The 144179-nt window shown below is 37.9% G+C and overlaps 1 protein-coding gene across 2 annotated transcripts; it reads left to right on the top strand.

The window, feature by feature from the left end:
- The first annotated feature begins 58794 nt into the window (after positions 1-58794).
- On the top strand, positions 58795-131174 carry SDHAF3 (succinate dehydrogenase complex assembly factor 3). Of its 2 annotated transcripts, none has more exons than XM_053553945.1 (2): positions 58795-59057; positions 68594-68947. In XM_053553945.1, exons 1-2 carry the CDS (start codon positions 58884-58886, stop codon positions 68732-68734), a joined length of 315 nt encoding a protein of 104 aa, XP_053409920.1. In that variant the 5' UTR covers positions 58795-58883; the 3' UTR covers positions 68735-68947. The 2 variants fall into 2 exon arrangements, with proteins under 2 accessions (XP_053409920.1, XP_053409919.1); XM_053553944.1 differs by lacking the exon at positions 68594-68947 and adding an exon at positions 130865-131174 and having other exon boundaries at positions 58804-59057.
- Positions 131175-144179: the final 13005 nt, after the last annotated feature.

Here is a 144179-nt window from a genome sequence, read left to right as displayed (position 1 = left end):
TATCTGAGCCTGGAATTGCTGGCTCAGTGTGGGGCTACCGTTTCCCCTTATCTGACTGACTGCCTCTTTCTCCTAACTGACATCCTTGCAGTTCTTACTTTCTCGTGGGCATGGAGGGTAAACATTGGGCTTGCTGAACCTTCAGCTCCAGGTGTGGAGAGTGTGTGGCCCAGGTGTGGTCCAGGTGTAGGTCAGTGTACTCCTGAGAAAAGGGAGGTATATGGCTTAGCTCTCTCATACCCCTGAAACACAAATGGCCACCTCACCTGCTCTCCAGGTGGCTGGGCCAGAGCAAGCTAGGGGTTTTATATTTGGTTAGCTCTTTGGGAATGGATATCTACTTTCAAATATGTTTGTTTTTGAATAAAGTTACTCCTTGAATACCTGTTTGACAGATTAATACACTGAGACCCAAAGAGACCACTTTCATAATAATAATACCTTGTATTTGCTTAGAGTTTTAAAACTTTTTCTTTAAACTTTAGAGGTTTCTCATATAATTTAATGTTTATTCTCACAGTACTCCCAGAAAGTAAGGCACAGAGAGCCCTGATTTCCTAACTTCCCATTTGACACGTGCTATATAAAACTGTGTCGTTACCTAAGAGTAGTCAGTTTTCCCATAGGTTAGACACACACACGAAGAGTTGGTTATAGTCTAATGCAAACTTGCTACTCTTAATATTAAAAATAGTCATATTAGGCCATTTCTACAGGCTGAATCCTTTGTGTATATTATTTCATTTAATCTTCGTAACAGCTTGTAAGGCAGTGCATCATCATCCTGTTTTATACTGAGAAACATCAGACAGAGACGTTAAAACAATTATGAGCCTGTGGCTAATAAATTTATTGTGTGGGAATTCTCTAAAATCAGAAATCCTATACCCTATGGAAAATAAAAGCAACAAACAGAGGCTTTAAATACCGGACAGCATTTCTGTTGCTACTCTCTTCGTTATCGTCTTAGTCCTAAGGACACACACGATAAATTGCATCGGTTTCAGTTTTAATAGTTTGTTTATATCAACAGTTTTCTTTCCCTTTAATGAGTTTCACTTTTCTTTGGAATCCAGTTGTTAGATATCAGCACCCACACTTTAGGAAACTTTCCCGAGATAGGCTGTGTATCTGGAGTAGAAAGAGTCTGTAGTATTGGAGCAAGGAACATTCAGGAGGAAGTTGCCCTAAAGGGAAAACTTAATTCTGTAACTGGTGTTGAATGTCAATGAGCGCTTAGCCCCAGGAACTAACTGATGACAGACACACACAGAACTGAGGAGGTTTTGTCCCACCATTTGCGGCCACTCTTTTTGCCATTCTTTCTTTCCTCTTCCTTTCCATCTCCACATATGTATCTAAACACATCTGTTTGTAGAAATTTCGGACAAAATTTTTACAGTGTTTCCTATCAAAGTTACATTTAGGATGATCCTATAATTTGTCATCTGAACGGGGACTTTTTTTTTTTTTTGAGACAGGGCCTCAAGCTGGCACCCTGGGTAGAGTGCTGTGGCCTCACAGCTCACAGCAACCTCAAACTCCTGGGCTCAAGCAATTCTCCTGCCTCCGCCTCCCAAGTAGTTGGGACTACAGGCGCCCACCACAATGCCTGGCTATTTTTTGGTTGCAGCCATCATTATTGTTTGGCGGGCCAGGTCTGGATTCAAACCCGCCAGCTCAGGTGGCTCCTTAGCTGCTTGAGCCACAGGTGCTGAGCCTGAACGGGGACATTTTTGAAAGTGAAAGATAAAAACTATACTAGGACAATAGAATTAAACTTGAATGGTATTGGCCAAACCTTGATTTCGTGGTATATTTCTAACACACACCCAAGGTCTTCAGAAGGCCCTTTTGACAGTCCTGTCTGGTAGCCTGGCAAAGCAGAGATTTTCTAGATGCCTTAGAGTTGATCTATATGGCTTATGTCAGCTAGCGAGGAATGGTAAGGGCCACTGCCTGTGGTTATGCAGGCTGTGCACTGCACAAGTGTTCTGTGATAAAGGGGAAATGGGAGCTGAAATCTAGCCTGCCCCATACCCAGGACAGGGACTGCATTTGCCTGAATGGAGGAGACTGTGTTTCTAACTCAAGCAAAAGAACCACATGGGCTGGAGGAGTCCCTGAGCACCACAAAGTTCAATTCTAACTTTCAAGTCTAACTTTTCCTATAATGTTCCTCTATATTCCTTATATCATTTTGATTTTTATCTTTTGAATAGTTTTGGCAGAAATTGTGGCTTTGTATTTTTTATAGCACTAAATCTGAACCCCTCACATAATAGAAAACTTTAGAGAATTGAGACTGGAGGCTTCCAAATGCACAAAAGTATATAGAAAAGTTTTCATTTCTTATCAGCTTGGACATTCCTAAAGCTTTTCAAATCTGATATATTTAGAGGATAAATCCTATTTCCTTTTTCCTGTGAGATACACCATATGTAAGTAAGATCTCTGTTACTGCCAAGGTCTCTTCAAAAGGTAAAACTTTGAGGACTATTACCCTTCACAAAACTTTTAAAATGTACTCCCTGCCCTTGCAAGAAAAATGATTATATGGTGCAATTAATGTTGGACCATAGATCCAAAGAACAATGAATGTTTCAGACACAAATTGCTTTTGAGAAACATAGTCCTATTCTTGGCTTGAAGACATTCATGTAGGAAATTAACAGAAAATTTTAATAAAAACTCTTTGGATAAAGAAAATTAGATGAAGAATGCCAGTTTGTCTTTTAAGTTGCTTGAGCAGATCTGTCATAACAGACATTGCCCCAGATTGTGGAACCCTTTCCTTCTCACATCTTTTAATTGTAGTAGAACTTACAATGCCATAATTTCCTTTCATTTTTGACAGTGTTATACTATCTTTATAGACTTACACTGACAGCATTTCATCTTGACATCATTAGATCATCTCACCTGACTTCTGCATGGCTCACATTATTGCATTATGATGGCGCTATACAATTACCAGTGAAATGAATAGGGTATTAACATGATTACTGAAAAAAAGTTAGCACATACAGATATAGCATCCGGCATTTGAAAGCATTTTATAGCTATTAATTAGTCTGCTCAATACTCCTAGGATCCAGCAAAACTTACTACTCTTTTTTTACCAAGTAGGATAATAAAGGGAGTGATTTTAGACAATGTTATAGGACCAGGCAGTGGCTGAACTTTTCTTAACTTCTTTGACTTTTTTTAGGCCTAGCAAAGTTGGGTATAAAGATTCATAGTAACTAATCACTATCTTGAAAAGCCAGAGAGGTGAGGAAATTCCACTTGCTTTGAGTATTCCACTTTCCCTACTTTCCATTTACATGACTGTCATGGCAAATGATGAGAATCCATTCTTCTAGGTTTTGTGAAAGTTTTGGTAGATAAGTAATCTTGAATTATTTAAAGGCTCCATCTTAACCAAATGGAATTGATTTGATCTAGGAAAATCACTTGATGTGATTAAAAGATGCTACAGAAACAACTTTAGGACTATAGACATCTTGATAGTTGAAAAGCCTTGAAATTTTGAGCCTCAGTTTTCTCAATCATGAGGTAAATATGTATGGCAAAGATATTGGGGCTAAAATGAGATGACAGATGTAAAATTCTCAGCTTGGTGCTTGGTCCTAGTAGAAGCTTAACAAAGAGGATTATTTCCTATAATTCAAGAGGCCTTGCCTGAGCTGACAACTGGTGCAGAAACTTTGGTGGCTCAAGAGTGGGACTTCTCAGGAGACATTTCTTTACTCTTAGCCCTTCTTTACACTGCTTGGATGGGGTAATAGTCCAATCTCTTGGATTCTTATTTTTCTCTTTGATATTCTCTACAATGATTTGGCAGTAAAGGAAAGCAGTGTCAGCGAATGAAGCCTATAGATGGGTCAGAACTTGTTTGTCTAACTTTGACTAATACTGTTTTACCCATTTTTTCTCCACCCACCTTCAAAAGGAAGAAACGAAATGAGAGGAATATAAATTTTCACTTTAATTGAATAAAGTCATAACACCTGGAATTATACGTATGTCCCTTTATATTGGCCTATTTATAGCCATATCTACTTTGAGACAAACAGTATTTTTCATCAAATGAGCTTTTGAGGGCAGGAATATTGCATCTGTTCTATCTTAGGCACAACCTTCAGTCTTTCTTTATACCTTGGGATTTACTCTTTCCTCGTAACTCCCAACCTGGCTCATTCTCAGGTCACCTCAGGCCCTGCTATTGCATAACTTCCAATTGGTCTTCCTACCTTGGTTCTCTTCCTTTGCGCCCCCCTCTGGCCACTTCACCAATGATAGCTGTTCCCTATGAAGTCTGAACTTCACAGCGTAGCACAGAAGTCTTCCAGAATCTGCTCTGACCCCAACAGTCCAGTGTTTCTCCATCTCCTTTGAGCGCCGCAAAGAATGTTCAGTCAAGTTGATGTCTAACTTGTTGCCTGATCATACCAAACATTTTTCCACCTCTGTGCCTTTGGCTGTGTATCCCCTACCTATATCCAGGATTCAGTATAGGAAGCAGAAGCCATTCCAGATGTTTTAGGCATCAAGGTATTGAATACAGGAGATTGGGCACTTACAAAGTGTCAGAAGAGTTAGAGAGATAGTCTAGGCTGAGCGTCTGGGGAAGACTCCTGGAGCACCAGAGAGGGTAATTGCAGAAACACTAAATTCAAAACCTTCTGCTGTGGGAATAACCCAGGGATCAGAAGCTGCTGCCATCACTACTGCTACAATTGCCTGTCAACCAAAGAAGCTGGAGAAAAAAACATTGGAATGCAACTGGGGGAAACCACAAAAATTCCTTTTTCCCATACCCTGTTACTAACAATAAAAGCCAATAGGATATGAAAATGGCCTTTTGTTCACTTCTTCTTTCTACATTGAACAGAAGGCCATTTATTGTGCATTGCAGAAAAGTCTTGCTGTACACAGAGGCAACTAGAAATAAGTTTGGATGAACGTTAAGAGAGCCAGTTTAACACCAATCCCTGGAAAAGGGAAGGAATCTTTTCTGTCTACCAAAATTTTATTTACCCATTTCAACCATCAGTTCAAATGTCTCCTCCACAGGAAGTAGTAAACAATGTTAATGGTAAATCTTGATGGTCCTAATCATCTTTAACTTATATTGAAGAGATGGTCAATACATGGTTCACATAGCCATACCATGCCTTCCTACTCCTTTGATGTCATCTCACTTGAATTGCAAGATTAAAGCACAAGATTTACTCAGCCTGGAATTGGCCTCAGAATCCTTCTTAAGTCATTGAGTACTTAAGTCATAGTACTCAAGTCATTCTCAATCAACTGATAAGAAATAATGCTTTAGAAAACCCCCTTTTGCCATCCTTGACGTCTATGCTGCAGGCACCTGGACAGGCTTTGATTATTTTGGATTGCAATTCTGAGTTGATTATTCCCTAACCTCAAAGTATGATGGTCTGCAGTAAGGATATCTGTAAATGTGTGAAGAAAAGTAACTAGTCTTGAATCATAGATTTTAGATCTGTAAAAGGCTTCAGGAAATGACCTGTTGAAGCTCTTTGTCTGCAGAAAGGAATGCTTGGGTTTATAAATGAATAAATTGTGACGCAGAGAAGTGAAGTAACTTTCTTAGATTGTAAAAGTAAGATTCATTTTTTAATCTGATAACAAAATACACGGATTACACTTCAATGTGGGATCATAAACAAATCTACTTCCTATTTTTATGCTTTTGTGTTATTTATAATTATTACAGTTTGTAAACATAAACTTAGTAACTGAGTCTTTCTCTTTTTTGTTATTTCTTTTCTACCAGGAAATAATCACAACTGGCAAACAGAAAACAAAAAACAAAAACTAAAAAAGCAAAAACAAAAAAAACAGAAACCTACCATAAAAATAGAAGCCATATTATATATTCCCATGTCCAACCTTAAGAAAAACTGCTAAGTAGGTGAAATTTATCTAAATTGACCTCTGTCTTTAAGTATTCCTTTTTTCTTTCTCTTAGGTTCTCAGAGCTCTCTTCTGGGTATTTAAGGTTTCCAATAGGCTTTTCTTCTCTGGGAATTGCACTATATTCCAGAGCTATATCATTTACCATTTCTTCCATTCCTCAGGGTGCTCACCATTTAGAGCTATTGACCTAAAACTGATGAAGTGATGAGCATTTCATGTACCTATGCCTCCCTATAATCCATATCATCTCCTTATTACCTTTACCTAGCCTATTGCTCCCATAACAAATTACCATAACCTTAGTGCCATAAAATAACACAATTGGTTATCTTACAAATCTAGTGTGGGTTTCACCAGACTAAAATCAAGGTGTTGGCAGACTGCATTCCTTCTAGAGGCTCCAAGAGAATCATTTCCTGTTTTCAGACTGAGGTTCCAGTTTTCTTGCTGGCTGTCAGCTGAAAGCTGTTCCAAATTTCTAGAGGCCACTGTGTTCCTTAGCTCACAGACCTCTACCTCCATCTTCAAAGCCAGCAACAAGGAATGGAGACCTTCTCATATTGCATCTCTCTGACCCACTCTTCTGCTTTTAAGGGCTAAGATGATTATATTGAGCCCACTCTAATAATCCAGAATAATCATCTGCTCTCCAGGTTGTAAACTTAATCACTTCTGCACAGTCCCTTTTGCCATATAAGATAACTTATTTAAGGTTCCATGGACTAGGACATTGACACATTTGGGTGGCTATTATTCCACCTGCCTCACATGCTTCCACAGTGTCACACCATCCTGATCCACATTTACTTCTTTATTTCCTGACTTACTTCCTTCTTTCCTGTTATCGTTCTTAATACCCCCTTTGAGCACTTAGTACAATGATAGGTACTATATGTATCAGGGATAGAAAGATAACAAAAGCATGGCTCCTGACCTCAAGTTATTATCTATTGGTTCTTTTCTTATTCTTCTCATTGATTCTTTTTTATATCATATCTTTCTTCTTCTCCACTGGGGCAGAATTTGGAACCTGTCACATGGAGTCTGTCTGTGTCCTATTTCTGAAATAACTCATTCAGTGCTCTGAATTTTCTGCATATCAACCCATGATCCCAGATCTATTTCCCCTTTTCAGACTTCTAAATTATGGTCATGTATCTTCAAGTAGACATTTCATTTTATTCCATGATTACCTCCAGCTCAGGATGGAATTCACCATTATGCTTCACACTTCCCATTTTCTTCAAGGAATCCAAAATTCTGTCAGTCATAAAGGTGGAAAACTTTGCAATCAATCCTGACTAACCTTTGTCTCTTATTTTTGGAATAAGATGCTTTTTAAAGGAGGGTGATATAAACTTACATGTTTTATCATTGGGAATATCTAATTACCCCTAAGATCTTATATCCAGACCAAATCTGGCCAGCTTTTAGCAGGGAGTGTACTTCATAGTATGACAAAAGCTTACCTTCTGCCTTTGATGGGTAGGACATGAAATTCTGCCCTAGAATACACAAGAGATATAACACAAGAGTTGAAGCTGAGAGGAAGAGGAAAGGCAGATGCTATTCATTCTGGGAGCAGGAGAAAAAGAAGGACTAAATCAGTGGTAGAAAAGCAAGCTGTGATTCTCTGCTGTACTGAAGTTCCAGAGTGAAAGTTAGGAATGAGGGGGAAGCCATAAACAGAGCCTTTCCTCCCTGAGGTAGAGCTTGAGAGAAGCTCACCAAGCTTCTTTTTGGCCTGGAAGACACTCAGACTATATTTCTTGGGTCCCCTTGCCATCAGTTGGGGCCATGTTGCCATTCTGGCCAACAGAATGGAGCAGGAGTGATGGATTCATCAATTGTAGTTTGGGTCATTAAAACCCTTAGTGTGGTCATCCTGAATCTTTCAAATCTAGTGGAAAACTCTGAGGACCTCAGGCAAGAGTTCTTCACATTTTTTGAGCCATTATGTATCCTTGTTGCAGTTTGGTGGAGCCTACAAACTGTTTTAGGAGTGTTTTCAAATGCATGAAATAAAACCAAAAGATTATAATGAAAACTAATTATTTTAAAATATAGTCAATAAACTATCACAAAAAGCAAATCTGTGTTACAGTAATATATGTGCTTCTTTATGAATGCATTAAGTCATGAAATACAGTGGCAGGCATAGTAACTGCCATAATTCCAAAATAGTGATGACAAAATGATATATAGTGATAGCTGCAATACCTATAGTGTGAAATAAAATATCTGTGATTTATTTTGATGACAAAGTCAGATCAAACAGACATCTTTTGGTTGACAGAGGGCACAAGGAACCACTCAGCCACCTTTGGCATAGATCATGTGGATTCGAGGCCTTTTCCTGTTCACTGCCATTAAGCCACATAAACCATCCCCAACCTTGCTACGTATTCCCAGATGTTACTTCAGGGTGCAGTAGGATGAGGGAGAGAAATTTCAAAGTTTGATCCACAAACTTTAAATAGACTGAATTACTCAAAGGAAGAGCTAGTTAAAGCTACAGAGAATGAAATAAAGTCATTGAGTAAGTTTACCCTTCCTCCTCTTTCAGTGGAGTGGGCTGGAACTCGTGAATAAAGTTAGATTAGTAGGAGACACCAAAGGTGCCAGATGTGATGTAGGGAAAACTTCTACCACTTTGGGAGGAGAGAAAGCCTGGATTTTCTGTCCCCCACCTGCCTGGGAAGACTAGGGAAAAGAAAGAAGGAGATGTTGAGGAAGCAACGTGGAGAGGCATGGTCATAGCTTCCATCTCTGGGCTGATATTTGCAGATATGGGGGAGGGAGGGATTGTTAGCTAGGTTGTGGAGAAAGAGGCTTTTGATATGCTTCTGGTTGGAATGCCCAGAGAAGGCCACCATGTGTAGTAACCCCATAACAAGAAAATACCACAAATGTAGAGATATCGATATGGATGATTAAAGAGAAGGCTGTCTTCCTCAGCTCCCATGTGATGTGCAGGGACTCAGAAATTTCTGCACGTTTCATGGGACAATATGGAAGATGCCTGAGTGGATAAACTTTTGTGGGAACTGTTGTGGGAAGGGGTTAGGTGACCCTGCTCACAGAATCAATCAGGGCAGAAAAAAAATCACAGAGACTCAATAGATGATTACAGCAATGTATATTATCATGATGGAACAGAGTCAGCAAGGGAGGACCATTGGTTTTGGATCAAGTAAAGAGAACAGCATGAATGTTCCCCAGCCCCAACTCAGCAGACAGAAGCCAGGACTTGGATGACTATTCACAGTTCCAACTCTGTCATTGCTATGATGTCACATGAGTCTCCACTGTGAGACAGTGAGACTCCACTGTGGGGAGGAGCAGAGAAAGGGAGAGAATCTGAAGGAGGCAGCTTTCAAAACAGACTGAGTGCCTACCAGGGACTTTAAAACAGAGAGACTAGGACATTTGGAATTTTAAACTTTGTTGGCCCCAGACTCATACTTAGGGTAATGGAGTCTCATAAGAAAGGTAATCACTTACTTATAGAAATCATTACTTATAGAAAAGAGAGAAGCGAGATTTTTTTCCCCTCATATGCATAACTCGTATAATTCCAAATTTTATTACACATCTCTTTCTGTGGTAAGATAACTTGCAAAAAATGGACCTAATTCTTCATTCTTCTGTATTTATTTTCTAACATGGCAGCTCCTTCCATCAAGACGTAGGCTCTATTTTTGGAATCTGAGCTGGATTTGTGACTTTCTTTGGCTAAAAGAACATGCTGGAAATCATGATACACCAGTTTCAAGCCCAGGCTTCAGGAGGCCTTTCATTGCTCTCCTGGACTTCTATTATCTATTATCACCATGAGAACCAACCTTGCTAGCTTGCTGGAGAAGAGAGAACTCATGAGGACACAAGTCATCTTAGATGATGTCATCCTAGTCCCACCAACCCCTAACTGACATAACAGATGACTCATAAATGAGCCCTGCTGAAATCAGCCAAGTCTGTTCCAGAAAAGCAGAATCCTTTAGCCGAATTATAGATTTATTATAAAGAACACACAGTCATTCTAAACCACCAAGTATTTTGATTGGTTTGTTATACAGCAATAGCTGACTGATACACCTACAGAAGTAATAATATGTTCTGTTGCCTCTTTTTTTCCTGTCATGTGTCATGATAACTGCTTTATCTTCTTACTTTTTACCTCTTTTCTCCACTAAACCATCTTGTAATTCCGAGCTAAATCAAACTTTCTGCATGCTTCTTTCTTTTCCCTTAAGCTCTGAGGATTAGAATAACAATGGTATTTGACATCAAATCATTCCCTGGTTTTATTTCCTGGGATACAGTCCCTTCCCCTTGCTGCAGTCCCCAGTCTTGGCCTTCCTCAGCACTCTACTAACTGTCACCCTGTAGCTCTCTTCCCCAATTAAGGCCAGAGATGCAGATTGCTAGTCTGGCATGCTCTTAGTAGTCTGCTCTATACCACTCTCAACCAGTCCTGTCTCTGGAGAGGAGTTTTCCTAACTGTTTACATCTACCCTTATTTTGGGAGTCTTTTCTGTGACTACTACTCAACCTTGGTCAACCTCTCCATAGTTACAGTGCTCTAAGGCCTTCAAAAACAATGCCTATACTTTTAGTCTCTCAGTTATAATGATGAAGAAACTAAGACCATGAAGAAAGGACTGGATATAATGGAATAAATGTAACTTTAAAAAGAATTAAACCCTGATTTTGCAACACAGAAAAAACTGAAGACATCAATAAGCCAGACACCAAAGACCACATATTGTATGATTCCTCTTAGATGTGTATGAAGTACTGCTGGGCCTTGAATGTTTGTCCCATTCAGGACTCATGTTGAAACTTAATCCTCAATGTGGCAATATTGAGAGGTAAGGCCTCTCAAGGATTATGAAGGCTTTGCCCTCATGAATGGATTAATCCACTCATAGATTAATGGATTAATGAGTTACGATGGGAGTGTGACTTGAGACTTCATAAAAAGCTGGAAAAGAGACCTGAGCTAGTACACTCAAAGCCCTTGCCATGTGATGTCCTGCACTGCCTCAGGGCAACGCAGGGAGTCTCCACTAGCAAGAAAGCCCTCAACCTTGGACTTCTCAGCCTCTATGCCTGTAAGAAATAAATTCCTTTTCTTTATAAATTATCCAGTTTTGGGTATTAAATTACAAGCAACAGAAAACAAACTAAGGCAGGTACCTAGAATAGTCAAATATGTAGAGATAGAAAGTAGAACAGTTGTTACTAGAGTCTGGGGGGAAAAGGGCAGTGAGGAATTATTTGATGTGTATAGAGTTTCAGCATGAAATGATGGCATAGTTCTGGAGATGCATAGTACTGATGGTTGCATAATGTGAATGTACTTAATGCCACTGAACTGTGTACTTAGAAGTGGTTAAAATGGTAAATTTTACATTATGTATATTTTACTAAATATAAATGTAAAATAAAGCACCGTGGGGTTCCACTTTGCATGCACTAGAATTGCTCTAAAAAAATTTTTAATGGGGGGGGGGAAGTTTCCAGTACATTCAAATTAGCCAAAACTTGGCATAGGTCTCCAACCTCTCTCTAGAATCCTTGAGACTTCATTTTCCTTCTGAGTTAGAGTCTTATCTGTATTCTGATGAAAGTACTGCCTTGCTTGGACGCTTTCCCATCTCTTCCCTTCTGAGTCCAACCCCCCGTCTTTTGAGGTCCAGTTCAAATCCTGTTTGCTACAGACATCCTCCCAGTCATCACCCTAACCTTCTGTCCTTGAGCTACTCTTGACCTTATTGTTTGTACCATAGTTTTTTTTCCTTGAGAAACTTTAATTTTTTTTAATTTAAAAATTTTATAGCAAAAAAGTAACATTTTAATGTATATTGTTCTAACTAATCATATGTGGATCATTTTCCTCTTTATTTTAGACGTTTGTACCACTACTTACTTTTTTTCATAAATGGCTAAACATTATTTAAAACATTTAAAATAATTGTTTATATATTCACATACTGGTAACCCATATCAGCATTCATTTATTTTGTGCTAAATTCTCTCAATCCAACTAATCTATGCACATCTTAAAAAAAGGAAACAAATTTTTATCTCTTTGATTCTCTTATAATGGCTAATACAGAACTCTGCACAGGTTGTGGGCCCAATAATTATTGGCCCATGATTTGTTTCTATGTTGTTCCTGCTGATATAATTTTGACAGTGTTTTTTTGGAGGAAAATGCCTAATCCAGTGTTTCACAATATGTTTTTCATCTTTGAACTCACTTGGCCCAAGCTTTTATAGACTTCTTTTTTTTTTTGGTCATCATCTTCCCCATGAAATTTTAATACTACAGATAGATAGTCTGTCTCTTTATAAAATATCTGTATGTATCCATACATAAAAAGCTACCACTCCATTGAGAATGCATGCCTTAACCTGAATAGATGGACTTTTAGTGAGCTGCAGCAAGGCAGCACAGAAGATGTTTGGGGGGTTGTCCAGACATTTTGGGCTCCTCAAACCACAGCACCATGGGGGTTCTTCTGTTCTATCTTCTTGAGTACCTAAAAACTCTGCTTTTGTGCTTTCGTGATTATTACTTTTTGTGCTAGTCTCCTGAATTCACAGGTGAGGGCAGGACCTGAAAATATCATCTCTAAAATGTACCAGTTTAAATTTCTAGTTGTTGGGTTATTAACTTATTCACTTATTTTGAATGGGAAGTAAATAAGCAGCTGTAGTTGAAACAAGGAAATATACAATATTGCCTCTTGTCTTCAGACATAAGGGTCAAATTGGAAAGGATAGAGCACAGTATACAGGTTAGAAGATCACTGCTAGCATATACAGTGTCTTGTCTGATAGGACAAGGCACCCTTTCCTTCACGTCCTACCGCCATGGTCCAGTGTGCATAGCCTACCTGTGCTTGAGTTCTTGTCTCCAGGTGACTTTATGGAGGGAGCCACCTGCATACCTTCAAACAGTAATACCTGATGAGACAAACATATCAATATGGAAATTAATGTATTTAAATGCATTTTATTTTATTTATTTATTTTTTGAGACAGAGTCTGATATTATCACCCTCGGAAGAATGCCATGGTGTCACAGCTCACAGCAACCTCAAACTCTTGGGCTCAAGTGATCCTCTTGTCTCAGCCTCCCAAGAAGCTGGGACTATAGGCTCCCACCACAACACCCAGCTATTTTTAGAGACGGGGTCTCACTCTTGCTCAGGCTGGTCTCAAAATCCTGAGTTCAAGCAATCCACCCGCCTCAGCGTAATCCCAGAGTGCTAGGATTACAAGTGTGCACCTCTGTGCCTGGCTGATTATATTTTTTAAATTTAATTTAATTTTTAATTATTATGGTACGTAATAGTTGTTCATCTTTATAGGGTACATGTGATGTTTTGATACATGAATGCAATAAGAATTAATCAAATCAAGGTAATTGGGGTATCCATCCACTCAAACACTTAACATTTCTTTGTGTTAGGAATATTCCAATTCCACTCTTTCAGTTATTTTAAGTTATACCCTAATTTACTGCAGATTATAGTCACTTTGTTCTGCTATCAAATATTGTTCTTTCTATATAACTTGCTGACTATATTTTTGCATACATTAACCATCCCCACTTTATCCTCCCCTTACCTCTGATACCCTTTTCAGGCTTTAGTAACTGTCATTCCACTTTCTATCTTTATGAGATAGTTGTTTTTAATATTTATCTCTCACATATGAGTGAGAACATGCGAGATTTTTCCTGTGCTTGGCTTATTTCACTTAATATAATGTTTTCTAGTTCCACGCATGTGTTTGCAAATGGTAGATTCATCCTTTTTGTGACTATATAATATTCCATTGTGTACATGTACCACAATTTCTTTATCCATTCATCCATTGATGGGCACTAAGGTTGCTTCCAAATCTTGGCTTTTGTGAATAGTGCTGCAATAAACACGAGAATGCAGATATCTTTCCAATGTTCTGAATTTCCCTCCTTTAGATATATGCCCAGCAGTGGGATTACTGGATCATATGGTAGTTCTATTTTTAGTTTTTGAGAATCCTCCATACCATTCTCCACAGTGGTTGCACTAATTCACATTTCCAGTACCAGTGCACAAGGGGCCCCCTTTCTCCATATCCTTCTCAGATTCGTTATTGCCTGACTTTTTGATTTAAAAAAAAAGCCATTTTAACTGGGGTGAAATGCTATCTCATTGACGTTTCGGTTTCCATCTGATGATTACCGATGTTGAGCATTTTCTTCATGTGCATGTTGATGATTTTTGTGTGTCTTCTTTTGAGAAATGTCTACTCTGATCCTTTGCCCATTTTTAAATTGGATTATTTGATTGTTTTCTATTGAGCATTCTAGTTATCAATCCCCTGTCAGATGGGTAGTTTGCAAATATTTTCTCCCATTCTGTGGGTTATCTCTTCACTTTGTTGATTGCTGTGCAGAAACATTTTAGCTTGGAGTGATCCTGTTTGTCCGATTTTGCTTTGGTTGCCTGTGCTTTAGGGGTATGACCCAAGCAGTCCTTGGTCTGACCAATATCCTGAAGGATTGCTTCAATTTTTTTTTTTTAGTAGTTTCATAGTTTCAGATCTTAGATTTAAGTCTTTAATCCATTTTGATTTGATTTTTGTATATGGTGAGTGTTAAGGGTCTGGTTAAGGGTCTTCTGCATATGGATATCCAGTTTTTTCAGCACCATATTTGAAGAGACATCCCATTCCCCTCTGTATGTTTTTGGCACCAGAGTCAAAGATAAGTTCACTATAGATGTTTGGATTTATTTATGGGTTCTCTATGCTGTTCCATTGGTCTATGTGTCTATTTTTACGCCAAGATCATAGTGTTTTACTTACTATAGCTGTGTAGTATAAATTGAAACCAGGTAGTGTGATTTCTTCAGTTTTGTTCTTTTCACTCAGGATGGCTTTGGCTATTCTGGATCTTGCGTGGTTTCATATAAATTTTAAAATTACTTTTTTTCTGTTTATCTGAAGAATGCCATTGGTATTTTGATGGGGATTGCATTGAATCTGTAAATTACTTTGGGTAGTATGGACATTTTAACAATATTGATTCTTCCGTTCCATGAGCATGGAATATCTTTCTGTTATTTTGTGTCTCCTCTTTAATTTCTTTCCTCAATGTTTTACAGTTTTCACTATACAGATCTATTACTTCTTTTGTTAAGTTCATTGCTAGGTATTTTATTTTGTTACATTTGTAACTATCATAAATGGGTTATTTTCTTGGTTTCTATCTCAGATTATTTACTGTTGACATATAGAAATGCTACTGATTTTTGTATGTTGATTTTGTATCCTGCAGCTTTACTGAATTTGTTTATCAGTTCTAGTAGTTTTGGGGTGAAGTCTTTAGGTTCTCTAGCTCCATCCAGGTTGTTCAATGTGATATATCAACCAAACAAAGGACAAAAAACATATGATCATTTCAACTGATGCTTAAAAAGCATTTGATAAAATTCAACATCCCTTCATGATAAAAACTATCTGCCATGTATCATATTACATGTTGATGGAGAAAAACTGAAAGCTTTTCCTCTAAGATCTTGAAAAAGACAAATTAGCCACTTTCACTGCTATTATTCAACATATTACTAGATAATCAGATAAGGAAAAGAAATAAAGGGCATTTATCCAAATTGGAAAGGAGGAAGTCAAATTATCTTTGTTTGCAGGCAATATGATCATATATCTAAAATATATTGCAAATACTGTGAATCAGTTTATGAGATGTGCTCTGTGTAGCCAAAAGATTCTTTTCTCCATTTTCCTTTTTAGAAACAGGGTCTCACTCTGTTGTCCAAGGTGAAGTGCAGTGGCACAATCATAGATCACTGCAGCCTTGAACTCCTAGCTTCAAGCAATCCTCCTGCCTCAGCCTCCTGAGTAACTGGGATTATAGGCATGAACCATTGAACTCAGATTTTTCTCCTTATTAACTGTGCAGAGTTTGGATTTGGAACAGACAAGACTATTCTCTTATCTTGGATGTAGTGTGCAACTGGCACAGTTCCCATGTAGGACTGTGGAAACATCCAGAAAGAGCATTTCCAAGTGAACTCCAGACACATTTCACCATGTAGAATGTGTATCTCCTAAGACACTGTTTTGAAGTTTTTGTTGCTTTTTCCCTCTTCTAATCTGGGCCTTCTATCTGAACTATTAAATTTTAGTTCAGATTAAAATATTTCATCAGACTTGACTACCAATAGCAAATAGTTTATTTGAGAAGACATTTTCTTAAACCAAATACAGTTACCAGAGATCAAAACTTTCCTCTGATTCATAAAGCTTACAGCTGGAATTTCCACCAAATGTTTGATTTTCTATCGTTGCCATATTTTGATCTCAAGTGGAAAGAACTACCTATATTACAAATATTATTGCATCCTATAAAATAGGAAAGATTTGCATGGCTTCTAATATTATAGAACAGAAGAATACCAGCAGTTTCTTTTTTGTTGCTCTAAAGTATCCTACAGATGACTTAACAAACTCCCTGAAGTATTTCTAACATGATTCTTAATGAAGAAAATGTAAATTTTTTTTTTTTTTTGGTGTTTTTTTTGGCCAGGGCTGGGTTTGAACCCGCCACCTCCGGCATATGGGACTGGCTCCCTGCTCCTTGAGCCACAGGCGTCGCCCAGAAAAATATGTAAACTTTTTTGCAAGTAAATATTTTAGCTTAAAAATGTAGACTTCACAGTATCAGTGGGTAAAAACTTTAATTTATACTTATGGACCAATTTAATTTATACATATGGACCATAGTATCAGTTCTTTTCCAATTACTTAAGCTGCAGATGAATTGATGAAGATAATTGAATGATTATGAAGTTAATTTGAGATTTATAAATTTATGATTTATACTTCATAAAAAACAGAACAACCTTTTTATTTTCCTGTCAGTATCAAGAGTCCTTAAAAAAATTATCCATGTTGTTTCAATGTCTCATTTTATTTTGCCAGTGTAAATATTTCTTCTTTTATATCTCCATTTTTACTTACAAAAAGAAATGTGTGTTAATTATTTAAGATTAAATCAATGTATTAACATTCAAATATATACAATAATCCCAAATATGATCATAATATATGATATTTTAGAGAAGCAAGTTTCTCCTATTTTAAAAAGGAGTTGATACACTTTTTCACATCTTGGTATTTTTAGAGAAGTAAGTTTTTCTGGTCATTCGATTCCATTTTGCATGGATGCCACTCAGGCAATCTGTCAGCCTGAATCTGTCCCTTGTAGAGAGTCAGATTAGATGGAAAGAAAAGAAAGTCTCCTTTGGAGGGGATGAGGAGAGGAAAAACAGCATCCTTGTCTGGTATATCCACGGTGCCCTTAAGAAGCCGGCTGTTTACACATTGCTGGCTGACTCATTCTCTCCGGGATCTTGAACATCTTTGCCCTCATTATCTTTTGAGTTCCCTACATTGCTGAAATCAGATTTTGTGCTTTTGTCTAGCAGTGACCAAGCAGTTCTCCAGAGATGCAAATGTCTGGAAGAAAAGTACGACTTGGAGACCTGGCTCTCTATGACCTCTAAAGTTCAGAGGGGAAATCAGATTTGGAGGCATCAAAACACCCTTCCACCCCCACCGCCAACTTTCCATTAAAAGTTCTATAGCCATTTCCAGGAGTTTGAAAAGTAATTATACATCTTTTTCTTTAAAATAGTGGTTTGTGATGTCCCCATCTTTAGCTCCTTTATGTAGTTATAATCAGTCATAGAAACAAGAGCTAGAATGCTTCTGATACTCCCAAGAAAGCAGGCGATGGGAAGAAAACCAGGTGCTTACAGTTTCAGGCTTATGAAATCCTTGCTTCCTCTTTAGCACATAGGTGGCTTCCTATCACCTTAATTTAAATAGTATCTTTATGGAATGGGGGGGGGACAGGAATTTTGGTGAAATGCAATTCAGTTACTAAAGGAGATGGGCATTAGATATTTTATATGGTATTTTAAGTAGTTATCTATTTACAAGGGTACATACAGTGCTGCTTCAGAGCCTTTATTACATATCCCAAACATTGTCATATAGGGTGCTGTGTTCATACCATAAGCTATAAGATACAGCCTAATTATCTAAAATAATTAAAATAACCAAAACATATTTAATGGCATGGTAATTAGGACTGTGTAAACACATGAGAAAATGTTCTGTGGGCTTCCAAATTATCCACTGTATTTAAGTGCTATGTTATGAAATAATGACAGAGAACTCTGGAATTCTGCTGTAGCAATAAACCCATGTCACACACAACTGAATGCTCACAACACACACGCAACACACAATTGAATGCTTCCCAAGTTAAATATTAACTGATTAAACAATTTTAAGAATCACTTGGAAAAAAAAAAGAATCACTTGAAAAATAACTAATCCATTATGTCATTATGGCTAGGTTTACTGCTTCAGAAGCACTAGTCCAGCCATGCACACAGAACCTCAGAGTCCAGCGCTGCTTTAAAAAAAGTAAGAATGCAGGCAGCGCCTGTGGCTCAGTGAGTAGGGCGCCGGCCCCATATACTGAGGATGGCGGGTTCAAACCCGGTCTCTGCCAAACTGCAATTCAAAAAAAAAAAAAAAAAAAATAGCCCAGTGTTGTGGCTGGAGCCTGTAGTCCCAGCTACTTGGGAGGCTGAGGCAAGAGAATTGCCAAAGCCCAAGAGCTGGAGGTTGCTGTGAGCTGTGATGCCATAGCACTCTACCAAGGGCCACGGAGTGAAACTCTGTCTCTAAAAAAAAAAAAAAATTAAATTAAATAAATGAGGACATTAAAAAAAAAAAGTAAGAACGCAAAAATTGCTGCCTTCTTATTTTAGAAATTGTATCTCCACAGATGAGAAGCTTGAATTTGCCTCTTGGGCAGAGGTTGGAAGTGAGGACAAGTGGGTTGAAGAGCATTTTGGCTGCAAGTATTACAGATTTTTTCATTTTCTCTGGCACTGAAAATTTAACGGGAAGTGAAGGCCATGAAAACTGTACCGCTAACCTTGAGGTAGCCTGCCAACAGTGACATCTAGTGGTCACGCTGACTCCATTCCCCCACCTCTTTTTCCTGTTTCTCCCACCCGACAAATCCCCTCTCCCCACACACAAAGAAAGAATAATGTCAGAGTCCCGCGTTTAAAATTGAATCTCTCTACTAGCATCCACCCTTAAATGGTGGATCTGGATCTCTAAGGTGCTTTAGATGCATGTGTTGATGGATCAGGACATTTTAACTGAGTATTTCTTTGACTCGTACGAAAGTCACCTAACATATAGCAAAAGGAGAATAATTGGGCTCAAATGTTTAAAAGGACAAGTTTGACAGCCTGAAACACTTGGTGATGGGTAGAACGCTCACAGGTGCTCTGTTTGCTGTTCAGCACTGCCCTGCCCCCCTCACACAGGAGGCTGCCACCAGACCAATCTCCCCAAATTGTAACTCTCATCAATCCTTCAGTTGTCCTCAGCTCCCAACCACGTTGAATCCATACGTGCCTAGAAACCACTCCTAAGAATCGTCCACCTTACTTACTTCTCACAGTCCCTCAACTCCTTTCTTGACTCCAAGGCCAAGTTAGTTTCCTCTCTGTCCTCAGAACCCATTCATTTCTGCTTCTCTGACTTTGTTCCTCCATTTCTGTCTCTTTTTTTCTTCTCTGATGCCCAGTTTTCAAGGTTTAAAGCCATTTCTTCTTTATTCCCCCAGTCTGTTATCTCTCTCTTCTCTGAATTTCCATTTTATCCACACTTAGTACCACACAGTGAAGCATGAAATGATCTCACTGTTTGTTGGTCTTATCTCATATGCTAGTGTTTAAACCCTGCGTGTATTTTCCATGGTTTTTTAAATGGTGTAAAATATATAAAACATATCCTTTTCTAAACCATTCCTTAATCTTTCCTCAAATTTCAATGGAAAAACTCTCTTTCTTCTTCTCTAACTAGTAGGTGGACTGTACTTGTTGGTAACTACTAGCATAATGTCAAAGCTGAGATGCAACATAATAAATAAACCTTAGATCAACTTGACTTGTTATTAAAATTTGTTCCCAGGAGATTTTCAAGCAACATAATAAATGTAGAATGAATTCCCTTTATAAACATTAAATACAGCACAACTGAGCAAAATGACATAGAATAGTGTGGAAATCTTTCTTTGTGTTTAAAAAAATCTCCATTTCCCTTCCTTCAGGAAACTCATCCACTCTAAAATGTTATCCTATATCTCCAACTGAACTTCTGTTCACTTTTGTTTGACAGACCACTACTTTTCAAAAATTGTGGTGCCCTAATCATGTGTATTATCTAAGGAACACTCAGTGCTAAATTAAAATTCTTAATTTCTATTATTTTTTAAATAAAAGGAACTTCCATACCAGAATTTGGATGAATAAATCTAAGATTCTATTACACATCTACTAAGCATTAGCCAGGTTAATATCATATTGGTTAAGATTCAACTGAAGGATTGAATTCTGTCCTAGGCACCACATTTTGAAAGAGACAGACAAATTGGAGAGAGTTCAGAGGGGAAGAACAAAAATGATCAAAGGTTTGGAAAATCAGCCCTGTGAGGAAAGGTTAAGAGAATCAGGCCTGTTCTGCCTAGAGAAGAGAGAACTGAAAAGGGCCATAATAACTCTCCAAAATACATAAAAGGATGTTTTCAGGAGGAAAGGGACCAATTATCCTCATTAGTCAACAAGGACAGGACTAGGAGTAATGGGACTTAAGCTGCAGCAAAGGAAGAAGAAAAAAAAAGATTAAATATTATGAAAACCTTCATTTCAAGGCTAGGCCTAATGCTTTTTCTGAGTTAGGGGTAAAAAAAAAAAAAATCAGTCCTGCTGTGATGGTAGAGGGAATATTAGAAAATTACCAGAGAAAAACCTTGGTTTTTCTAAGAATTCTAAGGAAAGAAAAAAAAGGAAGAAATTTTGATGATACATTTAAAATGTAGATAATGCTCTCCACCCCAGCCCAATGAACTAGCTGCTGCTTTCACCCAAAGCCATGTAAATATATATGTATATAAACATCTATACGCAAAGATGGATGAACACACAAAGGACAAATGAAGACAGATCAGCAATTGCCCATTTCTACACAATTTCAGCTCATTCTTTCGCGAAATTAATGCATCAAAATAAATTTTGTCTTAAAATAATACACTACCAATGTGCTTTGTTCTTAGATTAAATATAATAAGCATATTAAAAGATGGTGAGGCTGATAGACCTTTAAGTATAGGTGACTCAAGCATGAGTACAATAACAGAGTGCAATGAAATAGAATAGATCTAAAAAATACATTTGTTTGTATGTCATTTGTTTTTATTGCTTGTCATCCACTTACTGTTTTTCTTTCTTTTTTTTTTTTTTTGTAGAGACAGAGTCTCACCTGATCCCCCTCGGTAGAGTGCCGTGGCATCACACAGCTCACAGCAGCCTCCAAATCCTTGGGTTTAGGCGATCCTCTTGACTCAGCCTCCCAAGTAGCTGGAACTACAGGCGTCAGGCACAACGCCCAGCTATTTTTTTGTTGCAGTTTGGCTGGGGCTGGGTTTGAACCTGCCACCCTCGGCATATGGGGCTGGCGCCCTACCCGCTGAGCCACAGGTACCGCCCGCTTGCTGTTTTTCTAACCCCCTCCTTCACTGATGAGGTAGGGGACACCCAGCTTGAGTGAATATCTCCATTTCTTTCCACCTTGGAGCAAACCTGATTCTCAATCTCGGTTTCTCCCTTCCCTCCTTCTCTCAACCCTTGTTTATTGATGGTCTGTTATTTGACCAGGAACCCAGCTTTACTCGATCAAGCATTCAATCATTTAGCCCATGAATATTTATTGATGCCTTCTGCAACCTGGGCATTATGATAAACACTGGCTATAGCCTAAGACAAGACATAGTTTGCTCTGCCCTTGCGGAGCATACAGTTTGATATAAACAAACACACAAATGTGTGAGGAGAGTTGAGAAGGGCAAGTAAAGGTGTCAGGAGAACCCAAGTTAGTCTAGGGACACAGCCTCACGAAGGAAGGGAGATCTGAAATATAAATCGTGAAAGTTAGCAGGTAAACGTGAAGGCCGGAATAGGTAAATAGGCTAGTGTTCCGTGTAAGGGGAGCACCAGGTGCAAAATTTCGCAAAGGGGAGAGAAGGCAACGGTATTTATGAATCTATATATTTTATGTAACTACCATTTTCAAAAATTTGAGATTAACATGAGGGTACAAATGATTAGGTTACTTTGTTTGCATTTGTTAGGTCAAGTCCGACTTGTAGTTGTGCCCCTCCCCCAGGAGGTGTGCCACATGCCTCTACGCTGTCCCTGTTAGGTGAGAACACACCAATCCCCCCTCCTCCCTTCTCCCCCCTCACCTCTCCCGCCCCCCAACTTGAGTTTGTGTTTTTCTCTTGTGTACACATGTATTTGACTGTCTACTGGTTTCTTATTAGTATTGAGTACATTGAATACTTGCTTTTCCATTCTTGTGATACTTTGCTAAGGAGACTGTTTTATGAAACTACCTGAAACCAGCCTTTTAAAAAGGGGTGATTGGGCAGTAACTGCTTCTACACAAGTTCTCACCATTTGTAAGAGTCGCTCCGTAGATACTGGTTTCTCAGAGCCATCCACTGCCACAGAAAAACCAGCTCACCCTTACACTCACTCCACGCATGTTATCTATTTGTCTTTTAAAAAACTCATCATTATATTACATCTATAAAAGGAGAAAGATTAATATTACAAATTCACTGCCCAGCATCCAGGATTATCAACACGATCCAAACGTGTTTTCATATCAAAAACTTTGTTATGAAACTTTTTGCCAGAAACTTAGTTTTTGATATGAAATAATATTTTTGTGAACCTGCTCTGGAGTAAAGGTTAAAAGCTGATTATTCTGTATAATACATATTAGAAGTATTGAGTTTCCTCTAGAAACTGGAGGGGGAGGATGTAGAGGTGTTCAACCTGTGGGCTCGTGCAGATTATCTGAGGCCCGTTTTGCTTATCTGTGATGTCAGATATTGCACAAAGTATGCACAGATCTTTCATTTTATTACTCATCAGCTTTTGTTAGTGTTTGTGTATTTAATGTGTGGCCAAAGACAATTCTAATGTTTTTAATATGTGGCAGAAAGGAAAAAAGGTTGGCCACCCCTAAGTGTCCTCTTAGGCCTGAAAGAGGAGGAAATGGAGAAGAGATGCACCCAACAAGGAGAAAGGGACCCCCCAAAATATGGTGGGAAGTAGAACCAGGGAGGAAGAACTGCCAGTGAGAATTTCCCGAGAGCTGGGAGGGGTAAGAACCTTTAAGACTTGTAAAATCCTATTCCACATTAGTTGCTATTTTTTGCTGACCTATAATATGTCTTTATTTTCTGCAAATGCTGAAGAAATTCTCCATATCTTGAAAGCCTTGTGTTAATAATGCTTGGGAAATAAAGAAGGCTAATGACCAGTCATCTGAAGGACTGCAAGAGAGGAAGGTGAGATGATGAATATAAATCAACATTTTAAACAAAGCTAATGTTCATACTGAGAGATGAAGACAGGGACTCTAAAGAACCCTAGGATGTTTTGGGATGGGTGTTAGATCCTGCAGAAATCAGAGAGAAATCTGAGCTGTTTGCCATGGACATTAAAGGAAAGCGATATTAAAGTAAGAGGGAAGACTGGGGAACACTTAGGTTATCTGTAATGTTTTTCATTTGTAAGATGCCAATGATTGTGTGATGAACCCTTATTTCAATAATAGCTTTTGGGGATTGAGAAACACCTCTGGATTAAAATGAGGAAAGAATGTGTATTGAATATATCTGCATTTGGTTTCACAAAATCGAATCTTACTGTATCCATTGTTCTGAAATTTTATTCTTTGGAAAAGGAATATATTTTCCTTCTGTGGAGATAAACTGATTTTTAGATACAAAAATAATTACTTGGCATTAGGTCTTTTGATGGTCAAAAAATAACAAGACTAGATAGTTCTAAAAGAGACTCTATAAAATATTTTTTGCACTATCCACGTAAATGGAGAACATCTTGAGCTGTCTAAATAATATTCTTTTCGATTTATGCTTTTTGCCATTGCTGATTTTTCAAGGTCTTTAGAGTTAAATAAGTTGGAAAGTAAAATATTTATTGACTGGGTGCAGTGTCTAGAGCTTTGGGAAGCCAAAGCAAGAACACTGCTTGCGGTTAGGAGTTCAAGACCAGCCAGGGCAATTTTATTTTCTACCAAAAAGAAAATTAAAAAATTAGCCATGTGTGGTACCAGTCGTTCCAACTACTCAGAAGGCTGAGGTAGGAGGATCATTTGAGGCCAGGAATTGGAGGCTGCAGAGATAATTGTGCCATTGCACTCCAGCCTGGGGGTGGGGGGAGAGAGAGAAAGAGAGAGAGAGACCCTGTCTTTAAAAGAGTAATTACTTGACAGTCTCTGGTGAGGATAGAGGAATTTTGTCTCTCCAGAGACCATGGAAAGAGAGGTTGACTCGGTAACAACCGAGCTGGACGTGATTACTGCTTTCTTAGCTCCAAATCTTCCTTGCCCATCTCCATCTAAGGCCCTGCGGTTACCTGGCAGGAGGTATTCACATTCTCTATAAGGAAAGAATTATAAGAAGAAATCTCAGCTTCTTGGAACAACTAGGGGGTGGCTCTTCAGTTGTAGATAGTCTTAACATAGGTGAGAAATGTGTGCTTGAGCTGCCTCGCTTTGGATTAACAGTAAGTTCAATGGCTACTCGAGTGGGATGTAGGTAGGTGTGTGTGTGCGCCCATGTGTGTGTGACAGAAAATCATTAGAATATCCTCAGCATCACCCTCTGTCCAAAAAGACACTAAAAAAGACCAGAACTACATGAGTATAAGATTTTCTGCTTTTAATTGACCCCAAACTTTCTGTGCTAGGAAATTAAGTACTATGAGGTATTCTAAATAGTATTTAGACAAAAAAAGTGTAAAAGCTGTACTAAGTAGAGTTCTTTCACTTTAATTCTGACACTATCTGATAGTGTCAGAAGCAAACACATGTCAACTCTGACTAATTTAAACAAAAAGAAAATTACTGGAAAGATATTGATACCAGAACCCAAAGAGACTGGTCTCCAAAAGGATGGAAAGTAGAATATTCCAGGAGAGCTTCCAGGCTAGTGAACACATTGTGTGCTGGGGTGCAGGTGTGGTAGCACACTCCAACTCCATGGAGACCCAGGCTTCTGGGCATAGAACCTTTCTAGACCTTGCCCTGTGTTTTGCTTCTCCCGTATCCTTTATAACATTCTTTGTATAAATCTATGGGTAAGTGATGTGTTTCCCTGAGTTCTGTGAACTGCCCCAGTAGTTCATTGGAACCCAGGGAATGAGTACGTGGGACTGGTTTGTGCCTGGTAAATGAGAAGCACAAGTGACAACCTGGGATCGGTGACTGATATCTGAAGTGAGGGCAGCCTTGTGAGACTTGTGGGATCTGACATCTCCAGGTAGTGTCAGAATTGAATTGGTTTATAGGACACCCAGTCGGTGTCTGGTGGAGAATTGCTTAGTGCATGGGGAAACCCTCCACTTGTCACAGAGTGTAGAGAAATAGCATGGGTGTTTTCAGAAGATTCTGTTGCAGAAAATAACTAATTCAGGGGGCAAGAGGTGCTTGTTCTCTCATTGCACAAACATGTGTGGGCCCTCCTGAGCACAAGTCCTGACAGCTCAACTCTAAAAGAACAGAAACTCCAGAGGCAGGAGTTTTGACTGTTTTGTTCACTGCTCATACCCAGAGCTTAGACCTGTTCCTGGCACAGAGTGGGTGCTCCATGAATCTGTTGGATAAATGGTTCAGTGTTTCTCACACCTTGTTTTCTCATGAAAGACGCTTGTTGGATTCATGAGGAGAGGTCTAGCAGTGCAACGAGAAGGGAATCTTCAGGAGAGAGCCTGGTGGCCGCACGCGTCCACACTCAGTGCAAACTGAAGAAGCAGAAGCCTGCACTGCGCACTGCTGCGGACAATCTGACTGCCGTTGAGATGTAAGTGCACAAAGGTGCTAGTCTTACCTGCCTGGGATATTGCAATGTAATTCTGACACCGACCGCTTGGAGTTGGTGCATAACCCACAGGTGAAAGGGCTTGGTTCCCAGGCGGTCTGCCCCCACTTCAGATGCCAGCCATGGTGGCACTCTCAGGCCTCCTGCACTCCCATGACTGGCTCCGGATTCAGAGGGCTCCCATGAGCACCCTCAAATAATTTGTTCAAAAGACTCACAGAACTCAGGAAAATGCCATATTTATGATTGCAGTTTTATCATAAAGGATACAAATCAGGACCAGTCAGGTCAAGGGACACCTGGAACTAGGTTTGGTGGGGCCCAAACATAGAGTTTCCGTGCCCCTTGCCCTGGAATTGGGGCTCATCAGCCTCCTGACACAAGCCCCAAGCTTCAAGTCGTATGGGAGTCTTCCTGGTGACCTGCCTCTATCCCAAGTCATCTCATCCTTTAGCATGAACTCAAGGGTGGTCCAGGAGGTTCATGAAGAACAAAGATACTCACTCCTCCGACTTGGGAAATCCAAGGACCGGGGACAAAAAACAGTCAGATTTGTTATTATGCAACAAGTACTCTGGTTTTGGAATACAGTCTTACAAAAAGTTTGGGAGGTGACAAAGAGCCAGACATTTGTCAGGCTCCGGAACCTTCCGCTGGACCTGTCTGTGTACTTCCCAGTCTACTTCAGTTTAGCAAGAACCTCCCAGCCTCACTCTCCGATCTGCTTCAGTATCTGGCAGGGTTCCTCTTTTCCACCTTCCCGCAGGGGATGTCTGATTGTTCTGCCCTATCTTCAGCAAGAATCCTGTTAGATCCCTTTAGCAGACTCCCCCTAACCTCTGATATTTCCTCTTCGTAATTTCCTGTCTGCTGACCCTCCCCCTACTCCTTGGCAAGGAATTCCTACTTGTCTTTGCTGTGTCTGGAGTTAAGATCAGTTTTTTCCTTCCACTTCAAAATCCCATTGCAGTGACCCCCATACCTATCACGATGGTCTTGAATACAGTATGGACTACTATGCTTTAACAACTGTCACCAAGTACAGTACAACCTTCAAAGTTGACCACTTCCCTACATTGACCCCTCCTTAAGTTGACCTAATTTTTATAGACCCATCATGTACCACAGGTATGTGTTATCAGTACACATACATGTACCACTTCCTCATGTTGACTGCCTCCATTGTTGACCAATTTGTTGCAGTCCTTTGGGTGGTCAACTTACAGAGGTTCTACTGTATTTTTTTTCTTTAACACCCACTCTCAGTTTGGCCTTTAATAGACAAAATCTTAAAGGCTTATCTTACAAGATTAAAGACAGCACGGGAGCCTTCATTTGTAAGTTTTGTTTTTTTAGAGACAGAGTCTCACTTTGTCACCCTCGGTTGAGTGCGGTGGTGTCACAGCTCACAGCAACCTCCAGCTCTTGGGCTTAGGCGATTCTCTTGCCTTAGCCTCCCAAGTAGCTGGGACTATAGGCGTCTGCCACAACACCCAGCTATTTTGTTGTTGTTGTTGTTGTTGTTGTTTGGCCAGAGCTGGGTTTGAACCCACCACCCTCTGTATACAGGGCCGGCGCCCTATTTGCTGAGTCACAGGTGTCACCCCTATTTGTAAGTTTTTAATTCAATAATGCATGTATTCTAAACATTGAAAATAAAAGCTTATTTGATTTTAAGTAAAAAAAAAAAAGAGTAGTTTCCAGGAATACAGGTATCAGAAATTAGCTGACAGTTCCTCATTGCTATCAGGATGAGTAAGCTTGAATTATTTTTTTTTAGTCTTTGTTACTTGCTCCAGATTTAGGGTCCAGGAAGAGAGCCTCTAATTAACCCAGCTTAGATCATGTGCTCATTTCACTGATTTCAGTCTTCTCCAGCCCATATCCCACGGTTGAGATGTGGTTCTCCTTAGAACAGTTACTGGATGCTTAGTAGGCAAAAACAACAGATGTGTACTTCACTAAAGCATTTTGTTTTGCAGGAATAGAAAGTGCCATAGAAGTAGCATTTCTGTTGTTTTGTCCTCATCATTCTTGAGTTTGAAATTTTGATTAAGGTTCATGAAAATGAAGCTATGACTCATGGCTTCCTTTTTTCAATCTATCAGAACTTAGTTCTGGATTCTAATTAATATGATCTAGAAATGCAGAGCATGACGACAAAGAGGTAATTCTGTACCAAATAGTAGTGTTAAATATCCGAAAAGTGAAAAATCACATGCTTACCTTGAAAAACAGAAAAAGGCAAACTTTTCCAAAGTCACATGCCGAAATCTTTTAAAAGGAGGGCGCTATAATCTTTTCATGACACGAAGTCTCTAAGGTCAACCCTCAGCAAGAAGGAAGGCAGAGATAGGAGTGGGTAGATTGTGACACCAATCTTGGTGTGAGATCATGCCGTTTTAGATTCGGATAATGATGAAGACAGTGAAGAGAAATATGCAGACTCAACAGATATTCTGGAAGTGAAGTTTATGATTCTACATTGTAAACTATTTTTGAGGTAAGGATTTGAAATGACTGTAATAATATTCCCAGGTAATTTGCTTTTATTTATTTATTATTTTTTATTATTTGGGGTCATTTTATTGTTCTTGGTCTTCAGGGAGTCTTTGAATGATATAACTTGCAGTTAGTTTTTGATCAGGGCTGTGCTTGAACCCACCACCTCCGGTGTATGGGGCCACAGGTGCCGCCCAGTATTTGCTTTTAAAGTACTCATTCCTGGTAACCATAAAATGTCCCTTTCAGTATGTGAAACTAACATTATTATTCCAACTTGGCAAATACAAAATTGATACCTGCACATATTGGCGATTTATCCAAAGTGAAAACCGAATCCTGCCACCTTCTTGATCTTCAAATTGCTTTATATTGTATTTTAGCATTTCATTTTTCTGAACTGTAGGTTTTCAAGGCAATTCCAGGTACTCTGCTATCTTCAAAATCAGGGAACTTGCATTCATCCATCTGCTTAGAAGTCCCTATTTGACAACTGTCTGTGTATCTGTTTTGAATGAGGAAATGGACAGTGTATCACCAAAATCAGGCCCTTTTCAAAAGCCTATTTGGAAATTCTACTTCTTTTTTATCTATTTTGTCATATTTTGTTCATTCTGATAGTAGTTAAGATGAAGACAATTTTCATGAAACACATTTGTTAGGGAAGAAACAAATCATGATTTCTTTTGCCCCTTGTACCATGTGGAGACTTTACAATTGCAAAAAGACAGATGGCAGAAACCATGCTGCTCCTCCGAAAACATGAGGTTTCTTAACATTTGTTTAATTAAACACGGCTGCTTCCACAGCTTCTAAACTGATGTTTTTAAGAAATAAACTCTTTTTAAAAAGTATTCACTTCATTTTATTTGCACAGCTGATGCCAAGTTTTTCAACCATCTCTCTTTCCAGAGCTATAATAATATCCAGGAAACTCAGAAAAATATGTGAAAATGAATTGACTACAAAATGTTTAGAGTTGAGACTTAGGTTCAGTTCTGGATGCTTTGAGTTCATATTTAGCCCTCACTTGTGGCATTGACAGTTCACCTGATTTCTAGCCATTTGAATGCACACCCAGAAAGTCCAATTGCTGAGGTCACGATGATCGTTGGAGGGATTTCGTGTGTTAGACTAGAGAGAACACAGGCTTTTGGTTCCTGGCTCTCTAAGTGATCATTTGAGTGACTTTAGGAAAGTTTCTTAGCTTCTTTGTACATCTCCCACCCCCCTCAATCCCCACAGCTTCCCACCTTTACATCTTTGATTTTCCCCCCAGTATGAAAGGGGCACTGAAACATGTTAATAGCGTGAAAGTATAATAGTAACTTACATTTCAGAGTCAACATAAGTAACTGAATTGATGCTTCATGATACTGGTGTCTTTGTGATCAAAATATAAGTGGAACAGTATATGATTAAGAAGACCAAATAACCAAGAAGTGATCTTATGCAAGTTGCTCCTTTTGTTTATACTTTCAGAGAATTCTTTTACTGTATACTTTCCTGCATTTGAACTTCAAGATTTCAGAATCCGGGCGGCGCCTGTGGCTCAAGGAGTAGGGTGCCGGTCCCATATGCCGGAGGTGGCGGCTTCAAAACCCAGCCCCGGCCAAAAAACCACAAAAAAAAAAAAAAAGATTTCAGAATCCATTTCTTTTTCTTTTTTTTTTTTTATAGAGACAGAGTCTCACTTTATGGCCCTCGGTAGGGTGCCGTGCCCTCACACAGCTCACATCAACCTCCAACTCCTGGGCTTAAGCGATTCTCTTGCCTCAGCCTCCCCAGTAGCTTGGACTACAGGAGCCCGCCACAATGCCCGGCTATTTTTTGGTTGCAGTTTGGCCGGGGCGGGGTTTGAACCTGTCACCCTCGGTATATGGGGCCGGCGCCCCACCGACTGACTTCTCACGGTTTATATCTCTCTAAACCCTATAAGCTGAAAGTGTATCTCTTAAAAGAGATACTTTTCCATTATTACTTTTTTTACAAAGGTTTTTGTTGTTCTATTTCACTCCAGACAAATTTACTCAGAGGAAAAGATAATAATAGCTGATGTGTCCAGGTGAGATTTGTTTGGACATGCATTAAAGATTTAAAGATACAATTTGATGTTTTCATAAGCTACTGTATACAATAGATATCATCCAATACTTGCTTTTAGCTGATGTTTAGTTCTTTTTTTTTTTTTTTGAGACAGAGTCTGACTTTGTCGCCCTTGGAAGAGTGCTGTGGCATCATAGCTCACAGCAACCTCAAACTCTTGGGCTCAAGCAATTCTCTTGCCTCAGCCTCTCAAGTAGCTGCGACTATAGGCACCCACCACAATGTCTGGCTATTTTTTTTTTCAGAGATGGGGTCTTGCTCTTGCTTGGTCTGGTCTCTAACCCGTGAGCTTGGACAAGCCACTCTCCATGGCCTCCCAGAGTTCTAGGATTACAGGCATGAGCAACTGTTCTCGGCCTGATGTCTAGTTCTAAAAGGGAACCTTCTTTTTATATGGTGGGAAGTTAAGCACGTGATAATTGATCACCTGCAGTACATCTGCCTTTCACAAATGGTCCTCAATTCCCTTTAGCCCAGGAGAATTTACACCCAATTTAAGGTGTGGAAAGACACTGAACACTATATATGCTATGACATTGGAAGTCAGGGGATTGTATGGTTTTCCTGAGTCTGGTTCAGGAGCTTGTATGGGGCAGTGATGTTTGTTGTGGCATGATGAGATAGCACATGACCCAGGCCTTGAAAATGGTCAGGCTAGGGTAGCACTCTATCCCTTACCCATGATGACCGGTTCAAGAATATAAGTATTCTCTTATCTAGGCCAGTGTAATAAGTTCAAGCAAGAAGAGGTTATTTTTGTTGGCATTGCTATGCTGGTAAGGTATAAACCTGGGGCTAATATGGCCCATATTTACCATCATGGCCTATTCATTCTTATAAAAGGACATAAAAAGACAGTCTACTAAAGAGGTATTAAAAGTGACTAATGTATAATATGTTTTATTAGTATTCAAAGATTAAAACCACAATGAGGCATGATTTACTTTTTAATTGAAAAATTACTGATTGATTAATTAGGTGACAAATTAAAGCATTGGAAAGGATGCTGTTTGCTATGGTTTCAATATGTCCTCCAAAAGTTTTTGTGTTGGAAGCTTAGTTGTGATTGACAGTGTTGAGGGATGGGATCTTTGGGAGGTAAAGGAGTCATGAAGTCTTCACTCTTATGCAAAGATTAATGCTATTATCATGGGACGGTGTTAGTTATTGTGGAAGTGGCTTTGTTATAAAAGTGAGCTTGCTCTTCTACCTGCTGTCTCGCCCACCCTCATTCCACCCTTTCCCTATGGAATGACCTTGTTAAATGCTGGTGCCAGACTCTTGGACTTTCCAGTCCCCTGAAACCATGAACCAAATAAACTTCTTCCTTTATAAATTACCCAGTCTTTATAAATTACCCAGTCATAGCAGCAGAAAATGGACTAAGATGCTGAAGATACTACAAAATATTCAAGTTTGTAGAGGTAGACATTTCTGTAGCATTCTTTGAAAACAATTTGAAAATACCTACTCTATTCTTTATCAATATCATATTATTTGTCCCAATAATAGGGAATATATCCATAAAAAAGTAATCCTAAATGTGGAAGTGTTTAAGACACAAAACCAAAAATAAGTAATATTCAGAGGTAATAAAATACAAAGTAAATTATAGCAAATACTTTTGGAGTGATGTTTTAAGAGTAAATGAAGAATGCAGGGTCCAAAATTGGAAGCACATAGTCTGTTCATGCCATCTAGCTTATAAGTGATTTGTATGATATTTTCCTTTAAAAATTTTAAAACGAAATCACTATTTTGCACTTATACTATCTTGCCCTCATCTGCTGAGTGTACTGTACTCCCTCAGCCAATGAGACCTAGTGAGATATTTTAGGCCGTGGAGCACCAGCCTCTGACATCCTCAATTGTAAGTATTATGCAGCAAGTGCTGATTGTTCTTCTAATGTCTCTCTTTCTGCCATTTGGTTTGTATTTATTGCAGAATTTTGATTTAAAATATTGTCCAAAAAGATATGAATGATAGTGGAACAACTGTTTCCAAGAATCAGATATTAAAATTCAGGTTCTCTTGAGGATTGAGGAGCCTACCAATAAGGTAGTCAGTAAAGTTTTTTAGGGTAGAATTTCTCTTTTGTTTGTGAGGCCGATTCATAATTTGTAAGTCCCAGTACAAAATGAAAATGTGGGACCCTTCTCTAAAAAATCAAGGAGAAAAGTGCTGTGAAAGATACATATGAAGCTTTTTCTTCCACAGTTTCACTCTCAAACTAATGGTGTTTTTATTTTCTATTTAATGTCATTCTAAGGAAAGAAAAATTTTGTTATTAAATGTTTAGCATGAATTTTTCCATTCCTTTTACATTGTGTAATGCCAGTTTCAAATGCAAATATGCTTATCAGAGCATAATATAAAAATGAACAGGAAATATTTTGCTTCCAGCAGTTCAGCACAGACAAATACAAACCATATTCAGGAAGGGTAGAAGGAGGCAGAGAGAGGTCCCCCGGGGGGTGGAGCAGGGGTTACTTGTTGACCAAGGGGGAGTGCCTGGTACTGTCAGTCACTGGGTTCTACTTTTGCCAACCTTGGGATCTCTGCAACTCAGCCTGGGGCAGGAACTAGGGAAATTGAAGGTGCTGCCTCTGTCTACCATAGATGGGTGATCCTCAAGAACCATTAACCTTCAGGGCTGGAATGTGCTTAGGATCTGGATGGGGCAGAGGAGAGGCTCACCTCCCCCTCACCCCACGACCCACCCAGATGAGGCCTCTGGTGGGCAGCTCTGTAGATGTGCAGTGGTGCCATCCTGTCCTATCCCAGGATGCTACAGCCTGCAGATACTAACCCCTCCCCCCTCAGCATTGCTCCTAGGCCCCTGCCAGGGGTGGTGGGTGGCAGTTATTGTGGGTCAAGGTAGGGGAAATTTAGCCAGAGTGTGGTGCCAGGGAGTAGGGGAGTGGGCTGCTGAGAGCTCATCCTGAGGAGGTAGAGGAAGGCAGGACCACACAGCAGCTAAGGCTCCAAGGTCCTGGTGTGTGCTCCATTGCCCTACATCAATCTCCTTGATGCCTAACAAGTGAGTCTTTTGTTTATGATACTACTCTCTGTTAAGTCCACTCTCTCTAAATGAGATAGTTATCTTTTGTGTGTGTGTGTGTGTGGTTTTTTGGCCAGGGATGGGTTTGAACCCACCACCTCTGGCATATGGGACCCACGCCATACCCCTTTGAGCCACAGGCACCTCCCCGAGATAGCTATCTTCTTTAGAACAATGAATACCCAGGCAGTGTTCAATACATTCTTGTGACTTCATTAAGAAAGAATATGGAGTCACCTGGTTTAAAAGCTGGAAGAGAGACAGAGGATCGCCAGGGACTTTATACAACCGTTTCAAAATCATACAACTTATTATCAAGAGGTCCAGGACTAAAACCACATCTCCTAATTCTCAGTTCAAGTGCTCTTTGTAAGACATATTGCCTCATAAAATTTTAATTAGCAACCTGTTTTGAAACCTCATAAGCTCAGGACTAGTTATACATTGCACAATAGGGAGATGATAAAAGTTATGTCTGTGAAAGAGGAACAAATTGTGAGAAAGAGAGTTACACACGATTCATTAGCAACTTGAGCAGGATAATGAGAAAAAGGAATGGCTTATTCACATAATGTGAATGATACTGCTGTTTGTGTTTTCCTGTTGAGTCTCTATTGCCTCTATGTGGTTTGTTCTTTGTGGTGTAGAAATGGAAAATGTAAATACCAAACCAGCTTCCCCCATCATGCCCCACCTGGCTGGCAGCCTTCTTTCCCCATCCATAATGATAATCCTAACGTCAATCTGCTGTTTTTCAAAGGATAAATCAGTTAATTTCTCTCTTCAGTGCAATTAACTCGACACATTTTTGCAGCAAACCTACACTGTGTTAGGTGATGTGGAGGATATAAAAATAACTAAACCAACAACAAAACAACCTAATTTTCAAGGATCCAAAGAAAGGGTATAGGAGGTCTATTTACTATTTTGTTTAATCCAAGTCATTACTACCTCTTATTATGACTAATCAAAAGCTGAGGTACAATATTACAAAAAACAAACACCCTGATGGGAAATCAGGAGACATGGAATTTAACTGTTACTTAGCTTTTAATTAGCTGTATGACCTTGAGCAGGTCATTTAATCATAGTGGATCCCCATTTTTTTTCTTCTCTAAAATGAGAGGTTTGGATGGGAAGTAATTTCAAAGCTCCCTTCGAAGTCTCAAATCCCAATTTATGATTATAATATATTTATGTGAACTAAGCAATCATATAATTTATTCCAGATTATAGGAAAATTAACTTATAATTAACCGATGTTCCCCCTACTTTAATTCTTTTTTTCTATCTTCAATATCAATGAAACCACTTACTTTAATTCAGAACACCAAATAAAACTGAAATTACAAATTGAAATCAAGGCAAAACAAAGCTCTTATTGTTGATGATGCTGGCAAGAAAGTCAACGGTTAAGGTTCAAATGACTACTGTGTCTGGATGGGGAAGCCCTACGGTCTCCTTTCTTTACATTTTGACTTACGGTACAAAGCACGAGCATGCACGTGTGCATGCAAATATACATGAATGTATACATGCAAATCCTATTTAAGGATGCAGGGAGGTAAAAGCAAGCATTGTGACCCGGAGTTCACAATTCACCTACTCCTTGCACCAAATGAGAGTTTCCTCTTTCAGGCTGTGGTTAATCTTGATTTTCTTGTGGAGCTCTGGGCAGGCTGGTACATATGTGCATACAGCTTTGCCACAGATCATGCCCAGAATCCCTAGCAGCTAAAAACTGTGCATAGGTGGTCCTGACCCTTTGAACCCAGATTTGACAGGGTGCAGTGCAGAAGAACTCACATTCTTGTAAGTGTCCTCTCAAGTTTTTTTTTCTTTTTTAACATTTTAGCTTATCTTTGCTTCCTTTGATTCTTTTGAGGTTTAAGGGTGGTCACTGGCAGAATTACACAAATAGGGTGTTCACAGCTCAGCAGTCCTTGGATCCACATTTGGAGTTCTACGTGGGTGGCATAGGAATAAATGCCAATATGAAGCCAGGACAGATCTGTTAACAGAAATGAAACGACTCAGGATAGAGCCCTCAAAGCTTCCATTAAAAGGCCCGAAAGACTTAGAAATAATAATAACAGAAAAAAAGGTCAATTAAAAAATTGCTAATCATTTGAATGTATTATTTTTTTGAAAAATATGCATGCTTTCATATATCTAAAAATTAGTATTTTTAACACTTTTAATGGTAAGAGTCAAAATAGCCTTTGAAAAATTGAGTTTGCTTCACACTAGATTTTTAAAAATCAAAAGGAGCCTATATCAGCCAGAAACGAAATGTCTTTGTGTTTCTACTCTGTTGTGGAAACAGAGTGGAAGATGAGGAAAATATCACCCAAAACATAGCCTATGAAATGTAACTCATGGATGTTATCAGTTATCTTAATGCAATCAAAATCAATTTTACTACATTCCACATAGCTGTTTCATTAAATTTTCAGAATCCTAATAAGTGCAGTAATCAGTAAGGATCTGTACCCAACTTCTTTTTTTCAAAAATATTGAGCTTTGTGGGCATCACTATTAATAAGTAGCCTGCTCAAGGTTTTCACTAAAATTCACATTCATACTGCATATATATACAAGTAGATAAATTAAAAAGAATATTTTAACAAATATTCTTCAATTTGGTTTTTAAGCTAGCAGGTATTTCAGATTTTGCTTCCAGCTGGTTAGAGGCAGGATGGATATCTGAATAGACAGCAAAGTAATTAATTTTCAGTATTTTCCTCTTGCCATTGAACCTTAGAAGTGACCCAGGTGAAGAACTATCCCTGCAGTTGCTTCCCACCTGGTTGCCAGGCCACCCACGCTGAGCAGCCACAGCGCCTGATTTCTATATTAAGGCAGTATTTCCTTTAGTAGTCACCATATTGTGCTAGAATTGGCATAAAATGAGACCCTCAGACATGGCTTTCCTGGGACATAGTTATACATTCTTCCCTGCCTCATTGCCAGGGCAATTATTTTCAGGGAAAAGCTATTTCCAGAGGGATTATAAGAAACTCACAGGCAGCCAAAGGAAGAATTTTGGAAAGAGCTGTGGTATTGGAAGAAATGATCCTGACCACATATGTTCCCTGAGATCTCACAGAGCCAGAGCACAAAGCTCATAAAAGAGGCCCTTTTGGAAAGAAGTATTTTTTTTCCTATTGAAAACTAATACAGCCTTTTTGGAGAGAAGTATGGAGAATCCTTAAAGATCTAAAAGTAGACCTTCCATTTGATCTAGCAATCCCATTACCCAGAAGAACAAAAATCATTTTACCACAGAGACATTTGCACCAGAATTTTTATTATGGCTCAATTCATAATTGCCAAGTCGTGGAAGCAACCTAAGGGCTCATCAATTTGTGAATGGATCAACAAACTGTGGTATATGTATACCATGGAGTACTATTCAGCCATTAAAAAAGATGGAGACTTTATGTCTTTTACATTTACCTGGATGGAGTTGAAATACATTCTTCTTAGTAAAGTATTGGAAGAATGGAAAAATAAATATCCAATGTACTCCATACTAATATGAAACCAACATATAAACAATTACATGCTCACATGAACAATAAAACACAAATATAGTCTAGTATGGGAATAGAGAGAGGGGTGAGGGGAAGGACGATTGGCAGAAGAAGGGAGGGCGTGAGGTGGGATCTCACCTAATGTGCTCATTGTGAGGGTGTATAACATGCCCCCTGGGTGAGGGGCTCTTTTACAAATGGAACTTTACCGTGGAAGTGAGAACAATGTAACCTAAAAATGTGTACGCTCATATTAATTTGAATAAAAAGCACATTAAAAAAACTAAAAGTAATGGGGACTGTGGAGTTAGAGAACAGAGATCTAGGATGGAAGCAACATTCTTCTGTGCAAATCACGCAGAGGCCAGTGTTTTTCTGACGTTTTACAAGCCAAAAGGTAACTCACAGGGGTCTAGGTTAAGTCTGTTAGAGTTGTGCTAGAGGTAAGTCCAGTTAATGAGTTATTATTCATTTCATGAGGCTTCTTACAAGACCCTCCAGAAGATGGACAGTCCTGAGGAAGGCAAATCTCAGCTTACATTTACTTGAACAATTTTCTTGGAAGGATTGTTCCTATTGTGTGCAGGAGTCTTCCTCAGAGCCACACAGGAAGCAAGGCCTGGTTCTCTTTGCTTTGTAGATGTGGACTCTAAAAAAAATCAAGTGAATTGCTGAAAGTCATCCTTTATAATCAAGTTGGGGCAAAAGATAAAGACTGAGACTCTTGACTCCAACTCTGTGATCTGTAGGCTAAAATTGTCAGGCGGCACTACCTCTGGCCCCAGGCAAAATTGGGTAGTGGTGTCTGTGCTTTGGGTAGCTGTTCTGGTTATCTGTGCTGTGTAACAAACTACCCCAAAACTTAGTAGGTTAAAACAATAGCATGTTTTTAGAATTTTTTTTATAATCTTGCATGATTTTTATAGGCTGGCAACTCAAGAAGGGCTAGGCTCAGTAGTTCTGGCTCTGGTATTTCCTGTGATTGGGGTCAGATGGTGGCTGCAGCTGGATCTGGGGGAGAGAGGCAGCTGGGAGCTGGCTTGGCACCACTCTCTTTGCATAAGCTCAGGGCCTTTCCATATGGACTATTCGGAGGGGGCTCAGTGAGGGCTTCCTCCCAGCAGAGCAGCCTCAGGTGAGAGGGCTTAGAACAGGGCATCCCACACTTCCCACAGAAATGTTTCAGCCAGCCAAGTGGAAGCAAAACTGAGCAGAAAGTACAGACATTTCCAGTATGCTCACTGTTGCCACACATGCTCAGCTTCCCTCACTATCAAACTCCTGCACCAGGGTTGGCACATTGATTACAATCAGTGCACTACATTGACACATCATTATTGCCCAAAGACCATAGTTTATATTAGGGTTCCCTCTTGACATTGCATATTGTATGGATTTTGATAGATATATAATGACATGTATCATCATTACGGTGTCCCTCAGAGTAGTTTCACTGCCCTCAAAACCCTCTCCTCTGCCAACTCATCCCTTCTTCCCCCTCTCTCCTTGTGACCACTGATCTTTCTACTGTCTCCAAAGTTTTGCCTTTTCCTGAAAGTTGTATACTGGAATGACACAGTATTTAGCTCTTTCAGATTGCTTCTTTCACATAGCAATATGCATTTAGGTACCTCCATGTCTTTTCAGAGCCTTCTAGCTCATTTCTTTGTGGTGCTAAATAAATTTCCTTTGTCTATATATACCACAATTTATTTATCCATTCATCTACTGAAGGACATCTGTGCAAGTATGAACAAAACTGCTAGGGATGTGTGTATGTGGGTTTTTGTGTGTACATAAATTTTCAACTCATTTGGGTAAATAACCAAGGAGTGTCATTACTCGATCATATGATAAGAACATGTTTAATTTTGTAAGAAATTGCTAAACTGTCTTCCACAGTGTCTATACCAGTTTGTGTTCTCACCAGCAATGAATGAGAATTCGTGTTGCTCTATATCCTCACCAGCATTTGTGGTCAGTGCTTTGGAGTTTAGCCACTCTGATTAGTCTGTAGAAGTGTCTCATTGCTGTTTTAATTTGCATTTCCCTAATGCCTATGATGTGGAGCATCATTTCATGCTTTTTTATAGCACCTTTATGTCTTCTTGAGGAAGTTGGTTAGGGTTTGTGGACATTTTTAAATTGGTGTGTTTGTTTTCCTATTGCTGGGTTTTAGTAGCTCTTTGTATATTTTGGATAACAGTCATTTATCACATATGTCTTTTGCAAACATTTTCTTCCACTTGGTGGCTTATCTTTTTATTCTCTTGACAGTGACTTTCACAGAGTAGAAGTTTTTAAATTTAATAAAGTCTAGCATATTAATTAGTTCTTTCATGGATTGTGCCTTTGGTGTTCTGGAGCCCAGTGTTCAGATGTAATGAGTTCCTGGAAAAACATGTATTATGGTAGACCTCTGCACAAAAATTGGTTCTTTGATCTAAAGAGAAATTGCTGAACACATCAAATACATTGAAGTCTATGTTTGGCCAAAAAAGAAAGAAAGATGAAGTGAGAAAAGACAAAATTTTGTGGTACTTATCCTAGAGAAACCACTCCTTATAACTCACTTAAGTCTACAGTGGGTAAAGGCGATGCACCATGTCTATATTGTTATTATATCTTTAAGCATGTTTATTTTATTTTATTTTTTTCTTTGAGACAGGGTCTAACTATGTTCCCTTGGTAGAGTGTCATGGCACTACAGCTCACAGCAATTGCAAACTCTTGGGGTTAAGTGGTTCTCTAGCCTCAGCCTCCCAAGTAGCTAGGACTACAGGTGCCCTCCACAATGCCCGGCTATTTTTTTGTTGTTGTTGCAGTTGTCATTGTTGTTTAGCAGGCCCAGGCTGGCTTCGAACCCGCCAGGCTCAGGGTATGTGACCGGTGCCCCAACCACTAAGCCATGGGCACCGAGCCCTTTAAGCAGTTTCATATATTGAAATAAATCTAGACAGAAGCCATATCCATTGCATGAGCTTGCTGGAAAGTAAGGAATGTGGTATAATCAAAGGTCAGAGGTGGCACTTAAGAAGTCCTATTTATCTGGAAAATATGTGTATTAATTATAGGCTTTTACTCGCATAAAAAAATCTGAAAATACATGCCGAGCACAGTGGCTCACTCCTATGATCCTAGCATTCTGGGAAGCTGAGGAAGGAGGATTCTTTGAACTTAGGTTATAGACCAGCCTGAGAAGAGTGGGACCCTGTCAGTACTAAAAATAGAAAAATTAGCGATGCGTTATGGTGGGTGCCTGTAGTCTCAGCTCCTGGGGAAGCTACGACAGGAGGATCACTGAACCCATGAATTTGGGGTTGCTGTGAGCGAGGCTAATAACTACAGCACTCTAACCTGGGCAACAGAGTAATACTCTGCCTCAAAAAAAAAAATGTGAAAATACAATGGGTCAAATAAGATGGAATTTTATGTCTCCCTCATATAACAGTCCAGAATTAATTGATAATTTAGACCATGTAGGTTTTTCTGCTCCATGAAGTAATTCAGAAACTGAGTTTTCTCTATCTTGCAGCGATGTTATTCTTTAGGGTGTTGTCATCTTCGAAGTTTGCTCTCTGGCTTTATGTTGTGTGTTTGAGTCTGGGGTAAGGGAAAGGAGAGAGAGAATGGCTAGATAGTAGTTCAAGAAAATTCCTTTCTAAGGGATTTGATCAACAGGTTGCACACTTTTTAAAACATTCTACTGGCTAGAATTTAGTCATATACTCTACCTAGATAACAAGGAATGCTGGAAAATATAGTCCCCAGCGTGGCAGCACGTCTTTGGTTAAAATGTGGGATTTCTACTTCTAAATGGAAGACCTAAGGATGAATAATAGACGGTCTCTATCATAAAACATTGATTTCTGGGAGAAGGGATAATAACACCAAAATGTTCATGCTCCCCTTTCTCGCCTGAGTCACTGCGGCTGCACCAGTGTGTTGTCATGGAGAACACCGAGGCTGTAAAAGGAGCCAGGGGGTGGAGCTGGAGAGCTGACCAGCTCCAGATTAACAAGGCAACTTTTCTTTTTTTTTTTTTTTTTTTTTTTTTTTTAATTTTTTTATTAAATCATAAGTGTATACAATGATATGATTATGGGGCATCATACACTCACTTCATAAACCATTTGACACATTTTTATCCCAGTGGTTAACATAGCCTTTCCGGCGTTATCTCAGTTACTGTGCCAAAACATTTATATTCTACATTTACCAAGTTTCGCAAATACCCCTGTAATATGCACCACAGGTGTGATCCTTTGAAGTCTTTCTGTGGGATCACTTTGTTGTTGATAGCCTTGAATAAGAAACAAATCAACAAACACATTTTTATTGACGACTTAGTGTGTGCAAAACATTGCCTTGGGAGTTCTGAGAGCTGAAAGAAATTTGAGATGATTTTTGCCTCCCAAAAGCACAAAGTCAACTTGTGTAGATTCAATCTTAAAAAGTTAAGGAGCAATAAGATCATAAAATAATGATTGGACACTCAATTACCCACTATGGTTGTGCAACACAAGAGGCCCTTAGGGCCCATTGAAGTCCTGTCTAAGCTTCCTGTTGCACAGGCTGTCTGTCTCATGCAAGAGACAGCAAAGCCAAAGCACCAGTACTGAATAGTAAGGGGCTAGAGAAAGAAGACATTTTAAGAGTGTGTAGACTGGGGACTGATAACTCCACTCAATCCCAACCATCTATCTCCTCATGCCCACGCATGGCCCAGTGAGTTCTATGGAGAACAGCACAGTGGAGTCTAGAGATGAAGAGTGTGCTGGGATGGACGTTGTCCCAGGAACATTCCCGAAGAAGCAAATGTTATCTATCACTGGAGGAGAGATAAAATGGTGGACGGGGGAGGGGAGCATGAAAGGCTGTGTGAGGATTAAGTGAGAGGGGCAAGGACCTGGATCAGTTTTTTTTTTTCTTTTTTTATAACTCTGTTGCCCCAGGCTAGAGTGCCATGGCATCATAGCTCACAGCAACCTCAAACTTCTGGGCTCAAGCAATCCTCTTGCCTCAGCCTCCTGAGTGGCTGGGACTATAGGTGCCTGCCTCAACACCCAGCTAGTTTTTCTATTTATTTATTTATTTATTTTTATAAATAGAAAACAGGGTCTCACTCTTGCTCAGGCTGGTCTTGAACTCCTGAATCCAAGCTATCCACCCACTTTGGTCTCTCAGAGTGCCATGAATGAGTTCAGACATGAGCCACCATGCCTGGCCCTTGGATCAGTTTTAGCAAGGACCATGAATATGCCATCAAAAAATCTTCTGGATGTGCTGCCTAGTATGGAAAGCAACAGAGTGGGCTTGCCTGCAGATAATTTAAAATAACACACTACCCCAAGCGGCTCCAGTGGCTCAAAGGAGTAGGGAGGGCACCAGCCCCATAAGCTGGAGGTTGCAGGTTCAAACCCAGCCCTGACCAAAAACTGCAAAAAAAAAATAAATAAAAATAAATAAATAAATAAATAAATAGCACACTACCCCTAGACAACAAAGAAGCATTACTTAGCTACATTAGGCTTTCAAGGTGAGTGTAAGTTGCTGATCATAGTGGTTTCTTCCGGAACCTAGAGCATATACAAAAGATCCATTCTGAAGCTCTATATTTAAGGAGCGAGGCATCTTTTACAGACTTTGCTCTTTGAGTGTTTTATCAAGTTTTGTTGATTTTGTTTGGTGAGCCTAGTCTCACACAGCTTTCTTTGGGACTTCTTAAATGCAAACGTCTGCAGAAGAGAAAGAGCAGTGGTTCTCTGCCACCTCCCCAGGCCCGTCCCTGACTCAGAGCAGTGTGCGGGTTGCTCTATCACTGCTGGTTCTTAGCACGAAGCCTTGAAAAGGTGGACACAGGCTTGTGTTTTCATACTGAGGGCAGTTACTTTCTGAACCATTAGGTGACATTTCTTTCACCGAACATCAAAATAAGGTGAGAAAAAAAGCTTACGTAGAGTAATTCCACTCTCAGTTACGTTAAGGAAACGTAGAGCATAAGGAGTAATTGAGTAGAGGACCAGGGGCACCTTGGACCCTGAACTTGCAGCATCCTTCCACAGGTCAATGGAGAGCATGTAGTGAGATAATTGTTTTGTAAAAATATGTAATGTAGGTGTATTTGTGCTTTCCTAATGCCATGTGAAGGACCCAGTGATACCATTTTGGGCTTTTCATCATTTCAGGCTTTTGTCCTCCATTTTAAAAGCAACCTGAAAATCCTTTGTTTCGTTTCTTAGTAAACCACACCCCTCCCTACCTCCCGGGATGTGTCCCTATCTCCCGGAGTGCGTCAGAACCCCCCCCCCCCCCCCCCCCCCCGCTGTTGAGATTGGTGGGACCCTATCAGCCTTAAATTCTAGTGTCAGCATAAGAGATAATCGACCCAAAGGCCATGCTTTGTTTCCCATGCCCCTCACCCCATAACCACTGCATAAAAACCCCGCGGGGCAAGGAGCACAGCGCTCTCAGCCCCAGTTGCATCTGGGAATGCTGGCAGCCCTGGCTCGAGCCAGAATAAAAGCCCTCAATAAACGCCCTCGTGTGATTTGCATCGGTGTCTGGCTCTCTCGTATGGTCATTGGGGATTTCGATTCTCGGGTGTAACACATGCACAGTAACGGGCCCACAGGAGAGTCTTAATAAATTGTGTTGAATGATGGGATTAAGTAATCTCTGTAAAGTAGTTGTGGATCAAACATTGACAAGAAAAATCATTAATGTTTCTGCTTGTAGTATAGTATTTTTTTTTTTAAAGCCTCAGAAATTTTGAAGGGGGGAAAGGAAAAGAAGCATCAAAAAAAAAATAAAAATCAGCTCCAATTTTGCCTTTTATAGATAATCAGTATTAACATTTGGGTGTATTTCTTCTGGTCTTTTTCTGTGTAAACCTTTGTTCTGATATAAATTTTATTTTATTTTATTTTATTTTATTTTTTTTTTTAATTTGGCCGGGGCTGGGTTTGAACCCGCCACCTCCGGCATGTGGGACCGGCACCTTACCCACTGAGCCACAGGCGCCGCCCTGATATAAATTTTAATGTGTTTAAACAAAGTACGTAACTTAGAGAACAGAAGCATATATTAAAAAGTACTACATGGATTTACTAAGTTTTCTTCCCTGTTGTTGTCTTAAAACAAAAGAAATCTGCATTTATACATAGCTATATCTTGTCTGAGTCACCATTAGCTTAATCAGCTGTATCAACACACACTTCATATTATACATAAGTTCCTTCTTACTTTCGATTTTAGCAGTACTCAGTTGTGGTCTAAACTAAAACAAAACAAAATCCAAAAAGGCAAGAGAAAAAGCCTCAGCATGTTTGGAAACCATTCAGCTTTCTAATTTAAATAGCATTCAGCACTGTGTGCCATTTGTCAACTCTGGCTTTCTTTGCTGAGGTTTTCATAAAAAGAAGAGAAAACTTAGAGGCCTGTGTGTTGCCCATGTTGGATATTTTGCTAGTGGATATGATTGCAGCCCCTAAAATTGGCTTCCAGAGAAGCCTCCACTCCAGAGATCTATGGTGAAGATAACGGTGGGGCCAGCAAAATATTTTAATACATTAGCCTTGTATAATTGGACACTAGCCTTGTTTTCCATAAGCCTTGGAAGGTTGTCCACATACTTAGAAGTTAAGGCTTTTTTTTGAGCACCGTCCACTCTATTGATATGCTAGACAAAATAACGGGCTTTTCTTAAGTATGATATAAAAGGATTTATATGAATGACATCTATTATTCAGTTGGGACGTCCCCGCCCTCCTGTTTCTTCTGCGTTGCTATCAAGCTGTCCAGGAGGTGCGGCCAGGAAGGGTAAGGGGAGGCCGGTATGTGCTCTCCCAACTCTTCACCACAGACACGGCTGCCAAAGCTGAAGCAGCCACACAGAGAGCTAAGGAAACTTTAAAAACTTAATTAAGGGGAAAAAAGCAAACAAAATAATACTATAGTGGATTTACTTAGTGCTGTAGCCTCGCCAGGGAAACCACAGAGTATGCATTTATATGTGTCTTATATAAGACATATCTAATTAAAACAGGAGATGGGACAACAAGCTTTCTTCCAAGTTCATTTAAATACATGTTTATGCTGTGTTTAAATCCCCTGTGGGGTAATGTAATGATGATCCAAAAGCATAAAAGCAATCTGATTAAGCAACGGTAGACTTACATGAATCCTTTTAGCCTTAAGTACTTAGGATTCAATTGGTACGCCAGACCCTGTGCAAAAGCTATCCACCCAGGCTGAGCAAGCCCCCACACCTGAAGACAATGGTTTCCAGGCTGAGCTGATTGACCTTCACCAATGTAAGACCCTTTTTCTCCTGCCTTACCTCTTTAGCTCAAAAAATATACTTGTAACCTTATTTTTTGCTCCTTTCTTTAATGATTTTAAACTGGGCTTCAATTTAGAGAAATGATAATTGTTTACAAGTCACCTAACGTATCCAAATCATACGCATCTGAATAAAAAGAAAGTTAAGAAGGGGAAAGCAAAATGTCACTCTCTGTTATGGTTTGTATTATGTTTTAGGACTGGGCTTCTTCAAGTGTGGTCTATAGTCCAACAGCATCGGCATCACCAGCTTGTTAGAGAACCAGGATGTTAGGCCCTGCTGTGCCCTCACTAAATCTGCACCTGCACTCTAACAGGCCATCCAGATGACTAGTGAGCACATTAAAGTTTGAGAAGCATTGATTTGGATGAAGGCCTTCTGGAAAATCCTTCCTCCCTCACCTCCCCGCTACCATCTTCCTGAGGTAACATGTAGGTTCTCCATGATAGTTTTGTGATAGCTACAATGTCACTAGGCAACAGGAATTTTTCAACTCCCTGATAATCTTATGGGGCCACCATTTTATATGTGATCTGTTGTTGACTGAAATGTGTGCAATGCGTGATTGTATTTAAATGTAGTACTGTGAACAACAAATTTCCTTAACATTATATAATTACATATGGCAAAATAGATGCTCTATTGAATGTTTATTCTGCCAGTGTTCTTGAAAAGGCTATATAATTCCATCATATTTCCATAAAGGAAGAATACAGCTATGTCCTTTTTCTTTTGGTTAATATAGATCCCATTTGACCTAACTTCGAAATGTATGTTTTATCACTGATTGCATCTCTTGTGACATGCTTACATTTTAAAATAATCTCATCTGATTCATAACATTGTTGTGCTATCCAAAAGGCTATTTGGAGTTTAAGTTTTAATAAGATAATTAAAATGAATAAACTAATTTTGTGTTTTGCTCTAAAATTTTAAGCCTAATTCTAAGAACTTTGTGACATTTGCTCATACATTTCTAAAGAAATACTGTAACCATTCATTGCTTATTTGTTAAAACACTCCTGGTACAGTCTTGAAAATAATATTTGAGAAGTTGCAGTTTCAGAATAATGTGGTTTCTAAGTTTCTTGAGGTCCCGCTCTTCATTCCATAAATAAATAATTCTTCCTTATCATTGTTTCTATAGAACGGTACAGAGAGACTGAACACTAATTTTCACTTAACTTGTCATACTCATTCTCAGCCAGCATGAGTAATACAAAAGACCAAGAAGCTCTGTTCTTGCTAGTGGTCCTGAGAATCTGTCAGATACTTTAGGATTTATCTTGAATCAGTAAGCTCAGCCCAGGTATACAAAAGATCATCATTTCGCGAACAACTCTTCTTGTTACGCCAACGAAAGCCACCATGCTTATTTAATAGTAAAAGCTCAGACGTGAACTCTGGTTTAAAGATTTATACAGTCAAGGGACACCAGCAACATAGCAGAATAGGAACTTTCTGCTGTCACCTCCCTGTGGAAGCCTCAACTTTGATAACTACTCATGAATGAGATTACCTTTGTAAGAGTCTCAGAGTCCAGCAGAGACTGGACAGCACAATTCTGGAGCAATAAGTATGAGAATAGACGTAAAGGAGAGAATAATAAAAACAGTTTCACTTTACTCACATCACCACTCCTCCAAGGTGGCACAGCCCAGTGCCAGGAGAGACCTCCTTGGCCCGTGATTGGTCCCACAGAGGAAAGTGAGAGTGTACGGACTCACTTCACTGTGCTCTTCACTCCACTGCAATGATCTGGAACTGAGTCTACAATAACTCCAGCATATGGCTATATGTGAAGTGATGGATACATTAATTAGTTTGATTGTGGTAATAATGCCACAATTTTCCTCTCTCTATATATAAAGACATCACATTGCACACCTTAAATAGACACGATTTTTTTATTCGTCAGTAAAATACTGTGTCAATAAAATGCCTCACTAAAACTGGAAAAATAATCTTAAAAAGTAAAATGAAAAGAATTGAGTCTGGTCACATCATTATTTAATTTAAATTCAGTATATCTAATACTAATGCAATGTTCTAAAATGAGAATGAAGTTAAAAAACTTATTTCTTAAAATAGTTCATGCAGTTTCCGCTATCGTTTACACCACCATTATCTTCTTCACCATTAACTTAATCACCGCTTTCTATGTGCCAAGCACTGACTAGTCTGAATACTTTTTAGTCTTAAAAAGTCTAACAATTAAATTGTTAAATTGTGCAAGAAGTTTTTGAGAGACATAACATAATTTTGTTGTGTTTTCTTTCCTTTTCTTTCCCTTTCTTTTCTTTTCTTTCTGCTTCTTTTTTGAGACAGAGTCCCAGTGTAGAGCGCTATAGTCACTGCTACCTCAAACGCTTGGGCTTAAGCGATCCTCTTGCCTCAGCTTCCCAAATTGCTGGGACTACAGGAGCCTGCCATAATGTCCAGCTCGGTTTTTTTTTCTTTCTATTTTTAATAGAGATGGGGGTTTCACTCTTGCTCAGGCTTGTCTCAAACTCCTGAGCTCAAGCAATACACCTACCTTGACTTCCCAGAGTGCTAGGATTGCAGGTGTGAGCCACTGCGCTGGGCCCATTATTTTCATTTTAAGAGCAGTAAGCTGAGGACCAGGAAAAGTTAAATAACTTGTCTAAGATCACATAGTTAACAAGTGGCAGAGCTGGAATCCAGTTGATTATAATTTAGTCACCTTACATTTGTGAAACAATAGCATACTGTAAATTTATTCTAAATTTGGGAGAGGGAAAGAAAAGGAATAACTTCTTTTGTCAGATAGCATTTTAGTATTTGCCTATGCACAGTTTTGACTTACTTTCACTTTCTGTATGTCAGATGGTAATGGAATTATGAAGTTGAAATCTTTGTCTAAATTATTATTGTACTTTTTAATTTTAAGAGTGTCAAGTACAATATAATGAAAACACGGGTCATGCCTTTGATGGGAATGTGGTATTATATCCATTTTTATACTCTGGTGGCACAGATTTTACCCTGAGAACAATGGGAAGGCTTTAGAAGCCTTTGAGCTCTGGGTGACATCTGAGTGAGGTCATATTTCCAAAAAATTACAGTAGAACCTCCACGGTTGACTATCTCCCTACAATTGACCACCTCCTTAGGTTGACCTAATTTTCATAGACTAGACACACACTCACATGTATGTGTATCAGTGCAGTAGGCCTAGTTCCTTATGTTGACCACCTCTGTATTTGACCCTGTATGTTACAGTCCCTTGGGTGGTCAATTTATGGAAGTTCTACTGTAATTTGGACATTTTATGTTCTATTCATTGGAAGTAGAAAAAACTAATGAAAGGTAATCCAATTAGAAGACTATTGCAATCAAAGGATGCAAAGTCTAGGCAGGTGGGACAGTGAAAAGGGAAAAAAAGTGACTCATTAACAAAGTCACAAGAAGGATTCCTCAATAATGAGACATAGGAAGAGAAGAAAATATGTCACAGGTGCTACCCAAGTTTTGAGTCTGGGTAAGTTGAAGAGTGGTGGAGACAGAAAGGCCTTTGGAGAAAATTGATTAGTTTACTTTTGAACAGGGGCTCTCAAGGGATGACAGGTTATCCAGTTTGGGCTTATCCATTGGCTGTACAGAGAGGGAGGCTGAAACTGTGTAGAGGTCATAAGTGCGTGCAAGATTTGGAAAGGGTTTCCTGGTAGTCTTACAGGTAAGGGTCCTGCGAGGGCCTCTGCAGTGGTTAGAGTGGGCCTGACCAGGTGGGGGCAGCAGAGCTTTAGCGCTGACTGGCCATTAATGTTTGCCTTGAGCTTTCAGATGTGTTCACATCTGGGGGGCTGAAAGAAAGTGCCGCAGCCCCTGAAGAAGCCAGAGACTGTGGGACCCTGCTGGTGGGATCACCTGGACAGCAGACATATATGGAAGCCAAAGACGCAAAAGTTTCTAGAGAGTCAGAAACTTTTACACACTGGGGAGTGTGTAAACAGAAGCAACTGCCTGGTGACTTTGAAGAAAGTGATTGCAGAAGAATATTGAGGCGAATACCAGGCTTAAAGGAATTTAATGGGGAATGGGTATATGGTGAAGGAGAAAGTGGGAATACGTATTTTTAAGTCTGCCAATGAAAAGAAACAGAGTAATATGATGGTAGTTTAAAAGGGAGGCAGAATAGATGGAAAGATTTTCTTTTTAATCTGACGTATTTTCTGACTGCGTGTGAGCTCAGTGGGATAATACAAAGAAAGTAATTGAAGATGCCAGTGAGAGAAAAAACAAGGGGATAATTATGAAGATACTTCTCAGATGATATCCTGTTATGTTTTTGCTGTTTTTACTTTACATTCTATTCCCTGGGGTCATATTTCACTTTTATTATTTAAAATATTGTTAACTGTATAAAAATCTTTTTCTCCATTGTTGCAAGAAGATTTTAATAGCAAAAAGACTGTACATTTAGTAACTAGATATTAACATAGTATCTTAATATTTTGGGTATTTTTCCCCAAATGCAAGTGTCTTCAGAATGGGAGTTAGACCATTGGCTGCATGTTAGAATCACCTTGTGGGAGCTTCTAAGTGATGTCAATGCCTTGCCCTCCCCCGCCCCCCGTTTGGAGGTTTGAATTGAGGCCTAACGTAACTTGTTAGGAGTTGGGCCCAAGTATCAGTATTTTTACCTAGCTTCCCAGGTGATTTTATAATAACATACAGCAAAAGCTGAGAACCTTTGACTTAGACTTTTAAGGAATAGTACTGATGCTGTTAGGCAATTTTTTATGTATAACTTAGAGTAGGCGATCCTTTCAAACATATGACTAAAATATTAATTAAGTGAATTACCTCCCGCCTTTTCTGTCTTTGTCAATTGCACCTCCATAAAGGAAAACATGGAGCTGTCTTAGATTCAGTTTTTGTATTTTGTTTTTTCATTTCCCATATCCAGTTAGTCCTTAAATCCAATGTCCTTCATAGTCTCCTGCCAGTGCTCCCAGAGCTCTGCTGACCTCCAGGTTAATCATCAACCTCTGGCGATCCCTTGAGTTATTTTCTTTAGCATGTGGAATGTTGTTGTGGGTTCATGTAAGGCCTTCTCTTTGAATGAAGGCATGTGTTCATTTACTCTTTTAATAGTCTATTTTGCGCATGACTGCCGGTTACTCTTTTTAAAGGACTGTTTTCACCATTTCCTCCTGGTTCAAAACTTCCATTAACTCCTCATTTCTTACCTTACGTGTGGTGAAGTGCTTTGTGTGCCATTTAAGGCTCTGTGTAATCTAAACGTATTCAATGAAGGAATTGACTTAACATCTCTGACCTCAGTTTCACCGTCCGTAAAGCCATATTGTGTGTGTGTGGTTCTTTTGTGAGCCTGTCATAACCCCGAAAGACACACTTACCAAATGCGATAATTATCCAAATGCGATAATTTCAATACTTGAAGCTCAAAAAGATCAAAATCCTTAAAGTCTAAAATTCCAAAAGTCACAATCCTGAAAGATCAATATCTGTAAACATTATTCTGGAAAAAATAATTTTAAAAAATGTTTATTTACATTTTTAAAGGGGAATTTATTTGAGGAACATGTAAAAAACATGAGAGAATACTTTATAGTTCTTGCACAATAAAACAGCAATAACACATATTTTGCAAGCATAAACAGGCATAATAACAGTAACACAGATATGACAGTCATGTGTAGACAAATGGTATTTACCAAGAAATGGGTCAAAGTAGGAAATGTGTTTGATAATTATGTGCACTCAGCTTTATAACTGTGGTCATTTGAAATATTGTGATGGACAAACTAAATCTTTTAACCAGATCAATCAAAAACTGCAATGGGTCACCACCACATTCTCAATTGTCCAAAGAGCTGAGATTATGAGGAATTCTAACTTTCACAAATACAAATGTACAAAAAAGGAAATCTCTTTATGTATTGAGGAAGTTTCTTCAAAAAATTTTTTTTACTGATAGAAAATATTTTATGTATTTATGTGGTACATGTATTTGTTGCATGCATAGAATATGTAATAATCAAGTCAAGGTATCTGGGATATCCATCACCTTGAACATTAATCACTTCTAGGGGTTGGCAACATTTCAATTTCTCTCTTCCAGATACTTTAAAATATACAATACTTTATTGCTAACTATAGTCACTCTTCTACACTCTCAAATATTGGGCCTTATTAATTCTATTTAATTATATCTTTGTACCTACAAAGAAAACAACCTTTCTTTGTCCCCACCCAACCACCCATCCCTTCCCAGCCTCTGGTATCTATCATTCTACTCTCTATCTCTGTAAGGTCAGTTTTTAGACCCCATATATGAGTGAGAACATATAGCATTTGTCTCTCTATGACTGGCTTATTTCACTTTATATAGTGGCTTCCAGTTCTATTCATGTTGCTTCTAATTACTTAATTTCATTCTTTTTAGCAGATGAATAGTATTCCTTTGTGTGTGTATATATGTGTATATATGCCATATTTTCTTCATCCACTCACTTATTAATGATGTTTAGGTTGGTTGCAAATATTTGCTATTGTGAATAGTGCTGCAATAAACATGCAAGTGCAAATATCCCTTTGATATATAGATTTTTCTTCCTTTGGATAAATACTCAGTAGGGAAATTGCTGCACAGTGTGGTAGTAATATTTTTAGTTTTTTGAGAAATCTCCATACTGTTTCCATAGTGATTGTACCAATTTTTATTGCCAACAGTGTATGAATTCCCTTTTCTTCACGTCCTTGCCATCATCTGTTATTATTATTTTTTTAATAATGGCCTATATAACTGGGGTAAGATGACATCTCATTGTGTGTGTGTGTGTGTGTGTCTGTGTGTGTGTTTTGTAGTTTTTGGCCGGGGCTGGGTTTGAACCAGCCACCTCCGGCATATGGGGCCAGCGCCCTACTCCATTGAGCCGCAGGCACCACCCTCATTGTGGTTTTAATTTGTATTTCTCTGATGCTTTGCGCTGTTGAGTATTTTTTATTGTGGAAGTTTCAATGTTTTTATGCACACATGCAATGCTTACACACAAAGTCAGCATCGTCATAATAAATTTTTGTGAAGTCAAATTTCTGATATCTAAGGCAGCAGAAGAAAAACCTGTCCCAGCTCCCAAAGAGAGACCAATTTCCCATCTGTATTTGTTTTCTCTGCGCACCTGGCTAATTGAATGGTGTTTGCAACATTGACGGCAGACCTCCATCTAGTCCAGCAGTTCTCAATTTTTTTTTTTTTTTTGAGACAGTCTCAAGCTGGTGCCCTGGGTAGAGTGCCATGGCATCACAGCTCATAGCAACCTCCAACTCTTGCGCTTAAGGGATTCTCGTGCCTCAGGCTCCCAAGTAGCTGGGACTACAGGCACCTGCCACAACGCCTGGTTATTTTTCTGTTGTCGCCATTGTCATTATTGTTTGGCAGGCCCAGGGTGGATTTGAAACCATCAGTTCCAGTGTTTGTGGCTGGCACTCTAGCCACTGAGCTACAGGTACCAAGCCTAGTCCAGTGGTTTTCAACCTGTGGGTTGCGACCCACAGGAACTATATTAAAGGGCTGCAGCATCAGGAAGGTTGAGAACCACTGATGTAGTCCATTCAGACTCACATACTGGTCTCCTTTTCTCCTCCTTTTGATTTCTATTTTATTATTATTAATTGTAAATCAGAAATGAGCATTGAATATGCCAATTGCTTTTCAGTTTCTGTGGCATTGATTACTTTTTTCTCCTTAGATCTGTTAATATATCATTGGTACTTTAAATTATTAAACATGACAATTTATCCAGACTTTGGGTTGTTTTTTTTTATCTTGATTAATCAACAATTGTAAACATTTAAAAACACACCTTGTAGTTTGATCTTTCCAGATACAAACATATTTAGTTCCTCTTTGGTATTTTTATGTAATATATTGGAGAAATTCAGGAAAATATGTATGTACTAAATAAAGACTACTATGTTTTCTAAGCTGACTTTCAGAGAATAGACTGTCCATGAACTTAATTGCATCTCCCATTCTTTAATCTGTATGGTTAAGCAGATTTTGGTTTTCAAGATCTGATTCCTTTTTATTCTTATTATTTTTGAGACAAAGTCTCACTCTGTTGCCCTGGGTAGTGCCGTGGTGTCATGGGCTCACAGCAACCTCAAACTCTTGGGCTTGACCAATCCCCTCGCCTCAGCCTGCCAAGTCACTGGGACTAGAGGTTCCCACCACGATACCAGCTAGTTTTTCTATTTTTAGTAGATGGGGTCTCACTCTTGTTCAGGATTATCTCAAATTCCTGACCTCAAGCAATCCATGTGCCTCAGTCTCCCAGAGTGTGAGGATTACTGGCACAAACCACTGTACCTGGCCTGAATTTCAATAATTGGAAACATTCAGATATCAAATAAAAATGTCTAAGGAAATTTCTTCCTTCTTTCACTTTTCATCGCCACACATGGATATACCCAGCTTTAAGACTCCAAAGAAAGATAGGAAAGGAGGAACTATTTCTGGTGCTGTTTGGGGAGGCTATGGATAGTTACCATGCTTAACTCAGATTTGTTCCTCTTTCCAGGTCCTAAGAACATGAAGGTTGTTTGGGTCCAAGACATATCTTGTCCCAGACTTTTCATTATTCCTAATAATTCAGAAGTTGAGATTTGAATAACCATAAATTAAAAAATTCAACCACTTATTGCAATCGAATCCAAATCTGCATATTTGTTTCCTTATATGACATAAAGCAGTTTCCAAATCTTTCAAAACAAGCCTCTCCTATTCTCCCATCTTTTCTAACTTCTGTTGGAGTGAAAAATTACGTAACATATTTGCAAGAAAGATTTATTTTCCACATTTTAATATAAAGACTAAGGTAGACTACAAAGTAACAATACAGTATGTTCCATGTGGGTGTTCCATTTCTCCTTCTTTAAGTTTATTTTTCATTTGTTATTCATCATTTCACTCTATCTCTTCTGGCCTTGAAACTCTATTTGTCTAACACCTTCTCTAGCTGGCTCTACTCTTTCTGTTTGTGTGGGAGGCCGTCTGTACAAGCACCACACCGAACAGTGCCATTTCTATGTTGATCTTCCCTATGGGTGAATGTGGTTATTAAATTTTGTGCGCTCTGGGACATTTAGTGAAGTGCTGCTCATACAGTTTGGAGGCATTTCCCCTTTCTTAAAAACATTTTCAAAGCAATTATTTAAGGGTAAATACATGTCTTCTTTCACTTTATAAAACATTTTATAATGTTTCTTCCAGGTAATCTGGAAGAAGTCATAATTGTAGATTAGTGAAATTGAAAGGTACTGAGAATTACCTAATCTAGCCGATCTGGCACACGAGGAATCTAGGCACAGAGTAGTTAAGTGGCTTGCGGAATGACACAGAGGAAGAGAAACACAGGGGAGAAGAGTAAAGCAAAGGCCTAGATGAAGTATACTGATCTGCATTCGTAGCCAGGAATATAACTCAGATCTTACTTTCATTTCTTAGCTATTTTGACTGCAAGAGGAAAACTGGTCAGCCTACACTAGAAGGTCAAGGAAACAGAAAAATTTTTGTCCTCAAAACATAGCCTATTGTAAATAGATAAATAAATAAAGGTTATCTGTTATTATTCTCACTGTTACTGCTTGATTCCTTTCCTCAAGGCCCAGCCACACACTACGTCTTGGCTTCTCTCTCACCCATCATCTGCCGTTTCTGAGCATGGATTTCCCAGTGCTTTGTGGACCTTTTCTGCTCTCTTTAGGCTCAATTAATCTTTTTTTATTATTTTTTATTAATTCACTGGCAGAATGTTTTCCCACATTTTTATAACAGCTTTGGCTCTGAAAGAGGTATTTATTATGCATGTACTTTAACCCCAAAGGAAACCAGAAAAAAAGTAAACTGGAACAAGATATTAATTTTCAATTTACAGGAATATTAACAGATGAAGTATGGTTAGAAAAAATTTCCTGAAATAAAATAACCACACTGCCGTTCAATCCTTGCCATTAATGTGGTTTGTTATAATACCAAATTAAATCCATTTAAAAAAAATTTTTAAAGAAATTTTTAAAAAATTTAAGCAAAAGGAAAACTCCTTTTAAGGTAGTAAATATTGGAGTGCTTATTATTTCTAAGGCACTGTGGCGGACTCTATAAAGGATACTAAAATAAGGCCTGTGTCTGTCTTCTTTGACAGTCAGAGTCTTTGCACAAACGTCTGAGGTTTCTGAGAGAATCACTCAAATTCCCACATTCCTGCCTCTTAATGAGTTTCACACACTAATTCAACAAATATTTACTGAGTGCTTATGACAGCTCTAATGCAGGTCACTGATACACCAGTAACCAAGTCACAAAATCTCTGCCTCCATGGAATATGTATTCTAGTGGGGGAAAACCAAGAATAAGAAAAGAAATAAACTATATAAGTGCTACTGAGAAAATGAAGCAAAGGAGGGGCATAGGGAGTTCTTGGCCTGGTGATGCTATAATTTCAAGTAGAATTTCAATAGGCTTACCACGGAGGATCTCATCTGAAGAGGATCCAAAGAAATAAGTGGAATGAAACAACAGTGTTAGCCAAGAAGATATATGTCAAAGAATATTCAAAGCTGAGGGAACAGCAGGTGCCAAGACCCTCGGGAGTGTGACTGGCCTTTTAAAAGAAGAACTAAGAGCTAGAAGGCCAGTATGGTTAGAACTGGCCAATGAGGAAGAAAGTTGTAGGGGAAAATGTAGAGCTTTCAAAAGTAGAGAGAAAAGTCTGATGAAAATCCCTGGAGTTTATTGAGCAGAGAAGTGACACGATCTGATTTACAGCTTAGCTTGTTAAAAGAAAAGGTTTAGACAAATTAAATTTAGCAGTTTATAGGAGCAAAGAATGATTTATAAATCAGGCCACATTCAGAACCAGAAGAGGTTCAGAGAGCTCCACCTAGCAACTGGCACAGACTGTATTTAAAGGCACTATAGAGAGAGAGTGATTGGTCATTGCTGGCTGTTTTGCCTTATTTGGCCAAAATGTCCAAATGAGGCATATATAATATAATCTTGAAAAATGGTCTTGCTAACTAACAGGCTAACAAGAAAATAAATTTCTAACTGGCAGCCACTTAGAGTATCACGAACCCTGGCTTTAAGGTCAATGATATGAATGTCTCTCCTACAGAGATGTTTTCCTAGCATGTAAAAAAGCTGAACACTGGGCGGCGCCTGTGGCTCAGTTGGTAAGGCGCCGGCCCCATATACCGAGGATGGCGGGTTCAAGTCCGGCCCCGGCTGAACTGCAACAACAACAACAAAAAAAATAGCCGGGCGTTGTGGTGGGCGCCTGTAGTCCCAGCTACTCGGGACGCTGAGGCAAGAGAATCGCTTAAGCCCAGGAGTTGGACGTTGCTGTGAGCTGTGTGATGCTACAGCACTCTACCGAGGGACATAAAGTGAGACTCTGTCTCTACAAAAAAAAAAAAAAAAAAAGCTGAACACCAAAAGAAGGTGTAAATCTTCCTTACCATTCTCCAGAGCTTATCACTTCACTTTTTAAAGGAAAACGGAGTCTCTGGGAAAGGGGAAAGGAGAAAGGGGAGGGAAGGGTAGATTATGTGAAGGACTGTCAGCAAAAAAAAATCATTGCCTGTACAAAGGTCTTCTTGTGTATTGTTTAAGCAGCCTTGAAAAAGTTGCTGAGTGGACAGAAGTACCAACTTCCCCTGCTTCCTCAGGGAGAGTACCAGATGCCTCCCAATTTCAAGAAGAAAGAAGAAACTAATTTCTCTTATCAATCTGCTATGGGAGAAACAAAAGAAAGCCAAACACAGCAGCTTCACAGCTGTTTTTGTAACCAGTCTGCTGAAGCAGGGAATAACAAAGGGACCATTTTTGCCCTTTAAAACCACCAGACACTTTTGCTGAAGTGCCTACCACTTTCTTCCTTCCTTCTAGCTAAGGCCTTTCTTTCTCTCTCTTTATTTTTTCTCTCAATCTCTTCCTCTCTTTCTTTCTTGGCAAAATAAACTTTATACTTTTTTCTATCCTAAACTTTGAGAACTCTTTCTCTACCCACTGTGAGTAAATTTAATTAATGCCCTTTCAAATATAATATAGGTATAGTATATGGGCACGATCTAATCAGTTAGCCTGTGATTGACTGAAGCTCAACTTACTATGATTTTTGTGGGGATTTTTTTCTTCATTTTTCCCCCTCCATCTACTGTGATTGGCTGAGACTCATCTACTTGTTACAAATAAAATACTTCTTCACTCTTATGTTTCAGCTCCCTACCAAAGAATGCCAAATATGGAGGCTTTAAGTCACATTTAAGTTGGATCATGACCAAAGTGGGTCATGGCCAGAAGCAGAATATACAGACAAGGAAGTTAACACAATATCCAGTAAAGAGAGGGGATTATGATAGAGTACGTGGTGTGAAAAGGTTGATTTCTACATACATCTTGTTGGTGGAACCTTCAGATTTTGCTGAAGGATCCAGATTGTGATCAGAGAGAAAGTACCTTAGGAGCCGCTACCTTTGGAAACCAGTTTCATTCTCACTATTAGTTTTGTAAAAGGTGAAGTTTTGTGTAGATTTCCTTGTTTTCATACCAGACTAATCAGAACTTTGAGGATCTTAGCCCTAAAAACAATTCATTTTTAAAGTGCTTCTCAGTAATTCTTTAGCAATCACTTGACTTGGACTAAGGAAGTCCGCGGGCTCATGGCTCACTTGTTTGTTACAAGAACAAGCCCACGTCGTCAAGGTCCACTAGGGAGTATAGCCTCGTGCAAAGTCGGTGGGCTAGTAGATTGGGAACTCAATCCCATTCATATCCTCACACAGACTGCAGGAATCTAAGATGCCTCAAGGGGATTGGGTTAGCCACAGAAAGCTTCCTGGGGGAGTCCGATTTTGAAAAAGGCTACCTCAAGCCTTTAATAGGAGGGAAGGGGCGGACATGAATGGAAAATACGGCTTGGGACAGATTGGTGCCAACAAGGCACGCCAGACTTCTGGTTAGCGGGCTTTCTCGGAGGACGCAGCGCAGAAGCCAAGACTAAGCGCAGACGCGACTTCAGGAAGGCCACACCCCCTCCCGGAGAAGCCCCGCCCGTTCCCGCCCTCAGGCGACTTTGGCTTTCCGGTAGGACCTGATTTCGGAGAGGACCGAAGCGGATCGAGCTCGCGCGCCCTCTTCCGCCGGCTTTCCGGTTCACTAGGACCCGGGCTGCTCGGTGAGGCGGGGACGCGCCGTCCCTTTGCGCAGGCGCAGTCCATGATCCACGCGCTCCGCAATGCCCGGGCGGCACGTCTCCCGAGTCCGGACCTTGTATAGGCTCATCTTGCAGCTGCACCGGGTTCTGCCCCCGGACCTCAAAGCCCTGGGTGACCAGTACGTGAAGGATGAATTTAGGAGACATAAGGCTGTTGGTTCTGACGAGGCCCAGCGTTTCTTGCAGGAATGGGAGGCAAGTGACGCCCCCTTTTCTTTGCCCCAGACCTTTGGGGGGTCCTCAGTGTCCCCATTTGTCACTTCCAGAGAATGCCTATCCCGGTTTGTTCCCAGTACCCCTAGCAGGATTAAACAGAGCGGCAACCTATTCTGTTTGAATTAAACAGCTTAAAGCTGTTTGTACAACATTTCCTAAAGTTACTTCCTGAGGATCCCCGATTTCTCCCACAGGTTCTTTGCTGGAGCAGATTCCGTCGCTTCAGCGCCTCCAGTTCAGTTCAACTCTTTTAGCTCCTGCAGATGGCAGGTGCTTGAGGGGAGAGGGTGGGAGGTCACAGAATTGAATCAATCACCAACCAGCGCTCAAAAGACCTCAGCTCCCGTTTGTCCACTTCAATACCTTTGGCACGTAGCAATATTCATAAGTTAAATGCTCTCTCAGTGTTTAGACTTAAGAGACTTGTTTCCATAATTTATTATTAGATCTTTAATCTCAGCCGTCTTGGTTGGGTTTTTAGTAATTTCATCACTTGACTGATAGAGAAATCAGATAACATAAAAAAGACTTTTGGGGATTACGAGTCCCCAAATGCTGGTTGGAGTTAAGTCTGGCAAAAGTTGATTTTTCCAAAGTCTCAAGTTATGTTATTTTGTTATGTTGCCCTGCTTAAACGGTAAGCAGACACATGCATTAGGGATAAGTTGCATGACTTTTTTTTTTTTTTTTTTCTTGAGTGAAGGAAACCAAGATATTCAGAGACTTCTGGAGGGCTGGGGCCCTCTAGACTTGTCCATAATTCAGATTTGCAAATATTGAGAAATAATTTGGAAGGTGAGAGCGACTTCTCAGGTATTTTTGAAAGCATGAGGCAGTGTTAGTATGAAAATAGAGGTGTCAGCCTAAAATGTTGATGGCGGAAGATGAGATGACTGGAGGCTGCTTTTTAAAAAATCACAAAGGTTATAAGGGTGAACATAGAAATTTGTCACGGAATTATGGAGTTTTTGTAGAATTTTTGTTTCAAACTTTAAAGAGGGACATTTTGAACGGCGGTGAAATTTAAAACTTTCTTGAAAGTCCTGGTGTATTTGATGTAATTTGCTTGCCTTAAGTCAGGGAAGTTTAATCTTTTTTAAATACAGACTTAATAAGGTGATTTGTTCTATATGACAGAAGAAGTAGATTCAGATTCAGGCTTTCACATTTATTAAGTGTCAGATTACTTAATTTTTCTAGTCTTATTTTCTCATCTGTAAAATAAGGACAGTATTTATAATATGCATGTCAAAATTAGTGTATGTAAATGTATTCAAAAGCACTTTCTATATTATTAATTGCTATGAGGCTACTGTATTAAGGTATTTAAGTGACATCTTTTAAGTTAGGTCAGTTTGTGGCTAGACAGGAAGGAGAGTGTAGGTCTGTGCTGGGAAGAAATTAGGCTGCTCTGAGAAGTCCTAAAGAATAAGAACTACAAACCTTTTCAGGGGAAAGTAGGAAAGAATGGGAACTCAGAATAAATTGATAATGGGCTGAAGGAGAGACAGTATTAAAAAAGAACTGGGTAAATAAAAAATATGTTAATAGACCTAGTAGGCTTGGTAACAGGAATTTAGCCTCTAAAAACTCTTTTGGAATAATTTTAGGCTTACAGAATTTACAAAGACAGTATGGTACAGATTCCCCATACGTCCTACATCCTGTTTCCCTTTGTCTTTCATAACCAGGGTACAATGATCAAAACTAAGAAATAAACATTGAAACTGCAGGCTTTATTCATGTTTTGCCAATACTTTTACTAATGTCCTTATTCTGTTCCAGAATCCAGTCCTGGATCCCACATTGCATTTATTTAGCCTTTGTCCTTAAACTTCAGTCTGTGACAGTTTCTATATTTTTCTTATCTTTCATGACCTTGACAGCTTTTTGAAAAGCGCTGGTCAGTTACTTTGTGGAATATCTCTCAGTTTGGGTTTGTCTGATGTTTGTTCATGATTAGATTAGTTTGGTGCATTATTGAGAATACTACATGTGTGAATTACCCTTCTCAACACCTCTCATCAGAGGGTACATGGTATTAACATGTCTTCTTTTTTTTTTTTTAGTTTGCAGAAATTTATTAACATCCAGAGACATTGTTTAATCTTTCCATTAGCATCCACCAAAGCATCTTTTAAAGTTAAGTTGCACGCTTGCTGTGGTCATAAAATCCCTTTTTATCCTTTTAAAAGATCTCCCTGTACTTCTCCAGTCATAAATATCATTGGTGATAACTGTGGTCACTTGGCTATGGTGAACCTGCCAGGTATCTCCATTGTACAGTTACTGTTTTCCCTTTTGAAATTAATACAAATTTTGTGGCAGGTACTCTGAGGCTATGCAGATATTCTGTTTCTCTTTAAGCTTTGCCAGGTAATGCTAGTGGATTTTGCCATTGTGTTCTAGTGGTAATTTTCTGTTTCTCTCATTGAAATGCTTCTGTAGAGAATAGTGGTCCCTTTTCCCCCATTGTTGATCTAGCATTTTTACTCATTTTTTAGAATGAAGGAAAAGAGGGGCTATTGCATGGGGCTAGACCTCTGTAGTTAATGCACCAGCAGCTTGGTAAAGATAAATCTAATAATCCATTTGGATAAAAGAATATTCTCACAGTTGCGAGACAGCACACTCTAAGCCTGAGAATTAGAAGGGGTAGAATGGGTCCTACGAAGAAAGATAATTGCTCTTCCTAAGAGAAGGGCTAGCAAAAATGCTACGATTTGGAAGGGAGAAAAACCTTGCTAAGGTAGTTTTTACCAGCCTTCCAAGTCTCTTTTCTCTCCACTTGTTCTTCAAAACACCTAAGTTATGATTGTGTCATGCTAGATGCCACTAGATAAGGCATGAATTTGTATGGTTTTAATGTTTTTCGGTTCATGGTGTTTACAAACTTGGTATGTATTATCAGAATGTTACTACTTGAAGGCATATGTTTATACACTGTAGCAGGCTAATTGAGAGTTAACACTATTGTGGACTTTTAACTTAATACAGTATATAGAGTTTTATTTCTGGGATTCTCTCACACATTTCTAAAATCAATAATGGACTTGATGGATTCTTAGTTTGTTTTATATGAATGGGCAAAGTTGAATATGGGTGCCACTGGAGAAAAAAGGAAAGGATTAAGAATATTAGAGGCCCCATATTAGGAAGAGTGCTTTCTAATTTCCTTCATTTATGGTCATGGAAAACTGGCAAATTCTAGAGAGTTCACCTGGGGAAGTTTCTGTTAAAGGACCTGTTGGAGGAAAGTGGAAGGAAAGTATTTCATTTCATCCTACATATAAAAATATAGGTACGTATTTACAGAGTAAATAGTGAATTTATATAATTTCTTACCATAAGAAAAAAAGATATAAATGCAGGGAGAGTTGCTTGGAACCACTTAAGAGAGAATATATGGCAACTGGTTTATAAAATATCCACTGTAATCTCACTCTTCAATGTTGAGGAGGCAACTGTTAGAAGTGAAATTGAAATTAGATAGATCCTACTATGGCGTTTTAAGAGTTCTGATTAGGCTATGTTTGCAGAATAGCTGATTAAGTAATACTTTCCTTTTTTATTTTTTCTCTGCCTGCCACTTATTTATTTTCTAGGAAACGTGAATAAACATTGGAGATTAAATAGGTAAAACATGTTAGTGAAAAAATACAAGACAAAGATCAGAAAACAATGTGCATTCAGGAGTTAATTTGAAGAGATGTCATGTGTTTAATTTTCCTTTTTCTATCCCATTTATTTATGCCAGTTACCTTCTTGCCTGGTATCTATTGTTTTTCCTAAGTGGCTGCTTTGTTTTGTGTTTGCTAGAGATGTTTTATTGTATTTATGTATTAGTTTTGTTTATAGAAAAAAGCAAAAAGGCATAAACATTTCGCAGTTAGTTTTGATCATTTACTATTGCCAGAAAATGGGGTAGGCATTGTTGGTACACAAAAATGAATAATAACTGTATTTTACTTTCACAGTGTCAAAGTTTAGTGTGGTAAATCAGACAATTATAATGTAGCATGAAAGAGTGTCCATCAAAGGCAGTGGGATTAAAGAGGAATCGGAGAAGTCGAGTGGCACATAAAATGGTTGGGCTGAGTTTTGAGCTAGTCGAAGTTACTATGCCAAGGTAAAAACTTTCTAGAAAGAGGCAATAACATATGAAGAGGCATTGAGGTAAGAAATTATGTGACTTTTTTCTGGGAACTGCTGTGGGGTATGTTTGAAATTTAGTGTCCTATATGGAGGATTAGGAAAAGAGAAATTTAAAAAGATGACAAGAGACAGGTTATTCTACTAACGATTTTAAGTTTTTATTTTGAATCACTGACAGATTTTAAGCAGTGGTAGAAATGATTCAAATTATAGTCTAGAAAGATCACTTTAGCAGCACTATAGAGGAATAATTAAGGAAAAGGCCAGATTGAAGAACTGTTAGATTGATGTAGTAATCTCATATATGTAAGTGCCAAGACAGGTGTTGAGAACAGAGAGTATAGATTTCTATCAGTTATCTTTTTTCTTAAGGTAGAATGGGACTTGACTTGGTGACTAATGCAGCATTAATAGGGAGTATGGGGGAGAAAACAGAATGGGTAACTCTCAGGTTTTAGGACATGATACCAATAACCAGAATAGTTATGTAGGAGAAACAGGTGGGGAATAAGTTTAGTTTGGTATGCTTTGTGCTAAAAATTGTGGTCAAAAGGCGTTCTGAGGTATATATTGGTCTGATACTCAGGATAGAGATGGTGGCTAGAGATATAATGTTCAAATTATGTGTAGTTAGTAGTCCAAAGGGATGGATGAAAGTGCCCAAGTTGGATACAGCATAGGGGAAGGTGGTCAAAGATAGAATGCTATAGTAACATTTAGGAGTTAAGAGAAAAAGGTGACAGTAAGCACTGGAACTCTTCTATGTTTTTCATCTGTGTTTAGTTGTTCCTAGCTACTTCTGCAAAGAGCATGCTTTTTTCCTTATTGATTATGTTTAGTTCTTTAGATTTTTGTGTTAATTAATCTTGATATCATAATAAAACATTTGCTTATTGTTTTTTGTTAGATTTGTCGGACAGGAGGAAATGCTGCAGATATCATGTAGTCATCCATTTGTAGCTCACACGGGATATCTTTTTCTTATTTATGACTTTGAAGTGGATCATCAGATTAAAATGTATGATTAAGTGGCATGTCACCTATATTTAGAGTTTTCTTAACTTAGTGTAATTAGGATTGGATGGGTATTTTGCTAGATTGTATAATTGCACGTTTCTCTTACCTAATGTGGGGACTTCATTTTGTTGTTTTTGAACATCCTAATTTATAGTTTGTATTTTAGCTTGTGGGAGAAAAGGAATGAATTACTTCTCTGTTTAGTAGGTAGCTTGTAGGTGTGGGAGATACATTTACCAAGTACGTGAGTGGGTCTCCTGGGTCCCTCTCAGTTGTATTGTTTATTCTGCATATTACTCAATGTAGCTTTTCTGGTGATAGTTCATGGTGATGTGTTACCCTTAACATGTTTTCTGCATCGAGGTTTACCTTTTAAAAATTCAGCCATATCATAGTCCTCAACTAACACTTTTAAAAGGGATACAAGAGAAGATATAAAATGGTATGCCCTTGCAACAAACTGTTTTGTTTCTCCGTGTCTTAAAGCCTTTGGATTTTTAAAGAAGTTTTTAAGATAGTTATTATTAGGGAATATTTAATTTTTATTAGTATCATGAGATGTGTTATAATTGCTTATATTATAAAAAATGTTTAAAAAGCATAATAAGTACTGGATAATTACTAACTTTATAGTGTGTCATTGGAAAATAGAAGTGTGTGTGTGTGTGTATATATATATATATATATATTTTTTTTTATTGCAGTTTTTGGCCAGGGCTGGGTTTGAACCCGCCACCTCTGGCATATGGGGCTGGTGCCCTAATCCTTTGAGCCACAGGTGCTGCCCATGGAAAATAGAAGTATATTTTATTTAAATGATTGAAAATTATTAAATTTACAGATTTAAAATAATGGAAATAGCATGATAATATGCTAGTAGTTATGGTTTTGAAACAGTTGTGTATCTGTCGATAGCCTGCAGTCTTACAAATTTGAAATAAGATGTTGTACAGAATTTAAGGAAGTGAAAGATTATATATGTGTGATAGTAATTGTACTTGTCGTACTTACTATTTTATGAAATACTTACAGTGTTGCTTAATAAGAACTTTAGATGCTTCTGCAGTTTTACATTGGGAGTCGATCTGAATTGGCTGAAAGAGAACTTCTGATTACTTTGCTGAATAAACCCCTTTTTTAACAGTTGACACACTTCAACTATTTTTCTTAAGGTAATATATGCATGTGGTTAAAATAAATTAGCATTGGAGAGCTTATAATAAAGCTTAATAAAAGATTAACATATTCTTTTCTGTTGTTCTGTTTTTCCTTTGTGGGGATATTTTTTGTGTTATTTTGGCCTCTGTCAAGTTTCAAATGTCTTCTGAATTTCCGTTACCTGTCTGTATTTACAAAGAAAGCAATAAGAAACTGAGGAAGCCGCATGGGCTTGGTGACTGGGCGATTGCCTTTGTGCTTAGAGTTTCAGCTAGCTTGCATTCGCTCCCCACTCTTGATTTCCTACCTGCCTAGAGTCTGGGTTCAGTGCTTCCGCGTCTCTTTGCTGTGTTCTCCTGTGTTGGAGCTGCGGCTTCCTTTGCCTACTCTGCTTAGTTACACTCCTGCACTGTTGCCATCTTCACAAATGTGCTGAAATCGCCTGGCTGCCAATGGTTGTGTTCTTGTTTCTTTAGCTGTGATTGATTATTCCTTTCAAAAATCTTTTACTGCTAGTTCAATCAGGTTTTGGAAAGGAGAGAAAATAAGAAATAAGCTCCTGTGATATGTCTAGTCTGCCACTTTTACCTAGAAACCCTCAATCCTTTCATACCTCTATATATTCTTTTTTCTTTTCTTTTCTTTTTTTTTTTTTTTGAGGCAGAGTCTCACTGTGTTGCCCAGGCTAGAGTGCCATGGCGTCAGCCTAGCGCGCAGCAACTTCAGACTCCCGTGTTTAAGTTATCCTCCTGTCTTACAGGTGCCTGGCTAATTTTTGTATTTTTAGTAGAGATGGCGTCTTGTTCTTGCTCAGGCTGAGCTCAAACTCCCAAGCTCAAGGGATCCGTCTGCCTCCTCCTCCCAAAGTGCTAGAATTTTAGGCACAAATAAGCCCCTGAGCCCTGCCCAATTCTTTCATTTTAAAGATGAAGAAACGGAGGTCAATAGAAGTAAAATGATTTGGTGTAACACAGATAGATAGGATAAAAATCTTGTTTTCTTTACCTCAGGAAAGTCTAGTTAAAATTAACTTTGTTCCAGAAATACTATTTAACTTTTGAATTGTAAAATGGTACAGATTTTTTTTTTCCTGTTGAATCTTGCTTGTTTGCCTGCTACAATTTGTCTATTTGATGATTCTTTTTAAATATATTTTTCCTGAGGGAAAGGGAAGACCTCTAGTATAATGTCTTATAAACAAATGTTTAAACATTGTTTAAATAACTTACTTTTATGTTTGTTAGCTTGAGGTGTTAATTGCCTCACATTTTAATTCAAAGATTTTTGTCAGTAATGAGATGACAGTGGGATGCTGGGATACAAGTCTTATTAATTTTTCATATTAATCAGGCAAAAATATAGTATGTATTTGTTTTCCATGTAATTTTTTGGAAGGTTTCTTGGGGCCTCCACTGGCTCACTAAGAAAAATAATATTTTGACCCCAAAGTTAGGGATGGATCAAAAAGTTCTCTTTTACCTCTAAGATACAAAATGAATTAAACTGTTGAATCAAATGGCTTACCCATGACCCCTTCGGCAGCACATATACCTAAGTTTCAACCATACAGAGATTAGGATAGCTATCCTTGTGCAAAGATGGTATGCAAATTCTTCCTGTATACCTCTCAGCTGTTTTGATTTCTTCATGATACATCTGCTATTTCCTTATAAAAGACATTTATTGTATGAATTAATGGAAAGTAGCCAATCCAGCTGCATAGCTTCAGACATATATCTACCAAAAAATCCCCAGTAAGCAAACATGAGGACCAAATCATAGAGATCATTTACATTTCAGAATTATCAGTACTTTTTCCAGGAGCTACTTATGGAAATGTTCAAGTTGATCTGACAGTATTTTGTGAAGGATACTTGTTTGTATGTTTATTCAATTAACTAAATAAAAATTGCCTTGCCTTCAGCCAAAATGGAATAATTATGACGGCTGTCTTCTGTTGTTTTATAAAGTTTATTTATCAAGAACATGGGAATAAATTTTGAGTTTGCTCAGCTTTTTACTAAAGATGCTGAAAGCCACAGGTTTTATTTCCTACCCCAAGTTTTTCCTTTTAGCTGTGATGATGAGCAGCAGGACGAAATATCAGCAGGTGGCTGTACTCTTTACACGCGAGTCAGAAAATGGTTCCTGGTGTTATAATGTTCTAGACTTAAACAGAAGGATGCAGGTATGCATGAATTAGACAGCTGGTGGTGCAGCTGGGAGCTCTTTGTGCCTGTGATCTCTTGGCTTTTTCCTGCGGGAAGTGCATTCTCTGGTCCTTCTTCTTTCCTCTTCTTCTGGACGTCTGTGCAGTACACTGCTACTGTTCCTCCACTTGGCCACAGACTCTTTTTTAACAGATGCATATTCTTTCTCTATACCAATGTATTGGCAACCATTGCCTCTTTGACCTTGTACTCCAGCTTTATATAATACTGTCTCTCATTTCTAGGGATATGACTTTTGTATAGAATATGGAGTGACACAACATTGCTGTTCTTCTGTGGAAAGAAAACTTTTGATAATGAAACAATGAAGACTTTAAACATTTTTTAAAAATGTCATAACCCAGTGTACACTTTTCATCGGCACCATTGACTTTTCCCTTTCACCTTTTCTGTCAGCTTTAGGGTTATGTGTTAGTATAGCAATAGAACGGGTAATAAAAATACAGTATATTTTGTCTTTGGCATATTTAACATTTAAGGTAAAATGACAAACTCCTAAATTAAAAATCGTTAAAAATAAAAAGCCAAATGGAATATATTTGAGGTTAATATATAATTGAATAGTATTCCTATAAAAAGAGCTTATTTAGCTTGATAGGAAAAAACCTCCAGCTTTAATAAAAGAATGGGCAAAAGGGACTGTAACAGTGATTTATCTACAAAGCTGTTCATTGCTATCTTGCATATATATAGTAAAATCTAACTCTGTGATTTATTTCCAAAGCTGTTAATTGTTGCCTTGCATATATATATAGTAAAAATAAGAAATTTAAAGTAGGTGTGCAGTGATAGAAGAATGAAATAACATAGCCATATGATGGGTGGGTTAGTAGGGAGCTGTTAGAAATGGTGTTTCAAAAGAAAGACATTGGAAACTGCTCATAAAATAATTAAATATAAGCAGTGTTTATCCTTAGGTGATAAGATTAAGATGATTGTAATTTTCTTTTTTAGATCTCAGATTGTCCGGATTCTCTGCAAGAATTGTACAGTAATTACAATGAAGTCAGTGAATGCCGTCTTAAAAACGCAGCGGCGTATGCTTGCTGTTTTTGCTATCAGTCTTCTTTCACAAAGGACTTGAGACAGACATGAACGAAATGCCAGCGCCTTATTTATATAGTTCTTAATTTTTCCCTTTGAATGTTTTAGGCTAAACTTGGACTTTGTCATGTTTCATAAATGTTAATGCCAGCTACATATTTTGTACGATTTCTTGTTGAGTTTTGTAAATGGCATGACAATCTAAACATGGACAGACTCAAACTTAAAATTTGTATGGTTACTCTTGTTTACCTAACTATTAAAAGAAATATTTAGAATTCTTAGGGCCCTAAACTGAAATCAGAAAAGAATCATTGTTGTTATCTATCTGGTATCATCGGGGTCCTCTATCTGAGATAGTAATACGTCCTTATTTAAAAAACTTGAAGAATAGCTGCTAAATTTCTTAGAGATCAGACTTAAATATTCAATGATTCTCCAATAACTTACATTGATAAAAATTAAGTTTCTACTTGATAACTGTATTCTATTATATTTTAATCTTTTACCTTTTCTTTTTCTAAGTTTTGTAGAAAGTTGAGTGAGGGCTAATAGGTAGTATTGGGAGGGGAGATAGGTTAACTCTTGGTTTGTCTTCTGACAGGTCAGTTGGGCAGACAGAAGACAAACAGGCTCTCTTTTGTCTTAGAAACTAGTAGGTTTAGAAAAGAGGTTCTGGGTAGGTATGTGCCACGCACACATTGTGATTATAAGGCCTGGGAGTTGACTTTGTGGTCTAGAACTGTACTGTACCAACATACCTAGACATAATCAGATTCTTGCCATAAGACTCACACTAATTAAATTTATATCGTATTGAAATATAAATAATGGTGAGTTATTTTTGCTGCTAGAGTAGCTGGTGAGAGGTTCTCTTTCTCCAGGAATTATAGTATTTATATTTATTTCCAGGAGACCCTTATTCAAATGTCTCAGAATCCCCTATTTTTCAGATTTTATAAAAGTCATAAGGAATAAGTAGTGAATTTTAAGAAACATGGTGATAGAATCTAGGGTGGTGCTCTGTAATCAAATACATTAATTTATATGCAGAAAAAAATTGTTCACATTAAGTGGAGTAAATAAAGACTTCATGTCCATTTAGGTCAGGGTGTGCTGCCAGATAAGTTCTGAAAGAGCTTTTGTTTTTAAGAATTTCTTTGATTCCTAAATTGCAAATAAGGGATTGGGGATATCTATTAAGCGTTCTGGGAAACTGAATTAGTATTTAGAAGGTTGTCTGGTGAACATGGAATTGAAATAACGGGAGTGAGTAGGCATGAAAGATGTTCCTTCAGGCCTTGCTGTGTCTTCAGCAGAAAAGTGCATTTAGTGATCTTTTTCGTGGGTCCCACAGCTTCTATGCTCCCTTTTCCTGACCAGTGCTGGGCAGATGTTAGCAAGTTTGCCCACAATCCTTATTTTGTTAACTTACTTCTTTCTTTTTGGTTATTATGATTATGATTATAGTTATAATACCTGATAATAGATTAAGCTACTTAATTTAGTCTTCTGGGCCTGAAAGATTTCACACTCTTCCCGTTGTGCGTGAATTTGATCAGCTTACTCCCCAAGGGAACATCATATTTACTTTATTTACTAGTTTTTCCTCTTTTTACTCCTGAAACATTATAAGTTGAGGCATTCCTAAAGTAAATTGCATTTGGCTTTCTAAACTCTAAAACACTAAAATATTTATGCTTTATTTGAATAGATTTAAAAATTATAATATGGTTTATTTTCCTTAAAATAATGTTATTATAACTGTGACACCCCCCCCCAAAAAATCCCAACCTAAACCAAAAACAAAGCCAGAATGTTACATAATTGTATTTAAGTAGGAAAGATTTCTTACTTTGATGCAGTGTTTCTTTGCTAATGATGAAGTGGTCTACAATTTGTTTAAAAACTATCCCACTTGCCCCAGGGGCATGGTGGCTCACTCCTGTAATCCTAGCACTTTGGGAGGCTGAGGTGGGTAGATTACCTGAGCTCAGGAGTTCAAGACCAGTCTGAGCAAGAGTAAGACCCCATCTCTAAAAAAAAAAAAAAAAAAAAAAAAAATAGCTGGGTGTTGTGGTGGGCGCCTGTAGTCTCAGCTGCTTGGGAGGCTGAGACAAGAGAATCGCTTTAGCCCAGAAGTTTGAGGTTGCTGTGAACTATGACACCATAGCACTGTACTGAGGGTGACAAAGTGAAACTCTGTCTCAAAAAACCCCCCAAAAAACAATCCTACTTAATTAAAAGAAAATCCATATGTGGGGCAGTGCCTGTGGCTCAGTGAGTAGGGTGCCAGCCCCATATACCGAGGGTGGCAGGTTCGAACCCAGCCCTGGCCAAACTGCAAACAAAAAATAGCTGGGCCTTGTGGTGGGCGCCTGTAATCCCAGCTACTCAGGTGGCCAAGGCAAGAGAATTGCCTAAGCCCAAGAGCTGGAGGTTGCTGTGAGCTGTGAGCTTTGATGCAACAGCACTCTACGTAGGGTGACAAGGTGAAACTCTTGTCTCAAAAAAAAAAAAAAAATCCACATACTTTTCCATACACTTTTCATGCAGCCAGTATGTGCGTATGTATGTGAACACACACACACAAAACAACTACGAGTAAGATGGATGCTACTGCAGCATCGGTGGGTCTGATATCATAGCACATACCTTGAATTATGACTTCTCCAAACAGCATCATGTTCATTACCTGTGCTTCTGAGTCTGGGGCTCAGGAATTTGTCTCTGTTGTTTTAGTCTATTCATTTTATGAGCTACAGAAACATATAACTGATAACTCAGTATCTCTGATCAATAACCATAGTTAACATTACTTAAAAGAAATGCTGTGAATATGATTAAATGCCTTTATAAGGCTAAGAGAAAGGTGACCGAGTGAGAAAAACTTCTTGCTTGAAATTGTTTATAAATCTCTACAACTTTGATACAGTTTTCAGGCTGCTTAATGCAAATACTAAAAATTTCCAGATAATTTTTAGAAGTTGCAGTATGCTTATATTCTAACTTTGTAATTACATCTAATGAGGGGAGAGAGTGGTATTATGGTGTTTTCTATACTCTGGAATTCACATGGTAACACATATTTAGTTTTATTTTTCATGCCCCATTCCTCAAATCCTCTTTCACCCTCTGCCTCCTATCTCATCCTCTTTATCTTCCTCTTTTGTATTTTTCAAGAGACTTTAGCTGTCCCTGTTGGACCATCAGATTTTCCTAAAGTAGCTACATCCTTGTCATATTTCTCCTTTGACTTTATCCCCTTAAATTTTTGTAAGACTGCCTTTTTGTTATCATTTAGATTATTCCTGCGTACCTAAAATAAGTGACTGAGGCAAAGACCTCCATCACTGGAGGTTTATTAAGCCGGAATTAAGGCTACACTAGGGAAAAATGTAAGCCACAAACAAATTTAGTGGCTATTTTCTTTTTAAAGGGGAATTTGCAAGTTTCCGTATTTGAGGGGAGGAGGGCACACAGAAAGGAAAAAGAAAATAAACCAGGGGATGGGTGGGCAGTGAGATAAAAGGTTACATTCTTGTGAGACCTTGGAAAAATCTATATTTTACATAAGCTAAGGTAAATGTTAGAAGAGAAAAAGGGAGTAAAGGAAGCGTGAATTCCATAGATGTCCCTGGGTGTGTAGAAGGATGTTCAATCCTGTCTTGTCTCTGTTCTGCACGTGGGAAGATAACACTGTCGTTCCTCATTAGTGTGGAATCAAGCAGACTTTAGTTTTAGCAGCTAGAGTTGGCATGCAGATGTAAAGTTAGCATTTGCACGTTCTTGCTTATGGAAGGCAAATAAGGAGTCTCCTGAATGAATGATACACGGGGCTAGTTCTTCACAGGTGCCTGAGGTCTTTACTTTCCATTTTGCATAAGGAGTTGGGGGAGAGGAGGAGTCCTGAGAGTTTTATTTTCTTTCTTCACATCACACATAGCATTTTGATCTTCAGTGGAGTTGCGAGGGTTTGTGGATTCATTCATAGGATGGAAATGAACAGAATGAGAAGCCACAGCCAGGAGTGGCCATTTGCCGGCTTGAGGATCCTGCTTTTTTGCCTTTCATGGCTGGTCCGAAATACTTTATTTTTGGATCATCAGATTTGAATTTCCTTTTCCCAGATATTATCTTGTGTCTCGGAGTACTTCTTAAAAAAACACACTGCTAATGGGGATCTTTGGATTTTTCTTTTTTCTTGTACTCCTTGCTTGCTTATAAAAGAAGGCAAAGTTACTCTTTGCCTGTTGGTTCCTTGAGGTCACATTTAGCCATAATGATTCTATTGTTTTATGGTTCCTAAGACAAATTATATATATGTATATGTATAAAATATATATGTGTGTGTATGTGTGTGTATATATATATGTACCTTGTTTCAAAAAAGAAACAAGTTTCTTTGTTTCTTGCTCTGTCACCTAGGCTAGAAAGGGATCCTAGCTCACTGCAGCTTCAAATTCCTTGCTCAAGTGATCCTTCTGGCTCAGCCTCCTGAGTAGCTGGTACTACAGGTGTGTGCCACTATATCTGCCTAATTTTTTAATTTTTTTTAAAAGTTGAGGTCTCACTATATTGCCCAGGCTGATCTTGAACTCCTGGCCTCAAGTCCTCCCGTTTTTGCCTTCCAAAGTGCAAGGATTATAGACATGAACCATCACATCTGACCTGTTAGTATATTTTTAAAGGAGAATTTGGTAGGTTTATGATTATTGGGATAGTTATAAAATATATATCACTAACTATCCTAAAAACACATTTCTGTGCCACTTTTGGCTGTTTATTATTTTTACCTACATTTGTCAAGCTATTATGACATGGACAATAATAATGGGAGCTTTTGAAGCTTGATATTCTAATTTTATATTATAAGTTATTTCTGAAAAGCTTATAAATTGATTTAAAAATGTTTTAACTATACTGGTAAACTTAATAATTAAAGGAATATTTTTGTGACTCCTTTTGTAAAGTGAACAATCAGCCTATAATTTGTTTCTTTGTTTAAACCTGTATCTATATACATCAAATTTGTTTTAAATAGGGTATGTCTACAATTATAGATGTATGTATCCAAAAAGAAGAATATTTAATTTCTGTTTGTGAAGAACAAACTTAGATTTGGCACTTTAGATGAGTGAGGCATGCCAGATTATTCTAGCTCTATTCTTTTTAATAAAATGATGTTAGCAAAATGTGTTCTACACCCTAAATTAAGGAGGTGGCAAGAATTTATGTATGAAGATTGAACTATAGTGCATTTTCTTAACAGGCCTAGTGTGAAGTAATGGAAAGTTTAAAAAGTTATTTAGTAGTTTTATCCTTTTTTAAGTAGTAAATCTGGAATCTGCAATATTAATAATTTAATTTGCTTTAAAATTTTTGCTTTATTTTAGTCTGCAGTTATAGAAGTGGGTGTATATGGTGCTTTCAAAATGTATGTGTTTGTTAGCTTACTACTTACTATATAGTTTGATTATATTCACCAATTTATTGCTCTGCTTGATACTTGCAAGATTATTAATGATAATTCATTGTCCTCTTAGTTTGAATACTCAAATGTTGTTAATCAGAATTAGCTATCAGCAGCTTTTTATTTCTTAATATAGAAGAGCTAAATCTTTATAATGAAAACATAAAATAAAATGTGATTGTCATTCTGTAATTAACTTCACCATGGGTTAAATATAGTGTTGTTTTGGTTTTGGTTTTCTTGTTGGGGGGTATCTGGGAACCTTACTACTCTACTTAATGTGTTGTTTCTCTGGGAAAGTATATACTAATTAAAGCCAAGAGCATTCAAAGCTCATCTTATCCACATCTCTCACAATCTCTGCATAGCCTACTAGTTATCGATCATGATTTAACATGTGTTTTGTTAGAGCTCATGGAAAATCCTTTCTTCATAACTGAGGAAGAAGTTTGTGGGTTAGGGAACACTTGGAATTTTTCTGGGATCTAGTAAGATTCCAGAAATAAGTCAACCAGGTTTATCCATGTCCTCAAAAAGTTAAGGGTCAAGGATAACCCAGAGTTATCAGATTCAAAAATGAAAAGGAGACAAAGGATTGGGGGCAAAGGTTTTTGGGGTCAAGTTCAAGGCTAGACATGGAGAAATTGTTTAAAATGTAGGCCTTAAACTGTGATGGTGTTCACTACCCCTATATGCCAGGAAGGACTAGGGAGAGGCAGCCCAACTGAATTTAATTGTTTACTCCGTCATTTGGCAGCTAATTACATTCTAGAGGATGCAGATGTTAATGTAGTAGAACCTCTGTAAGCTGACCACATACGGGACTATAATAAACTAGTCAACGTACGGAAGTGGTCAACATAAGGTCTGCTATACTGATTCGTACATGAGGTGCATATCTGGTCTATAAAAATTAGGTTAAGTTAAGGGAGTTGTCAACTATGGGGGTTCAACTATACGTGATCAGTGTTTTTAAAGGAGTTTACGAGTCTCCTACCAATAGTATATGATAGAGTGGCAACCATTGTGCCTTAAAGAATAGTAGTTGAGAAATGTTGGTCTTTTGGCAGATGGTGCAGATGATGACTTGGGGTATAAGTAGTATGAGTACAAAAGGAAAAGCTTATTTTTTCCCATAGCCCTTGAATTTGTGATGAGGCATCTCTACCCAGTGTCTCTACCCTGTTACTCTTCCATTTCCTTCATGTGACTTTGTTCCATTGGATTTTGAAGATCTTGTTACCTTCTGAATTTCTTTTAAAAGTGTATTTACCCCTATGAAGGATTCCATTTTAAATTTATTATCAGCTTAACACTGTTTTGTTTTAACAGCAGAGGTCTTGAACTCCTTCTAACTCATCTTTCTGAGTAGCTGGGACTACAGGCGTGTACCACTGTACCTGTGTAAATTTATTAAAAGCAAACACTTTCAGTGATTATGTGCATTAGTTAACATCTGTACACTTACTGTATGTGACCTTGGGAAATTTGATGAGCCATATCAAGCTTCAGTTTCCTCATCAGTAAAATGGGTATAACAGTACTTACCTCTAAGGTTAAGGGTTAAATTAGAGAATATTTGCATAGTAATTGCCCAGTGTCTTGTACACACTAAGTGCTCAAAAAAATGTTAGCTGTTTTAGCTCTTGTATAGGGTAGGAAGGAGTTTGACAGGAAGGAGGCAGTAGTTCCAGGAAAAGAATTTTAAAGGTCCTGAAAACAAATGTTGTAATTTAATTATTCTTAATTCTTTCTACTCTCTTCTTTCCCTATCAAGTTAATTGCCAAATCTTGTCGATTCTCTTTTCTTTTACAACATCCGAACTCTGACCTGTCGTCTCCATTTCAATTATCATTACCTCTGGATGTTTGTAGTAATTTCATAAATGACCCTGCCTTTAGTCTCTTTTCACATCACTTTACACAGCACAACCTTAATCATTTTATTGCCATTGTCAAAACCCATCCCTATTTTCCCGCTGCCCTGTCTTTAACCTGAAGCTCAAGTGTAAAACCTGACCAGAATACACTTTCCCTACCATGTATCTTAATATCCTTTGTCATGAATTCTACCTTCTTATCCTTCCATTGAAAATTGTTCTTTGAAAGTGGCCTCAAGTTGTTTTGATTCTGACTATTCATTTGGCCTAAATGTTGACCTGACTTTTTCTGTATGGCCAAGACTTAAAATGTCTTTCAAAATAGCCCCATTACTATGCAGTCAATGTTTTTTTGATTAATTTTCCCAGTGAAAAGAAAATATCTTTTTAGTTTTCCCAAAACATTATTTTTGTATCTCTGTTTTGCTATTTAATGTCTTTCTAAACTGTTTTATATTACTGATATATACCTTTTTGTGCTAGTAGATGCTAAGTTCCTTGAAGACAAAAATGTTTCACTTACCTTTGTGTACTTTAAAGTTACTAAGATAGTAGTTTATTTACAATAGATATTTAGTAAATCTTTTTTTATCCAAAGGAAAAAAAAATCAATCATTATTTTTTTTAGCTAAGACCAGACATGCTTATGTGTGTGCAGCTGGATAAAAAATTAATCAAATGCGTGAATTATAGTCTTTATAAATGTTAATAATGTAATTAAAGGGTTAAATAATTAAATTGTATTTCATAAATATATGAAGATTGAGTTTCATATTTCATAGGGTGGTGAATTTAATCCGAGCACTTTAATTCATGTTCTTATCCTGTTAGGTCACTAGGCATATGATTATATGTATAGCTGAGTCAGTTTTTAATTATTTTTTTTTGCTATTTGGATATTAATATTTTTGGCTTTTATAAAACCTAGTATGAGGGCATATGTACTTTCTAATTATTCAGGACAAGTTAAAGTAGCTTAATAGTCCTGTTTCTTTTTCCACTTAATGTAGTGTTTTAAGTGGCTAAGATAGGGGAGATAAAAGGAGAGAGTATTTAAAAAATTTAAGATCATGAATTGGAAAAGACCTAGAAGAGCTGGGACTTTGGAAACAAAGTGAAATTGAGTGTCTGCCACACAGTTCCCTTTTAACGTATGAATGAAGCCATCTTCTCTGGGGAAGAAGAGAGAAGCTGGGCACCACTGTGTGTGACTATTTTCACTAAATTCTGAGAGTACTTTGCTTAAAAACTGATTTCATCTTTTCAAATATTGGAAACTATTGGGGTAAATGAATGCCCTAGTCAGATTACAGTGATTTTTTTTTGTGTATGTGTCATTTCAGAAGTGTCCACATGGTGGCAGAAGATACTTACGTCTGGAAAGACTTAGTACATGCAATTCAGAAAACTTAATATTTCAAATTTGTTTGAAATAATATTTGTCTTTTCATATTCCTAGTATTTTTATGTTTGTATTATACGATATAGGTTTATTTCCACTTTACGTATTTTAGATGTATTCACTAATTTTAAAGTGGAGTAAATTTTTTTTTGTCTTACAATTTTAATCCATTTTTGATGGTTTCGGGTGGTGCCTGTGGCTCAAGGAGTAGGGTGCTGGACCCATATACCAGAGGTGGTGGGTTCAAACCCAGCCCCAGTTGAAAAGAAAAAAAGAATTCTTATTTTTGAAGGTTTCATAGGTACTCCCTGAATAGTGTTTTATTATTTGTTATTACTATTATTATTTTTTGAGACAGAGTCTCACCATATCACCCTCAGTAGAGTGCTGTGGTGTTACAGCTCACAGCAACCTCAAACTCTTGGGCTTAAGCCATTCTCTTGCTTCAGCCTCCCAAGTAGTTGGACCTACAGGCACCCACCATAATGCTCAGCTTTTTTTGTTGCAGTTGTCATTGTTGTTTAGCTGGCCCGGGCTGGTTTCAAACCCGCCAACCTTGGTGTATGTGGCTGGTGCTATAACCACTGTGCTATGAGCCCTGAATAGTGTTTTAAGCAATTGTTTTGGTAAATGTCTTTTTCTTTTAGTAAGTTTGTTTAGGGGAAATTGAAGGTAGTAATTTGCTATTTCTAGATGAACATATAGAAATATGGAATTGATTTGGTACTCATTCTTTCATGTTAACTTGCCTAGAATTTCGAGTGGCTGACTCATGGTCTCTTCACTGTTTTGATTCTTGCTTCTTTTCTTTATTGTTAGGTCTTCTCTTAAGAATTCTTTGTTTTAACTTAAGAAATTTATTCATAATGTAAACATTTATTGAATTCCTTCCATGTTTCAGATGCCACCCTAGACACTGATGGTCCATAGTTGTTAAATATTACAGCAGATAGAATCTTTGTTTTCTGGACTTTCCAATCTTGCAAGGCAGGTAGCTATTAAATACATGATTGCTTTTGAGTTAATGTTTATGGTTCTCTTTGTGTGTATGTGTGTGACCAGATCTCGCTCTGTTGTCCAGGCTGAGGTCCAGCGGTACAATTATAGTTTACTACAGCCTTGAATTCCTGGGCTCCAGTAGTCCTGCCACATCAGCCTCTGGAATAGCTGAACCCAAAGGCTTATGCCACCATGCCTGGCTAATTTTTTCTATTTTTTTGTAGAGACGGTGTCTCACTATGTTGCCCAGGTTGATCTTGAACTCCTGGCCTGAAGTGATCCTCCTTCCATAGCCTCCCAAAGTGCCTGTGGTTCTTACGACAACAAAATATATTTTTCATAAAAATTTAAAAAATATGTAGTTTTATATATAGATGGTGAATGAATTGCAAAATTTTGAAATTATGAATTATATGAATGATGAAAAGATAAAAATAGGGATTGGAAGTTCTGTGGAAATATAAATAGGCCACTTTTTTTTTTCATTTCTTTTTTTGAACACCAGATGGTAAATGATCTAGTTAAAAAAGATGGGGGTGATAACATAAGGCTCTTTTTATTTTTGGTCAGGAATATTCTGGCCTTTTCTAATGTGCTGGTGTTTTATCCTGTCTGTTATTAGTTTGATTATATAATTTTCTGTCAAAATTGGGACACACTGGGAATACTAAAATAAAATCATACACATTATTTCAAGTGTATATTCATTGACTTATAATTGCGTTTATTATGTTAGATCTTTATAACTATTCTCAAAAGTAAGTTTTCAAAATGTAAAAAGATTGATTTGTAAGGTTTAAGGCAAAAAAACCCCACTTTATTGTGATTATATGAATATTATAAAAATAACAAATAATTATTCTTGAGCCATATTAATGTACTTTCTTTTTTAGCTGTTCTATCTGTAATACTGTGTCACTTTCCCCCTCAAAACACATTTTGCAATATGAATTTATTTAAAATTTTTTCTTAAAATTTCCTGGAATCTTTTTCGGAGTTATATTTTACGAGTAAGTGAGAAAACTATCTTTCTATAGGTTTTGAGATAGCAAAGATCAGAGCAAATTCTGCTCAGTGCAGGATATTCTCAATCTTTTTTTTAAATTTTAAATATATACATACTTAAGCCCAAATATTTTAAAAAGTACTTTCTTTCTGTCTTCATTAGGATTCTCTTTCAAGACAAAACTTGTCAAGTAAATTGTCAGTATTTAGGATTATTTTGAATATTTACCAAATTTAGATGCTCCAAAATTATAGGACTTTTCAGTTTTTTCCATTTGGTATGAATATAAGTAAACCCAGTTATAAATAGAAGTTCTTCAAAAGATTGTTACTAGAAGTTGAGATGTACAGTTATAGAATTTAAGCTGAAATCTTATACACTATTGGGCTTTCATAATTTAACTCTGTTTCTTTGTTAGTAAATTTTAGTCTTTCAGTTACAAGCTTTGATTTCAAAAAGCACCACTTACTAAAAGCTTCAGCTTTTAGTTTATTTGTTCAAGACTTGATTAAGGAATATCTATTGATTTGAACAAAATGGAAAAGTTCACTATCATTGTAGGACACTTCAGATGATTTGCAAATTCATTTTGCAAAGGCTCCAATAGTTCTAAACTCTGTAGATGATAAGCCCAAAGGGAAAGCCACACTCTATGCAGAAGTGCTTGCCTTCAGTAGTAGTCAATATTACAGAAATTTTATAGATTACTATTACTGTAGCTTTTTAGTAAAGTGTAAATTTGACAACAGATTCTATTTTGATTATTAGATCATTACAATTTGGGTGTGGTTGTAAATCATGTACATCACAACTCATTCCATGTACATTGATTCTTGTAAAGTCTCTAATAAGAACACTTTTTTTTTTTTACCTTGACATTCTGCTTCACCCAGATTTGTATTTATATTATTGCTGTAAAAACAAACAGTTTTACCTTCAATGTTGAACTTTTTTTCACACTGACTTTATAGTGGCACTCACTCACAAGAACATCAGATATTTCAGCTTTAAACAAGTGAATTTCTAATACCATTATTTTGATTCTGTGAATTTGTTAAATCAAAGTGTTACTAGATTTAATTTAATTGATTTTTTAATTGAAGCATGTGGTATCACTGATTGAAAGCTGATGTAATTTAACTTTTTGCAAGGTGTGGTTTTTTTTTCTTTTTGCAGTTTTTGGCTGGGGCTGGGTTTGAACCCACCACCTCTGGCATATGGGGCCAGTGCCCTACTCCTTTGAGCCACAGGTGCTGCCCTTCTTTTTTTTTTTGCAGTTTTTGGCCAGGTCTGGGTTTGAACCTGCCACCTCTGGTATATGGGGCCAGCGCCACTCCTTTGAGCCACAGGCGCTGCCCCAAAGTGGTTCTTTTGTTAATAGTTCAACAACTATTGCTTTATTTTTTATATTTGCACAAGATAATTTGGGATAAAAATGGTGAGTTAACTTAGATAATTGGTAATTTGATATAAATTAAAAAGTTATGCTTCTTGGCTCGGCGCCCTTAGCACAGTGGTTATGGTGCCAGCCACATACACCGAGGCTGGCAGGTTTGAACCCAGCCAAGGCCAGCTAAACAATGACAACTGCAACAAAAAATAGCCAGGCACTGTGGTGGGAGCCTGCAGTCCCAGCTACTCGGGAGGCTGAATCAAGAGAATTGCATAAGCCCAAGAGTTTGAGGTTGCTGGGAGCTGTGATGCCACGGCACTCTACCGAGGGCAACAAGGTGAGATTCTGTCTCAAAAAAAAAAAAGAGAAAGTCATGCTTCTCATTGTAATATGAAAATATACTATCTGTAGTATAGATATAGTATTCAGCTAAATACAGTCTTAAAACAATTCAAAATACCTTTTAAAGTAGATGCTGGTCCTTTATCAATAGATTTGTGTCTTTTGGTTTTCATTTAGTCAATAATATTGCTATAATCTCTTTGTTGCATGCTTATCATCAAATGTTTTTGACAAATGGAAATTCCACACTCAATTTTTCCCTCACATACTTGTGCCAAAGAGTTAATTGCAAAATAAAAAGCATTGCCAAACAATAAATAGTTTCAGATTTGTACCAAATATGTGCATATTAAATGATAAAACTATTGTGGTAGGATCAAACTATACAGGCATAGTTTGCAGATAGTGCAGGTTTGGATCTCGAACACTGTAATACAACAAACACCCTAATAAAGTGAGTCACATGAAGTTTTTGGTTTCCTAGCACATATTAAAGTTGTGTTTAATACTAATACTGCAGTCCGTTTAGGGTGCGCTAGCATTATGTCCAATAATGCATATACCTCAATTAAAAATATTTGATTGCTAAAATATGCTAACAATCATCTGAGCCTTCAGAAAGTTGTGATGGAGACTTTCACCTTGATGTTTATGTCTCCTGACTGATCAGGTAGTGGCTGCTGTAGGCTGGCTGTGGCTGTGAGAGTTTCTTTAAATAAGACGATGAAGTTTGCTACAATCTATTAACTCTTCCTTTCACACGAGATTTCTCTGTGGCATGTTATACTGTTGGATAGCATTTTATCCACAGTAGAACTTTCAAAATTGGAATCAGCCTTCTCAAACCCTACTGCTGCTTTATCAATTAAGTTTATAGAATATTCTAAATCCTTTTTTTGTTGTTGTTGTTGTTTCAACAGTGTTCACAGCATGCTCACCAGGAGTACATCCGATTTCAAGAACATACTTTCTTTGCTCATTTATAAGAAAGAACTCCTCATCCATTTGTTTTATCGTGAGATTGCAGCAATTCAGTCACATCTTTGGGCTCCACTGAGGAATCACCATGTATGGCAGCTACATCCTTCTGAAAAGTATTTCTTAAATAATAAGCCTTGAAAATTGAAATTACTCCTTGATCCAAGGGGAGCTACAGAATGGATCTTGTATTAGCAGGCATGAAAATACCTTTGGTCTTCTTTTATATCTGGTGACCAGGTACATCATCAATGAGCAGAAATATCATAGTTTGAAAGGAATCTTTTTTTTTTTTCTGATCTGTAGGTCTCAATAGTGGGCTCAAAATATTTCATAAGCCATGATGTAAACACATATTCTATTATCTAGGCTTTGTTGTTCCATTTATAAAGAACAGGCAGAGTTGATTTAGCATAATTCTTAAGGGCCCTCAGATTTTTAGAATGGCAAATGAGTATTGGCTTCTACTTTGACCAGCTGCCTTAGCTCTCCCCAATAGGAGAGTCAGCTTGTCTTTTGAAGCCAGGCATTAACTTCTGTCTAGCTATGAAAGTCATAGGTGTTGTCTTCTTCCACTGTAAGGCTGTTTTGTCTCACTGAAAATCTGTTGTTTACTACAGCCACCTTCATCAGTGATCTTAGCCAGGTCTTCTGCGTAACTTGGTGCAGCTTCTATATCAGCACTTGATGCCTTTTATTGTATTGTACTTTCCTGCTATAGAAATGGCTTCATTTCTTAAACCTCATACTACCCTCTGCACCAACCTCTGCTAGCTTCCACTTTTCTTCTGCAGCTTCCTCACCTCTCCCAGCTCTCGCAGAATTGAAGAGAGTTAGGGCTGTGCTCTGGATTTGGCTTTGGCTTAAGGGAACGTGCCTGGTTTGATCTATCTAGGCCACTAAAACTTTTTCCATTTAAGCAATAAGCTATTTTGCTTTCTTACCATTTTTATGTTCATTGGGTAAGCCCTTTTAATTTCATTTAAGAACTTTTCTTTTGCATTCACAACTTGGCTAACACAGAGCCTAGATTTTGGCCTGTCTTGGCTTTTGACATGCCTTCCTTACTAAGCTAAATCATTTCTAGCTTTTGCTATGAAGGAAGAGATGTAGAACTCTTCCTTTCACTTGAACACTTAGATACCATCGTAGGAGTATTCATTGGCCTAATTTCAATTATACAATTATTTCAATTATTAAGACAAACACATTATTATGTCTTAGGGAATAGAGGAAGCAGAGGGGTGGGGGAATGGCCAGTTAGTGGAGCAGTAGAACACACACATTTATTAAGTTTGCTGTCTTTTTTAGCACAGCTTATGGTGCTGAACATTTACAATAGTAACATCAAAGATCACTGATCACAGATTACAGTAACAGATAAAATAATAATGAAAAAGTTTGAAATGTGAGAATTATCAAAGTATGACATGGTGACATCAAATGAGCACATTATGTTGGCAAAATGGCACTAATGGTTTGCTTGACACAGTGATGGTCACAAACCTTCAACTTGATTTTAAAATAAGACCTGTAAAGTACGATAAAGCAAAGTGCAATGAAACGAGGTATGCCAGGATGTTGTGGTTGCTCTCTGTATGCTCTGTTACCTGCCATATTTCACATATACCTACCCTACAATTTCTCCCATTTCCCGTGCCACCTTTTTAATGGCAGCTTTGTCTAGTTTATAGACTGAAACACAGACCACATCACAACTGCCTGGTAGACTAATTAGCGGATAGGGACAGTAGAGTCAAATGCTTATTTGATTATTTTGTTCTAGAATAGAATAGGATATTTGAGTGTTTTTACTTTATCAGCAAGGCCATGTATACTGCCCTTAAAAGGCAGGCATTAGTTACCCTGAATCAGGAAGGCATTGGTTACACTGAGTCAATAGGTAGACATCTTGCAGATTAAACCACTTAGAAGGAACTTGTGTTTGTGGCATCCCATCTGGCATGCCACTAGATGGTAGCTGAAGCTGGAAGTACGAGGCAGAGTCTGCCAATACCGTCTCTGCTGTCAAATGCCATTGTTAACATGTTAATGACAAGTGAGCACAACGAGAGGGTGCATAGCACTCCCCCCGTGAGGGGTTCTTTTACAACTGTTTCTGTACTTTGAAAGTGGGAACAATGTAATCTAAAAATTTGTGCCGTCATATTAATTTGAAATTAAAAAATAATAATAAAAAATAAAATAGTACCCAAAAAAAATTCAGGACAAATTTTAAACTGGATAAGAGAGATGTCAAGACAACAGTCATAAACAAGGACAGTCCTGTACAAACAAGGACGTATAAGTGTCATGCTGTTATGCGCTATGTCTGATAATGATCGTTTTGGTAGAGAGGTGGTGTGCTGTTAATTTTATAAATGTTGAATTTAATCAAGTATTTAGTTCTACACTATCATCTACAGATTTGCTATTTCATCTTTGTCATGTTTCCTGGTTTATTTGTGCCTGAATTTTTTCTCTGTTTTTTAAATAAAAAGAACCTATATATTTTTAGGCCCATTTGATAGAAAGTAGTAAGTTTTACAAATTAGACCTGGGAAGACATTTGGACTCTTTCCAAAATAAATCTAAACTTAAAAGAATTATGGCCTTATGATGTGAAAAGTTAGGGCTGCCAACTTGTACTCCTAAGAACTATCTGTGCAAATGCTCCACTGAGCTCAAAGGCACAACTGGCTTCTTTTTTTTTTTTATTAAATTATAGCTGTGGACATTAATGCAATCATGGGCACCATACACTGGTTTTATAGACCATTTGACATATTTTCATCACACTGGTTAACACAGCCTTCCTGGCATTTTCTTAGTTACTGTGTTAAGACATTTATATTCTACATTTACTAAGTTTCGCATGTACCCTTGTAAGATGCACCGTAGGTGTAATCCCACCAATCATCCTCCCTCCACTCATCCTCCCCCCTCCCTCCCCTCCTTCTCTCTCTTCCCCATATTCTTAGGTTATAACTGGGTTATAGCTTTCATATGAAAGCCATAAATTAGTTTCATAGTAGGGCTGAGTACATTGGATACTTTTTCTTCTATTCTTGAGATACTTTACTAAGAAGAATATGTTCTAGCTCCATCCACGTAAACATGAAAGAGGTAAAGTCTCCATCTTTCTTTAAGGCTGAATAGTATTCCATGGTGTACATAGACAAGAAAAGAACAAGTGATCCCATTGCAGTCTGGGCAAGGGACTTGAAGAGAAACTTCTCTGAAGAAGACAGGCGCACGGCCTATAGACATGAAAAAATGCTCATCATCCTTAATCATCAGACAAATGCAAATCAAAACTACTTTGAGATATCATCTAACTCTAGTAAGATTAGCCCATATCACAAAATCCCAAGACCAGAGATGTTGGCGTGGATGTGGAGAAAAGGGAATACTTCTACACTGCTGGTGGGAATGCAAATTAATACATTCCTTTTGGAAGGATGTTTGGAGAACACTTAGAGATCTAAAAATAGATCTGCCATTCAATCCTATAATTCCTCCTACTAGGTATATACCCAGAAGACCAAAAATCACATTATAACAAAGATACTTGTACCAGAATGTTTATTGCAGCCTAATTCATAATTGCTAAGTCATGGAAAAAGCTCAAGTGCCCATCGATCCACGAATGGATTAATAAATTGTAGTATATGTACACCATGGCACAACTGGCTTCTTGATGGACTCTGCACCTTAGGAAAGTCAACTTGCATCTATAGCTAATCACAGAATTCAAGTTTATGTCACGGTGCATACTTGTGGTGGACTGTATTATCTGCCGTCTGTAATTTTTGCTGGCTCAGTGGGCTGTGCCACTCTTTCCAGTCAAAGGATCTCATTCTAGAAAATCAGCTCCTTCAACATCTTATCCCCCTTTCTATTTTTGAATGTCTGCCCAAGGAATTTCATGCAGGTATTTAAGAAAGATTTTTCTCCTTAATGAAACTTAGGCTCCTTTGAACCTGATTCGGCCATATTGGCATGTCCTTCAAAAATACAGTTTTAGCAAGATTCTGTCAAATTGAGTTAGCCAGAATCTCCCTATCCTCCATATCTGATTACCCTCAAAATCTAACTGGGTTCCTTATCTTCCCCCAGAGGAAAAGGTAAGGAAACTACAGCTACGGTGCAAGGCATTCATATTTGTTGTGTTATTAATGAAGACCACTAGAAGTTAAGATTTGAAATGGAAATTCAGAGCTATGTCCTCCAAAGAGACTCCCCAAGCTAAGCTGTGTCTAGAGGCAGGTTTTATGGGCAGAAGACTGCTATGAGGGAGATGGGAAAATGCAGCTGGACTGGGCTATTTCGGTAGTTTCTGATCACTCTGGTTTCTGTCTTTAGTGAGAATCTTGGTTAGATCAGTTTAGTGAAGAATTTGCTCTACCCTCTTAGTAATTTTCCATCCACTGACCCCACTGTGCTTCTTGGCTATAAATGTCTACTTTTCTTTGGTGTGTTAGGAGTTGATCCCCGTCTCTTTCCCCTACTGCAAAGTTCCATTGCAGTGGTCCTTACACATACCACTGTAGTCCTGAAGATAGCTTGACTTCTTTTTATAACAAGTGTCACATGTATCTTTTTCTTTAACACCTTGCTTTCATGGTTTACTTTTCTTTTTATTTTTTTATTGTTGGAGATTCATTGAGGGTACAATAAGCCAGGTTACACTGATTGCAATTGTTAGGTAAAGTCCCTTTTGCAATCATGTCTTGCCCCCATAAAGTGTGACACACACCAAGGCCCCACCCGCCTCCCTCCGTCCCTCTTTCTGCTTCCCCCCCCATAACCTTAATTGTACTTTTCTTGAAGGTATTTTGCATTTCTGAGGCTAGCACTCGTCTATAATAATCCCAGCAATAGATTTGGATCATGCAGAAAAGGTTAATTTGACACCTGAATAATGAAAGCTTTTGGTTAAGAAATTCGTGTGTAGCCATCTTGTTTTAGGACAACCAGTCACCACCTGGTTCATGTCTAAATAAGTTGGGGGGTTTTTGTTTGTTTGTTTTTGTTTTTTTTAAGAAGATTTGGACACTTCAAACTTCAAAATAACTACAGAAGTACAAGGGAGTAAAGAGTCCACTCATGATAGGAAGTTGAATCTTCAGTTTACTCTTTCCGAAGAGTTACACAGACTTGTACATTTTACATAATTTCCTGTCATTTTAGGAGTAACAGATTATAACACTTTTTAATTTTGATTTTTTTGTTGTTGTTGTTGCAGTTTGGGGCCAGGGCCGGGTTTGGACTTGCCACCTCTGGTTTATGGGGCCGGCACCCTACTCCTTGAGCCACAGGTGCCACTTCAATTTTGATTTTTTTTCTGACAGTCTTTCTAGCTTTAAGCCAGTCATACTCTTCCAGCAGCTTTTTGCATTTCAGTACAGATTTGCATAATTCCCGATGTGTTCCAGTTATGTTAAATACACTTTAGCAAGCCAGTGTTTCTTAAGTGCCTAGTAGCCCATTTGTTTTTCTGTTCTGTCTTTTTAAATGTTAAATTTCTAATTACCGTGACTTGTCCCAGTGTTCATTTTAAAAAGAGAAAACGAGATATGTAGGCATGTATGTATGCAGGGGGAAGTGATTGGGAGAGATTTTTAGGTCATCTTGACATCTTGTCTGCTGCTTTACATCAGAGTGCTGTAATAGTTCATAGTTGCCATGTATTAAAAACAAAAAACGAAACAGATTTTAATGAAATTGATGTATTCTTTAACATATTTATCATGCATCTATTAGGTTCAAGAAGCCTAATATGTGATTTAGGGCCTCAAGAAACTTTAAGATAACGAAGAAGAGGTAAGGAGACTAGAGCTCTGACGCAAGGTACTTGTATTTGTTATGTTAATAGTGAATACCACTCAGAGATAAAGTTTGAAATGGAAGTTCAGAGTTATATCATCCAAAGAGATTCTACTCTCCTGAGCTGGGTCTGGGGGCAGGTTTTATAGGCAGGAAACTACTACGAAGGAGATGGGAAAATGCAGGGAGATACGACCAGATTGGGCTGTGCAGAGAGGTGGTTCCAGGTCTATGGCTCTTAACGTTCGTACTACAGAAAAACACAGCACCCCTCACTTAATTTGGTTCTGTTCATGCTTTTGGTGTCAAGTCTAAGTAATCTTTGCCTAATCCTAGAATCGGAAGATGTGCTCCTATTTTTTCTTGATAGTTTTATTTATTTATTTTATTTTTTTGAGACAGAGTCCTACTCTCTCACCCTGGATAGATTGTGGTGGTGTCATCAAAGCTCACAGTAACCTCAAATTCTTGGGCTTGAGCAATCCTCTTGCCTCCGCCTCCCAAGGAGCTGGGACTAGAGACATGTGCCACTATGCCCGGCTATTTTTTTCTAATTTTAGTAGAGACGGAGTTTCGCTCTGGTTCAGGCTGGTCTGGAACTCCTGAGCTCAAGCAGTCCACCTGCCTTGGCCTTCTAGAGTGCTAGGATTACAAGTGTGAGCCATCACGCTTGGTCTTTCCTGATAGTTTTAAATTTTACTTTCAAGCTCATGGTCTGTTTTGAATTAACTTTTGCATATAGTCTGAGGTTTTAGGTCCAAGAGTTAAGCCAGTCATACTGGCTTATGGATATCCAGTGTCTTTAGCATTATTTGTTGAAAGGTTCTCTTGCATTGAATTGGTTGCACACCTTAGTAAAATTAGGCATATTTGAGTCTTTTTCTGGACTTTCTTTTCTGTTCCATGTCTAGGTGGCTGTCATGCTGTCTTGTTTCTTGTGGCTATGTATTAAGTAAGCCTTATACTTAATTCTTCTTCAAAATTATTTTGGCTATTTTAGGGCATTTATTTTCTGCTATACATACTAGAATAAACTTGTCTATGTCTAAGAAAACATTTCTGGATTTGTGTGTTCAACTGCAGAAGTCAATTTGGAGAATATTGAAATCTTTTCTATGCTGAAATTCAAAATAATTGAAATAAAATGAAGAATTTACTTTCCTTGTCATTCTCAGTAACCATATTTTGAGTGCTCAGTAGTCATTGGACAGTGTAACTCTGGACTCCTGTACACACTGGTCCCTGTTTCTGGAATTCCTTTTATTTAGCTCGACCTACTTATCCTCTTAGACTCAGCTTAGATGGCACTTTGTCCTGGAGACCCTTTTCTGCCCCATACCTCGTTTCTCAGCCCAAGTGCTCCCGTTGAACTTGCTGTGTTCAATTCTGTTTATGGCAATTATAGTCACTTCTCTTCATACTGCATGGTAATTACCTTTTTACTTTTGTGCTTTGCCACTACATTACAAGCTGCTTTGAATCAAAATGCGATTGTCTTTGTATCTTTAGCACCTGACATTTAGTGTGTGAACAATAAGTAATTAGTGAGGCATACGCACACTAGTATCACATCCAGTTATTTTTATGGTGGCTACTTATTTTCTACAATCATGACCTGTAAACTTTGGGAGCCTATATCATTTATGTATATATATTTATTATTTTATGCGTTTGAGTCTGTATTATCATTAGCTTATATCTGAAGAATAATATTCACTTAAGGGGTGTTCATTAACAACAGTGGGTATCAATTTGCATTCCAAATAGTTATGATATTTTTGAAAAATTTTTTAGACTCAATTATATTGCCATTTTTTTTTTTTAAAGTATAGTACATTTGTCAAATCTAGTGAACCAATATTGATACTGGTTTTTTACTAACTAAAGTCCACTTTTTATTTACATTTGCCTGGCTTTAACCTAATAACCTTCTCCTGTTCCAAGATACCATCCAGGAGACCATGTTATAATTGTCACATCTCCTTAGCCTTCTGTAGATGTCAACAGTTTCTCAGATTTCCCTTTTCTTGATGATGTTGACAGTTTCGAGCAGTACTAGCTAGGTATTTGGTCACTAAGTCGGGAGATGTCTGATGATTTTTCTCATGTAAAGATCAGGATTTGGGTTTGGGGAGGAAGGGCACAGAGGTGAAGTGCCGTTCTCAAGATGCCAAGTGTATGGTAGTGCCGTTGTTTTTACCGTACTGTGGCTGATTAGTTGTACTGGTAGTTGGAAAAGTATCCGTTCTCCACTCTCAGCATCTTTTGTTTGTGCTTGCTTTATTAACATTGTCTTCAATCAGAAGATTCCTTACCAGCATCTTAAAGCTACCTGTCCATTTTAGGGAATAGTCTAATTAAACTGGATAATACACGTATAATTGTAAATCCATTTAACTGTTATGTCAGGCTGTAGCACATCTAAATACTTTACATCTAAAGCAGCTGCTGGAGGGAGAGGAGGTTTTCTCATTGGCATTAGGGAATTCTTCTTCTTTCCTTCTATTATTTATTTCCCGTATCCTACATCTACGGTTCCCAGTCCCTGGGCCACAGACTCGTACTGGTCCGTGGCCTGTTGGGAACCGCACAGCAGGAGGTGAGTGATGGGTGGCCAGCCAAGCTGCATCTGTATTTACAGCTGTTCCCACTGCTTGCATCACCACCTGAGCGCCTCCTCCTGTCAGATCAGTGGAATTACATTCTCACAGGAGCATGGAGCCTGCTGCAAACTGTACTTGTAAGGGCTCTAGGTCACATGCTCCTTCTGAGAATCTAATGCCTGATGATCCGAGGTGGAGCTGAGGTGATGATGCTAGAGCTGGGGAGTGGCTGCAAATTCAGATTATCATAGCAGAGAGGTTTGACTGCACAGAGACCATAATAAATCAGCTGCTTGCAGACTCATATCAAGACCCCATCAGTGAGTGGCAAGTGACAAGCTGCATCTGGTGGCAGGCTTTCTTGTGGCATGTGAATTGATGTCCTTCAGTTGTACGGCTGCATCTGGTGGCAGGCTGTAAGTCAGAGCCTAACACTAATTTTAGTCTGTGCATGGCCCACCCATTATTTTATTTACCACTTTCATCTGAGCCTCTTACCTACACTGCAAACTTGTCTCAGTCACAGTTTTGGTAAGCTCAAACTCTAGCAAAAATGAGTAAAAAACAAATATTGCTGGTGAGCTTCCTTGGAAAGGGGAAAGACCCAATGATGAGAGAGCAGAAGACACTAGAACTGCCTACAGAATGACAGCTGTATTGAAAAGTGTCCTACTTAAATTATATGTTCTTTGCAACAGGTGATTCACATTCTCCAAGCACACCTTGTATGGTATGTGGCAACCATCTGTCTAATGAAGCCAGGAAATCTTCAGAACTACTTTGCCACATGGAGACCAAGCGCTGTGCATTAGAAGGCAAGGCCTTGGAGTTTTTCAAAAGCAAAATCATGAACACAAAGAACAGAAGCAATTATTGAAGCCACCCCTTCATCAAATGTGTCTGCACTGAGAGTGTCACTCTTAGTGGCCTCATTGTAAAGCTGAGGAGCCCTTTATTAGTGATGAAGAATTTTTTTTCTTTTTTTTTTAGTTTTCTCAAATACCCAACCTTTATTCAAGAAAAAACTCAAACAATAAACACAAGAAGTATAATAGCACCTGAAGTGATTTAGAATTCTAAAAATGGCACAGAGAATAAGCAAAAGCTCTAAAATTTTCTATGTTTAGCATTTTTTCATTCTTTTTTTGTATTGGTGAAGAGTTGATCCTGCCTGCTGCTAAGGATATTTGCCCTTTGCCCTTGAGTTATTGTTCCTTTTGAAACTTCCTGTTTTGAAATGGGAAGATAAATAATCTGTATCATTAGAAAAAAGTAATTAAAAAATAATATAGACAGGGATTATTTTAAGAAACTCAGTGTACAAAATATGGACTTAAACTTTGATTAATTAGGACCAATTATTTCCAAAGAGATTTTTAATTTTAACAAAGTTTTAAGGAATAAACCATTTCATTCTATAGTTCATTTAAAATATGTAAGCTTGTAAAATTTGCATCATGCAACTTCTTCAAAATTGTTTCAAGTGAGGCATGAATCCTTAGGCATTATTGATGGATTCTTTTATGTTAATTGATTCTATTTAGCAGTCTTTCTATAAAGTAATGCTTGAAAAGTCTGTGCTTCCGTGAATTATACTTCCGATATATAATGGTTAATTATGCAGTTTTTGTTGCTGTTGTTTAGGGGAGTTGAGTAGGTATCTTCAGCCTTTAAGGAAAACAGGTAACATAGGCATTTTAGATATAATATTTTTTTTAGTGTTTAGAAAATTGTGTATTAAATAATACTAAATGCTAAGTCTCCAAGTAAGAGTGGTAGTTTGCGAAATGTAGTAGATGCCATTTTAATGCTACTGTGAGGTAAAGAAATATACAGTGTGATTTTTTAGCATGGCATATGGCAACATGCTCAAGGAAGTTAATATTTTATGTCTTTTTGACATGTTTTGAGATGCTATTGCCAGAATTCATATTTTTTATAGTACCTTTTAGAGCATTCTGTGAAGCTGTTGTTTAAAAATATATATCCAACATGAATGGCTTTAGTCATTGCAGTTAAACAGTAAATAATTGTATGTTTTCTCAGCTGTTATTTTACTTTCTCATTGTTCCCAATGATTTTATTATTTAGAGTTGATCTCTTATCATGTATTCCTCATCTGAGACATTTTCATTTAGAAGAATAATTACATGAATTTGAATGTAATTTGAATAGATTTGTATTGACTATGTTTATTCATTTTTAGCTTGAAACTTGTCCATAGTTATTGTTTTCACATTTATTGCCCCCAAATGTTATTGCTAAAACTCTTTGATTCAGGTGAACAAAACTCATCTTGTAAAATATGAAGAGGCTTCAAAAAGTTCATGGAAAAATGAAATTAAAAGTTAAAAGCAAAAAATGCAAACTTTATTTCTCAACATAACCCTGTCAAGTTCAAGACACTTTTGTAAGAGATGATACTAGATTTAGCCTGCAAGGTTGGGCAATTAAGTTTGCAAACTCATCCTAGAATAAGTGCTTTGAAGGGTGGGCTAGGCAGTGATATTGGTTCATAGCTTTTGAAGGGGATACTTTGAAGGTGACCATAGTGATATTCAGCAGTGAGGTATGCAGCCCTTTTCAAGGATGAGTTCACTAACTTAATTGTCCTACCTCGTATCTCTAAAGAACTGAGAGAATTTAACCATGTTGTTGGTTAAATTTAACCAGTCTTTTCCATATTAACTGAAGAAAAATGGATGCCATTTTAAGATTTTTAAGATTGGCAAACAAAAAGGTCAGAATGAGCCAATTCGGGGCTTCACATGGATGCCTAATGATTTCCCATCGAAACTCTTGCAAAATTCCCCTTGTTTGATGAAAGGAATGAGTAGGAACATTAGTCATGGTGGAGAAAGGCTCTGGTGAAGCTTTCTTAGGCATTTTTCTACTAACATGTTGGCTAACTTTCTCAAAACACTCTGATAAGAAGCAGATATTATTGTTATTGGCTCTCCAGAAAGTGAAGCAAAATGGCTTGAGCATCTAAAAAATCACTGCTGTGACCTTGGATCTTGTTTGGTCACTTTTGCTTTGACTGGACCACTTCTAATTTCTTAGTAGCCATTGCTTTGATGTGCTTTGTCGTCAGGATTGTACTGGCAAAGCTGTATTTAATTTCCTGTTACAGTTCTTTGAAGAGGTGCTTCAGGATTTGATCCCACTTATTTAAAATTCCCACTGAAAGCTTTACTTTTGTGTATAGCTGATCTGAGTGCAGCAGTTTTAGCACCCATTGAGTGGAAAGTTTGCTCGACTTAAAATTTTCAGTTAACTTGTGTAAGCCAAACCAATCGAGATGTCTGTGGTGTTGGCTGCGGTTTCTGCTGTTAATCATTGGTTTCTTTTCAATTAGAGTACAAACAAAATTGGTATTTTCTTTCCAAATTGATGTGGATGGTCACTTCCGTGGGCTTCATCTTTAACATCATCTATCCCGTCTTAAAATGAGTTACTCATTTGTAAACTGCTCATTTCTGTGGGGCATTGTCCCCCATAAACATGCCAAGTGTCAATGATTTCACCAGTCTTTCACTCACCCTAAACTTGATGTTCTTGCTTTACTTTTAGCAGAATTTATGTTGCTCTAATAGGGCCTCTTTTCAAACTGATGTCTTGTCCTTCTTAGGGCCTAAAATTAGATCCCACTTAGACACATTATAACAAGTTAGTGTGAGTTTTATTTTGGTGCAAAAATATTGAAGTCCATATATAGTTTTTTGGGAATCTACATTTTCCATGAAATATTTGAAGACCCTTTATAGATATATTCTAGCAGACTTAAATTGGCATATATGAAATTCCATTTCCTAGTAATTTGTGTTATGAAATTTAAGACTTGGTTGAATGTGGCAAACATGTACTGTTCAAAATAATTTCTTGAATAGCGCATACACGTGTAAACAGTGTTTTTTTAATTTTGTTTCTGTCAGTTGCTCAATAATATAAAGAAAATATACTTGCCGAGACCCTAATTGAGCAGAATATTGCATAAGGATATCAGTCATTCTTTACAAAAAATATATAGTTTCTTCGTTATTTCCCAGCAAAATAGCATACATTTCTTCCAATTCCTTACAAATCGTATTCACCAGCTTTTCCTCCTCAGTATTTTGGTTACTCTGTTGTTTGCCCCATTGTTTTCCCTTGCCCCAGGCAGCAGTGGAGATGAATGCATTTGTTTTACTGCATGTTTTTGAGGACTATTTCCCAGGTAGCCTTCTCGGCACTGGGCGAGTCCGAGTCAGGCAGGATAAAGGCAATCCCTCTGAGCAGGTTCTCCAGGCAGTCACCAAACGGGTCACAGTAAACAACCCCAGTTCTTTTGAGAATAACATCTATTCTGTTCCCTCTGGTACTGGGAATTTGGGCTACTGTCTACAAGACCACTACTCATATGGGGAACGTGGCTAGGGATTAGAGTGAGTAATACCACAAAGCTCTCTTACTGAGAATTAGCTCTTTTTTCTGGACTCAATGTTTACCTGATTGATGCAGGTTTTTACATTAGTTCCTAGAGTTCTGACAAAGTTGATTCTGACTGTTTTTGCCAGTTTATTTGTTTCTTTGTGGAGGGATAGACGTTTGGAATTCTCTTCTTTGCCATTTTTGCTGACATGGAGTTGTATCTTTTGTTTTTTTTGAGAATGTCTTTATTCTGATGATATTGGGAAAGGGAAAATGATAATGATAGCGATTTGTTAAGAATAAACTAATGGCCAAATATCCAAATGGGGTGCATCATAGGCGATTGTAAATATGGGACTGTAGTAAAAGGCAGCAGTGTCTGAGTTTAAGGTGTTAGGTTTTGATTTTGGTAATGCTGAAGCTCCGGAACTTGAAGTGAATTTGTGGAAGGAATACCAAAAAGCTGTGAGGCACAGCTTTTGGAGAACAATTGCAGTCAATGTATGTATGGAAACCTATGAAATGGGTGCAATAGGACATTTCTTTTTCTTTTTAAAGATAAAGATAACGATTTTTGGAATTTTGTGTGTATTAGCACATTAATTTCCACTTGTTCCAGTTCTTCTCCCTCTCTCTCTCAGCCTCTCTCTGTTGCTCTGGGTAGAGTCTAGTGGCATCATCATATCTCACTGCAACCTTAAAATACTGGTTTTAAGTAGACATCTTCCCTCAGCCTCCTGAGTAGCTGGGATTATAGGTGTGCACCACCATATCTGGCTGGCTGGCTATTTCTTCTACTTTTAGTAGAGACAGGATCTCACTCTTCCTCAGGCTGGTCTCAAACTCCTGAGCTCAAGCAATCCTCTCAACTTGGCCTCCCACGGATCACAGAAGTGAGCTACCGCTTCCAGCCCAGTTTGTCATCTCTTAAAAAAATTTCTTTTGTACTAATGATTCCCCACTTATGAGTCTACTTAATGATTTTTTTGACTTTACAATGCTGCAAAAGTGATGCACAGTCAATAGAAATTGTCCTTTGAAATTTGATCTTTTCCTGCTGGCGATTTTCTGTACTATATACCCTCTTGAGATGCTGGATGTTGGCTGGGCTCCCAGGCAGAAACTCAATCATGAGGGTAAACAGTAAGTCTCAGTGTACTGTGTTGCCAGCATTTAATTTGCCTGACTGTAGGCCAATGTCAGTGTTCTGAGTGTATTTAAGGTAGGCTATACTAAGCTGTGATGGACAGTAGGTTAGGTGTAGTAAATGTGTTTTTGATTTACTGATAGTTTCAGTTTATAATGGGTTTATGAAGCTACAACCCCTTGCTAAGTTGAGGAGCATCTGTATAGTCTGTGGGACCATACATAACAATTAGCTACTGATTGGTCAGGGTTAGAGGAGAAAGGATTACAATAGCAATGGTTCTCCACTAAGTTTTATTAGACAATGGTTTATTTGTAATAAAAAAGCATTGAAGTTTTTATTTTCTGTTACTTTTTTTTTTTTTTTTTGCTAATGCCTACACTTCCCCAAAATAAGGCATCTTATTTTCTGGTCCCCATAATATCAGAATTTTTTAACCTCTGCTGAATTAAGTTGAACAACAAATACTTAACAAATACATACTCTATATTATTTAGCCTATTCTCTAAGTGTTCAAACTGATTTTATCCTATTTTCTGTTTCTTCTTGTTCTTCTTTCCCTTTCAGCCTTTATTTCTCCCATATTTAACACTATATCAATAGGCCTATCGACATTCTATGAAAAACCTTTAAGTTGAAATTTATAAAAAATTCCAATGTATCTTGTCAATTTCTGGGGTTAAACACCAGAGGCTTTAATTGTTTGGAACTATTAACAATCTCACTAAATTTTAAAAGTGTATTTTAAAAACATAGACTGAATCATTACCTTTGAGAATTTCAAAATAATTTTTCTCTAGCGACTTAGAAGTTATTCCTTTAAAAAATCCATAATTGGACTGGAAAAGGAAAGATGTAATCATGGAAGTTTTAATTGCTCCCAAAGTGTATTTTACCAATGTGATAATTTTTTTTAATTGGAAAAGGAGGACAGTGTATTTTAGACTATATTACCCAAAGTAGAAACATCTAAAGCATTTACCTAGCATATTGGTATAGATAATGTTAGTAATTTGTATGTCTGCTAATGAAATATAGAGGTTTTAAGGAAATTCTATTTAGAGTTGAATATTTAATTTTTTGAATATATATTCTTTAAAGTGTTCTTATTCTGTTATTGCCTGAGTGTTAGTATAAGAACTTATATTAAATATTATCTGTATGCATAGGAAATTATACACATATCTTGGAACCTAGGGCTTAACAGAATGAGATTGGGAAAGGATATAGGACCACAAACTTTGTGGAGTGAAGCACCTCTAGTTCTCTTCATTTTCTTATTGTCTTAACATGATGATAGAAAACTAGGAAATGATAAGGGTGAAGATTACAGAATCCTGATAGGATTCTCCTTTGCTCAGTATGGAGCATGGGAGACAGATCCAGCCCCCATTGCCACTCCCTTATTCTTAAAACCTGTAGTGATTAAGACTTTTAGTGGTACCATGGTTCTAACCTCATGTTTTTTAAAACTATAGTCTGTTTCAGTGTAATAAAAGTCATATATGAAAAGGCCACAGGAAAAGTCATTTGCCCATTTTTAATTAAGTTATTGTTTTTTTGCTATTCTGTTTTAGGAGTTCCACGTATATATTTTAGTTATAAATCACTTATCAGATATATGGTTTGCATGTATTTTCTCCCATTCTATAGACTGTCTCTTCATTCTGTTGACTGTTTCCTTTTCTGTGTAGAAAAGTGGTGGAAACCTGAAAGCTTTTCCTCTAAGATCAGGAATAAGACAAGAATGGTTGGTCTTACTACATCTTTTCAACATGAGAGTGGAAGGCCTACCCAGAACAATTAGGCAAGAAAAAGAAAGAGAAAGCATTCGTATTAGAAAAGAAGAAATAAAATTATCTTTGCAGAAGATATAATCTAATATGTGGAAAACACTGAAGACTCCACCAAAAAACAGTTAGAACTAATAAATGAATTCAGTGAAGTTGTAGGATCAGTTGAGTTTCTGTATACTAATAACAAACTTATCTGAAGAGGAAATTAAGAAAAAATATCATTTACAATAGCATCAAAAGAATAAAACATGTAGGAATACTCTTACTAAGGAGGTGAAACACATATTGACAACAAAACATTGCTTAAAGAAAGTCAGGAAGGCACAGATCAATGGAAAAAGATCCTGGGTTCATGGAACAGAAGAGTCAATATTGTCAAAATTTCTGTAACACCCAAAGCTATATACAGCTCAGTGAAATCCCTATCAGAATTCCAGAGGCTCTTTCTTTTTAAAAAAAAAAAAATCCGAAAATTCATTTGGAACCATATAGGGCCCTGAATAGCCAATGTAATCTTCGGAAAGAATAAAGCTAGAGGTATCATGCTTCCTGATTTCAAAATGAATTATGAAGCTGCAATAATTAAAACAGTATTTATGACAGTTTTTACTGTCATAAAAACAAACCAGTGGAACCAAATATGATAGCCCAGAAATTAACCTGTGTACATGTGGCTAATGGAACTTTGACAGAGTGTCAAGAATGCACATGATGGGAAAGGCTAGTCTGTCCAACAGATGGTGTTGGGAAAATGGATTTCCACATGCAAAAGAATGAATTTGGATGTTTGTCGTAAACCATGCCAAAAAAAAAATAACTCAAAGTGAAACAAAGACTTAAGTGTAAGACCTGACACTGTAAAACTGCTAGAAGAAAACATAGAGGAAAAGGTTCATGACATTGATCTTGACAGTGATTTTTTTTTGGATATGATACCAAAGGTACAGGCAGCAAAAACAAAAATAGAGAAGTGGGACTACATTAAACTGAAATCTACACAGAAAAAGAAACAGTCAAAACAGTCAACAGTCAACAGAATGAAGAGACAGTCTATAGAATGGGAGAAAATACATGCAAACCATATATCTGATAAGTGACTCATAACTAAAATATATATGTGGAACTCCTAAAACTGAATAGCAAAAAAACAATAACTTAATTAAAAATGGGCAAATGACTTGAATAGACATTTCTTCAGGAAAGACATATAAGTAGCAAATTGTTATATGAAAAGATACTCAACGTCAGTGATCATCAGGGAAATGCAAATTAAGCCACGATGAGATACCATCTCACACCTCTTAGGATGGCCATTAGGATAGCAAATGTTGGCAAAGATGTGAAGTAATTGGAACCCTGTACACTGTGTGGGAAATAGAAAATGGTGCAGCTGCTATGGAAAAAGTATGGTGGTTCTTCAGAAAATTGAAAATAGAACTGCCATGTGACCCAACATTCTGACTTCTGAGAATTTATTCAATAGAATTGAAATCAGAATCTCGAAGAGATACCACACACCTGTGTTCACTACATCGCTATTCAAAATAGCCAAGATGTGAAAACAACTGAAATGTCCATTGGCAGTTGAATGAATGGCTAAAGAAAATATGGTATATAAAATGTAATAATACAATTGAACTCAGCCTTTAAAAAGAGGGAAATTCTGCTTTATATGACAATATGGATGAACCTGGAGGACATTATGCTAAGTAAAATCTGCCAGTCACAGAATGACAAATACATAAGATTTCATTTATATGAAACTCACAGAATCAAAAAGCAGGATGGTAGGTGCCAGAAGCTGGGGTGGAAGAGGAATGGAGAGTTGCTGTTCAAAGGATATAAAATTGCATAGCATGGTGCCCAAGGTAAACAATATAACTGTACACTTCTTTTTTTCTTTTTAAAGAGAGCTCATGTGTTCTTACCACATACAACAAAGAACAGTAATACAAAACCCCTGTAGCCTACCTAGTGCCTTTGGAAATAGATCCTTAAAGTCTAATTGTGCTGAGTGTAGCGTATGTCAGATTTAACCAGGTATGAGCTGTTGTCTCTTATTGTGCAATTGAGAATAGTTTGTTATGGAAATTAATAATATTTAGATCTTATTCTGGGGATTTTATAATTAATTGTATGTAAGAGCCTTTAAAGCCTAATTCTTTTTGAGAAGTTGTATTTAAAGAGAATATATGAGAGTATAAGCTGTGTATGAAATGGCACATTTTTTTTGTAAAAGAGTATCATTTTTTCTAGACTGATTCTACTTCAGTTTGGTTTAACATTAATGAGAAAAACTGGTAAGCCAGAGTTTTAGGAGTAGGCTTAAGAACTTTTACATAAGCAGATGCATTATAAATGATTAGAAATTATGTTTTTATTTGAGTCATTTTACAGATTAGCCATCATGAGGATGTATCAGATTTTTCTTTACTTGGTTTAAACCCTAGAATATTTACTTGAAATGGTGTAATTTTTACTGTAATTTAATATGTACCTCTTTATTTTTAGTAAATTCCATTCATGTTTATATTCGTGAATATCCCAGAAAATTTACTGTGCTGAATATATGTTAAAAGCCATATATTGTAGAACATTTTTAAGCTGATAATAAATTGTAGCTCTATTATTTTCATCCTCAGATCATATTGCATACATTGAATTTCCATTTTAATATAATGAATATTCATTAAGGAAAGCAATCTTCCTCCAAGCCCTTTATGCCAATCAAATATATTATTTTAAAAGTTTTTGAAATTTAAGATAACCAAAATTGAATAAAATTACAAAAACTCTTACTCAGTAATACTCTAGTCTTTATAGTCATTTTAATTTTATGCTGGTAGTTTTTTTAGAAACTGAAACTACGTGCATATTATGATTACCTCTGCTGAAATTTACTTTGGCACTTAGCAAAGTTCCACTAAACTATACTTTTCTTCTCCAGTAGACACTCATTTGATTGCCAGTAACGTTCCAGGGCTCAGGTTAGCTTTTATCTTCAGAATAGGAATTGATTTTCCCAAGTATTTACTGATGTGAAGTATTTAACACCCATTATGATGCGACATTTAAGAATATTAGAATTAAATCCGAAGCCGTCTTGTTGGGCTAGTATAAACCTGTCTAAAATTTGATTTAAGAATAATTCCTAAAAACTTTGTTTAGATTTGTTAATATTTTTGGATACATGCCACAGAATACTTTCTCTGGTTTTATTTGGTGATAAGAATTAAGAGAGCATGAGTCAAAGTGGTCAATGGTAAGTACACTCAGCTTTTTAGTGTTAATATTGGTTGTCTTTGTTTTAATTGACAGGTAAGAAAGGAGATACTTTTATTTGGTGAAAGGGTCTCCCGGGTATCCCTTTGATGCATTTCTTTTCATTAACCTCTTAAAACATTTCAAACTATTATTAAATACATAGAAATTCATGGGCACTAAAGTGCAGAACGGTGTTTATGATAATTGGCCCCCTTTGCCACCTGTATTTATGCTACATAGAACCTATTCTGTGCAAGGGCAGTGCTCTTTATAAACATGTTTGTATGGCAGTTGGTAGGATGCCGCCTTTGTGGAGGGAATCAGGAAAAGGAGAATGTTAAATCATTATAGCAGTAGTTCTCAAACTTTAGGGTACATCAGAATAATCTGGAGCGCTTCTTGGAACACACTTTTCCTGGCCCCACTCCCAGTTTCTGATTCTGTAGACCTGGAATGAGGCCTGAGAAAGTGCATTTCTAGTAAGTTCCCAGGCAATGCTATGAATGCCATGCTTACTCTTTTCTGTTTTAGGGATTTGTGATAGAGATAAGATTGAACCATGAAAAACAGAAAAAAGACTGCACTGTAGGGGATGAAGGCAGGTTGGAAGTCTAAGAAACAATTGGAGAATATGAACATGGGAAAATGGGATCTAGTTCAGAAGTTCCCACTCTACCTGCCAGAAAGACATAATCATCAAACATTCTTTACTTTTTCAAAGTTTTATGTTTACATAGTTTCACAAGTTAAGTGGTACCAAAGCATTTGTGATAAAAAAAAAAAAAAATCATTGTCCTATCCTAGCTTTCCACATTCCTGCACATTTGCCTTTCAGAGCAGTCATTTTTAAGTAAGCCGTAGGGCACATGATCAGATATTCAGGTGATAGATCAGATACATACAGTACATTTGGGCGTGATGGGATGAATTAGCTGCCTGTGTTTGGCTGAAGGTCAGCTGCTTGTGTTTGGCTGAAAATCAGCTACTTCTAAGTTAGGTTTTGGTTTGTTTATGTACAAAGTTAGGTTGTTGGTTTTTGATAGGAGCTTGAAATACAGAGACAGCCTCAGGCTAATGGTATGGCCTCTTATTTAACAAAGCGTATAGTGGCAAGGTAATTATTATCTCCGAGCTAAACTAAAGATGTGTTGAAATATGATTCTGAATTTTATATATCTATGCCATCTATGCCACTGGTCATCTTTATGAATTATTTTACAAGTAAATTGTGAATTCTTTGCAGCAAATAACTGGGGGTGAAGATTGGTAGTGAAACTAGTCTACCCATGTGGGGATGGAGAAGGACATAATTTGTCATAACTTGCTAAATACTGAAGCAATGTATTATATAAACAAAATTACACAGTCAACAGAAACTGCAGGAAAGTGGCAAAGTAAATATATTAGAGAACATAGTTGTGAAATGATTTGTCATGATTTAGGAAACTAATGGAAACAATTGCTTGGAGTTCTTTGATCATAACTCACTTTTAAAAGGTTAAAATGTAGCTATCTAGAAAGCAACATGACAATGTTTCCATGAGAATTATTCTCTGAAAATAATTGTTTTTGTTAAGCAGACTTTAGATACGTATATAAAATAGCTGTATCTTATCCTTTCAATAAAAAAAAGGTAAAGGAAATTGATGTGATTTACAATAGAGATAATTTTAGTGATGCAGTTTTTTTTTTTTTTGTAGAGACAGAGTCTCACTTTATGGCCCTCGGTAGAGTGCCGTGGCCTCACACAGCTCACAGCAACCTCCAACTCCTGGGCTTAAGCGATTCTCTTGCCTCAGCCTCCCGAGTAGCTGGGACTACAGGCACCCGCCACAACGCCCGGCTATTTTTTGGTTGCAGTTTGGCCGGGGCCGGGCTTGAACCCGCCACCCTCGGTGTATGGGGCCGGTGCCTTACCAACTGAGCTACAGGCGCCGCCCTAGTGATGCAGTTTTTACCTGTACACAGGGGAAGGAATAGAGGAAGATGCGGATATTTCTAAAACCCTTTTTAGGTCGAATTTTTGAAAGGCCAGGCTGCACGTGGATTTATACTGGCAAAATCAATTTCTTCACTTCAAATTTAGGATAAGAAAGAAAGTTTTCTGTTTTCGTTTTGCTGCTTGTTACTCATTTTCATTTTGGTTGCCACTTAGCATTCTATTTATATGTTTAAGGTATTTTATTTCTTAGAAAATTAACATTTCACTTTCAAATACGATATAAGAGAGACTTGCTTCCTTTTTTATATTAATGTTTTTCTGATTAAAAAATTAAAATGAGTAGGTGAGATTTTGTAAAATAGTATAAAGGAGACATAAAAACCACCTCTAAATAATCACGCTTGTACTATCTCACTCAATATCCTCATTTTATTGGATAAATCAGAGTATGAATTCTGTTAAAAAAAAAAAGAAAAATCAAATTATAATGTTGAATTCTGTATGTTTTTATTCTGTAAAGGCCTACTTTTTTCTATTTTTTTTGTTATTTATAAAATTTAATAGTTTTTTATGGTTGAACCTTTGAATGGTAAACTATTTGAAGGAAGAGAATTTTTTCTAAAGCTTTTTGGATTCTGTTATAATTACATATCAGCCATATAAACTGTGTCCTATTTCTTACGAGTTTCTGCATTGGTAGTGTTTATGCATTCGTATTTCACTCTGTTGTTGTCAATTTATTTTCTTGCTGATTTCCTAGACCCCATCCTCACTCCCCCAAAGTGAGGCATAGGCAATGAGTAGAAAAGGAGGAGTTAGCTAGTTCTTTTTTTTTAACTTAGTAGCTGTATTGTTGTATTGTGATGTATAACGAATTGCACATACTAAGATGTACATAAGTTAGTTTTGACATATGGATGCACCATGAGAGTGTCATCACAATCAAGGCAATTAGAAGTTTTCTGGTGCCTCTTTGTTGCACTCTCCCTTCCCCCTTGTGCCCAGCCCACCGCACACACAACACACACACACACAATTTGTCACTATAATAAATGGCGTGCCGTAAATACTTGTTTTTTTCTGACTTCTTTCACTCAGTTTAATTCTTTTTGAGGTTCATCAATATCGTAGCTAAGAGATAGCTGAGTAGTATTCCCTTGTATGACCATACCCTAATTTGTTATCCATCCACTTCTTATTGGACATTTTGGGTTGTTCCTGGTTTGGGTTATTACAAATAAAGCTGCTGTGAATATTCCTGTGCTGATCTTTGTATGAACACAAGCTTTTATTTTTCTTGGTCAAATATCTAGGATTGAAATAGCTGGTTACATTTTAAGACCTGTTTTCCAAAGTTTGAACCATTTTACATTGCTGCTAGCAGTGTGGGAGAGTTCTGGTTGTTCTACATGCTACCCCTTGATGTTACCGGTTTTTTTAATTTTAGCTACTTTAATGACTGTGCAGTTGTATCTCACTGTGGTTTTTATGCTCATTTCCCTGATAACTAATGGTAAGCATTTTCACTATATTTTTGGTGGAAGTATCTGTTCATATCTTTTACCTGTTCCCCTCCCCCCCTTTTTTTTATAAATTAATATTTATTTTTTTGCATATACATGTGTTTTTTAGGTTTCCATTTTTTGCCTTCACAAAATTAAAAAGGCTTAAAATTTAAAAACAATAGCAATGTTTAAGATAAGGATTAGATTGTATGCTTTACACATATATGTAAATTTATGGGGTATGCCTTTGCATTCTCACGTTTTAAGAAAAGCAAACACTTAAACTTTTGCTTAAATCCAATTGATTTTTTTCACATAGAGTTATTTTAGTGTTAGATCTAAGAAATTCTTACCTAATCCAAGGTCATAACAATGTTACCTTACAAGTTCTTCTAAAAGTTTTACAGTTTTATGTTTGTTAGTTTATGTTAGTTTAACGTTTTTGCATGATGTGAGGTATTGATTTAACTTTTCTGCATAGAGATTCAGTTCTACCATCTTTTCTTAGAAATGATTCTTTTTCCATTGAGTTGCCTTTGTTAAAAATCAGTTGTCTGTGCTTGCATGGAGCTATTCCTGCGTTCTGCGTTTTCTTCTCTTAGTCTGTATGTTCCTTTGTCACTACCACACTGACTTCATTACTGTAACCTCATACTAAGTATTGAAATAAGATGGTGTGAGTCTTCCAATTTTGTTCTTTCTTAAAACGATTTTGACTATTCTAGTTCCTTTGATTTTCTGTATCTATTTTAAAACCACCTTGTATATTTCTATAAAATCCCTGCTAAGGTATTAATTGGGGCTACATTGAAATCTCTGAATTAGTTTGGGGAGAATTGACATCGTAAAAATATTGAATCTTCCCATCTATGAGCATGGTATATTTCTCTGTATACTTAAATCATCTTTGGTTTCTTTGATCGGTGTTTTGTACTTTCCAGTATGCATAACTTATACAAATTATGTTAGATTTATACCTAAGTATTTCTGTGTTTGGGGCTATTGTAAAAGGTAGTGTTTTTAATACTTTGGTTTCTATTTTTTAATTTTTAGTGTATAGCAATTGTTGAAGGACATTCTATCACTTGTGCCACTTCTGGGTCTGTTTCTGTTAACTGATTTTTCTCCTCATTATGATTGTATTTTCCTGCTTCTGTGCATGCTTAATGGCTTTTGCTTGGATGTCAGGCATTGTGTTATTACTTTAATGGTTGCTGGATATTCTTAAGTTTGCTTAAATATCCTTGAGCTTTGTTCTGGGACATAGTTAAGTTACTTGGAAACAGAAGATCCTTTGGAGTCTTTTAAACTTTGTTAGGTGGGTCAAGAGCAGCTTTTAGTCTGTATTGCCCCCCTGTTGAGGCGATACCCTTCCTGGTATTCTGTCTGATACTCTGTGTATAATAAGGTTTTTCCACTCTGGCTGGTGTGAACGTTCCACATCCAGTACGATCTCTGTAGATTATTCTGCCTGTTTTGTTTTGTTTTGTTTTGGTGGTTCTTTCCTCTGGTTGCTTCCTCCCGGAAATGTACTGATGAGTCCTCAGCTGAAGACTTGAGGAGAATTACTATAGACTTCCTGCATCACCCTCTCTGTAGTAGTCTCCGTTCTGTGCAGTTTTATCCTTTCCAGTATTTTTCCCTATAAATTTAGCTGCTTTGACCTCCCTGAATTCTCATTTTATCTCCTCAATTCCAGCATACCTTTGGACTCTATTTGGGTTTCCTTTTCTGTACCATGGCCTGAAAATAAGCTGGAGCAATTGAGGGCTTAACTTTTTTTTTCCCTTTTTCTGGCATGATTGTCCTGCATTGCCTGTCACATGATATCTGGAGACAGTTGCTTTATCCAGTGTTTCAATTGTTAAGACAGAGGGAGCAAATTCTGTGAGCTTAAAACTTGTATATAGAATTCTGATTTTTTAAATGTGAAGGCATTTAGGTCTGTGTTGAAAGTCGTATATTTTACCTGTGTGATTCTGAGTGCAGGTTACCAGCTTTTGGGGAAATTTCCTACATGTATATGTATGCAGTTTATGTGGTTGAATAAATGCAATTCTCCTCTCAGGATGTTTGGAATGTTGGAAAAAAGCAGGGTAAATAAGGACCCTGTTATTCCATCATGACCAGAAATGTAAGTTGCTAGTTATTTTTGTAATTTTTTCATGTTTAGAAATTAGCACATGAAATTGATTATAACACAAGTTTTTTTGACAGGAAAATGGACAAATTGTAGTATGTTCATAAGGTAAAATATTATTCAATTAAAATGAATATAGTAATAAGCTTCTGTATGGCTGAATCTTAGAAACAAGTGACAATATGAAGTATTCTATTTATATACAGTTAAAAACCGGAAAACTAAACATGATTAGTGACATACATATATTGGTAAAATTTTAAAGAAAAGTTATTATCTCTGTATGTATTAATATATGGTAAGAATTTGTATATTATTGAACATTTGGAAAATAAAAGAAAGTAAAGTGAAATAAAATCACCAGTAATTTTTTTACTCAGAGATATCCACTTTTATATTTTATTATTTGTATACATGTAAACATATATGTATATACACATACACAGGTAAATAATATATAGATTCTATGGCATAAAACAGGCATCCTCAAACTGCGGCCTGCGGGCCACATGAAGCCGTGTGAATTGTGTTTGTTCCCATTTTGTTTTTTACTTCAAAATAAGATATGTCCAGTGTGCATAGGAATTTGTTCATAGTTCTTTTTTTTAAACTACAGTCCGGCCCTCCAACAGTCTGAGGGACAGTGAATTGGCCCCCTGTTTAAAAAGTTTGAGGATGCCTGACATGAAAATTTGAGATTTAATTCATTTTCATTTTACTTAATATGAGCATTTTCAGTTTTACTTAAAAGCCTTTATACAAAAATACCATAAAATAAGCAATTTATTTTTATTGACCATTTAAATTAGGTTCATTTTTCACTGTTTCAAGATTATAAAGAATCCCAGTATATAAAATCGTAATGAAAATTTCTGATTTTTCCTTAAGATACATTCCGTGAAGTAGAATTAATCAAACTTAAAGGTATTTTAAAAATTGGATGCTCTTTATAGATTTTCTAATTTCTTTTGAGAAATTGGTAATTTTTACCTCCCTTAGATGTAACTCATCTTGCATCATCTTCCTAAGTCTTGAGTATTAGCTGAACAGCAAACCAAACTATTTATTCAGTAAGCTTAAAAGGTGGTTTTCTTCCATTTTGTTTTCTTTGCATTTCTTTGAAAAGTAGATTTACTTTCCTCATAATTTTTTTTTTTAAGACAGAGTCTCAAGCTGTTGCCTTGGGTAGAGTGCTGTGGCATCACAGCTCACAGCAACCTCAAACTCTTGGGCTTCAGCAATTCTCTTTGCCTCAGCCTCCCAAGTAGCTGGGACTACAGGCGCCCACCACAATGCCCGGCTGTTTTTTGGTTGTAGTCGTCATTGTTGTTTGGCCGGCTGGGGCTGGATTCAAACCCGCCAGCTCTGGTGTATGTGGCTGGTGCCCTAGCTGCTTGAGCTACAGGCACTGAGCCCCAATATTTTTATTATATATTGATACGTCTTCTTTTCTGAATAGTCACGATATATTCTTAAGTCAGTATTTGTACCCTGTATGTTCGAAGTTTTTACATTTTGTCATTTATAGCAGCTATATTTGCCAGGGTTGCTATTACTTTTCATTTTCACTTCCAGAATTGATGATTATTTTCTCTTTGTCTCAGTACTTTTGTATAAAGGACTTGTCTACACCCCTTCTCAAAAAGTTTACTTTCACAATTCTTGCTAACGGAGAAGTAATGTATTATCTGTATATGTCTGTAGGTATGTTTTGGTACATTGTGTTAAAGAGTCTACGGTTTTTCTTTTCTTTCTCTCTTCCACTCTCAATACTTTTCACACCTTCATGTGCTAATGAATGAGTTAACCTCTAAGATGGAATATAGTGTGCAGCATTTTCCAGATACACCTAAGCAGAGATTCTCTTTTCCTAAGGAAGTACATTTATTGGGATGAAAGGTTGTGAATGATAATTTGGGGAAGGCTGTGTTCTAGAATTGCAGCTGATGGTGCAAAATCACTAGTGGATACAGCTGCTGACACTTGGGCACAAATTGAGGCCGTAACACAAGTGGTTATTGTATTCATCACTGCCTTGCATTTGCTATTTCATAAAGAGGTGAATTTTGTTCAAGAATGTCTTTAGCAAAACAGTAAACCGTGTTAATTTTATTAAATGTTGACCTTTATGTATGTGTCTTTTTAAAATTCTATATGAAGAAATGGGAAGTACTTAACAAAGCACCGCTACCAAAGTATGAAGATTGTCTTGAGTAAAAGCACTTGTACATATATTTAAGTTACAATCTGTAATAAATCAGTCACTTTCTTCATTTTATAGCACCTTTACAAATATCTGTTACTCAAATCTGGGTGTTTGCAAACATCTCACCAATGAATGGAGTGAGTCTGTCACTTCAAAGAAAAGAACTGACCTTATTTATTACCAAAGGTAAAATTTTCACTTGAAAACTCAAATTTGTGTTTTGGAAAACTTGTTTCTACCACTGTAAGCCTGACAGTTCCCAGGGTTTCCCTCATTCAATTAGAGGTGATATTTACAAATATCATGTTTGATATTGCATGATAAAATACATCAGCATTTGAAAGATTGACATAATCTAGTGAGCAATGTTTTCCAAATAACCACTGCATGTTGTTACAGAATTATGTATGGATAAAAGGTTAATTCAAAGTACAAGAGAAAGCAATGAATTTTAATATAATAGAGTAGGAAAAGTTCATTAACATGAGTGGTACATTGCAACTAATCTTTAAAAATTGCCATTTATCCAGTTTGGTGTAACCTCATAGAATAATATTTACAGTTACCAGGAAAAACTATGAAAACGCCCAAAAGAGTGGTTTCTGATAAATGTTTAAACAACATTCATTTATTCATCATTAAGATGATAATTACTAAGTACTCTGTTCCAGGCATTACGCTAGATGTTGGCGAGTCAATCGAAAAGACAGGTGTGCCCCCTTTTTTAAATGAATGTTTTATTCTAGTGGGGGAAACAGAATAATAACAGATCAGGATAAATACTGAGCAGGAAGTTTAGGATTCTGAGAAAGAGTAACAGGGCTATATGGGTGAGTTAGGGAGGTGTCTCTGAGGAAGAGACATTTAAGGGGAGACCTGAGGGATGAGAAGCAGCAGCCAGGCGTGAGAAAGGCAGTCTTAAGACAAGGGGAAGAATACTCACAAAGACCCACTACCCAGAAAATCTATAGTATTTTACAGTCTGGATACAAATAACTTTTTAAAAATATTAACTGTTTACCATTTATTTCTCACCATAGTCCTGTAAGGTAGGTAATCCAGATATTATTACTGTAAGCATTTGGTGGTTCTGATAAAGTTATCTCATTAATTAGAATGCTGGATAACAGTTTTATCATTTTTTAATACCCCACGTTAAAGGCTGATAGATTATAAATTTAGTTCAAGAGCTATACTATACTGACGTATTAAGAAATTTATTGATACAAATTATATTACTAAAGAATAAAGTTACCATATAAAGCATAAAATATATAAATACCGCATTTTGCCATGCTAATGCGTATGCTTTTACCCAAATTTTTGAGAGAAAAATATGTACATAGAAGGTAGGCTAGCTCGGGAATGGGGGAGCCCAGCAGGCCTTCTAGGGCTGCTACCTCCCACCTGTGTCCTCTGAGCATATGGGATTCTTTTCTGGGAGGGTCTAGGGTCCGTTGGGAGCCTGCTGGAGCTGCTTCTAACAATGGCCTGATCAGGGGCAGGAATGGTGGTGGGACAAGTGAGGTGGGCTATGGTTGTGACAGAAGGGCTGAGGCCCAGCCGCATGGAGGAGATCAGGATCGGAAGGGGACCTGCCTGGCTGCCCACAGGCTGAGCAGCCTTATCAGGCTCCTGCCTGGCTAGCTGCACATGTGACCATCTTAGTTGGGCTGCAGTCCCCATGTGGTGAGGGAAGAACACCCAGGAGAGGGGAAAGGGGCAGCCTTCACAGAGCTTGCTGCTGTGGGAGGGTGGTTCAATCTGCACATTTACCCGGGGAGTGTTAATCCTCCCTAGATGTCTCTCCCTGCTGAAAGCCTGCTGCTTTCTTGAGGGGCATTTTCCTGAAAGTTTGGGCCAAAAAATGTGGGTGTGCGTTATACATGGGAGCACATTTTATGCAGGAAAATATGGTGGTCTATGTACCTTAAAAATGATCAGGAAAATATTTTTAAAATTAGTATTATTGATATATTTTTAGATGGTCAAGAGTTGCCTTTAGTAAAATAAGTTATATTTACCTTAAGTATAATGCTATTATTATTATTATTATTAAGCTTCTAGGAATGTTCGAATAAATTTCATAAACAAGAATGTGCTCATGTGTATGCATTGACTCCTCATTCTGATAGCATGACATAAACTATGACATATTTGATGTATATATGTCACAGTTGTACAGAATTTATAGTAGGTAAATGTAAAGAGTATTTGTAAACTAGTTCTTCCCTAACCTGGCTTTCTACTTCCTTAACCAAGAACCTTATGTGTTGTAAATAGCAAAGAACACCTTTTTTTTGCTCATTCATGGTGTTATAGGTGAATCCTGAGTTTGGTTTACTGCCCTGGGCTGAAGAGCCTGGGGAATTTGACTGCAGAGAGGCCTCGTTTCATGGGACCCTAGTGTCACTTTCTATTCTTTATATTGTGTGTGTCATCCATATCAGCATTCAGTGGCTGAGAAGTAGCATAGGTTGTCATTTGATGATACTTCGTGCAGTCCAAATTGATAATCTGTCATCAACGAGAGATTGGAAATTATAAAAACTGGTCCAAAAGAGCCAAGACATCAAATTTATTATCATTGCCAACATAGATTCCTTTTTTCTATACAATAAAACATTCTGTGTTAATTATTTTGGCAGATATGCTTCAAATCTCCAAGGTGTCTTTGAGTTTAGTTACTGTAATTCAAGTGACTTTCAGTTTTCTTGTGGCCCTTGTGTTTTGGTTTTTGCTCCTTTGGGAGGCATGGCATTTTTTAATCAGTTCTCCAGGGAAAGCTTGACAGAGTGCTCTGCTTAAATTTGCTGGTTCAGTATTGCTAAATAGAATCTTAAAATAATTGAATACATTTTGAAAGAAGGTACCTTTTTCCCTTGCTATGTCTAATTTGACATTCTCTTTGAGAGTTTAAATTTAATTTTTCAAAAATAAAAAAATACTGTCATTTTATTTTTCCAAGAAATTGTGGGAATAGCAACACAATATATGCCTGTTTTGTAAGGGAATTTATAAAATGCTTCATATAATTCAAAAGAAAAATAGGCTTTTTCAGACTAATTCCAATTATATAGCATGTGCAAAAATTGTGGTAGCATTTTTATGATTTAATCAGAAATCTTTTTTTATGCTCTCAAGGAAATTCTTTGTATATAAAATATAAAAAAGTCAAGTTTTTATAGGACAAATGTTATAGTTAGGCATTTTCTTAAATTATACTCTGTATAGTTGAGTTCTAACTGCTATCTTCTAAAATTCTATGTTCATAAAATATTTAAACCATTTACTTTGACTTGAAAGGAGGCCTTTGATAAATGCTTTTCTAAGTATGAATGTCCCTTTATAAAAAATTACCCTCATTTATAGAGCTTGAGAGTTTGGATTTTCAGTTATTGTGATTTCCTAAAATAAAAATGTTTCTAACCCTTCTTTTGGGCTATTTGGTTGGAATTTTGTCTTAAAGAACACAGAAGATCAAATGATATGTGATAAACCAAAATAATGAGAACCATTACTCTTTATGTTCAAATTATATTGATTACAATTGGCAAATTGATTTGGTCTCTATTGTTAGGACAGATCATGAAAACCAAAGCTAAAACTTCTTCATTCTAATTTTTTTCCTATAGCTTCTCTTTTTCCTTCTTTCTTTCCCTTCCATTTAATTATTTAACATTTATTATTAAAAAATCAAAATATTACAAAATATTACACAATATTCACAATATTTGTGAATAAAACATGAAAGGCTATCCTCAAAAATTTTGCAGGCATTCTTTCAGTTTTTTGTTTATATATACAAATATATAAATATTCTGTAATTTATATGCTTATATAAATTTGTACACATTTTAAAATATAACATGTCATCATGTTTAAATAGTATTCTGGTAATTTATTTTTTTGCTTATGTTAGGGAGCTTTTTATGTTAGTACACTTTTGACTTTATTCTTGTTAACTTTATTCTGTATTCTAGATCAGTGATTTTCAACAGGTATGCTGTGAAAATTTTTAAAGCTCTGTGATCAAATTATTTTGGAAAGAAGTTCAAAGCACAGTAAATATATTCTCCCCTCCCATTTTTTTGATCAGCATAATTTAATTGGACCATAGAAGTTTAACTATAGGTTCAAGTGTGCCATGAGATACAAAAGGTTGAAAAACACTGGCCTAGCTGAACCGTAGTTCATTCAACTACTCCTCATATGTATGTCTTTGTATGTATGTGTATTTTCTAAGATGTGAATGAGTTCACTAGTTTTTCTGCTTTGAAATTCCTATTACTTACATTTAGAGTCTCAGCTCTCTGAGATCCATAGATTTCTTTTCTTTCTTTCTTTTTTTTTCTTCAGTGATTTTAATTATAAATCTTTCATGTTCTCAAAGAAATGGAAAACCAGAAAGCAACAGTCAGGAAGTATACAAATATACAACTGGAAGAGATTACCACCCACGAAATCTGACAACTAAATCCTATTCAGGATTCTGAAAAAAGCATTTAGACAAAGTACTAGATAACTGGTTCTTATATAACCAAGGATGTTTATCACCTAGAACACTTCCCTATTATACATGGCTAGATCACCCTGGAACACTAAATCAAAGAGTCTGGAGCCAGGCTGTATATTTTTAAAATCTCTATGATCAACACCATTCCTAACTAAGAAGCACTGTATGAAAATGAATATAATGAAAATAAACCAGAATTTTTCTCCCTCCCACCCAGAGAGGGATTTGAGCATGAGCTACTACTAACTGCAGTCTGACAGGGTAGAGATGCCATCTACACGTCTCATGACCTTTCTGGGGAGCTCTAAGATACTCAAATATATAAAATGGCACACACAGGAGAGCTAGCTGTTTCTTGTGAAGCTGAACTTTACATCATGATGGCACTGGTTTAGAATTCCCATGCAGCACCTCAAATTATAAAGTAGAACCAACCTTTAAGACTTGTGGACACTTCTTATACTAAAGATAAAAACCATTTTCAAATGGGCCTCTTTGGGTCCCAGTATACCAGGTTGCTAGACTTTAAAATGTTGGTCACTATCTTGGATCTGGAACTGGCTTCTACTCTTCAAAAAAAGGAGTGACTTCTGAAAAGGTTGTGTTAGTTTGTAGTCCCCCCAGCAGTATAAAAGTGTTCCCTTCTGTCCACATCCACAGCAGCATCTGCAGCTTTGAGACTTTGTGATGTGGGCCATTCTCACTGGGGTTAGGTGATATCAGGGTAGTTTTGATTTGCATTTCTCTGATGATTAGGGATGATGAGCATGTTTTTTGTATGTTTGTTAGCCATTTGTCTTGTTTAGAGAACATTCTATTCATGTTTCTTACCCAGTGATATATGGAGTTGTTGGGTCTTTTTTTTGTTGACTAATTTGAGTTCTTTATAGATTCTCGTTATCAAGCTTTTGTCTGATTCATAATATGCAAATATCTTTTCCCATTCTGAAGGTTTTCTGTTTGCTTTGGATAATTGTTTCCTTAGCTGTACAGAAGCTTTTCAGTTTAATTAAACCCTATTTGTTTATTTTTTGTTGTTGCAATTGCCACAGAAGTCTTCTTTCTAAAATCTTTTCCCAGGCTGATATCTTCAAGTATTTTCCCCACACTTTCTTCTAGGATTTTTATTGTTTTATGCCTTAGATTTAAATCTTTTATCCATCTTGAATCAAATTTTGTAAGTGGTGAGAAGTGTAGGTCCAGTTTCAGTCTTTTACATGTGTTTATCCAGTTCTCCCAATACCATTTTTTGAATAGGAATTCTTTGCCCCTGTATATGTTCTTGTTGGCTTATCAAAAATCAGGTGGCTGTGAGCTGTTAGTTTCATCTCATGGTTTTCTATTTGGTTCTATCAATGTCTCTATTTTTGTGCCAATACCATGCTGTTTTGATCACTATGGCCTTGAAGTGTAGCTGAAAGTCTGGTAGGGTGATACCTCTGGCTTTGTTTTTATTATTATTATTTGCAGTTTTTGGCCAGGAGCGGGTTTGAACCCACCACCTCCAGTATATGGGGCTGGCACCCTACTCCTTGAGTCACCCTATTTTTATTATTAAGGATCGCTTTGGCTATACAGGGTTTCTTCTGGTTACATGAAAAAATGAATTATTTTTCCAAATCTTGAAAGTATGATGATGGTATTTTAATAGGGATTGCATTGAATCTATAGATTGTTTTGGGTAGACATTACCCAAAACATTTTATAGACATTTTCACAATGTTGATTCTTCCCAGCCATGAGCATGGTGTGTTCTTCCATTTATTAATATCTTCTGTTATTCTTTTTTTAGGGTTTCTTAATTTTCTTTGTAGAGGTCTTTCACTTCTTTTATTATATATATTCCTAGCTATTTAATTTTTTTTTAAGCTATTATGAAGGGGAAGGAAGTATGGAGAATCCTCACAGAACTCAAATTAGAAATCCCATTTGATCCTGCAATCCCATTAATGGGCATCTATCTAGAAGAAAAAAAATCCTTTTATCATAAGGACATTTGCACTAGACTGTTTATCCATAGCTCGATTTATAATTGCCAAAATGTGGAAACAGCCTAAATGCCCACCAACCCAGGAATGGATTAACAAACTGTGGTATATCTGTACCATGGAATACTATTCAGCCTCTAAAAAAGATGGACATTGTACATCTTTTGTATTAAATTAACCTGGATAGAGATGGGACACATTCTTCTTAGTAAAGCATCATAAGAATGGAGAAGCAACAATCCAATGTATTCAATTCTAATATGAAGGCAGTAGATGAGCTAATATGGGGGCTGGGGTAGGGGAATGAAGCAAGTGGGGAGAGGGAAGGAGAGAGAGGGATGGGGCTTCACGGCGTATGGCACACCTCTTGGGGATGGGACATGATTATAAGAGGGACTTTATCTAACAGATGCAATAAGTAAAACCTAAGTCTTTGTACCCTCAAGGAATTCCAAATAATAAAAAAGGGAGGGGTAACTATTAACAGTAGGAATGTTATACCTGGACTTTGTACCAAGCTCATAGATTTGGGTTTGCAAGGCAAAACAGACTTTCAAGTTAAACAACAGTTGTAACCAAAACTTTAATCCTAAGGATTCTCACGAAACATATTACAAATGACAACATCAAAAAAAAAAGTCTTGCACAGTAACTCAAAGTTCAGCTCTACAATGCCCCCTTAAACTGGCAGGACATTGGTATTTTGATATTTCAGATTTCCAATTAAAGAATGTTACAAAAGCTATACGTTCATATATGGCAATTACATAAGGAACTTTTGGATCTAAAGCAAAGGTAAAGTTTCTTGGAATTTATCACACTCTATACCAGCTAGGCAATCTCTGCCCAGGATGAAAACTTGTTGGATTTTTCATAAACCTCTAATTTAGTACAATGGTGTAGTTTTATTTTTACCTTCTGGTTTGTTTCACAGCACCTTTGGAAAGACTATTTGTTCAACTATAATTGCATACTATATCCCAGAGATGGGGGAAAAAGTAAATCTTGGTTCAATTTTTTTTTTGATACAAAACTAGTTTTATTTGTTTATTTTTAATTTTTTTATTGTTAAGTCATAGCTGTGTACATTTGTGCAATCAAGGGGTACAATGTGCTGGTTTCATATGCAATCTAAAATATTTTCATCAAACTGTTAGTTGTATGTAGACATTTGTCTTCTGCATTTAGTAGGTTTCGCCTGTACCCATTCTAAGATGCACCGTAGGTGTGGCCCCACCCATTACCCTCCCTCCACCCTGACTTCCCCCTTCCCTTCCCCTCCCTTGGCCCTTTCCCCATATTCTTGTACTATTGGAGAATACTTAGAGATCTAAAAATAGACCTGCCATTCGATCCTATAATTCCTTAACTAGGTTTATACCCAGAAGACCAAAAATCACAATATAACAAAGACATCTGTACCAGAATGTTCATTGCAGCCCAATTCATAATTGCTGAGTCATGGACGAAGCCCAAGTGCCCATCGACACTTCATATAAGTGGGTTATAGCCTTCATATAAAAGCTATAAATTAGCTTCATAGTAGGGCTGAGTACATTGGATACTTTTTCTTCCATTCTTGAGATACTTTGCTAAGAAGAACATGTTGCAGCTCCATCCATGTAAGCATGAAAGAGGTAAAGTCTCCATCTTTCTTTAAGGCTGCATAATGTTCCATGGTATACATGTACACAATTTGCTAGTCCATTCGTGGGTTGATGGGCACTTGGGCTTCTTCCATGACTCAGCAATTATGAATTGGGCTGCAATGAACTTTCTGGTATAGATGTCTTTGTTATATTGTGATTTTTGGTCTTCTGGGTATATACCTAGTAAAGGAATTATAGGATCAAATGACAGGTCTATTTTTAGATCTCTAAGTATTCTCCAAACATCCTTCCAAAAGGAACGTATTAGTGTGCATTCCCACCAGCAGTGTAGAAGTACGCTCTTTTCTCCGCATCCACGCCAACATCTCTGGTTTTGGGATTTTATGTGGGCTACTCTTACTGGGTTTTGATTTGCATTTCTCTGATGATTAAGGATGATGAGCTTTTTTTCATGTGTCTACAGATCTACATGTGTCTGTAGATCGTGTGTCTGTCTTCTTTAGAGAGGTTTCTCTTCAAGTCCTTTGCCCACCCTGAGATGGGATCACTTATTCTTTTCTTGCTAATATGTTTGAGTTCTCTGTGGATTCTGGTTATTAGACCTTTATCGGAGGTATAACCTGCAAATATTTTCTCCCATTCTGAGGGCTTTCTGCTTGCTTTGCTTACTATGTTCTTGGCTGTGCAGAAGCTTTTTAGTAGGTCCCAGTAATGTATTTTTGATACTGCTTCAGTTGCCTGGGGAGTCCTCCTCATAAAATATTCCCCCAGGCCGATTCCTTCAGGAGGTTACCCTGCACTTTCTTCAAGCATTTTTATAGTTTCATGTCTTAAGTTTAAATCTTTTATCCAGTGACAGTCTATCTTAGTGAAGGTGTGGATCCAGTTTCAGTCTTTAACAGATCGCCAGCCAGTTCACCCAGCACCATTTGTTAAATAGGGAATCTTTTCCCCACTCAATGTTTGCAATTGGCTTGTCAAAGATCAAATAACAGTAAGTAGCTGGGTTCATCTCTTGGTTCTCTATTCTGTTCCAGACATCTACTTCTCTGCTTTTGTGCCAGTACCATGCTGTTTTGATCACTATAAATTATAGTACAGTCTCAAGTCTGGTAGCGTGATTTCTCCTGCTTTGTTTTTATTTCTGAGTAATGTTTTGGCTATTCAAGGTTTTTTCTGATTCCATATAAAATGAAGTATTATTTTTTCAAGATCTTTAAAATATGACAGTGGAGCTTTGATAGGAATTGCATTAAAATTATATATTGCTTTGGGTAATACAGACATTTTGATGGTTGATTCTTCCCAGCCATGAGCATGGTATGTTTTTCCATTTGTTAACATCTTCAGCTATTTCTTTTCTTTAAGTTTTATAGTTCCCTTTATAGAGATCTTTCATATCCTTTGTTAGATAAACTCCCAAATATTTCATCTTCTTTGGCACTACTGTGAAAGGAATAGAATCCTTGACTGTTTTTTTGGCTTGGCTATTATTGGTTTATATAAAGGCTACAGATTTATGGGTGTTGATTTTGTAGCCTAAGACATTGCTGTATTCTTTGATCACTTCTTAAAGTTTTGTAGTAGAACCCCTAGTGTTTTCCAGATATACGATCATGTCATCTGCGAAGAGTGAAAGTTTGATCTCTTCTGACTCTATGTGGATACCCTTGATGGCCTTTTCTTCCCTAATTGCAATGGCTAAAACTTCCATTACAATGTTAAAGAGCAAAGGAGACAATAAGTAACCTTGCCTGGTTCCTGATCTAAGTGGAAATGATTTCAATTTAACTCCATTCAATACAATATTGGCTGTGGGTTTGCTGTAGATGGCCTCTATTAGTTTAAGAAATGTCCCTTCTATACCAATTTTCTTAAGTGTTCTGATCATGAAGGGATGCTGGATATTATCAAAGTCTTTTTCTGCATCAATTGAGAGAATCATATGGTCTTTGTTTTTTAATTTGTTTATGTGCTGAATTATATTTACAGGTTTATTTATATTGAACCAGCCTTGAGACCCTGGGATAAAACTCACTTGGTCATGGTGTATAATTTTTTTGATGTGTTGTTGGATTCTATTTATTAGGATCTTATTAAGTATTTTTGCATCAATATTCATTAGTGATATTGGTCTATAATTTTCTTTTCTTGTTGGGTCTTTCCCTGGTTTAGGGATCAAGGTGATGTTTGCTTCGTAGAATGTGTTGGGTAATATTCCTTCTTTTTCTATATTTTGGAAGAGGTTTAGTAATATAGGTACTAGTTCTTCTTTAAAGGTTTGGTAGAATTCTGACATAAAGCCATCTGGTCCTGGGCTTTTCTTTTTAGGGAGATTTTGTATAGTTGATGCTATTTCAGAACTTGATATAGGCCTGTTCAAAATTTCCTCTTCGTTCTGGTTAAGTCTTGGTAGGTGGCGTACTTCCAAGTATTGGTCGATTTCTTTCAGATTTTCATATTTCTGAGAGTAAAGTTTCTTGTAATATTCGTTAAGGATTTTTTGAATTTTGGAGGGGTCTGTTGTCATTTCATCTTTACCATTTCTGATTGATGAAATTAGAGATTTACTCTTTTTTTCCTGGTTAGGTTGGCCAAAGGTTTATCTATTTTATTGACCTTTTAAAAAAAACAACTTTTGGATTTATTGATCTGTTGTATAATTCTTTCATTTTCAATTTCATTTAATTCTGCTCTGATTTTGGCTATTTCTTTTCTTCTACTGGGTTTGGGGTTGGAATGTTCTTCCTTCTCCAGTTGCTCGAGATGTCCCATTAAGTTATTAACTTCCTCTCTTTCTGTTTTCTTGAGGAAGGCTTGCAGTGCTATAAATTTCCCTTTTAGAACTGCCTTTGCAGTATCCCAGAGGTTCTGATAATTTGTGTCTTGATTGTTGTTTTGTTCCAAAAATTTGGTGATTTCCTTCTTAATATTGTCATAACCCATCTATCCTTCAGCATAAGGTTATTTAGCTTCCATGTTCTTGTATGGGTATACAGATTCCTGTTGTTATTGACTTCAACATTTATTCCATGATGGGCTGAGAAGATTCAAGGGATAATTTCTATTTTTTTAAATTTGCTGAGGTTAGATTTGTGGCCCAGGATGTGGTCGATTTTGGAGTATGTTCCGTGGGCTGTTGAGAAGAATGTGTATTCAGTTTTGTTGGGATGAAATGTTCTGTAGATGTCTGTTAAATCCAGATGTTGAATGTTTAATTTTAAATCTAAGATTTCTTTGCTTAGCTTCTTTTTGGAGGATCTATCCAGCACTGCTAAAGGGGTGTTAAAATCTCCAACTACTATGGAACTGGAGGAAATCAAGTTGCTCATGTCTGTTAAGAGTTTCTCTTTTAAATTGAGGTGTGTTTTGGTTGGGTGCATAAATATTAATAATTGAAATCTCATTGTATTGAGTATTACCTTTGACAAATATGAAGTGTCCATTCTTATCCTTCCTTATTTTGGTTGGTTTAAAACCGATTGCATCTGCAAATAGCATTGCAATGCATGCTGTTTTCTGCTTTCCATTTGCCTGGAGTATAGATGACCATCCCTTCACCTTGAGTCTATATTTGTCTTTTAATGTAAGATGAGATTCTTGTATGCAGCAGATATCTGGCTTGAGTTTTTGAATCCAGTCAGCCAACCTGTGCCTGTTTAGAGGACAATTTAAGCCATTCACAGTAATTGAGAGTATTGATAAGCCTGGTAGAATTTTGGGTATCAAGTTTTTCGAAAGTCCAGTGGACATTTTTAATTCTTTCACCACTGTGGAAGTTGGAATTTGATCAAAAGTTTCTGAGTGAGTTTACTTTTGTGGTTTAGCATTGTGCTGGTCATTATGGAGGATAGGTATTAGAATATCCTGCAGAGCTGGTTTAGTTATGGCAACTTTCTTCAGCATGTGAATGTCATGAAAGTATTTAATTTCTCCATCATAAATGAAACTCAGTTTAGCTGTATAAAGTATCCTGGGTTGAAAGTTATTTTGTTTTAGGAGATTAAAGGTCAATGATCACCCTTTTCTAGCTTGAAAAGTTTCAGCAGAGAGATCTGCAGTCATTTTAATATTCTTCCCCTTGTAGGTTATGGTTTTCTTACGTCTGGTTGCTTGCAGATTTTTCTCCTTCATGTTAACTTTGGCAAAGTTAAGTATAATGTGTCTGGGAGATATTTTATTTGGATTCAGTCATGCTGGGATTCTGAAACTGTCTGCTATCTGAATTTCAGATTCTCTTGCCATATTTGGGAAGTTCTCGATAATCTCTTGGAGTAAAGCATTGGGGCCTTTTGAAACAACATCTTTGCCTTCTTTGGGGGAGTTGATCTACTCTGATTATTCATGTTGCCAGAGTTGTTCTGCTGATCCCCGCCCCCACCATGAATATTTTTTCACCATTTTGCTAGAGAAGCTGGTAAGATGAAATTTAATTGAGGGCTCCTGGAATTGTAGTTAACCAGCCCTTTACAAATAAACTGGGACTGTTGATTGCAGCTTTTCCCCTAGAGCTTTACAAAGGTCCCATTCAGTACTATAGCATGAAACTCTGGGGAACTGCTTGGTGTGGTAGGGCTTTATTCAGCTAGTCTCTGTCCAATCCTAGTGAATCAGTGGCTTTGGGCTGAAATCTCAGCTGTGGAGATATATAAGCAACCAAGACACCCCACCACCCAAGAGTCAACAACTGGAAAAGGAGAATCCCACACTCCCACAATACAGCCAGGGTACAATCTTGTTGGTTCCCCGGGTGATCGGCCCAGGTCAAGAGTTCAAAACCAATTATCCCAGTCAACACAAACACTGATCAGGTGGGAGAGTTCAAAAGGTCTTCAGCATCTAGGCAGCAGGGGTCCACTGGCAGTTCATGTGTAACTTACTCCAGTTCTCTGTGGAGGCAGAAAGGCCCACCCAGCAAAATAGTCCAGGGAGTGCTGGTGCCTTCTTTCTCGCCTTGTACCTCTGTCACACCCAGGCACTGTGGCCCAGTACTCTCCAATGAGCAAATGCTCCAGGGATTTGGGCCTGCCAGAGTCAGAGAGAAATCAATGCCTCATCAGCCAAGCGACCACACTCTGTCACCAGCCGGCTGGGGGAGTTGAAGTCTGACTAGCTCGGGTGCTTAATGGAAACTGGGGAGTGTTCCACCTGAGCTCGTTCCAAACCAGAGGTTAACAAAGCAGCAAATATTTTTCGCCCTCAGAGATCATGCCTCTGCCCCAGCTGCTCTGCCCCTCTGGCATCCCTGCAATGCAAGATCTAGCTCCCTCTGGCAGTCCACAGAATTGTGGAGGTGTCTCTCCAAAATTTGATCCTAGCAGGATCGTTCTATTAATGTTGCTGCTAGGTGGGAGGTGTCTCCCCTTCGGTTTCCCTGCCTCTACGGTTCCCAAGCCTCTACCTATTGTAGGGAGACCTAACCCTCTACCCGTTGCTGAGTTGGTCTTTCTCAGAACCAAGCCAGAGACCCTTGTGCCTTTCCGCACTGTTAGCAGATTCACTGTTAGCAGATTCACTGTTACAGTGTAGCTGCGCTACCTCTAACCATGTAATGCCCAGTCTTAATAAAGAACTGGGAATGTTCTAGTCTCTTCAAGGGTTGGGCTTCTAGACTGTCAGGCCAGGGGGAAGGGTGGACTAGGAGTTCAAGGTGGCAGGGAAAATATTTGTTCAACCTTCATGCCAGATAAGGGAATGCCAAGCCTCACAGCAGGGACTGTCTGGAGAAAGAGTTCCACCTTTCAGCAACTCGTTTCTGTGGGGTGAGAGAAGACCTCAGTTCATCGCTTACTAGTATAGTAGAGATCTCGCAGCAAGCAAGCACACAATTCTTGGGGGAGGGGATGGACATGTATCCTCTTTGGAGTGGGTTCTGTACCTGAAATTTGTTTCCTTGGAGTTGCAGCTTGCCTCAGCATAGAAGATGTACAATTATCAACCTCTTCTTTCAGCTTGGCTCCCACCCTTCAGCTTTGTTGGGTTCTTTCTGGCTGTTATCTCTCCCTCTGGATGGGAGCTTCTGTTGAAAGCTGGCTTCAGTTGGCTATCATCCCCCACACCCCTTTGCTCTTGTTCAAAGTAAAAATTGAAGGTAAAAAAAATAGCCAACCCAAGGTTTTAGCATAACACAAGGCACATTGAAACAAAACAAACAAACAAAAATCAGACACACAAACAAACAATCAAGAACAAACAAAACTCGAATAGCCTGATGTAAGCACGCTCAGCAACCATAAGAGGAAGGGGAGGGCTCAATGCCTTTAGCCCAGCAGCCAGGGCACCGGCCACACGCACCTGAGCTGGCAGGCTCGAACCTGGCCCAGGGCCCATCAAACAACCTTGACAACCACAACTAAAAAACAGCCGGGTACTGTGGCGGGTGCCTGCAGCCCCAAGCCACCTGGGAGGCTGAGGCAAGAGAACCGTTCAGCCCAAGAGAGTTAGAGGTTGCCATGAGCTGCAATGCCACAGCACTCTACCAAGGGCAACATAGCAAAACTCTGTCTAAAAAAAAAAAAAAGAGAGAAAAATAATTAACAAAAAATTTTTAACAATGACTCCTACAAGAAAGAAAAAGGGAAAAAAGCAAAATGAATGAGCAAAGAGAGAAAAAAAGGCAACAAAATTATATAGATATATATATCAACACGCAACTATATATATGCAGTAGGGATGCAATTTAGTAGGAATGTATTTAATGTTGTAATATACTTTCTGGACACCAGGTGGCACCATGAGTGGTTCCCAGGCTTAAATTGTTCTTGCTGTTTGCCTGAATACCTGCTTGGCGCCTAGACCCTGCTGAACTGGGGAGTCCAACCATCTCAAAAAAATCTTCACAGACAGGTTTCACAAATTCTCCCTGCCACAGTTCCTGTGAAGTGCGGGATATCCTCGGCCAGTTCTGAGTGTAAGACGACTGGCTGTGGGTGAGACTCAAATCGCTGCGCCTGGCCCACGCAGAAAGGTGCCTGTGGCAATCGCCATCTCCCAAATTCCAAAACTGGCCTCTTCCTATCCAGGATCTTTCCCGTCTGAGTGTCTCTCCCCCTGCCTAGATGTGGTGGTGCTGCACCAGAAGGCACCCCACTCTGGCCACCTAATTCTGCTGGGGAGTTTACAATTCACCAGTCTTTCCACACAATACCTAGTTTCCCATACTTGCAAATGTAACTATTTCAAAGTAGTTAATCTCAAAAGGATGTATTAAACAGCCCCAGTTTTATTCATACTTGTAAATATAACTATTTCAAAGTAGTTAATCTCAAAAAGATACATTAAACAATACCTAGTTTTCCCAGGAACTGGGAACTGCAATCCTCCGTGGTGGGGCTGGTTGCTGCAGCTGCTGCCTGCAGCCACCGTAGCCATGGGGCGCAAATTTTCCTGGCAGTCTCTGCAGCTCTGGATTACACTCCAAGTCCAGCAATCCGCCACCTTGCTGCACGCCCGAACTGCCACTCTACACCAGTGTTCCGTGCAGGGAATGATCCAGCCCACTCACTCTCACCTGTTGTCCAGCAGAGCTGAGCTAAACGTCCTTCCCGTCCGCCATCATGCTCCGCCTTCCGTATATCAGCAGTAATTCTTAATACCATCAAACATCCAATCAGTTTAAAGTTTCCTGATTGTCTCTTTTTATTAACAGTATTGTTTGCTTTAATAAGAATCAAATAAATCTGTTTCTAAAGTTTTTCCTTTTTGTAGCTTTTTATTTTGAGTGAATTTTAGACTTAGAGGCTTCTCATGTTAGCTAAATTTACATAACCAGTTATCAAAACTAGGACATAACATTGATGCAATGCTACTATTAACTACAGATTATGTTACATTTCACTAGGATTTATACTAATTTTCTTTTTCTATTCCATGGCCTAATCCATAATGCCACATCACTTAATCTGCATAATTTGGGTCACCCTAGTTCTCTTAATCTGTGACATTTCCTCAGTCCTTCCTTGTCTTTCATGACCTTAAAACTTTTAGAGAGTACTGGTTGGCTATTTTGTAGAGTGTCCTCTAATGCGGGTTTGTCTGATATTTTCCTATGCTCAGATTGAGGTTGTATGTTACTGGAAAGAACACTACAGACACGATACTCTCCTCCTAGTGCATGATTATTGGGCGGTACATGAGGCGATATGGCTTATTACAGGTATTCACCTTGATCATTTGGTTTCTTACAGGTTTCTTCATTGTAAAGTTGTTGTTTTTCCTTTGCTGGTTCTGACAGTGGGGTTGTTATCCAGTTTTTTGTGGTCTGCATTTTGCTTATTGCATTACCTTGGTGATTTAAACACTTTATTCTGTATCCTGTATTTCCTAAATTGGCAGTTATATTTAGAGGCTTATTAGGTGCAGATTAATTTTAGGAGGATATAGGTGATATATGCTTCCATCAGGAATGCATAATATCTGGTTGTTTCTCTTCTTATCATATTCTTTGAAATGGTTTAGTTTTATTAATTCAAATTACTAATGGTAATTTAGTGTTATCAGTTTGATTCTGATTAAAAACAAGTATAATACACAGACAGAAGACTGAGGACAGAGCTGGTCTCTCAAAACGTTTCCAATTATTCTGTCACTGATAAACTGGTACTACAGGGCGTCTGCCTTTTCAAAAATTGTCTTGAGAAACAGGATTAGTGAGCCATACTTAATTTGTTTTTACTGACAAATTTAAGTTGTGAAGTTAGGCTGTAAATTAAATATTGTAAATTAAACAATTTAAAATTTAACAACTTAAAATTTAAATTGTTAAATTCAGCATAATAGGAAAGGCAGTTTTTTTTTTTCCATTAGAATTTCTTAAGACTATGTTTCTATAGTTCTCTGTTACATTGGTTTCTAGCGGCTACTATGATAAATTAACACAATTAAATGCTTGAAATAACAAATTTACTCTCTTTAAGTTCTGGAAGACTAATCAAAATGTCAACTCACTAGGGGAAAATCCGTATTTTGCCTCTTACAGCTTCTGCTGGGTGCCAGGATTCCCTTGATTTGTCGCCGTATCACTCCAAACTCCGTCTCTGTCTTCATATTACCTTCTCCTCTCTCTTGCCTAATTTCTCTTAGCCTCCTTCTTATAAGAATACTTGTGATGGTATTTACAGCCAGGCAGGTAATCCAGGATAATCATCTCATCACAAAGTATTTAATTTAATCTTATCTGCAAAACCTTTAACATACAAGGTAGCCCTCAAAACTCCAGGGATAAAGACTTGACATCTTTGGGGGACAGCATTCATTCCGCTACATCTGCTCTAGGCAGCTCTGAGACAGCCACTTCACCTGAGGTGAGGAGCACTGTACATTCACTTTAATTCAAGAGATGAATCATAGGAATCTTCTAGTTTGGGGGTTAGCTTCAGTCTTCGAGGGCAGCTTGAAACCAGAGGGCAGAGCAGCTCACGTCTAGTTACTCCCTACCTCCACCCTTTCCTTCCAGCTTGATTTTCTTTCTGGCAGGGTGACCGATTAAGAAAATTCATATTTTATTTCTGCTGTTCCCTGTATCAGGACATCTCCAAACTACTGTGTTAAAGTCGGTACTATTTTTTTTTTGCTATCTCTTTTGTGTCCTCCCGGAAGAGGAACATTGCGAGTACATGGGATAAAGACTATTAGGTAATGGGTGGTGTGGGGTAGGCTTGGAGCTAGGGTTTGGGGGTTTGTTGGTGACAGTCTTTGTACTCAAGATGTATTTTTTCTGGGAATGTCCCCATGTCACTTTCCAATCCTTGTGTTTGTCCCAGATTGCCCTCTGATTCGTCAGTCCGTGACATTGCAGGCTACTGTTCAAATTCTAGGCACCCCTCAGCACCAACGGAGACCTTCCTTCAGACAAATAGCTATAAAAATGAGACTCTGACCCAGTTCTCTCTGCTGCCCTCCAAAGAGTCAACTACTTTTCAATTTCTGTTAAAATGTGGTTGGTCTCTAGTATCTTTGGATTGTTATTTTGTTATATTTTATCCAGAGTTTATAATGTTATCTGTAGGAAGATTGTTTTGATAAAAGCTACTCCACCATTAATGAAATAATTGCATATTTTTTTAAGTAAACATATATATGTATATATATTTTTTGTGGTAAAAATATATACCATAAAATTTGCCATTTTAACCATCTTCTCTTTTTTGAGACAAGGTCTCACTCTGTTGCTCAGGCTAGTGTGAAATGCAGTGGTGTCATCATAGCTCACAGCAACCTGAAACTCCTACCCACAAGTAATCCTGCTGCCTCAGCCTCCTGAGTAGCTGGGACTATAGGCTTGTGCACCACACCCAGCTAATTTCTTCTGTTTTTGGTAGAGTAGGGGTCTCACTCTTGCTCAGGCTGGTCTGGAACTCAAGCGATCCTCCCTCCTTACCTCCCAAAGTGGTAGAATTATAGTCATGAACTACTGCACCTGGCTCATTCTACCTATTTTTAAATGCAAAAATTTAGGGGCTTTTTATGTTTATAATGTGAGCATTTGTTACCACTAAGTATACCTCGTGTTTTAATAGCAACTCCGTGCCTATGAAGCAATAACACTTCAGTCTACCTCCCTCTCAGTCCTTGGCATTGTCTATTCTACTTTCTCTTTTTATGAACTTGCCTATTCTTGATACTTCTTATAAGTGGAGGCATACAAAATTTGTGCTGTCACGTATGGCTTATTTCATTTAGCACAGTGTTTTCAAGGTTCATCCATGTTGTAGCATGGATCAGGGTGTATAATATTCCGTTGTAGGTCTATACCACATTTCTGTTATCTGTTGATGTGCACTGGGGTTGTTTCCACCTGTTGGTTGTCATGAATGTTTTTGCTGTGAATATGCATATACAAGTATCTGTCGCTGCTTTTAGTTATTTTGGATATATACATTGCACACAAACTTTATGACCACCCACTACTTGAGCGCATATAGTGGGTCACGTGGCAATTCTATGTTTAGTTTTTTGAGGAACTGCCAGACTTTTCTTCAGTGCCTATACCATTTTATATTCTCACCATTAATGTATGTGGGTTCCAATTTTTTCACATCCTTGCCAATGTTTGGTGTTTTCTGGGTTTTTAAAATTGTAATAGCCAACCTAGTGAATGTGAAGTGGTATCTTACTGTAGTTTCGATTTTATTTCTCTAGTAACAAATGATATTGAGTATCTTTTTGTGTGCTTGACCATTTGTATGTCTTCTTTGGAGAAACATTTTGTAATTGGGTTGTCCTTTTGATGTTGAGTTGTACTTTTTTATGTAGTTTGGGTACTAAACCCCTGTCAGATAAATGAGTCACAGATTTTTTTTTTTTCTGAGTATATAATTTGTCTTTTTATTTTCTTGATAGTGCCTATTAAAATTAAAACAAAGTTTTTCATTTTGCTGAAGTCTTTTTTTTTTTTTCTTTTACTACTCAGGCTTTTGATGTCATATGTAAGAATCTATTGCCAAATCAAAGGTCATAAAAATTTACCCATACGTTATCTTCTAGGAATTTTATGATGTCTGTCTTAGATCCATTTCTAGTTAATTTTTGTATATGGTTGAAGGTAGGGGTCCAACTTGACTCTTCTGCATGTGAAAATCTGATTTTCTCAGCACCATTCTATGAAGAGGTTCCCCTATTAAATATTCTTTTGTCAAAAATCAGTTTGCTATATTTTTCATATATAAAGGTTTATTTATGGACTCTGATTTCTATTCTGTTGGTATTATTTGTATAACCTAATGCCAGTACCACACTGTTTTGATTATGGTAGCTTTGTGGTACATTTTGAAATTGGGAGGTATGAATCATTCAATTTTGTTGTTCTTATTCAAGATTAATTTGGCTATTCAGGGCCCCTTATATTTCCATTCGGGTATGAATATCAGCTTTTCCATTTCTGCAAATGAGTAACCTTTTTAGGCTTACTGTTAATGTTAATACATAGGCATTTAATTTATTTGGTACTTCTTCTTTAATCCATTGTCGGAATTAACTTCAGTGTAGTTGTCCTTTCTCCTACTGAAATACAGTTAGATTGTTTACAGTTTTTTACTTTAATAAGAAGTGCTTCCAGTGAATTCTCTTGGCATGCTACTTGTTGACATGTTTGAAAGTTTCTTTAGGATTGTAGTTCTCAACCAGGGGTGATTTTGCCTGCTAGGGAACAAATTTGACAATGTTGGAGACATTTTTGATTATCATGACTAAAGGAAGAGGTGCTACTGGCATCAAGCGGGTAGAGGTCAGAGATGCTGCTAAACATTCTACAATGTGGGCAGAGTCCCACCCACTTCACAGCAGAGAATTATGCAAATTATCCAAAAATCTTAATAGTACCAAAGTTGAGAAACCCTGCTCTGAGTCATATACTTAGAAATAGAATTGATAAAGCTTAGGGTACATGCAGTGTTTTCATTTTGTTATTATATGAAATGTACTTTTGTAAAAATATGCAGAAGATGTTATATCCAATACAGGTGAAGGTTCGGAATGTTTGGAATTAACATTAAAGTTGCTTTAGTGATGCTGGCAATCTAGCAATTATAAGTAACTTAGATATATTGACTAGATTGAATTGTAGTATTATCCAGAGTTAACCATTTCATTCACTTACCTAGAGTGTGTATATAGTCTTTAACTTCATGAATTGAAATTCATTGATACTGTGCAATCCTCTAGACTTAAGACCCCTAGATAAAAGTGTCTACGTGGAGACTCCCAAGGGAGTTCTTCAGTTCTTTCCCCCTTCTGGAAGCTCTGGTGCTTTTTACTTCTTCTGTATTCCTTTTAACTTCTAATAAAAGTCCTGTCTTACCACTGGAAAAGAAAAAAAAAAAAAAAGAAATTCATTGATACTTCCTGCCTGATTAAAAGATTGATTTTAGAGTGGGAGTCTGTTCATAAAAATGGCACTTGTGCAGACGGGACATTTGGAATACTAGGCTGAACATCATGAATAAGAGCAAAATTACAACATAAAAAGATATAGAGTTTTTCTTAACAAAGACATATTTAAAAAGTTTCTTTTGCTCTAATGTGTTTAAATTTAAATTTTAAACTGTAGACAGAGGAATGAACTTAAGGTTTTTTTTTTTTTAGAGACAGAGTCTCACTTTGTCACCCACGGTAGAGTGCTGTAGTGTCACAGCTCACAGCAATCTCCAGCTCTTGGGCTTAAGTGATTCTCTTGCCTCAGCTTCCTGAGTAGCTGGGACTACAGGCACCTGCCAGAGTGCCCGGCTATTTTTTGTTGTTGTTGCAGTTTGGCTGGGGCTGGGTTTGAACCCGCCACCCTCAGTATATGGGGCCAGTGCCCTACTCACTGAGCCATAGGCACTGCCCCGAACTTAATGTATATTGAGACCTACTTTTAGGCCTATAAGACCCATGACCCACCTTTGAAAATTTGATGCACGTAAGTATGTGCGTATGCATGTGCACACAACTTTGCATCTGGTTTTGGGTGGTTTATGCATGCTCCTGAAGCCATCCATGGACCGCTCCATTCCCTGGTGATCCTCAGGTTAAGAACTTTGCTAAAAGCTTATTGAAACGGTTGAAACACTAAAAATAATACGTAGATAAAATTACCACTGAATAGTAAAGACACAACAGTATTATTTATATCTTCCTGACCAAATGCAGAACATTTAGTGATAGAGAAGAATGGTGCCCTGGAAGTAGAATTGAAGTTCTCCAGCATTAAAGTGAATATAAGTATTTTTTAAACTTTATATCTGTGACCTTTACTTTTGTCTCTCTTTTTACTAGATGTATGCAGCAGTGTTATGGCAACAAACTAATGAAAACAGACAAAATTCAACTGAGAAAGCATGTTTTGGCATCTCTCTCCCAGAAGAAAAACTTAATGACTTTCGTGATGAACAGATTGGACAATTGCAGGAGCTGATGCGGGAAGCTACTAAACCCAATAGGCAATTTAGTATTCCTGAGTCTACAAAACCAAAGCGTTAGTCTCTATAAGAAGAAAGATTAACAAAATGTATAAAATTCAGAACCTCCCCTTTTAAACTGTCATTGGTTTTTAAAATTTATTATTTGAGCTTTGAGAATACCTCATGTTAATAAAACATCAAGTATTATATTTTTGGATGTTCTGAATGCAGAATATGGTTCAGGGTCACTAGTGACAAGTGAAAAACTCTGACATTAGTAGAGTAACAGTACTTGTTGGATGGAGTTTGATTTGGGGACTAAACATAAATGTCTATAATGGACAGACTTCTGGAATTTTGCCTAAATTTGTTTATATATAAATTTTTAAAGTGCTATTCTTGTTCAAACATTAGTCTGCTGGGTTTTCTTTAGCTTCACAATAGTAATAGATGTAGAATTCCAACAAAATTATTGTTAAAATACATTGCCACTCTGAACATTTCATCATTTATGCTTTGATACATACAGAATTTTTCTTCTGAGTGCCCCTTCTCCCTCAGTTGTTTATTCACAGTGAAAGGCTAACCTTGTGATTACCAAAGAGTAAAAGCATTATATACACAATTCTGTAATTTTAATCTTAAATTTATACAGTCAAGGAATACATATGTTTACAGAGTTTTTTAGTAAAAATGTTTTTGCATTTTTTTGTTTGGTTTTACATCAAGACCACTGGGAAACCAGATGTCACTCACTTTTTGTGATAATCAGCAAAATAATTCTTGTTCTTATTCATACAGCATCTAGTTCCCCACACGTTGGACACTCCCATTTTGCAGGGCAAGGATATCCAGCTGTACTGCACAGTGCACACCTTCCCGATGTTCCCAGCTTACCGCACAGTGCACGCCTTCCCGATGTTCCCAGCTTACCGCACAGTGCACGCCTTCCCGATGTTCCCAGCTTACTGCACAGTGCACACCTTAGGAATGTCCCCTCTGCAGGTGTGTGTGCAGCTTTGTCCAACCGTTTCTCTCAAGGAACGCATGGCTTGAAGTGGTTGACAAGAGTTACTGATATTCTGTTCTTGGGGGAATCTAGTTTTTCCTCTTCCAGTCCTGCAATTGCAGCTCATCGAAAGTCTTGAAGTTCATGCCCTCCCCTGGATTTAGCTCCTTGAAAATAATTTTGGCCTTTACCACTGTGACATATTTCTGAAGGAAGTAAGCACTCAAAACTCCTTCAGAAAAATTTGACCCAACTTCTTCTGAAAATTCAGAGGCAGTGTTATACACCTAATGATGCAACCAGTCTCTACATTTCCTGCAAGCTCATTATTTTCACATGCAGGCACTTGGGTGTCATAGTGCCCTGTAGCTCCTTCTAAATTTTCTGTTTCATCAGCCAAATTTCAAGGTAAATGTCCTTCTGGATTTCCAAATTCACCTTCCTTGTCACTTTTGGATACACAACTCATCATCACTTGGTATTTCATCCAACACATTGTACACTCGCTGTTTGCCTCAGTTGTGCTTGATTTTTTTGATCCCAATTTTGAGGCCGTGTGGCAGTACAGTTGCAATCGGAAACCACAGCTGATTATGTGATTATTCAATGAAATTCTTGTGACAATAATGATTTACCATGATGTAAATGTAATTTGAAACTTAAAATTATGTATACCTTCAAGATAAATGAAGTATTTCACTTTATGTAGTTAAAAAATAAACAGAAAACTATTGTAGCACAGTAGTACACGTGCCAAACTATGAAAAAGGCGGGAAATAGGTGCAACTTTACATTGTAGGTACAACAGACACCACTAGAGGTCAGCAGCTGACAGTGTAACATTTCTTACTCTGAGAAAACAACGGGAGGCTAGGAAGCCAACTTCAACAACGGTATTATTCACCAAAACTACTAGAAATAAGAGGGTTAAAGAGAAACTTTAAGACTCAGTTTTAAACTATCATCTGTATAATACAGTGTGCAAAGTGTATTTCTACAGTGTTAATAACAAATGACCTCCTTAAATAATTTGTAGTTACCTTGAGAATCTTATTTATTGCCTGGTGGTTGGGAAGATAAAAAGCATTTTCATAAGCTTTTCTTAGACTTAAGTTGATTTGGGAATAAATTTTAAAAAATCAAATGGTAATCCCATTCATGTCATGAAATGTTTTTGAATTAAAACAAATATTACAGCTTAAATGACTTGTATCTTTAGTTATCGCTATGATCTGAATATTTGTGTCTCTTCCAAATATATGCGGAACTAATGTCCACTGCCACGGTGCTAGTTGAGAACTTTAGGAGGCCCTTAGGTCGTGAAGGTAGGGCCCTCGTGAGTATGATTAGTACCCTTATGAAAGAGGCCCTGGAGAGATCGCTTGTGCTTTTCAGTCACGTGAGGACACAGTGAAAAGATGGCCATCTGTGAAACACAAAGTGAGCCCTTACCTGACGCTGAATGTGCCGGTGCCTGGCTTTGACCTCCCAGACTCCAGAACTGTGAGCAATAAATTTCTGTTGCTTATAAACCGCTCAGTCTATAGTAGTTTGTTATACCAGCCCACACCGACTAAGGCAGTGATGGATGCTTACCCTGAGACTCCAGTGATCATTCCAGATGCATTTACACTTAACGACAGTCAGGTCTTTAAAACCCATCCCTGTTCACTCACTTGCTCTCCAGGGCTCTCTGCATATGGCTGATAGGGCCCCACCCCTTTCTTCCATCCCTCTTTGCATCTGTCAGTTATCAGTTGGTCTTTTTCTCATTGAAAGGTATATAATCAATCAGTAATCTGCTCCCTACATTTTAATAGGCTCCAGGGATACGGCAAAGGATAAGATAAATGTTCAAATTTTAGTGCATTCAGGAATCCTGTTTTATCAACAAATACGTTACATTCATGTTAAAGTGTTATTTTTTTCATTTTGTCTAGTAGAAACCTAATGCCTGTGAGGACATGACTTCTCTGTAGTCTTGTGAAATGAGGGTTGTGGATATTTGTTTTTTAGAGACAGGGTCTTAACTCTTGCTCAAGCAGTAGTACTGTGGTTTTCTGACTGGTAAGGTCGCTAGTTTCATTTCATAGATGTTAAAACAAGCAGGAGTCTATTCCCTCATGAGTCCCTCTTTATTCCTGTTTTGTCTGTATTTTGTTTAGTCCATTTCACCTGTTTAGAGGGTCTCTCACCTGATCTTATTTCCCCCCAGACCCTGACACCAACTTCTACACCCTGGTTCCACTCCACTCCAGCTCTGCCAAGGGGAAAGCAGAGAGCACAGAATGCCCGAGTGTAGGAGGGATGAGGGGAGGATAGAGCCAGAAAAGAAGTGGAACCCTGGAGAGGGAGACGTGAGACTAAAAGGTGGGCGATGGACCTGGGTGAGGGAGACAAGCAAAGAGGACTTTTAAGTTTGCTCACATGGGCACTTAGAGTGGTTTGGTAAGTGACGAGAGGGAGACAAGTAGAAACTGAATTTGCTTCTTTTTTGTACTGCGCAATTATGAGGTTTGTTGCTGTTGTTTATTTTGTTAGTATTGGATTCTTCCTGCTCTTACATGTATTAAGGGTGTGGGGAAAGACTAAATGAGATAATGTGTCAGTTCGGGACTGAGGTCAGCCTTAAAAGGTAGGCATTTATTTTTATACATGTTAACAAGAAAGGGAGAGGTGGACTGGTAGGACTTGGCATGGTTGCTCCATGTTGCTGTTAGAGACCCAGGCCTGCTGTGGCTTCCTGCTCCACCTCCAGCAGGGCTTGGGTCTTAGCCAAGCACCAACACAGTGCAGCAAGAGGAGCTCCGTCACGAGTTCATGTTTCAGGCAGCAAAAAGGAGGAAAGGTCGAGGGCCGAGTCTATATCCCTTCTAAGGGGCTTTATGAGTCCCTTCTCCAATTGCTCTTGGCCAGAACTGTGTCACACATTCACGTCCACAAAGGAGACTGGGAAATACAGTCTTTTCGCTGGATCCAATGTCATTCTCAGTACAAAGGGGTTGTGTTCAGCTCTGGGTTCTGTGAAATGGGAGGACATTATCTATTTCACCACACCGTTAATGCATTCAGCTAGACACAGGTAAGTGCTCAGTTGTAGTTAATTAATTATTATTGAGTACTTAACGCTTATTCTATAGATGAACAAATGAATGAAAGCCTTTCCAGGTACACAAGTGTCAGAATTAGAAATAGTCAGTAGTCCCTGTTAACTTACACTAAGGTGATGTGTATAAAAGTCAGTTGGCTTTAATTCACATCCATCATAGTCAATTTTACAAACTTAAATTCTCTAGCCTTATTTTAAATTCTTTTGGACACATTCAATCTCTGGAGAAACAATTATTTTATGAAGAAAATAACACTCCATTCACAAAACGACATTAGGTGGCATTTCATCCACGTGGGAGGCAAAAGTGAAACTGCCTGTGTCCGTGTACTGGGGAAGACCAGTAGAGGACAGAGTCACTGCAGTAAACAGCAGAAACTTATTTTCTCACAATTCTGGAGGCTGAAAGTCCAAATTCAGGGTATGGGTACCTTTATGATCTCATTTAACCATAATTACATCCTTAAAGGCCCCATCTCCCGAAACAGTCACATTGGGGGTTAGGGTTTCAACGTATAAATTGAGGGGTGCACAATTCAGCTCATGATGCTTTCTCCATGGGGCCCAAAGGCACAGTGAGGAGAAGTGTGAGATCATTGCACTCTGAGTCCAAATCCCTAAAGAAACTTTGGTATGCAAACAAAAATAGAATAAAGTAAAGCCAAACATAATGAATCACTGAACAGCAACGATTAGAGATGTGACCATTTATTTTCTACCTTGCTATCTGGCTTAGCCTTCCTCATACATTTGTTTTCTAAGTTCTTGGCATAGAAATGGTAAGACATGTACTTCACTACTTCTCTAGATTGATACAAACTTCAGACATGGAAGGGTTATAATTATTACAGAAGCAGAACTGGGAAAGATGTGTTGATAAAATTAACTTAGAAATGAAAATCCTTTCATCATCCTGACACACAAAGCTCACTTCACTGCAGTGTGGTCACCAAAGATGCTAGTCAGTTAAGCATATTTTTATAAATTTAAAGGACTGAAACCAGATTGTGTCAAATTATTTAGTCCAGATTATACAGATTACTAAGAGGGCTGATAAATATTCTTGGCAAATTCTTTTGGCTGTTTCTCAAGGGCAGTTCATCTTCCTTTGAGGGTGCATTGGGTTTTGGGAACTCTCTAGTCTGGCAAGTGCACTGGCTGACTGGCCTGACAGTCCACAGCCAATGGTGCGGCGTGTTAAGACAAATGGACTGATCTCCCATGTAGGGGAAACCCAGGTCTGTCGAGGAGTGTGCACAGGCCATCTAGCTCATACGCTGAGATTTTGTGTTCCGAGTTTTGCTTTTACAGTTCTTCATTGCCACTCTCATCCCTTGGTTTTGAAACTAATAATCTAGGTTACGAATCTTAAATTTTTTACTTCTCAAAATGTCCTCTAGCTTGCATGGCTTTTCCCTCTTTGTTTTATAGCTGCTATGATAAAGCAACCAGCACATCCTGCACTTTTACCTGAAAAGGTCAGAGAGTCTTTATTGACTGGGACTGGAGAGCGTGTGGGGAGGCAAAGAGGAGGGGCTCCGAAGAGCCATTTGTAACCTTGTCAACCTCTCGGGAAAAGAATTACAAAATGAGTTCCTTCACTGTTGACCTCAGTGACAAGAAAACAAATCACCAAACCTTCCTGAGGTCCACAAGTCTCTTCCTTTCACGCTTAGAAGATGCCCAGACCTCCAACTGTGATAACGTCATAAAGTCTGAGGCTCAGGAAATGTTTCATATCTTATGATACTGGCTCTAAAAATGTTTTATCACAAAACAATCCTGATATGTAAAAGGTTTATATTTATGGAAGATCTTCTTTCTAATGAATTAAAGGAAGGCCTGAAATGGGGTGTTTCAAGATTAGATAAAATAAAATGAGTAGTCTAAATAGTAAGAAATAAAGGTGGAAAAATAAGTAAAAATGGAGAAAGAAGCTGGGAGGATGATGGTGCCTAGGAAGGATTTCTGTAAAGAACATTACTTTGATAATTTATTTTTGTTTAAGGATTATCCTAATGTTTTCCTTGATGACAGGGGAAAGATAGAAAGAGCCGAAAATTAGCAGACTTGTCTATTGTAATATTATGTCAGAAAAAAAATGTGGCCAGACAGTCTATGTGTCAGCCATTGCATTAGAGTGAAAACAGGCACTAAATCAAGATAGTGGATTTTTTAGGGAAGAAACACAGAGCATATCCTAGCAAAAGATAGGACAATATTTGAGCAGGTAGAAGATACCTTATAGATAGGTTTCCAGATTTACTAAAAAAAAAAAAGCAAAAATCAAAGTACAACAAACAAAAACGGGGCACGAGTTAAATTACATTCAACTAAACGAAAAAAATTGTGTGAGTATAGTGTTTTTATTAAGTCCCAAAGGATAGACTCAATGAATACAAACACACACATATACAGTGAAGTTGATTTGCCTTTTGAAAGTCTTAGTTGTCCATATGTAAAATGGGATGAAGTAATAGTACCTACCTCTTTTCAGTTGTTTTGAGGTTTGAATAAATTAAAACTATTAAAGCATTTTGCAGAATGTCTAATGCATAAAAAATATTCATTATTGTGGAGGCAGTAAGAAGAATAGAGGCCTAGGCAGATTTTCTTAAAACAGTTGAGTTCCTAACTCTTGAAATCATGTTAAATATCTTCTGGAAAATGAGTTTTGCTAGAAACTTTATGCACAACTGACAAAACTTAGAAGCAATCAAAATGTTGGTCTCTGGGTAAACATGTGGTCATGCATCTGAATAAGGAAACAGTGTTCAGGGATGAAAAGAAATGAGCTGCCAAACCATGAAAAGACACAAAGGAACCCCACTTGCGTATTGCTGAGTGAAAGAAACCAATCTAGAAAGGCTACAGATTGTATGATTCCAACTATATGACATTTTGCAAATGACAAATTACAGAAACAGTAAAAAGGTCAGTGGTTGCCTGGGGTTTGAGGTGCGGGGAGGGATAAATCAACAGAGCACGCAGGAATAGAAACCACCTGAAGATTTAAGCTAAACAGGTGATTCCACCATTTATTTTGACCTTTGACATTTAGAAAACTGGGATTCTTGTTTTCCTGAAATAGATCATTATGCCAATAAATAGCCCAGCCTTGGGACTCAAAAGGCCTTCTGCTGACAGCATGACCTGGAACTTGTTAGAAAGGCAGACTCTACTGAGGCCTGGAGAATCGCCAACTGTGGCTTAACAAGACTCCCTGGTGCTTTCTAAGCACATGAAGTTTAAGAAGCCCTGGACTGCGGTCAGGAACATGGGTTATAATGTCCGATGGACTGTCTGTGGTAATCCTGTTACTAGCTACTGTTAACTGTCCATTTCATGCAGGGCACTGCTGGTCAGGCCCTAACAAGGCAGGTGAGCCTACGTGCTGATATCTGGAGGTTGTTCACTTCCAAGGCCTACTGTCATAGATAAGTTGGGGAACTGGGCTGCACGGTAACGGTCAAGGACCCAGTAAAGTGTTGATGAACTATAAATTTAGTCTAGAATAAAAATGCTTTAAAGATACAACCACTTTAAGATAGGAAGATATTGTGTAACTTTGTAACCTATAAGGAGGAATCTGCTTCATGTATACCATTATGATTAATAACATTCCTGATTCTCTTACTGTAAGAGTATAAAAGTAACAAAAAGAAACAAGAGGGCAGAACAGCTGAGGAGACAGATATCCTGGCTGTTCTCAGAATTGCTGCCTTCTCTGTGAATAAAAGTGAAATGGTTTTATCTGCTCTCCTCTGCTCTCATCTGCTTCTCCATTGATTGGCTTGGGTGATAGGTGGGCAGACTTTTTGGTCCTGCGACACTCCTTCTAACTGTGCCGCTGTGGGCAAGTTACCCAACAACACCAAACCTCAGACTTTTTTTTTTTTTTTTTTTTTTTTACAGTTTTTGGCCGGGGCTGGATTTGAACCTGCCACCTCCCGTATATGGGACCAGAGCCCTACTCTTTGAGCCACAGGCACCACCCCAAACCCCAGCCTTTTTATTTACAACACAATAGAAGGAGAAAACCTGTCTCAAAGGTTATTAGGAGGATAAAATGAAGTAAAGCTTGTAAAAGCTCTTAGCATAGTGCTTGGAAAATAGAAAATAGTCAGTAGATGTTAACGGTTGATATCCTGAACAATGTCTGTCAGTGGTAGCAAAGGCCAAGTAAGAATTTGAACTACTTATGTTAGATTTTACCTTTCAATTCCCAAAATGCTTTTTTTTTTTTTCCCAAAAGAAGGAAGAAAGAAAAGGAGTGAAGGTATAGAAGGGTGAAGGGAGAAAGGAAAGAAGGATGGAAGTCTTATTCCGTACAGGAACAGCCCTGCTAACATTAATCTTCAGAAAGGTGAAGCATTCCTTTCTTTTTGAGGAAATAAATGGCATTATTCCCATAGTGCTCTGCATAAAAGCCAAATGAATCAATCTGCTTCAGGTTGACATAAATGAACTTCTTTAACTCTCATTTAGTCCAAATGAGAGTCCTTCCTAGTCAGCTTCTTTATCTGACAAAAATAAGTGCCAAGGTCCCCTTCTAGTCCTCTTACCAAATGCCGGTGTGTCTGGGCTAGGAACCTGTTACTGGCACCGCTGTCTGTTTTGGATCCCATTATTTCTAGAATACATTTAATACTAAAATAATTTCTCATAGGTGAACAGTTTAGGGAAGAGAATTGCACTTTATCTAAATTGAGCTCAATGATAAGAAGGATGTTTTTGAAGAACTCTATCATTTGACAACAGAGTTATCTGTTCTGAGCAAACAAATGTGTACTTTAGAGTGATTTGCTGGAATATCAGAAGTCAAGGCTTTATGGTTTGTTTTCAGGAAGCCAGTGTAGTGGATTATTCCCGTGGCTTTGAATGTGGATGAGGATCCAACTGGCCAACCCAGCAAAATATTATGGTGAATTCCTCTCCTAATGTGGTTTGTTCCCTCCAGCCCCAAAGCTCTTACTCTTTCCATTTCTGTAGAATTCCTACTTGTTCGTTAGATCCAGCTTACTGGTCACTGCCGTGAAGCTTTCCCCAATCAACTCAGGCATTCGTGTGCTCACTCTTCTGGTGTTTGGTACTTATTTCTTTCCTATACCAAGCATGTCCCTGGCTAGAGTTGGCAGTTGGTGTGTCTGCCCACCACCCCCAGCTCCCCTGCCCGGGGATTTTTTGTGAGTTTCTGAAGTGAGGACCTCATCACTCATCTCTGTGTTCCTCGCACTCAGCCTGGAGGCCAACAGTGGACATCTAATAAGTGGTTGTTGACAAATTCAATAAGTGAATTAATGGCAGAGTTGTTATTCATATAGTAAATTAGTTTCCTGAGGCTGCCTTAACTAAGTACCACAAACTAGGTACTACAACATAAATCTCATGATTCTGCAAGCGAGAAGTCAAGCTGCCAGCAGGACTGTGCTCCCTCCGCATGCTCTGGCGGGCGGTCTGTCCTTGCCTCTTTCAGCTTCTGGTAGAGCCACCTGTTCCTTGGCTTATGGAAACAAAACTCCAATCTCTACCACAGTTCTCCCATGGCTGTATTCACAGTCTGTGTCCAAAGTTTTTGCTTCTTAGAAGAACACCAGTTGAATTTGACTAAGGACATAACCTACTCAGTATAAACTCAATTAATGATGTCTGCAGTGACCTGATGTCAACTAAGTTCACGTTCTGAAATAGGGACCTCAGCATACCTTTCTGGGTGGGACAATTCAACTACTAACAGAGCAGGGATCGCAGGAGAGACCACACAGTGGGCATGGTGTGAGCCTGCCATTCCATCATTGTATAAGTGAGTTCTGATTAGAGATAAGGTCACAGCTTTAATAAATAGCAGCCGAAAATGGAGTATTAGAGAAAAGTTTAAAGTACTATGGCAGAAAGTATATTAATCTCTTAAGTGGTATAAAAACATCACTCAGCCAGAGCTTTTACTGTAATATTTGTTAAGTGAATGAAAATTAATGAAAACAAAGTCTTTATAATTATCAATGGAATGAAACACCCTTTACACAGGTCTGACCCAGAGATTAGATTCATAAATATTCGCTGTCATTTCATGTTAACCAAAATTTCTCTAGTAATTTACCAAAATGCGGGCTGCTTGCATTCTAATAATCTTAGTAAATAACAAGAGAAAAAGCATGTTAATTAATTCTTGAGGAACTGGACATGAAAATAATGATGAGAAAAGAATGATGAGATGTGGAAAGCCTTGGATGTTAGTGGTATGGCTGTCAGCATCATGGCACCTGACACCCCCAGGCAGACATCAGCCCCATTGATATTGATCATTGAAGCCCAATGGGTAGGAGCAGGGAGGGTCTTGCTGATCCTGGCTCCATACCTGCCACAGGGATCCCAGCACTAGTCAGTACACTAAGATGGGACTGTAAGGGAAAAACTGGCAAAGAAGCCTTGACATAATGTAACACACATCAGATGCCCTTTCAGGTTGGGAGGAATGAGATAAAACAGGCAATCTAGAATTTTTTAAAGCACTTTGAGTCTGAGGCAATTATGGAATGGTGACATTCATGGTAATTTTATTTTATCTCCAAACTTAACTGGCTCTCAGTTTATGGTTTTGCAAAAAAAAAAAAGCAAGTGACAAAGGTCAATCAGAAGCCCAAGGAAGCAAAAAAGGTGGCAGAGGGAGGGCAAGAGAGAAATGTGCAGGGAAGAAGACAGAATGAGAAAAGGCAAGAGAGGTTCCGGGGAATCAGGAAGCCCTCCAGACTGATGGGGATGATCTAAACGACATGGGGCACATGTGCCAGCAATGGACTTGAGAAGGGCGAGGTCGATGGCTAAGGCCTCCTGGCTGAGAGCCACGTTAGAGAAGGGGTGAAGATGGGTAAATGAACTTTTTGTCTAGACAGTGGGAAGGGTGTGGAGTATTTCTAGTGTGGCTCTGAGAGATGGGTTAGGGGGAGCTGGGCGTAGAGAAGAGGATGCCCAGGAAAGGTTGCAAGGATGTGGCAGGAAGGCTGTGGATGTGCTAACCCAGATGTCCCGGTAGGCCAGAGGCAGGGCCATTGAGTCCTGCTGTGCAGGTGGCCCTGCATTAGGGAAGCTGGCCGAGAGGGTGTGCAGGATCTGGAATCCAGGCTGGATGCCTTGCGCTGAGCTGAGGGCCCTATCTCCCAAGATGGCATCCTCTTGAATTCACAAAGAAGCACGTGGTCTGGAATAGCCCTGGACAATAGCATTTTCTCTGGTCATGTTTTGGCGCATGAGGGCTAATACTGCTTTGGTCTTTACCTCCCATATTTGAAGTAGGTTCCCTTCTATCTTCACCCAGACTGTAATCCTGCAGCCGGTGCTGATTATCTCAGTTGACTCTGATGGAATGATTTGATACAAACTTGAGCAAGCCTTCATTCTGTAACTCCATCTCAAGATTCCCCGTTAGTTACTGCTTAATAATTCTTCTGCCTTTCCATGCAGGCCTCATCTTCTCCATGAACTAGAATCTTCACAGTATGAACAGACCTGCTCAGGCACTCTCCATTCTCTGCCAGCTCTGCCTGACACATACCCACAGTGCTTCCCTGAGGCGGAAGGATGTCTGGGGCCCTTCTCTTTGCCTTCCTTAGGGTAAAGCTTTCTCTTTTGGGTCCTGTAAAGCTGTGAACCATTGCTTCACAAAAGTGCACATATTTATAAGTACACTTTTAGTAGTTTCCAGATTTCGTACGACTCGTTCATAGCTCTCCCTTTAGAAGTTAAGTCCCAGCTCTAGAGACCATTTGAGGTAGTTGTAAGTGCCTCTATGTTGTATATTACAATTACCTTTCCTTTTGTAGAACTTGGTCTCAAATACAAGCAAAAACTTGATGCAGCCAAATGTCTGGTAAGAGGCTTTTGTGCTTGTTGCCTTGCTCTGAGAATGATCTACTATAGTTTTTCTCTAGTCTGTCTCCTGGTTACTCACCTCATTCCTTCATTATTAGAAATGACCTCCTCACTTTTTGTCCTGACTCTGACCATTTTTCATTCCTTGTTCCATTCTGGGTTCCAGAGTGATCTTTGTAAAATAAAATTCAGATCTCACTTCCTTGCTTAAAAACCATTCAGGAATTCCTGTTGTTTGTAGCTAGTATGAGAGCATATACTAGTGACCAATAGTATCATTGTGTACAACTTTGATCCACATGTTAGATCTGTTTTTGCTGCAGTTGAGACTACATGATGAGGGTGAGCAGAGGGAATGTGGGCCAAGAGGGTCATGGAATTCAGTGGAGATTGAGGTAGAAAATAACATCAAGCTAGGACAGAAAAAAGCGTGTATGTTTCCCAGAACTTCGGTACCAGTGTCTGGGGAGTGAGAGCAGCAAACATTTCTACCTAAAGAGCAACACAGTGCTGATGGATGGACCAGATTTAGGTTCTGACAATTCCATAGTGGTTTTTTACCCCCCAATCTTTGCAAATTGGAATTCTTAACTGTCAAAATCTTCTATGCCTTATAATGTGTAAAAAAGGGAATAATTGACTTCCATTGAGCATGAAGTGAGACTTAAGGATTTTGCCCCCAATGTTACTAAAATGCCTAGCCTCAATTAGTAACTTAGTCTTGGAGACGAGGATTTGGGCACAGGGACGTATTCAGGACATGAGTGGTGAAGGCATGGTGAGGGGATAGGAGGTTGAGACGGGGAAGGAAGAGGAGAGAGCTGCTTACATGCTTTGTTCCCTGGCTTTGAGAATGAGGAAACCCAGGAGACATATAAGCAGGTCCCAGAGTGACAGAGATGGTGATGCAGAGTCATACTGCAGTGCCAGCCCTGACTCCAAAGCCTTACTCTGCGTCACCACACGGACACCTGTAAAGCACCTCGTCCTACTTTGTGATTGAAACACTTACCCTGGACTCTGGAAAGTATAGACACGAGGGATTATCTATCCCATTCAACTGTGATGAGAGAGGTGCATTTTTTTAGATAGTCTGAAAATTTGTATTAGCTGTATCCATATAAGCATTTTTTAAAAGAACAAGTAATTTAGTATGTTAATACAAATAGCATTAGTATTTTGCAAAGTTCCAACTTTATAATT

This window comes from Nycticebus coucang, chromosome 11 (assembly GCF_027406575.1).
Source record: "Nycticebus coucang isolate mNycCou1 chromosome 11, mNycCou1.pri, whole genome shotgun sequence".
Classification (NCBI taxonomy): domain Eukaryota; kingdom Metazoa; phylum Chordata; class Mammalia; order Primates; family Lorisidae; genus Nycticebus; species Nycticebus coucang.
This window is presented reverse-complemented; position numbering and strand designations above follow the sequence as displayed.

Bases quoted from the DNA above. Each gene is read 5' to 3' on its own strand.
- SDHAF3 (XM_053553944.1), top strand. From the start codon at position 58,884: ATGCCCGGGCGGCACGTCTCCCGAGTCCGGACCTTGTATAGGCTCATC. The intron at 59,058-130,864 runs GCAAGTGACGCC...TCTTTTTACTAG, and splicing joins GTTTCTTGCAGGAATGGGAG to ATGTATGCAGCAGTGTTATG.